General features: G+C 45.7%; 3 protein-coding genes and 1 pseudogene across 14 annotated transcripts in view; 1 reads left to right on the forward strand and 3 right to left on the reverse strand.

Annotated features, from left to right (window-relative positions):
- TFAP2E (transcription factor AP-2 epsilon) overlaps positions 1 to 3,034 on the reverse strand; it is a 15,922-nt gene extending 12,888 nt beyond the window's left edge. Inside the window, exons 1-3 of the mRNA XM_070781977.1 lie at positions 2,837 to 3,034; positions 2,316 to 2,750; positions 1,707 to 1,758 (exon numbers count right to left, since the gene is read on the reverse strand). Coding sequence (XP_070638078.1) covers positions 1,707 to 1,758; positions 2,316 to 2,750; positions 2,837 to 3,034 — 685 coding nt within the window. The remainder of the gene's footprint in view (positions 1 to 1,706; positions 1,759 to 2,315; positions 2,751 to 2,836) is intronic.
- A 7,144-nt stretch (positions 3,035 to 10,178) lies between these two features.
- On the reverse strand, positions 10,179 to 18,986 carry NCDN (neurochondrin). Of its 7 annotated transcripts, none has more exons than XM_019957866.2 (8): positions 18,873 to 18,976; positions 18,548 to 18,615; positions 17,545 to 17,685; positions 15,477 to 16,445; positions 14,196 to 14,437; positions 13,428 to 13,652; positions 12,907 to 13,049; positions 10,179 to 11,697 (listed from the first exon to the last, which is right to left on the reverse strand). In XM_019957866.2, exons 2-8 carry the CDS (start codon positions 18,578 to 18,580, stop codon positions 11,261 to 11,263), a joined length of 2,190 nt encoding a protein of 729 aa, XP_019813425.2. In that variant the 5' UTR covers positions 18,581 to 18,615; positions 18,873 to 18,976; the 3' UTR covers positions 10,179 to 11,260. The 7 variants fall into 7 exon arrangements, with proteins under 7 accessions (XP_019813425.2, XP_070642965.1, XP_019813428.2 ...); XM_070786864.1 differs by having other exon boundaries at positions 17,545 to 17,715; XM_019957869.2 differs by lacking the exon at positions 18,548 to 18,615 and having other exon boundaries at positions 18,873 to 18,986.
- Positions 18,987 to 19,083: 97 nt separating this feature from the next.
- Positions 19,084 to 116,231, forward strand: KIAA0319L (KIAA0319 like). Of its 6 annotated transcripts, none has more exons than XM_019957863.2 (21): positions 19,084 to 19,207; positions 22,183 to 22,349; positions 55,729 to 56,240; positions 75,998 to 76,241; positions 78,726 to 78,827; positions 82,527 to 82,624; positions 85,874 to 85,961; positions 87,611 to 87,703; positions 89,466 to 89,598; positions 92,637 to 92,865; positions 94,558 to 94,681; positions 95,421 to 95,553; positions 97,367 to 97,515; positions 98,583 to 98,734; positions 99,091 to 99,229; positions 100,738 to 100,897; positions 106,140 to 106,282; positions 107,118 to 107,240; positions 107,927 to 108,017; positions 109,083 to 109,174; positions 114,982 to 116,231. In XM_019957863.2, the coding sequence occupies exons 2-21, from the start codon at positions 22,211 to 22,213 to the stop codon at positions 115,167 to 115,169; spliced, it is 3,132 nt and encodes a 1,043-aa protein (XP_019813422.2). In that variant the 5' UTR covers positions 19,084 to 19,207; positions 22,183 to 22,210; the 3' UTR covers positions 115,170 to 116,231. The 6 variants fall into 6 exon arrangements, 4 of the variants coding, with proteins under 4 accessions (XP_019813422.2, XP_019813423.2, XP_070642962.1 ...); XM_019957864.2 differs by lacking the exon at positions 19,084 to 19,207 and adding an exon at positions 19,405 to 19,540; XM_070786861.1 differs by lacking the exons at positions 19,084 to 19,207; positions 107,927 to 108,017 and adding an exon at positions 19,405 to 19,540.
- LOC139182285 (thioredoxin, mitochondrial pseudogene) lies at positions 25,682 to 26,191 on the reverse strand (annotated as a pseudogene).
- Positions 116,232 to 121,896: the final 5,665 nt, after the last annotated feature.

Below are 121,896 nucleotides of genomic sequence, written 5' to 3' on the forward strand. Positions count from 1 at the left end.
GAAGATATAAGAGACATGGGTTTGATCCCCGGTCAGGAAGATCCCCTGGAGAAGGGCACAGAAACCCACTCCAGTTTTCTTGCCTGGAGAATCCCATGGACAGAAGAGCATGGTGGGCTACAGTCCATAGGGTTGTAAAGAGTTGGACACGACTGAATTGATTTAGCACGTGCGCACCTCCCCCAGGGAGTCAGTGAGTCTAGGCCCCCCTAATCCACTGAGTCCGGGCAGGAGTCAGGAACTGGGAACTGAGACCGTGGAGATCATCTCCTGGTGGACGCAGCCCCGCAGCAGGCTCTTGCCACTGGAGACAAGTTCTTCCTTCCGTCGGTTTTGGAAAAATTCACTAAAGCAAGGCATTGGCCGCTAGCAAAGAGCTGGTTCTGACCGCACACCTCTGCTGGGGCTCCAGGCAGCCTCCCCAAACCCCTACCTCTAGGTAACACAGCCCCGGTACCTGGTGCCCCCTTCCCCCAGGTTCTGGGTGGGCTATCCCCTCATCTTTCCCCACACATATTCCAGGTGGTCCAGCTAACTCCCAGCCCCAAGTCTTGGAAATCCAAGTCCTGCCCGGAGCCCTGTCCCTCCCCACCCCACATGCTCTCTGGGAGGGCAGACTGAGCCCAGGCTTGAATTCACTGGTTTGAAAAACAGCTTGTGCCTGTCCTGGGCACTGCGGGCTTGCCTGTGCCCCCATATTCCTCTCTTCACCGCCCCCTCCCCAGATTCAAGGAGCCTGTTGGATGCCTGAGCTTCCTGTCTCTGTCTTTCTCACCTTTCTCTGTCACCGTCAGAACTCACAGGTCCCAAGAGCCAGTGGAGGGCAGATCTCAAACCCCTGGATTTTACTAGAGAGACACAAACACCCCGAAAATAAACAGGGAGCAACTCTCCATCCTTAGAGATCCTCAGTGCCAAAAAACAAGTTCCTGGACACAACAGGGACCCTGACCCCCCAAAGCATGGAAACTACACCAACATGATGGACACACATTATACACTCAACAGCAAGAGACACCAAGAAATACTAGAAAGACACCTAGGAAAGGAATATTTCAGACATGTACAGGATTGCAGACTCACATAGACACCAACACCAGGCCCTGACCCTCCTGCACAGGGCCTGACACAATATTCACAGACCCGCCCCCTCATCCTGAACACTGAAAGAGGCTCCCCAGTGGAGAAAAAATTCCCTAGGGAACCACAAGCCTCCGGAGGCCCTGCTGGGAAGGGAGAGGCAGAAAGAACCTGGCAGGCTAGGAAATGGTAAGGCTCCATAAAGTGGAAATCATTTAACGACATCCATGGGAATAATAGCACCCCTATTACCACCTCTTAGGAAACAGGGAAGTGGTTTAACTTGTTCTGCAAATTAACTCCAGATCTAAGAGAGTGCCCTCCCCCTTGGTAGGGAGAGGCCAGGCCCCTGCACAGGCTTGGCCGCCAGGGTAGCTAAGTGAGCGTGGTCGGGCTCGCAGGGCACCCGGGCTGGTAGGCTCTGGGGCCAATTCACCAACCACCCCAGCTGCCCAGGCTTGCAGCCTCCGCAGCCCCTCTACTGGGCCGAAAAGAGTGACCGGTGGCCACTGAGCTCGGCGATGCACATGAGGGACGCGCCGTAGGGAAGACGTTGGGTCTGTGTGCCAGGGCTTGCACCATCTCGCCCAGTTCTGCCCTGGCAGAGGAACGCCATTCTTCCTTACCTTTCTTGATCACCGACTGGTCCAGGAGGCTCATTCCCGGTTCGTCCATGGCCTGCAAATAGGACAGGGTAGTGGTAAGGGCGGTCGTAGACTATAATCTCTTGTCGCTTCCCAAGCCCCTGCCGTCTGCTCCGCCCAACGCGCACCACCGGTCGCCTGCGGCGGCCTCGGGCGGAACCGGGATTCACCCGCGCGCTCCAGCATTTGCGGCCGAGTTGGAGCCCTGGGAACCTTGCTGTGCAATTCACAGAGGCAATTTTGAACTTCAGGCAATTCCTCCGCTTCTCTTCGCTCCAGGCACAGGCTGCCCCAGTAGACCAGAACTGGCCATATGTAGATGCCCTACATTGCCCAGCGGAGAGGGACAAAGTGGTTCAGCCCCTGTACATTTCCTCGGCGAAGGGTCGCCGCCACCCAGACCCCAGGCTCACGGACTCAGAGCCAGGCCGCCTGAAAGGCCAGGCAGCGTCCAACTCAGGACGTGGGGCGCATCCTCGGCAGGCTGGGAGAAAAGTCGGGCGGGCTCCTGCACTGGCCACTCTTTGCCGCCCGCCAGGTCCTAAGTCACCGCAGCGGATGCTGGCCCATCCCGGACCGTTCGGGCCTCACCTGCAGGTCCTCCAGGCCCGGCGGGGCCGCCAGCCCCTGGAGGCCGAGGGGCGCGTCGGCCAGGCCGTGCGCGCCCTCGGTCAGGCCTTGCAGGAGCCGCGGCACAGCAGCAGCGGCGTAGTCACGGCGCGGGTCGAGGCCCAGGGCGCGGGCGGCGGCGCGGGGCGCGGCCCAGGCGGCCTGCGGAGGCTGCGGCTGCGCCAGGGGTGCCAGGCCGCCGTACGGGTCCCCTGCCAGGTGGGGAAAGGCGGCGGCGGCGTCGGGCGCCTGGCCGTAGGGCAGCGGCGGCTGCGGGTAGGGCGGCGGGAAGTAGGGCGGCTGGAAGTCGGCGGCGGTGGGCGTGTGGCACAGCTGCGGCGCCGGCCCGTAGGCCGCCTGGGGCAGTGACGACAGGCGGGCCCCGCCGGCCGCTGCGCCCAGCCCGTCGGGGCGCTCCTGGGGAAGGAATGGGGCGTGTCAGGCGATCCAGCGGCAACTGAAAGGACCCTCCTCATCTCCCAAGGGGCCGGCTGCCGTCCTGCCCGCTCCCGAGGCCCGAGGTCTATCTCTGAACAACCCGTGGGCGCGGGAACCTTGGGCTGGGGACAGTCCCGTGAGCACGGTTCTCCGCGGGCGCAGTCGCTGTGGCCCCCTCCATCCGAGATTTCGTTGGAGTGGGAGGTTTGGAACGGAAGGTCCAGCACCCAGGCTGCCCGATCCCCGGCCGGGCACGCCCCCATGCCCGAGACTACTCACCATGGCGGAGTAAGTGTGCACCAGCATGGGGCGGGCAGCGCGGGGCGCGAGGCGTGGTGGCGGCGGAGCCCTCGCCCGACGGCGAGCGCTGCGGGAAGAGGTGCGCGGAGCCTGCAGGACCCGCGGGCGGTCACTGTGCGGTGGCGGGGTTCAACCCAGCCCGGAGCCCGACCGGCACCTGGTCCTCAGCAGTGGGTGCCCCCGGGCGGGTCCATGGGGGCGGGATGTGGGTCGGACGGGAGCTGATCGCACTTGGAAAAGTCGGTCAACGGGTGCCCAGCGCCCGCCTTCTTTCTCTGAAGGCAGCTTGCTCCATGCACTCCAGTTATAGTGGCGGGGGCGCGCGGGGCCTCCGGGGGCGCGCATTAAAGAGACATGCTAGGGCCGCTTTCTCCCCGCTCCCCAGTGACTTGCTCAAGAGGAGGCGTGGCTTTGGCGCGACCCCCTGGAGAGGATAGAGTCGTGGTTCCAATCTGCGCTGGTCTGAGCGCCTTCTAGGCTCAAAGCTCCCAGCTACCTTGAAACAGAGGAGAATTCGAGCTTGGGACACAAGGGTCTTGGTTTGCTTTGGCTCTGCCCCATCTTTGCCTTTGGAGCCAAAGCACTACCCTTCCTCGGCCTTAGCTTGCCAGTCTGTAAGATGGGTATCAGTCCTTTCTCTAACCACCTCACCCCATTATGGTTGAGGTGGGCAGTCCTGAAAGTGGAAGAGGTTTGTGAGTTGCAGACTCAAGCCCACTGGCTCCTGTGCAAACATATATCAGCGTATGAGTCTGTGTGTGTGTGTGTGTGTGTGTGAGTTGGGGGCCATCCCAGCCTCTCTGCATGTTTCTGGGAAAAAACCCCTCTGAGGGTGCTTACTTCACTCAGGCTTCCCCCAGCTGATAACTCCCAATACCTAGCCCAGGTCTGAGGAAGCTGGAGACACAAACTGACTGCACAGAGAGTTGCCTGGCACTGGGATTGGGCATGAGTTCAACCTGAGTAGGGTTCAAGGTATTTCTGCAGCCTTGAGGTCCTGGGCTGATTGAGCGTGGGTGGGTCATCTCCAAAGGATGTTGCCCGAAGCTGTAACTGACACCATATGGACCGTGTGCTGTCATTCCATTTACATGCATAACATGCACAGGCTGTGTGTTTGTGTATTACCAGGACAGGCACCGGCTGGCTGTCAAGTGTGTTCCAGTCTCTGCAGTCACTTTTGCTTTACTTCAAATCCCAGTCTTTCCTTCCTGAGGAAGAGGGACAAGAATTAAAGAAAGGGAAATGAGAGGGGGCAGCAAAGGATGAGATGGTTAGATAGCATCACCGACTCCATGAACGTGAGTGTGAGCAAACTCCAGGAGATAACGAAGGGCAGGGAATCTTGGTGTGCTACAGTCCATGGGGTCACAGAGTCAGACGCGACTTAGTGACTGAACAACAAAATGAGAGAAATGGTAAGGGGAATGAGAATTAAGAAAGCAGATGGAATGTTTAAAAAAAAAAAAAAAGTTGGGATCTTCCCTGGCAGTCCAGTGGTTAAGACTTTGTGCTCCCATGGCAGGGGGTGTGGGTTAGATCCCTGGCTGGGGAACTTAAATCCCACATGCCACGTGGCACTGCCAAAAATTAAAAAAAAAAAAAAAAATGGCAAGAAGATACTCCGACCAGGGCAGAGTAGGAATGTTGTTCAGTTGCTAACTCACGTCCGACTCCCCAACCGCATGAACTGCAGCTCACCAGGTTTCCCCATCCTTCACTATCTCCTGGAATTTGCTCACTCATGTCCTTTGTGTGGATGATTCCATCCAACCATCTCATCCTCTGTCACCCACTTCTCCCTCCTGCCCTCAATCTTTCCCAGCATCAGGGTCTTTTTCAATTAGTCGGCTCTTCACATCAGGTGGCCAAAGTATTGGAGCTTCAGCCTCAATCCTTCCAATGAGTATTCAGAGTTGATTTCCTTTAGGATTGGCTGGATCTCCTTGCTGTCCAAGGGACTCTCAAGAGTATTCTCCAGCACCGCTGTTTGAAAGCATCCATCTTCAGTGCTCAGCCTTCTTTATGATCCAACTCTCATATCTGTACATGACTACTGGAAAAACCATAGCTTTGTCTATAACGGACCTTTGTAGGCAAAGTGATGTCTCTGCTTTTTAATATGCTGTCTAGGTTTGAATAGAAATAATCACAACTTATGACATACTGTGTCAGACTGTATGCTAAATACTTGATGAATATTGAGTTATTTAATGCTCACAACAACCCTATGAGATAGAAACCCTTATCACCCCTATTCTCAGGTGAGATAAGTGAGGTACAGAGAAGTGACATGACTTGCCCGAGGTCAAGGAGCTAGCTGAGTGGCAGAGCTGGAGCAGTCTGCCTCTAGCCTCTTTCTGTGTTCAGAATCACTGTTATGTATTGCCTTAGATTCAGGTGCCTAGAATCTAGTCCTGACTCTGATGAACTGTGTGATTCTGAGCAAGCCCCCTTTCCTCTCTGATCTCAGTTTCTGCAACTTCAACAACAACAATATGGGAGGAAAGAGTGGACTAGATGTTTTCTTAGACCCCTTTCTAATGAAGTGGAGGATGAGAAAGTAAAGATTAAAATAGTGAGCTAGATTAGAGGAGAAAGGGAGATAGAGATTGGGAGGTGTGTGGAGGAGACCTGAGGGGTGTTTTGCAAAAGGCACACCTCGGGTGCAGAGCTCAGGTCTGGGTCATCTCAGTCTGGGAGGCTTTAGGGGAAGGAGGAGGCTAGAAACAGCCAAAGTTTCATCACTAGGAACTTTCCAGAAGCTGAAACCACCAGCTAAGGTGATAGAGAAAGCAAAATTGGGCAGCAATTTTGCAACCTCGTGCCCAGGGCAGATAAGAAGTCAGGAGTATGTGTGTGTATATCTACATGGATGTGGGGGTCTGTGGGGAGACCCCTCTTCCCCACAGGACACTAGACATCAGGCTCCAGGACAGGTGTACGTGTGACAGCACGTGCATGCAGGTCGGTGGATGCCTTTGGGAAACGTCCAGGACCAGTGAGACTTATGATGCCTGTGCCAGCTCTGGGCATCTCCTGCTCTCCCCAGTAGGCTTAGGAAGGCCAGAATGACCAGAAAAGCTGCCTGCCCAGTGCCTTTCCTCACCCTACTTCCTTGCAGTTTAAGACAACTCCTTCCTGCTTATTTCTCCTCTTTCCTGACCCTTTCTCAATCTTCTCTTCTATCTCCCCTCTTTTCAACCACACCCTAAGGTCACTTATTCATCCTGAGTTGTAGCTTCTACCTTTTCTTCCTAGCTACACTCTTCACTAGTGAGTTCATCCCCTTTCAATACTTTAATGACTCCCTGCCCATCGTTATCTACCAACCTTGTTATCTCCAGTCTCTATCTCTCACTAGAAATCCAGACCCACAGGGGCCATTGCCTACTGGCTATTCCCTCCAGACAACTTGTTGCAGCCGAGACCTTCGGAACCCCAAACTGAAGTCAAACATCTCTACCACCACCACCAACTCCAACCTGCTTCTCCTCCCATGTTCTAGAGTTCTGTAAATGGTACCGCCATTCTTCAAATTAAAAAGAGCCATCCCAGGCTCTGTCCTTTGCCTCACCTCCATAAGCTACTAGAGTCGGTAGCCTTTCCCTTCTCCAGGGGATTTTCCCAACCCAGGGATCAAATCCAGGTCTCCCGCATTGCAGGTGGATTCTTTACCAGCTGAGCCACAAGGGAAGCCCCTAATCCTCATAGAGGATCATCATTTCTAATTCTTAAACATCTCTCTTCATCCTCTGTCAGCATCTTAAGCTGCCATACTCTTCCTTTTAGACAAGTTGTTCTCAAAGTGTGGTCTCTGACCCAGCATCACCTACAACTTCTGGAACTTGTTAAAAGTGTCAGTTCTTAGACCCCACCCAGACCTACTGAATTAGGAACTCTGGGCAAGGGGCCCAGCCATAAGCCTGTGAGGTGACTCAGCAGTACAATAAAGCCTGGGAACCACTGCCTGGACCATTGCAACAACCCCCTACCTCAAACTGGTCTCCTGTCTTCTTTCATTTCTCTTCTTCAACAAAAGTGACTGGACCATGTTACTTCCTGGCTGAAAACTCTCCTGGGGCTCCTCATGGCCCATCTTCAGGGAACAAAAAAATTGAAACACCGTAATTGGCATTTTAGGCTCTTTGCAGCTGCAACTAATTTTCCTTTCCTGCCTCATGAACCAGTTTACAAGAAGAAAGTTGAAACAGAAAATATGTCTAGTCTAGCGCTGGGTTTGGTACACAGCAGGTGGTGAGTAAAGGCTTATTAAATAAATGATGAATGAATGAATGGGTGAGTTTATGAATTCCTCAGCCTATTCCTAAGCTCCTTTAGGAAGATTTCTAAATGAATATGTCTTCCCAGGTGGCTCAGTGGTACAGAATCCTCCTGTCAATGCAGGACACACAAGAGACACGGGTTCGATCCCTGGGTCTGGAAGATCCCCTGGAGTAGGAAGTGGCGACACACTCAGTATTCTTACGTGGAAAATTCCATGGACCGAGGAGCCTGGCGGGCTGTAGTCTGTGGGGTCACAAAAGAGTCAGATACGACTGAGCATGCACACATGTGAACATGACTCTGGGTTACTAGACATAGAGCCCAGGTAAAGTGTGGACAAGTCACATTATGATCAGTGAGTGATTTTGCTTATGGCTTCTGAGGAGAGGGATGTTCTTCATGGTTTGCTCTTTGGAGGATCCTCAAAATTTCCTGGTTGCAGACTCTATTCCCTTTCTTGTCCAGGACCTCCTCACTTTCTGAGGCATGGAGGTGGGCATTGCCAGTTGCCCACTCTCTGCAACACATGCACACATATGGGGGCCTGGAATGTGCACAGGGTCCATATACAGACACTCCTGGACACACAGGGCACACAACATGCACAGAGACACTTATGAGAAACACATACACGTGGGGACACAGGACATATATTTACACGTAGGTATGCATGTTCAAATAGCCCTATTGCTCTTCTCCCAGGCTCAAATCTTTCCCTCTCTTTTCAAAAAGTGAGTTTGCAGTAGGAGTTTATGTTAAGAAAGGACTCAGGCCTGCCTCCTTTATTGTTAACACAGCCACCCTCCTGCCTGCCTTTGACAGCTTTCTGCTCTTGGCCTGGTGGCATGCAGGGTAGGGGAAATCAGGCACAAGGAGATACTCAGGCTCCACCTGGTGGTCAGATCTCACAACTGCAGCTCACGTGCCCCCTTCTCCTTTGGTGCTGAATTACCAGGAGCAAACTTGGTGTTACTTGGCAGCCTAGCCCTCCTCGCGTTCCAGAGTCAAGAACTCTCCGACCAACCCTCACCCAAGTACAGACTCCAGTCTGCCTTGCATTTTGAGGATTTCTGCAGTGTTTGTCTTCTCCACCAGATGAGGGAGAGTATTTTGAGAGCAGGGACCAGGGGCAGTTGTCCTTGGCTTTGGGGCGCCCTTCCCTTCTCTTTTCACCTCCCCAGATGATCTCAGTCACTTCCATCACTTTAAGGACTGCTGATCCCGACAACTCCTGAATCTGTCACTTGCCCAGGCCTCTCGCCAAGCTCCAGACTGCAGAGAGACAATTCCCCCTGGATATCAGCAGTGCAAATTCACCATTTACCAAGACGAGCTTACATTTTGCACAAACCTGTTTTTCTCCCCATGACAGTGAATGGCCCCGTTAGTCACTCATTGGCCCAGAACAGGAACCTGGGAGTCATCCTTTCTCTTCATCCCTCTTCACTTCCAGTTAATCACCAAGCCAACTAATTAACGCCGACCACCCTTACTTTCTCCACCCTCATGGCCACTGGCTTAATTCAGACTTACTAACTCCTCTCCAAGTTCTTTGCCTCAGTCGTCCCTCTTGCCGCCAAAGTCATCTTTCTACAACGCAAACAGAGTCACACTCAATCTGCTAAAAAATCTAAAGCCTCAGCATGATTCCCATCTAAGCTCCTAGACATGGCACATCAGAATTTGTAAGACCTGGCCCTTGCCCATGGGTCCAACCTCATCTTCCACCACTCTGCACCTCACACTCCCCTACTTGCAGTTCCCAAGTTCCTGTTCTTCTGTTTGTGCATCTGGCAAGCTCCTTCTCGCCTCAGGTCTCACCACAGATAGCTCCTCTGAATTTTCCTGGAGTGATTCAGCCAGGCTGAGGGGATCTCATATTCCAGCCACGCTATACAGACCCCCTCATAGAAGCAACTGCCTAAGTCTTTAGGAGTTGCCCTTTGCCTTCTCTGTTTCCCCTCTAGACTTTAAGCTGCTTGGCGGACAGGGTCTGACTTCATACTTTTCAGGGACTTCAGGGACTCCATGCCAAGGACACAACTTTGAGTACATCCAATAGATAAATCAATTTTGCTATCTATGCATAGCCAACCACAGGTAGGTACTTAGAAAATGCTCAACGAATGCTTGTAGGCTTGAGGGCCTAGGGGGAGAAGGGTCTGTAGAGTGTGGACCTGGGACTGGTCTGGCTCCAGCCTTACAGCTTTGGTTCAGGCCTGGGGAGGCAGTGGGTGCTCCAGTCCAGGCCCCAGTGACGCTCTCAGATATTTCCCCTTCTCACTTGGCATACAACAGAAATGAACAGCTGGCTGCCTGAAAGTCACATTTGGCCTGCAGATGTTTTGTTGGGGTAGTGATGATTTAATTAAAATATCAACATTCAAAATCAGATTTCACATTAAAAACAGATTTTTGACTTCTCTTTAAACACTGGAGGAGGTGACAGCTAACTTGGCAGCAACCTGCTGGCCTGGAGGGGCAGCACTTCATTTGGACAAAAGAGCACAAGTTTCCCCTCGCCCATCCAGGCCTCACCACATCAACATGAGTTTGCCACCTGCTCTGCCATTGAAGGGTGCGGGCTGAGAAGTTGGATGGCCTGGATGGAGCCTTGGCTCTGGGACTTACAGGCTGCAACACTTTGAGCAAATCTCCTGGCACCTCAGTTTCTTCAGAATCGGGATGACATTTGCTTCATTGGATTCTTGGGGGGACTGAATGAGAGGGCACTTGTGAACTGTGATTAGCAGGGCATGTGTGTTGTGAGCTGCTGGGGCCCGGAGGGAAGAAGGTGCAGGACAGACCACACAGGAGCTGTTTTGTCACCAATGAACATTTATTGAGTGTCCACATTGCACAGCTTTGAACTTGGTGATCACAGAACGCACTGGGGGAGGGAAGAGGGAAGCAAGGGGTCAGGTTGGGGGGTCCCCTGGGTTTGTAAGAAAGGTAGTCCCTGCTGGAGCCGCCAGTCGCGTCTCTCGGCAGAGAGCAATCATCAGCGGGGGTGGGAGTGGAAGCCAGGCACCACGATGGCGATGGGGTGCAGTCACTAGGGGAACATGCGGATTCTGGGAAAGCATCCTTCCGGCTCCTGGCTCCAGCCAGGCCAGATGGCACCAAGGGGACAGGGATCAGGTGCTCGGGAGTCCAAGCAGGGATAAGGACAGGCAAAATAAATAACTCCCCAGCCCCCACTGTCACTCTGCTGCAACACGACACAAAAGCTTAGAGACCAGGGCTCAAGGGCTCCTGGGTCCCCTCAAGGAAGCTCACATGGAAGGAGGTTTCCTGACCCCCCCACCAGGCCTGTCTGCCCCAGGTTCCCCCGGAAGGTTGGGGCAGTTCAGACCCTGGATCACTGAAGCTGACAGGAAGAACTGCAATGTCAACGGCCTGAGCCTGCTCTCTGCCCAAGGGGGCCAAGGGCAAGAACCAAATGGCCAATTTAAAGGACGTGGACCTGGGAGGCCAGAGGGGCACCATGGTCTTGGGGAGCCCACGCCCTGGCCGGCAGGGCGCATGGGCCGAGGCAGCCGGCTCCTGCCAGCCCTGTCCCATTTGGGGGCCTCTCTCCTACGAGGGAGCGAGACATTCCGCCAAAATGACACCTAGTGCCCACCCTCTCTTGGGGCTGCTCCCACCTCCCCCAACCTGGCGGGGACAGCCACGCTGATTTCCAAGTCAATCCCTGGCCCAGAGTGGGCCCAGGGGGCGTGACGCAGTTCCTTACACTTGAAGAGTGGGCGCCATGCCCTCACCCCTCAGAAAAGCCAGAAAGCTGGGGTGTTTGGGGGGGAAGTTTGGGGAGGGGGGTCTAACTGGGGGGCTTCAGGGGAGATGCCTCCTCCCTCCTCCCTCGCTGCCCACCCCCAGGTCTGTCCCCAGTGGATGCCCCCTCAGGGCTCGGCCAGGCACTGCTCCAGGGCGGCCATGCGGTAGTGGCTGGCAGTCTCCTCCCCGGCCTGCAGCCTCATGGCCTCCCGGCACAGCCGGTTGGCCCTTGCCAGCTCAACCAGGACGCCCTGATAGGCAGCCACCATCTCAGGCTTGACAGAGTTGGGGCTGACGCTGCCCAGCAGCTGCAGCAGCTCCTGGGGCCAGCGGGAGCGCAGGGCGGCAGGGGCCAGCCAGGGAAGCAGGGGCACGCAGCCCGTGAAGGCCTGCATGCCCAGGAACCAGAGCTCCTGCAGATCCGCCCAGACGCCCTCGTAGTCGGGGGACAGGGCCAGCACTGCCTGCTCTGAGCCGGGCGTGGCCCGGGCCACGTGGGATTGCGACAGGAAGAGGATGGCAGCTGCGAAGAAACCTCGGGATGCGGGCGTCCCCTGCAGAGCTGGAAGGCAAGCAGGGAGAGGGGCATGAACCAGAGGGGCTGGCGGCCTCACCGGATCCCCCCTGCCCTTCCCCCCGTCCTGGTGGGACCTCAGGTAATTCACTTTCTGGGTCTGGTTTCTTCCCACGAGTAAAATGGGGCCAGTGGTGCTAATCTTAGAACTCTTGTCATGAGAATGAAATGTAATAATCTTGGCACTCTACCTCGTGGTCGGACCCTGCTACAGTCTGAGTGGTGATGGGAGCTTCTGCTGGGCCCAGCCCTTCAGCAATGAGGGGGGTGTGGCAATTTGGTTCTTAGGCCAGAAGAAGGTGCCAGAGGGGACCATGGGCTTGGCTCACTGGCCTGCAGGGCTACTATGCCCCTTGCACTGCAGACGCTCTCCCGAGGCTGTCGGGCTAACCAGCACTGGGGGCTCTACTCAGGGGCTGTGGAGACGCAGCCTGGATCTGAGGGAGCTCAGGGCGAGAGGGTCAGGTAGGGTGGGGTGGGGCTCCTGATCCACTGGGACATGCCCCTCTTCCAGCTGCCAGGCACCCTACTGGGATCCCCCTGCACAGGGAACAGAGGCTGCTGAGGATACGGGCTCATTACACTCTGTTCCCAGGCATCTGTGCAGCTCCTCCAACCTGACAGATGGGGTACAGGGAACAGGCGGGGACACAGGGACCCAAGCAGACACCCACGGCCAAAGTGGGAGACACAGAGGGCTGGTAGGGGGCTGGAGCGGATGCCCCCCCAACCTGCACACAGCCAGAGTGAGGCGCGGGCGGGGAGGGAGGGACGTGCTGAAAGAGCACTGAAGCCTGTCATGAGGGAGGTGAAGCGCTGAGCAGAGAAAAACCTCAATGGAGAGAAGTCGTGTTTCTGACTCAGGGCCTGGGTGGGGGCGGCTCCACCTTGAAAACACAGAATTCAGATTCCTCGGGCTGCTGGGGGTTCCAGGTGCTTATGCCTGTGCCTGAGAGCTGGCCTGTACTTACACCCACCAGGCCTTGCCTTCAAAGTCTATAGAAGGAAGAAGATGTTATTATCATGCGGGGAAGAAGGGTGGGGCGGGGCGGGGGATGGAGGTGCACTTCAGACATTGATTGGAAAATTCTGTAAAACCATTTTCAGAAAAATGATGACTTGTGCCCAGAACACAGCCTGGTCTTCTGCGTCCACCCAGGCATTCCATCTGTTCGGACTGGGTCCCCAGGGGCTTACCTGGAGAGGTGCTCAGGAGCCGGGCCATGAGGAGGCCCAGGGTAGCCACGTTGGCAGCCAGAAGCAGCCTCCCCTGCTGCTGAACCAGTGAAGGCAGCGACGCCATCAGGGTGTTCATCAGAGAAGTGAAGCAGGCATCCCGCCTGGGGAGAAAGGGAGCAAAGACGGGAGGCAGGGGATGAGTGGACCCAGACCAAGCCCTGGGGCAACCTGGGCTCCCAGTTTCACCAGGCCAGGGTTTGGCAAGGAATTAGGCAGCATGGTGAACAGTTAACTGTGGGCCCCCTTCTGCAGCATCTGGGGAGCACAGACTGGGTTATGGCCGGAGCAGGTAGACATACACGCCCAGGGGGAGTTCCACACATGCCAGATCCCAGTGCGGGGTGGCTCTCTCTATTCCAAGGCCCTTTGGTTCTAACGTTAACAGGAACCCATGGGCCCAGGGAAGCAGAGGAAGAGACCAAGACTGCAGCAAGTCTGAGCAGGGTCCCTGCTTCCTCCAACCTCCTCCCCAGCCTCACTTGATCAGCCCTGGTGCAGTGACCACGAGGTTGAGGAAAATGTGACAGCAGGTCTGCAGGCCGATCTCCACGCTGTCAGGCAGCACTGAGGTGTCGTGGCCGGGGGAGGTGAGTTCCCACTGTTGCAGGAAGTACTTGCACAGAAGGGAGGGGGCCCCCTCCTTGATCAGGATCTCCCGGGGCCCATCCTCGACGGTCAGGTGGCACCAGCCGGGCAAGAGGAGCCTGGGGGGACAGAAATGTGAGGGGTGAGATGAAGGCACCAGGATTCCCTTCGGGGGGGGGCACCCCATCAAAGAGGAACAGAAGTCGGGGAGAAGGAGAACATGTCCTTGTAGGCACTGTAGAAAGAACACAGACTTCGGAGTATAGGCCTGGGCTCAAACCTGGGCTGTGAGTGTGGGCACGTGACCTTAACCTCTAGGAGTCTGCTTCCTCACCCTGAAGACGTGGATGAGACTCCTGTCCTGGGGTGCTGGGAGGACCAAGTTTTGGTAAAGGGTGAAATAAAATGCCTGGCAGGCAGCGGATGCTTAATAAGCTGGAGTTCTCTCTCTACAGAACAATCTGGGCTTGGCAAGTGAGACTTAGGAAGCCCAGGTGTTCTGTGGGAACAATCCCCCTCTACTCCCCCAAAAAGAAAGAATACCAAACCCATGCCCCAGTCAGGAAGCCCAGCACACCCGAGTTTGGGGAGAGAGGAGGTGTCCCTGTCACAACCCTTCCTTTAGAACATTCTGGCTCAACAGACCGTAAGCACAAACTCACCGGAGCGCGTCCCCGGGCCAGGTGGGCCCAGGGGTGGTAGGGGAGATGGCCAGGGTGGCCACCTGCTGGGAAAGGTCGTTGGCTTCCTCGGCCTCCTCGTAGAGGGTCTTGGCATAGCGGACAAGGAAGGGCAGCAGCTGGCAGACCTCCTTGCGCAGGGACGAGGTCTCCTCGGCCAGCCAGGCACCCAGGATCCGCACGGAGGCAAACACAAAGGGCTCCTTCTGCTTCTCTGGCCCTACCTGTTACCAGAGGAGCCCTGAGATGGAGCAGAACCAGAGACCCTCCCCTGCCCGGCCAGCACGCTGGCCGGCCTGGAATAACACAACTAGGAAATTCTGGCCTGCAAGCTCTGCAAAGGCCAGCCCTTCGGGCCCAGAACCCAGCACATGGCTGGGACACGCTCACTCAACAGGGGCCTGGCGCAGAGCAGGCCCTCCGCGCAGGCCTGCTGAGCCAACTGGACTCCAGAGGACACGGCCCTGCACTCGCTGGCACTCAACCTCTAAAGCACCTCAAGGCGAGGACACCCACAGGTCCACGGCTAAACACTCCCTCTTGGTCAACACCCAGCTCTGACCAGGGGTGATCGCACATACCTCGTGGAGGTGGGAGGTATGGGGGGGGAGGCCAGGCCCTGGCTACTGAGGAAACATCCCTACTGGTGGCAGTGGTGCGAGTGGTGGGAGAGAAGCCCCGCTTTGGGCTAAGTCAGAAAGAATGAGACCATGAGAGAGCTTGGTGTGGTAGGTGGGAGGTCAGGGGCTGAGTTCAGTGGCTGGAACAGGCTACTAGAAACCAGAGTTCTGAGTGAAGCCCCATGGGACAGGAGAGCTGGACTCTCGGACAGGAGCGGGGAGGGGTGTTGGGGGAGGTGATCAAATGGGAGTTGGGCAGGGAGGTCAGGAACCGGCAGCCTGGCTCCTGTTTGTATGTGTACGTGTGTAAGACAACGCTGCAGCCTGAGCAGGACAGGCTGCTTCACTAGAGTGTGTGTGGATCGGGGGGAGGGTTGTGAGTGGGAGGCTTCTGTGTTGTGTGTGCGTGTGTGTACTGTGATGTGAGTGCACATATGGTGTGTGGTGTGGTGCTTGTGTGGAGGCTCAGGGAGGGAAGGAGGGAGGAGGGAGAGGGAGGCTCGCCACACACTACTCCCTGGAGTGCTGCAGGATCAGCCGTACACCCAGGGCCGAGGTTTCACTTCGCTCTCTCCCTTGCTCTGGCTCCCCGCTGCACAAGCCCCTCTCCCCCTTCATGCCCCCCCCCCGCCCCCGCCCTCACCTGCTGCAGGTAGTGGATGACAGCCCCGATGGCCTCCTTCATGATGCTCACAAGCTGCACCTTCTGAGGCTCCTTAAGCAGCGACTGCTCACAGCGGGTGCATTCCTGGATGCCCAGCTCCATGAGGGCGTAGCAGGCGGTCACCACATCCTCTTTCACCTCTGTGCCCGTCTCTTCCAGTGCCAGCCGCACCTCCACGCATGCCAGGTTCACCAGCAGGGCCAGGAACTTGCTCCCGGAGTTGCCCGCTGGGATCCAGTCGGAGCCGCAGGCGTGTGCCAGGCGGGCGGCCAGCTTCAGTGCAGGGTTGCGCTGCCAGGAGCTCAGCTTGCTGCCCAGGATGCGTGCCAGCCCAGCCTGCAGATCCCGGAGGCACTCAGAGGGCACGGTTGTTGGGGGCAGAAAGAGGGGCAGCAGCTGGCAGAGCTCAAACTTGCTGGCATCCTCGGCTTTCTGGAAATCTTCGCTGAGGCCCCGCAGAACAGCCAGCAGGTCGGGCTCCGCCTCCTTCCAGCACTGTGTCTCAGCAGCAGCCAGCAGCCCCACCAGGAGTGCCAGGGCCTGGTCAAAGCCGTAGCCGTGCCCTAGGTACGCCTGACACAGGGCAGACACGGTGCCTCCAGCAATGAGGTGTCGGGGCCCACGGGGGGTGCCTGCCACGGCTGTCAGGCACTGGTAGGTGTCATCGACCATGGAACGGCGGGCAGCATCGTCAGGGTCCCCCCGGGCTGTGAGGAAGGTGCTAAGGATGGGGATCTTGTTCAGGACCTGGGGATGGGCGGCTAGTTCAGGGTCACTGCAGAAGCAGGCCAGCAGGGCCACGCCCAGGGCCCGGAGAACGTGGTCGGGGCAGCCATCCGGCGCCTCCTTGGTGGTCAGGAGTCGATTGGGGAAGGTGAAACCGACGGCATCAAAGATCCGCCGCCGAGTTTTGGCATCGATGTCACCTGCTTTGACTGCCTTGGTCACCTGAGGGAAGTATGTGTGATCAGCAGGATGGAAGGAAGGGCTGGCAAAGACTCTGCCCTGCACTCTGGGGGTGGACCATCAGCAGGACTAGGTTATGTAACAGGACTCACTCTGGGGTCAGGAAGCCTCCCAGAGATCACCTTATCCAGCTCCTTGCTTCTCCCCTGAGGCAGACAAGTGTGGCCTCTGGGATCCCTCCTCTAGGAACCCTGCAGAAGGAAGGTCCAGTCCTCCTCAACTGTTCTTCCTGTCATGTCGTGACCCCGTTAGCTGGAAAGTTCTTGATGTCTGAGCTAGAGGCCCAACATCTGAGTTGCAAGAGGTTGGAACTCAAGTGTTTAAAATTCTCCAAGGACTTGGGGTCCCTCTCTAATCACTCCCTCGAGAAGTGTCTCATCCATTCCCGCCACCTTCTCAGAGGAAATGGCTCCTGTGTCTCGCCGCTCTGCCTGTCAAAACATTTCCCCTTACATTTCACCTAAACACCTCCTCTGCTGCAGTGTGAGCCCTTGACTCCGGAGCCGTCTCCCTGTTGCCATGGCAAACAAGCAGGCTGTACTCCCTCCTCCCTTCACCCCCCCACACACCAGCCCCCCCTTCCCAGCACTGCAGCTCCTGTTCTGCTGTCCCCAGCCTGGGTTCTTCCAATAGGGCTGAGCCCCAAACCAGCTCCTTCATCCTCAACCTACATACCCATTCTGGCCATCCCCAGGGACCCTTTCCCAGTCACTTTCAGTCCTGCGACTCTCCACCTCCAGAACATGCATCCCCAGCCATCAAGTATTCTGCACTAGTTACTACCTGCTGCTATTACCCTATGAGTCAGCTCCCATATGCTCTGGGACGCCCCAAAGAGCAGACCCAGGCAGCCTCCTCCAAGGCTTCTAAGAGCCACAAGCTTTATTCACCCTGATTTCCCCCTTTGCTCCCATATGCAGCGGGAGCAAAAATGAGTCCACAGGTAGGTGCCTTGGACCTTCTTTGGTGCCTCCAGGTTTACCAGCGGCACCTATATATCCCTGGGGACTTGCTGACCCCATTCCTAGAGGGCCCAACCACCCAGCCCTTCCCACCTCCCAGCTGTCAGTCAGTTCCTTACTAGCAGCAGGGCTGCAAACTGCTCGCTGTCATTCTTGGCCTCACGGAGGGCTCCCAGGTAGCGCTCCAGGGTGGGGTTTCGGCTTTCTGCCTGGTTCAGAGCTGGCTCGCAATCCGAGGCCATGATGCCCGCCTTGCCCAACTGTGAACACAAGAGGGACTGAGCATCCCTCTGCAGAGGAGGGGTGGGGGTGGGAGTGGAGGAGGGAGGGAGGGATTAGCACAGAGGGAGGAGGATCAGGAGGGATGGACTCCTCAGGACTGACCTCCCGTGGGGGAGCCCCTTTAAGGGGCTGGACCCTCAAGTCCTTAGGGATGAGGAAGGGACCCTGGTCCAAGGTCACCTCCAGAAAGTGGGAGAGAAGGACCACGCATCCTGCTGCTCAGTTGGACAGCTCTCCTCAACAGTCTCCTGGGGGCGGGAAAGGGCTGGCCCCACTGCTCCGCTGCCCCTGGCACCAAAGGCCAGGTTTTGCTTCCCTCCACCAGGCGTACAAGGAGTGGTGAGGACGGACAGGGAGGAATGGAAACGTACATGGTGAAGTTCGATTATCCGGACTCAGGCTGACATGAGGGAAAAGGGCATGCTAGGTTTCCTTTCCCCTCCCTTCTTTAGAAGACACAGGACACAAGCTTCAGTAGAAGTGAGGGCGCAGGGCGCTGACCCAGGGAAGGCTCAGAGGCCCCTCTGGGGACGCCACCCCTACAGCCAGGGCTCTCAGTCGCCCCCGCAGGCTCTGTGCCTCCTCTCTTTTCCCTCCCTCGGGCAGAAGCTGCAGCAGCAGCAGCAGCAGCAGCAGCAGCAGCAGAATTAACCCCTTGCGCTCCCTCTCCTCACCCTCCCCATCCGGCTACCAGCTTGTGGATGCCTGCAGGGGCTGGAGAAGCAAGAAGGGGTCCCGGGTAGCTCCCAGGACAACGGATAATCCAAAAGCCGGATAATCGAAGCGGGGCCGCTGAGATGGGGAGATGAGAAGGGGAGGAGGGTTTCTGGCGGTCACCACCTGTCCCGCCGCAGCCAGGTCACAACACGACATTGATGAAGTCACGACAGGGCGGCGATGAGATCACACTTCACGATGGCGCGGTGATGTCACGGAGAGATCACGGCAATACCACGACATGGGACAGCCCCCAAAGATGACAGGGCAAATTTTTTTTTAAAAAAAGATATAGCTATATGTTGAGAAGGGCTGTGACAAAATGGAGTCTCGACAGGGCACGGTGATGTCGCGATAGGGTCCCCGGGGTGTGTCGGCATCGATCCGCGCCGGCTCGGAGCGGCCCCGGCTGGGATGGAGGGGAGGGCCTGAAGGGGGCTGAGCTCACCAGGCTGCGGCCCCGAGCGGCGAAGTCTTCTCCGAGCGCGATGCTCCGGGAGCCTGGGGCCGCTGCTCACGCCGCGTAGCCCACTCCAGGCTCCGGGCTGCTGCAGCTCCACCCCCACCCCCGCAGCGCTCTCGACCAATCCGCGGCGGCCTCACTCCAGGCTCCAGCCAATGGCACGGCTGGGCGCTAAGCCGTAGGGGGTGCTGCCGCTGCCGCCATCTTGCTTGTGGGTATTGCCCGAGTCTGCGGCCTGGGGCTCGCGCAGGGCGGGCGAAGGTGCAGACCGCTTCTGGAGAGCGGGAGGCGACAGCCTGGGGACCCAGGTTCCTTCGCTCGTGCGTAGTTCTGCCCTCCAGCACTGCCCCTCCTCCCACGCGGGCTCGCGGCTAGAATTGAGCTTCCGGGGGGGCCAGGAGGGCTTGTTTAGCATGGAGAGTGTGTTTCCGGGTTGAGACCGGCAGGTGGGAGGGGGCGGCGTTTCCGGCCGTCGTCGCGGTCCAGGGCAGCTGAGGCGAGAGCGAGCTGTCCGAGTGGGGAGCCCGCATTCGCTTCTTCCTTTTCCTCCTCCTCCGGGTGAGGGGAGCGGAGGTTGGGGCCTCGACCCCATGGACCGGGAGGAGGCGGAGGCCGCCGAGAGCCGGGGCCCCGCTGTGTGGCCCTGAGCCCCGGTAGGTGGCCGGGGGCGGCTGGCTGCCGGGCCGAGGACCACGAGCCCATGGGAGGGGCGAGCGGGACGGGCTATTTCTGGGGGTGCGCTGGCCGGGTGTTGGGACCCGGAGGTGGCGCTCCTGGCCCGGCTAGGTCAGCCAGCTGCTTCTGGCTTTGCAGGTGCCGAGCTGGAGTCCCAGGCTGAGCCCATTTTTGGGGGGGCCCGAGCCTGGTCCTGCTGTTCCCTCCATCCCCTGACAGACAGACACAGCGACCGGCCCCGAGACGCTGCTGGTCTCCTTCCTTCCTCGCCCCTAGTTACTGTCTCTTGTGTGTGTTCTCCCCACCAAGACAGCACGTTGATGCTGAATAGCGGGGGCGGGGCTGAGCACTACTTGCACCTTACGTTGCGAAACCTGCCTTATTCAGGACACTGATAATTATGCCCCCCAGAGGGGTCCTGTAGTGGTTGCAGTGAGCACAAAGCTGAAATGAAGGAAGTCGAGAGAAAAGACCGCGGGCGAGATTCCAGGAAAGCTTTGCTTCCGTTCACCTCACAGTGCTTGTGCCCAATTGACGACAGATGCAGTTAGTGAAGAGTATTAACTGACTCTCCTTGTGCTTTCTGGTCTGATTAACAGACTGGAAGCTAGGGAACGAGTTGGAAGGACGACCTCCCAGAACAATCTGTTCATTTTTCCAGCTATTTGGGAAACAATGTCTGCAAATATAAGCAAAGCTATTCATGGCAGTCTGTTCTGTAACTTTCCCAAATATCCGAGACTTTTTTTTTTAAGAGCTTTATTCTTGATTACTCATACTAGCTGAATAGGCTGTTTCAGACGTGCTCTGTCGTTGTTCAAACATCTTATCGCTGGGTACATAAATGGAGTTCCACGTATGTAGCTGACAGACTGAACTATGATACATCCCCCATCAACCTGAAGTATTAAGTAAACATTACCCCCTGCTCTGTCTGAACAGCTGCTGCAACAGAGAGTGCTTTTATTTCGGGTGTACTTGTAACGCCCTAAATGCCAGAACTCTTGCTTGCTTTTCTAGATTTTCATTTGTCAAGTATTGTGGGGGTGTGTGTTCTCTCCCTGGGCTGTTTCCCTTTGATTCTGTGACAAGCCATTTAGATCTTGGTGTTGTGTTGTTGTTCCTGCCTCTGGTCAGCAGGCTTTGACTGGACCCTAGCAGAGATTTGTGCCCTTAAGCAATTGTAGGTTTCAGAGGGAAGACTGATTGGGAGTTCACAAGAAAATAACCGCCTCTGTCTCCTGCACGGTTTGTGAGACCTTGCCCTTCTAATCAGCTTGCCAATCCGGTGGTGTTTATTACTCCCATTTTCAAAGCCTATTCATTTCTTTTATGCTTCTATCGCCCATCTGCCACGCTATTGATGACAGGTGTTGAGTCACCTTGAATTTAAAATCCTTTTGTGGTAGGCAGTAATGTGTTGGGTAAGATTGATACACACGCACTCACATGCACATTCACTCTTTCTGTCTTGGGAGGCTAAGTTGCTGGATATACTTTCTAACTTAGGCTCCACTTCATAATCCCTTGAGCATGTGTCTGGCCTGCACACCTTTCTGTCCCCTGCTCCCTAACATACAATGACAACCACTAGAAATAGGAATGGATGGAAGTGAATGAGAAAGAGGAAGACCTTCAGATGCTTAAGGCTCAGTGAAAACTTTTTCTTGGGTGGGCTGTACCTTAGTTTTGCAGTTCTGTGTGTGTGTTTGTTTCCTGATATTGATATACAACCCAGACAGTGCTGGGCTAGGGTTGGGGGTTGTCAGTCTGTGCCATTTTCTAGATGTGGATGACAGGTGCATATTTAGTACAGAAGATTTTTGAATTGCTTCTTCAGAACTCAGTCAACCCAGCATTAGCTGCCAACATTTATATAATAATTTATACAATATAGGGAAGTTGTGTAAGAAGAAACTGATGGAAAGTCATTTTTTTTCTTCTAAAAGGGACCTGTCATTCAACCCATAGATTCTGGATGCCTAGTACAAAATAGGGGTTGTGTAAATACTTGTTGAGTGGATATATGAATATAAGTCAGGAATTGCTAATGATTCTAAGGATCCTGGAGGTGACATCAAAGTATAAACTGGATAGATTTTAAAGATAAGAGTGGTGGGGACAATAGCAAACTGGAGAATGCATGCCCTACCTAATGACAATCATATTAAAGCTTTCTAAAAACATAGCTAGAAAAACCTTCAGATCAGTTTACCTGTGGTGCTCCGAACTCTTCTTTTCATAGATAAAAAAAACAGTATTTGGATAAAGTCACAGAGCTGTTAGCAGAGCTAGAACTGAAACTCAGATCTTTTTTTTCAATTGGGTGCACTTTCCACTCTTCCACATAGATGATTAACTGTTAGATTAGAAAATAATGGAATATAAAGTGTTTCAGCTTTACAGTGGATTCATTTCGTATCCCTTGCTATGTTTTTATCCTGATAATTATAGGCTATGTCAAAGCTCAGGTTTGAGATTTATAGACAGGTATGAACAGTGAAAGACAAACTTGAAATTTCTCTTCTCCCTGATCTGTCACACTGTCTAGCACTCTGCATTTCGAGGAATCAATTATTAATTACTTGGCATATAATTTCTTCTTTTTCTGTCTTTCTAGTGGACTGGTTCTGCCTGTCTGGAAGGCCATGGAGAAGCTGGGAATCAAGCCAAGCCGTGCTTCTTGGCTTTTATCAAGATTTTGTTGGCAGACGTCTGTGAAGCAGTTGAAAAGCTTGTACCTGTTTTATTTTTGCTTCTGCTTCAGTGCTCTGTGGTTGTCAACAGGTACCATTTTCTTTAATATTTAAGATTTTTAAAAAGGGTATTTTGTGTGGGTCTGTCAGTTCATTTTAAAGACTAGTAAGAGCCAGAAGAGGTAATTGATAGAAATGGTCACCCTTTTGGTGAACACTTGGTTTGTTGTGTTTATTTGTTTGTCTGTTTTGTTTTAGACCAAAATTTAAATTGGGTTCTTTCTCTTTTTTCCATTTTTTGAAAAAAAAATTTTTTTTGGCTTGCTGCCACATGGCATTCGGGATTCTTCGTCCCCCACCAGGGATGGGACCTGTGCCACCTGCAGTGGAAGTGCAGTCTTAACCGCTGGGCCAGGGAAGCCCCTGGGCTCCTTCTCAGAAAAGAGAACTGGCATGATCATTTTGAGATTTCATGAAGATGTAATGAACAGATAAAGGTTTCAAAGTTAGACCTGGGTCCAAAAGCTGGATGTTTCTTTCCACTTAATAACTACAAAACCTTGAGCAAGTTACCTGTTGTCCGTAAGGAAGAATAAGACCTACCTCACAACTTGATTTAAAAGATAAAGTAATTAAAGCGTGTAGTACAGTGCTATGAACATAAGTGATACTTTGCTTTCTTTCCTTTCCTGACGGAATCTACCCTGTATACTTTAGAAGGAGAATGTACCTTTTTCCATAGAAAGGGTTTATACTGATAGATTTTTAAAGTATGGTTTCCTTCTAGAGATTATTTCACCAGTCTTTTACCTCTTGCCAGGATAAAATGCCAAAAAGGCTAAATTTCAAAAAGTAGCCCTTTTGTTTCTGTCTTTTTTCCTTTGGTTCTTTGTTGATATTGTTCCTTTTAGAGTATGGAAGTGAGAATGACTTCTGCGTATGCTGCTGTTCTGGGCAATGACCGAAAGACTTCTGTTATAGAAACCACTGTCTGGTTCTATAATCAGTCTTTTGATCCTATAATTACCAAGATTACTATTGCTTTCCAAAAGGAGTTGGTGGCCATGATCTTGAGAATCAAATAATTACTGTATTTAGCAATTTCAGTGACATCAACTTTGGGGTTTTTGTTGTCTTGCAGTGATGGTTGATGATTGCATAATTATAGCAGTGGAAATTGCATTTGACAGAAAGCTGACCTAAATACTTTTTACCCAGATGATGCTTTGCTGGGACAGCTAGCTATTTCAGGTCAACATTTTATGTAAGATTATTCGAATTAAATAAGTACCTGATTTAGCATCATCAGAGTAGGAAAATCACATTTTTTGAAGTGAACCTACTGCATACCAGACCCCAGGTTATAGACACTATGTATTTAATTTAATCTTTATGATAACCCTAAAACAGATTTCTTTTTGTAATTAGGAAATTGAGGCCCAGGGAAGCAAAATGACTTGACCAAGGTCACACAGCAAGAGCACAGCAGAGCCAGGAATCTAAATGCAGGTTTTTCCACTCTAGAGCTTATGCTCTTTTTCTTCTACTTTGCTGCCTTCCAACCACAGGTGATCTTTTAGAGGACCAAAGCCAGCTTTTTTTGCCCTGAACCAGAATGAACAGCTTGTTATTTGAGGGATTCTGATTATAGGGGAGGAAGAAGCTTTTCTGAGTGTTTTTTGTATTTTCCAAGCTAGTTAGTTAAACAGAGTGCTGTGGGTTCATTGGGCTAGTCTTTCGTATCCCTGGTGAGCCTGGTGCTTAAAAACAACACCCTAAGGAACACATTGAGTATAAAGGTAAAGAGGTACTTGGTAGGAGTGGCTCTGATGGGAATTAGATTGTACCAGTTCCATTTTAGAAAAGTTTGGAGCTTTTACCATGAAAGAACCAAGATCCATGTGTGTTCAAACTGAACGAACATGCAGGCAATACATGACAGTCAGATTTGTTGTGTGTTTTAATTTATCAGAGCTCTTCTAGATCAATTTTTTAAAAAGCACAATGTCCTAATAGCAAAAGTGAATAATAGACATAAACAGAGTATCATAAATAAGAAATTAAAATGATTTATCACATTAAAAAATGTTCATTCTCATTACTGACCAAAGAGCTGCGAAGTAAAATGAGAAATCCTTTTTAACCTATCATGTTGATGAAGATCAAAGTAGAAATATCTAGTGCTGCCAAGGGGTGATGTGGTTGCTCTCCTGTTGTGCTGGAGAGTTTGAATAGAGACCTTTTTGGCATAAATCAGGATCCTAAAAAAGTTCATGTTCTTTGACTTAGTAATTCCCCTTTTAGGAATTTACCTCAAGGACATATTTAAATGGTTGTGAATGAGAGCATTCATCCACACTCATTTATTCTGTGTTGGAAAACATTACTGCTACCTGCCCCACAATGGGAGTATGGTGAAATTATGGCCTGTCCACATGGTGAAATAATTATCTGACTTAAAAATCCACATTTTAAAAGAACGAGTACATGGAAAATGCTCCTGATGTTAAGCATGAAAAAACATGATACACAATTGTATAATCATGTTCAAAATTGGTGTCAGTTTTGTGAAAAAAAAGATATTTTTGTATAACAGAAAGTCTGAAGTGAGATATATATATATATATTTGAGTAGTGGAATTATTATCTCTCTCTTTTTTTTTTTCAGTGTAAACCCTAGCTTTATTGGTCCAATTTTTCACAGTGAAGCCTCAAAGAACCAAAGGGCCAGCTAATGGTGAGGGAGAGTAGTGTCCTGAGCCTTGCAGAGTCAAGGGTTTGCAGGATACCCTCAGCCCAACACATGTTCGCTGCCCTGGCACCTGGGAGAAAAGAGGGATGTGGCTCTCTGCAGGAGAGGTGGGGGTGTGGATACAGGGTCATGTAGTACAAGGCCCAGGGTCTGTTCTCCACAGTGGGCGATAGAAGGATCACATAAAGTTCTTTATTACAGACCTATGAAAAATGAGAGAATTATATATTTTATTTTCACTTGTTTGGGTTTCTTTTTCCTTCTTTGTCTTTTCACAAAACAGCAGCAGGAAAGGAAAATGCAGGAGGCAAATGAGCCAGACACCAGTGTTCAGATCAGAAGGGAACAGGGAGACAGGACTAAACCGTTATTGCAGGCTGGCCCCAGGGCTCTGTCCCAGCATCCTTAGCGCAGGGCCAAAAGCCCTGGAGGGAGCAGACAGAGGTGGGGTTAGGAGGCAGGGGGGAGACGACTCTTTCAGCTGGGCAGCAGCCCTGTCCCTCAGGTGGCCACCCTGGCCTCCTTGTTTGGAGGCTTAGTCTCCAAAGCTTGGGGCTGGACAGAGGGAGGAGGTGGGAAGGGCCAGCAAAGAAAGGCTGTGAGTTTTATCAGGGTTCCCCTGGGACCATGGGGCCCAGGTGGGCAGGGGCAGTCAGGATGCTTCCTGCTTGTCAGCCGGTCAGCTTCTTCAGGAAGGTCTCCAGCTCGTCCTCATCATTTGATGTCCACGAACTTGTCCACCACATCCCCGTTCTTCCTGGCCAGCACAGTGGGCACGGTGTCAGCCCACCGTGTTAGCCTACCCTACAGTGAGGTCTGTGTGGTCATCAGTATCCACCTAGGCCATCACCTCCTTCCCCTGCTGCTTGGTCACCATTTTCTCTAATCTTGGCCCCCGGATCTTGCAGGGACCACAACACGGTGCATGGAAATCCACAACCACTGGTGTCTCCGTGTTGACAACTTGGTCTTGAAAGTCAGGTTCATCCTGGATGTTAGAGTTTGTACAGACACTGGTGGTGTCTATCGACCAGGAGTAGCCGGGTGTTACTGTCAGGTTACTAGGACTGTACTTTTGGGGTCTACAGTGCCCTGGAGGCGAGGGCTGCCCACCCACCCTCAGTGGGCTTCCCGGAGATGACAGAGGTCAGGAACCTCCATAGGAGAAGCTGCTGAGCCATCTCCTTGCAGCGAGAGTGAAGGGATGCACAGCATAGCCCTCCCCACTGGTTATTACTCTTTATATTGATTCTTTTCTGTGTTTTCCAGGGTACATGTTAACTCTTTTTATAAGGCGGGGGTAGACCCTATTTGAAAAAGCAACAATAAAACAATAGGAGCAAAGTCCTGTTGTTGGTAGCCTGAATCAGTATTTATCTGCTTATGAATTTGTTTGGTTTTTACTTGATAAAATACATGCCTGATGGTTTGTTGTTGTCTTTAGTTCATGGATTATAGAAATTATTCTTGAAAAACTAACCAAAAGAAAGCAGCTCTGCAGTTACTCATCCCTGTTCCTGTTTATCACTTAGCAGTTTTTCGTCTCTGGGAGAACCCCAGGTGTACATTGACTTATGTATAATGGGCTACTTTTTTGTTTCATTTTTGGGTTCAGTGCCAGAACCCACTGCTAGGAAGCAGTGATAACACTTCGATAAAAGATGCTCTGTGTTTTCCTCATGAGCCATTGAATCACTATTTTTATAATGTTATTGTTAAATGGCTTAAAATAGCATTTTGGACGAGGGGATTATCAATATCTGGAGACAAATGTGAAGTGACCCCAAGAATTTGGAAAGTCCTGCGATCGGTTGTCAGCTTCTTGAGAGCTGAGATTTTGCCTTTATTGCTTATGTCAACTATTCCTAGCAAGTACCAAGGGCTTGGCATATAGTAGATGCACCATAAAAATATTTGTTGACTGAATAATAAATTAGCAATAAGGGAATTGTCCCTTGAAAATTAAACATTAAAATCATTAAACATTAAAATCAAAGTCTATCATTGGAGAGTGAAAGTTTAGAATGAACACAATCAGAGCAGAGATATGGGAAGACATTTTAAGGAGACGTAATGCCTTTGAGAACAGCATGATCTGATTAAGATATTGATAAATAGTGTGAGTGAGTGATAGTTGCTTAGTTGTGTCTGACTCTTTGCAACGCCATGGACTATAACCTGCCAGGCTCTTTTGTGTGGAATTGTCCAAGCAAGAACACTGGAGTTGGTTGCCATTTCCTTCTCCAGGGGATCTTTCCCACACAGGGATCGAACATGGGTCTCCTGCATTGCAGGCAGAGTCTTTACCATCTGAGTCACCATTCTTTACCATCTGAGCTAAGCCTACTATTAAGAGACATTTCTAAATATAAAGACAGGTCAACTTAAAAAGTATCAGCAGATGCATACTTGACTTTATCTTATAATCTATAGGCAATACATTAGAGTTTGTAATGAATCCATACACCTTTTCCAAAGGAATACCTGAGACAGAAGTAGTGGTACAGTTATAAATGACAGTCATCAATCAGATGAAATAATTTAACTGAAGCTTATCTCTCTCAAAGAGATGGGAACTGGCCAAGTGGTCAGAATAGAAATACAATGTGCTTTTAACTTTGTGTGAAAAATAATGTTCAGTTTCATGTTGCTGTTTTTGCCAAATAAATCTTCTACTTCACATTACTGCCCAAATGCTTTATTAAAACTCTGCTTCTGGCCTTTGTTTTGGAATCTGTTACTTTTGTTGCCACCTCCTGATTGCTGTCCTCTGAAGCTTCTATTTTCCCCTTGTCCCCTGACACCTCGGTTGCCCTCGAGATGTTCCCTGAAGCCTCTGTTGCCTTCTCATTGTCCTTGGAAGTTGCAGTATCCTTCCCTTGGTGCTTCTAGCTCTGGTTGCTCCGTGGCCACCGGAAACGGCCAGTGTCATGAGTCTTGCCACTCTTCTGTACTTCTGTTACTGGTGCAGTAGGCATATCAAAGCAAACACCCTGCTTTCCTTTGAGAAGGACCATTCCCTTCACTTTGAAATCAGTATCCTCACCCAGTTGCTCTTTAAGTTCTTTCCAAGCATACCTAATGTTTGGCATTTCAATTCACAAACATGTTAACCTTTTAACATATATAATAACAATTCAAAAATATGTTAACATTTAAAGGGCCAGAACCAGCCTTGGAAAGCTAAACCAAGACGAGTCATTGAGGCTAATGTACACCTGAAGCTAACAATTGGCTGTGAAAATGTTTACTATGGTTCCCTTGCTTCTGGGAAATAGACTACAGAGTTAGTAAGTATTTAGAGTACAGAGAAAAAAGATTCAATTCAGAACCAGTTTTTTAGAACTTACTAGGATTATGGTCCTGGATGAAGCACGAGGTTAATAAAGATGAGTATGATGTGGTTCTTGCCCTGGAAGAACTCCTCATTTAACGAGGGAGATAGATGTGTAAATACTATGATGTGGTGAGTGAAAAGATGGAGGGGTGCAGTGCCCAGAGTTCTGCTGCAACCAGAGACGCGTTCAGCTTAGAGAAGAATGGGGAGGACTAAAGCATTCTCTCCAGGGAAGCTGATGCCTGACAGAATGCTGAAGGTTGAATTTGAAGGCGATTCCCAGGCAATGGGATTGAAAGAGCAAAAGCACAAAATTATGAAACAGCTTGGTAAATAAAGGAAACTCTCTATGCAGATTAGTGCTGCTGAAATAAAAAGAGCAAAGCTGGAATGGTGACTTCTGAAGAGGTAGATGGTGGCCAGGTAATGAAGGATCTTATATACCATAGAAAGCAGCTTTGATTTTAATTGTTTAAGGCAGGTGGTCTACAAATTTTCCTGATTATGCACTCATATCCATAAAAAAGTTGAGGATGTGCTCCAATTTTTGTTTATACATTATAAACAAGCACCATTGTGCTAAAGTCTTATGTTTATAAGAGATTCCAAAAGCAAAACCTTAATAAGATCAACTAAAAACAAGTATTAATAGCTTTAATATTTTCTTTTCATAACTCCATAATTTGTCTTGTGTACCTCTGGTAAGCAAAAACCCTACTTTGGAGAACATTGCCTTAGAAAATTGGGAGCTATTAAAACTTTGAGCAGAAGAGTGATACTGGTACATTCCTGGAACATTTTTGCTAAAATATAGAAAATGGTAATGGTGCGGATGGGAGAAAGATGGCAAGGGGAGGGAGATGAGGGCCAGAGGTAAGGATATCTGTTAGGAAGCTAATAAAATAGTCCAGGAGAAAACTGTCTGTCTTCAAGGAACCTCTCTCTCACTGAAAAGAGCAGTTTTACTCAATATAAATCAGTAGATACTGGGCTAAATAGGTAAAATTTAGGAGTTCTGTAATGAGAGATTAGAGGTATTTTTTAACTGAGGTATAATACCATTATTTAATTACAGAACATTTTATCTCCTAAAAGAAGCCTCATACCTGTTAGCAGTCATTCCCTGTTTCTCCCTTCCTTAGCTTCTGGAAGCCACTAATCTACGTTCTGACTCTAGGAGTTTGCCTTTTCTGGACATTTAATATAATTGGATTCATACAGTAAGTGGCCTTTTATGTCTAGCTTCTTTCACTTAGGGCCATGTTTTCAAGATTCATGTTGTAACATGTTTCGGTACCACTTTCCTTTTCATGGCTGAATAATATTTCAGGTATAGATTTTGTTTTATATAGTAGAGTTGCTGAATCATATGGTAACTGTTTAACTTTTTTTGTTTACTACGGCAGCTGCATCGTTTTACATTTCCACCAGCAGCGTATGAGGGTTCCAGAACGTTCCTCCATGTCCTCACCAACACTTGTTATTCTCTGTTTTTTTGTTTGTCGTAGGGGAGGTTGTAGAAGGTGAGAAAAATCAGGGGAGGCTTTGTGAAGGAAATGGAACTTGGCTTGGGCCTAATACGTATCCGGTTTGCCAACAGACAGACCGACGCAGTAGCAAACAAGGGCTAGTCAAACAACCAGATGGGTGCAGATCATTTATTTGTTTTATTTTTTTATGACTGCTTATTCATTTCACAAATATTTATTGAGCCAAGCATTGTTCTTTGTGAGGGATCTCTGGCCGGGTTCCTGGCTTCGTCTTTCCCAGCCAGGGAAGCTTTCTGAGCAAGCACACCACATTTATTGTCTCTGTTTTCCCGCCTCTGTCCTCTTCTGAACCAGTGAGGTCTGGCTTCTGCCTAAAGCCTGGCCTTTACCGAGCTAACCATGGCCTAGTCCCTAGTTTGACACCGTTACTTTTTACTCAACGCCCCTGCTGCGTTTGGCACCTTTGGCTGCTTTCTGGATGCCCTCTCCTCAGTTGCCTTTAGTTACAACCATGCTTTTCTTTGTTCTCCTTTCAGCTGATGGATCACACTTTCTAATTATTCTTCCCTCAGTCTCTTCTCAGCTTGTCCCTTAAATGTTTTGCTCTTCAGAGTTCTGTTTCTACTCTTTCTTGTGTGCCCACCCTGGACAATCTCATTTTTTCCCTTAGTTGTAACCTGTATGCTCACTGCTCCCAAATCTATATGTGTTCATTCCCTTCTCTGCTGGATCGCAGACCATGTAGCCACCTGTACGTCACATATCTCCAACTTAATGTATCAAGACTGAACTCATCATCTTTTACCCCACTTCCTCCTTTATTCCCTGTAGCAGTACAAAGACCGTGTATGCCATGAGGCTCCTCTGTCTGAGATTTTCCTGGCAAGAATGCTGGAGTTGATTGCCATTTCCTCCTCCAGGGTATCTTCCCCACCCAGGGATCAAATCCATGTCTCTTGCATCTCCTGCCTTGCAGGTGGATTCTTTACCACTGAGCCACCAGGGAAGCCCCCAGTGCAAAGACCATCTCAACTCATTCTCTGAGGTATATAAGTCCCTGAGTCATTCTATACTCCCTTTTCTCCTCCACTTTCAACTCGCTATTTGCAGAGTGCCATCTCATGTTTCCACATAGAGTGCTCTATTTCTCTGCCTGTGCCGTTACCATTCTGCCCGATGTGTTCTGATTCAGGTAAACATAAACTCCTCTCTGGTGCTTTCCCTGAAGCCTCTGATTTGAACTTTTTCTTTAATCTTCTCATATTATCTATACATTGCTTTGTTATTATGCCATATTGCACTGTGTGGTTTTAGGCTTTGAGAGGAGAGGTTCAGTGTAGGTCTTGCCCTTGAATGTGGTTCTTACTCCTAAAGGCCTTTCTAGTGCCTGCTGATATGTGTTGTTAGTGTGATTTCTTCACTTTGGCAGAGCTGGAGTTCTAGAATGCTTCTTATTCCTACCCTAACACTGCTTGACTTCTAGTGTTTCTATTTCCTTCTCATCGCTGTAGCATTTAGTATATCCAAACCTTTGTGAGCCTTTATGTCCCAGCCCTCAGCCTTTTGGGATTTCCCTGTTTTCACAGCTCCTTGTCCAGTGTCCCGCCACTCAGGTTCTAGCCACACTCAGAGCTTTGCCACTTGGCCTTGATGTTACTCTGTACTGTTTGGGTCCCAGGTTTCTGTGCTGTGGATGAGAAACTGTTCCTTAAAAGAGAACTGGGCAACTTTGGGGCTCACTTCAAGTTTCCCTTCTCCCAGGGATTGTAACCTTACACTCTTATCTCCTGATGGAAAGCAGTTGTCTTAAGTATTCTGTCCAGTTTTATAGTTATTTGTATAGATGATGAGTCTTGTACCAGCATACTCCGTCATAGCTGGGAGCGAAAGTCTACTATACTTACTTATGTGTCTACTTCATGAAGTTGTCTTACTTATAATTACTTACTTGACATATAGCATGTAGTGAGTGAGTGAGTGAAGTCACTCAGTCGTGTCCGACTCTTTGCGACCCCATAGACTATAGCCTACCAGGCTCCTCCGTCCATGGGATTTTCCAGGCAAGAGTACTGGAGTGGGTTGCCATTTCCTTCTCCAATAGCATGTAGTAGGTAGCAATAAAGGTTTGTTGGGTTAACCTAAAGATAATGTTTGAGATAGGACCACTTTGGAATATATACGTTAAGGAGAATCAATCTTTCCTATGCTGTTTTTTCAGTCTTGGTCCATTAAGTGGACACTTCACTTCCCAGGAAGATTATTTTTGTTCTTTTTCCCCCAACCCCTTCTGATTCTCTCCAGGAATGGAAAAGTGATTTTTCTGATTAGTGATACTGGAAAAGAATTCTGTGGTAGGGAATGGCTAATCTTGAGAATTTCCATGTGTTCTCTCCCTGCCATGCTCTAACTGGTGTGCCCATGGCAGGGCAGCCTATGTTTGTCCAGTTGATAAGTTTTAATTCAGTATAGGAAATTATTAGGAAATGCATTTGTGATTGTACATCTAAGCTATGTTTTCCAAGCACCTTATCCCTTATAAAGATATTTTGGTCTCCATGTACCTCTAACTGCCATGTTTTATTTTTTCAATTAGTCCTAAACTCTGGGTGGGAGAGATTAATTCTGACCCTCACCCCCACAGAGGCTGCGGATGGGACTCGGGCAGCGTCTGGCTTAGCGAGAGGCCTTCCCCCGCCGGCTGGCTGCGTCCCCATTTTGCCCTCATACCTGCTTGCATTTGCCCTTGGCGGACGGAAGGCACCTGAGCTCACTTCCTCCTCTGCCCCCACGTGTTCGTTGCACTGTGCTTTGAGAGCTGTAGCCCCTGGTGTGCCAGGCAGACCAAGTGGTATCTTTTTCCTTTAAGAGAATGATATATTTCTCTTTTTTATATTAGAGAAAAGCATTTTCAGGAAACTTTTTAGGTGGCATTATATCGCTGCTCTTCTTGTATCTACTGGGCACCTAATTTAAGGTGAATGACTAAGGGACTATATACCTCATAGCAGTGAGCCTTCAGCAGCAACTTTTTCCTGCCAAACTGTCCTATATTCTTAACTACATTGCAGTACAGGAAGGTAATAAATTATTAATCCTAAATCTGTCTCCTCAGATTGTGATAATGACTTGAGTACACGACAGCTGGGGGAAGGTAGGGTTTTCTGGCTGTTAACATAAACCATACAAGCTCTTTGATTCTAAAATTCATCTAGCATTGAACAAGGCTGTGGCGTCTTCTTACATCACAATTTAATTGACCTAAGTAAGACCAGTCAGAAATATCTTAAGTTAGCCTCTCTCCCCATGAAATGAAGTAATTGTCTCTTGCTTAAATACTCTCCAGTAAAAGATAATCATCTTTTTTGTCTTTTTACCCTTTTATTTTGTATTGGGGTATAGCCATTTAACAATGCTGTGAGAGTTTCAGGTGAACGAAAGATAATCATCTTAAGTCCTTCTCTCTCACTGGGAAAACTGTAATTCTGGTGGGTTCTATTTGCGTTTTATGCAGACACAAACTTATTTCCTAACTTGTGTGACAAAGAGGGTTAAGAAAGTAGTGTAATTATGCAGTAAATCCAATTCAATTTAAAAACTGTTCTAAATTGACTCTCCTAGAAATTCCTCAGGGAGAAAATAGTAAAATAGTGGAGGAATTTATAAAAACAGGATAACAAATACAGGACCAAAATATGGTCTTTTGGCTTATTTTGGAGGTTGTATTAAAGTCCTACTAATTGGAACAGCTTGCAATTCAAGGCATTGTGTGGAATGAGCAGAAATGTGATCAAGACTGTGTGTGTGGTTACTCTTTGCACATCTATGCTTCGGTGAGTAGTGTTAACTAAAAAAGATGCACAGTTTGAGAGTTGTGAATTGTTTTATTTGGGGCAAAATGAAGACTGCAGCCTGGGAGGAAGCACCTCAGATAGGTCTGAGAGATTGCTCCAAAGAGGCATTGAGGGGAGAATCAATAATATATAAGATTTTGGTGAAGTGGGAGTTCAATGCAATCATGCACTTAATTTACAAAAGGTTTTCTGCTGCTCAGGAGGAGCTTATGTCACCATGAAGGGTGCTTTTCTAGATATGAAGAGATGGAAGGATTGGGATCATAAATCAGTTCCGGAAAATATCTAATTATCTAAAGACCTGTTCCACCAGTTTTTCCCTGGAGCAGAGTGCTTCAGTCTCTACCCTGAATTCCTCTCAGGGGTTGCTGAAAGTCAACTGCTACAACAGCAACAGGATTCATTCTCCACAGAGGTAGATGGCACATGCCGCTGTTCAGTCTCTGGCACATGCTCTTGGCAAGTGCCAGTTGTGGTTGACAGTAGTACTGAAGGGTTTGGGTTGAAATGCCCAGCTCTTGGTTTGAGGGCCTACCTTTTGAACTTTCTTTCTGATCCTCCATCCAGGAACTGCCTTGAGAAAAGTCAGCCCATATTGTTAAGATCTTTTAGCCACTTTTGATTCCAGATAGTGCTGGATATGTTTTAGAGAGAAGTTATAAGAATTGGTCTTGACCACCTACCTAGTTCATCAGCTGAGCAAGAAACAGGAGGCAGAGTGGTCAAGACCCTGGAGCATGGACTTGGGAGTCAGACAAGCCTGAATCTGAACCCTGCTTCTATTATATACGGGGTGGTATTACTGAAATTCATCTTTCATCAGGTTCTTCATCTACAAAACAAGAATGACAGTACCTCTGATACGGTTGTTATGAAGATTAACTGAAATGTTTATGCAAAGTGCTTAGCCTTCTCCGAGGTACATAAATAACAATTTAGCAAATGTTAGTCATTATGATATAATGACATAAAAAACCCTGACTAGTTGGATTCTTGTCTCATCCCGAGACGACCCAGTCGGCAGTGGATTTGAGGTCTCTGTTGGCTTCTTAAACCTCTAGTGGGACATCAGTCCCCACATTTTTTGAAGTATGCTGTAGGCAGCTGGCCTTTCTGCATTGTCAGGAAAAGTAGGCCTCCATTCAGGTCTGAGGTTGGTTGAAGCCCATGACAAAGTGAACTCCGTTTGTATTTCCTGTAACATACCCCTGAGGAGCAAGACTGGCTACTTGTTTGGTCCTTCAGTCAGGGATCCTTCTCCTCTGGAAGAGGGCTCTGCTCTGCTGGCCCTCAGCCCTGGTTCACTTCCCCCAACACTGATGATCTGCCCATGTTTGGCAGACTCTTGTCCTAGGCCAGGTTGGTTCTTATAGTCAGGGCAGTGTTTTGCCTGGGGCTACTCCAATAGCATTTTTGGATTTTATGTCAGAAGTAGCTTGCAGAGTTAGTTCCTTCCTTCAAAACGTATTTATTGGGTGCCTGCCATCCTAGACATTAGAAATGCAGTGGTGAGGAAGGCAGACATGGTCTCTACCCTCTTGGAGTTTGCAGCCTAGTGATTCCTTGGCCATTACTAGGGAAAAGAAATTCTCTTCGACAGGGGTGATGTTACTGCTGTCAAGGTTCCCTTCAAAGAGGCAGAGGTCTCCCTAGGGTCTCAAGGTAATTCAATGACAAGAGAGAACCAGTTTTACTTGCAGAATCCTAAGAGACTAGAGAATGTGATGTCTCAGGCTGGTCTTAGTAGAGGAACCTTCTGCTGAGAATTATGTAGGTGAAGCCCCTATCTATTAATACAGTATATCCAGCTTTCCTTTCAACCCAGCCCACTCTCTCCACCATTAATAACCAACATCCCTGAATAAGCAGTGAGGGTAGTTATCTGGAGATTAGGAAAAAGTGTGACAGCTGCAGCCCTTGCTCCAATTTGGAAGTGTATGTGTGTCTTCTGGTGATGTCATGGGTATTAGATATACCCAGCCAGTCAGCTCTTGAAAATCCTTTTTGCATCAGGTCTGTTACTAGGCTATCAGGTGAACAGTCCCTGTGCAAGGGAAGCACCACATTTTATTAATCCTAAACTTGTCTGGTCAGTCACAAAAGAAAACTATAAAATACCCAGGGATGATAAGAAATTATGAATGTCCCTGAATAATGAATTAACAGGCCTTGTTCTAGCAGAAACAGAAGCAGAGAGGAATGCTGGCCAAGGCCTATCCAACTCCACCAGCTGCAGACTCTGCCCCTAAAGATGGATGCCTAATGTGGCTCATCCCATTTCCTATTTTAACACTCTCCTGGCAAATGACAGGAGTTTAGGAATGCTTTCTTTCTTCCAACTGGCTTAACGTTATACTTTGATTCAGATCCAGCAGCAATTTAAAATAAATGCTTATGGATTCTCTCACTTTTAGGTAATAAGGGGAATTACCAGTCCTGGAAGATGAGGAGCTTATACTGATTGGGTTTTACTTCTGTACTCTAATTTCAGATTTAGGCTTAAAACTTTGAAGGAACAGCCATTCTGCCTATAAAGAAAGAACTCTGTTTCTTCTTCTTTTTTTTTTGATACAATTCAGTGCTTATTGTCCTTAACTGAGGGCAACCTGAGTCAGCTGGAAGCTTATGGAAGTTGGCCTGGTAGAATGAGTGAGTGTTAATCAGAATAAATGAAGCAACCTTGTAGAGAGATGCTGAAGAGCCAGGTTCCACTTCAGAAAGTTGCATCCTGCTGGGTCAGTCTGTGGCTTTTGGCCTGAAGCAAAATAGCCCCGTGCTGAAGCACCACCAAGCTGCTCTTCTGGCCGTGCATTCCCCTTCATCAGTCTCTGTAGCTGCTTGGTTTTTGTTTGATTTCTTTAGCTGTTTCTTTTTTTATTATAAAAGTCATGCATGCTTAATGTAGAAAGTTTAGGAAATTATTATTCCAGATAGAAATAACTACTACCTGTGAACCCCATCGTGAACCTCCAGATGTAGTATCAGGGATACCGCAGAGGAAGTTCTGTCTGTGAGGGCCTTGTTTGCCCTGCCCAGTCCCCACTTACTGGAGGCCCCCGTGGCCCCAGCCACCTCTGGACCTGACGGAGGGAGATTTTCTGCCCTTGTGGAGGCCCCGCCCCAGCCTGACAGAAGCTTCCGGCTCTTCCTTTCCTCCTTGGTTTTCAGAATTGCTCTTAGCTGTGCTCTCCAGAGTATGCTCATAAGCTGCACCCTGACGTTTCTCATGATGCACTTTTCAGATAATGGGGTGAGTTTTCATATTACCTCTTCTGTGAAAGGTTAAAGGGAGGGCTTGATCTCTTAAGTGCAGGTAGGTAGATCTAGAGCAGGCAGATTTGCCCAGGATAGTCATGGCAGAAGGAAAAGTTTTCTGGCCTTTTCATGGAGAGTTTCGCTGACAAGCATACCCTCCTTTCCTTCCCCAAGCTGTTTGATTGAGCTGTTTCGCCCCCACTCTTTCATATTTCATGTGGGGGTTGCTGCCTTGGCAGCATGGCTGCCTCTGTCATTAGGGAGGAAGAGGTAGAAGGGTGAAGGCCCTCCACAAACAGTGTGTTTTCAAGGGTTTTCTGTGTGTCTGTGGGAAGTGTGTGTATGTGAGAGAGAGAGCAAGAGGCCAAGGGGCATTTGGATATCTTTATTGCCTGCCTAGAATTAGTGTCACTTTGAAGCCACAGAGAAATATTGCCATTTTACAGATGAGCATAAGGAAAGGCTATTTCTCTGTGGCTAGGTAGAGTCTGTACTAGATACTTGGGTAGGGAGGAATGTTGACCATTTTGCCCAAATTTTTATTTCTCTCTGTTGAATGTGAGAATTACAATCAACTTGAAAATGGAAGTATAGGAGAAAAATACCTACACACACACACACACACACACACACACACACACGTTTTTATATATATGTATTTATGTGTGTATGTATGAAGGTATCATAAAAATGAAGTTATTGAGAGCCACACATCTGCAGTAAATAAAAACTAAACAATACCAAACAATATCTGAATGTCAGTACTACATAATGTTACTGACTAACTAGATTACACTGTTCTAATATACTTTTCTAATATTTGTGATGTTTGGTGCTTTATGTATACTGTTATACGCTTACTGCATTTTTAATACTTCTCTGCTGCTGCTGCTGCTAAGTCGCTTCAGTTGTGTCTGACTCTGTGTGACCTCATAGACTGCCTTCTACCAGGCTCTTCTGTCCCTGGGATTCTCCAGGCAAGAACACTGAAGTGGGTTGCCATTTCCTTCTCCAATGCATGAAAGTGAAAAGTGAAAGTGAAGTCGCTCAGTCGCGTCTGACTCTTAGCGACCTCATGAACTGCAGCCTACCAGGCTCTTCCATCCATGGGATTTTCCAGGCAAGAGTACTGGAGTGGGGTGCCATTGCCTTCTCCGAATACTTCTCTAGGATGCTTAATTCAAATAATTAATGATCATTAATATCTAGATGGTAAGTATATACTATAGATACATATAATTCATGTCAACAAGCACTGTCCCTGGCTAAATAAAACCCACTTGCCTGCCATTGGAGTGTTCACACTATGGAGGCGAAGATAGATGTAGAGACATAAAAAAGCATGGTAAATTCCAGGCTGTGTTGTGGGAGCACAATGAGTGGCGCAGGGAAGAGCTGAACCCTGCTCTATAGCGGGCTGGTGAGAGAAGTGATACTCTAACCCCTTTTAACTTCTCTCAGATTCATTTGACGTGGCTTTTCCCCTACAGAGCTCCTTCACTTCTCTGTTGCAGAGGGAAAGGTAAAGGGAAGAATATGTACAGCTCTGTAAAGTCTAGAGAAGAAGAGCCCTAGGAAGATTATTTTTATTTCTGTACAGATACAGATAAGCTTTGGTTTAATTTAAATAAACTGGCTCTTAAAAATTCTAAGAATACTAACTACTCATACAGTTTTGCTTTCATTTACACACCGATGAGAAAGCATCTGTAGCTTTGCATTTTATTTGCTATAAGCAAAAAGTGGTTTGAGATATTTAAGAATCTGAAACTTGGTAGTATTGAGTCCTCGCATGTCCCAGTTCAGCCCACTGCAGTTTTTTTTTTTTTTTTTTAAATGAGACTTACATAATACTCCAAAAGGAGAGATTTTTTTAATAGATAAATTGACATGAAATTTTCCTCTATTGGCCATATCTGCTGAAGTAACACTACATGGTTTACTATATTATTTTCTTATTTCTTCTCACGCTTACTGCTGTTTTATTTAATTTACATATCTCTGCTGCAGCCCTCTAAATGACCTTCTCTTTAGAAACAACAAAACCAGCCAGCAAAAAAAGAGAAAAAGGGGAAAAAAAAGCAAAGCAAAGCAAAAAAAAAAAAATCCCAAACCCACCAAAACCAAAAAAAACCTTCCCCTGAAACAAAACAGTGCTCTGATTCAAGGTTCATTGTGTGGGTTTCCAAAGAAGGTTGGTATGATTGTGAATGCAAATAATTTATCAGCCCTGCAGTCAGAGACAGCAATCGGCTGCAGGTTCTTAACGATAACATTTACAAGTGGGCTGTATAGAGAATTGCTTGATTCTTGGCATCATATCCTGCAGCTTTTCTCTTTGGGAAAAAAAGTCTTTCTTCTTAAGACCACTTTTATTCACAGGCCGAAGTTGTCTATTATCATTTGATACCTGTGCTTTTTGAATATGAAGACAGTGTTACACAGAGAGATGTGGGCTCCTTCCCGCTGTGGCTTGGAGGCGTGTTCTCCTTGCTGACAGCGTTCTCCAGAGTCTTTTAGTCATAAGGAAGGTGGTGGGAGAAAAAGCAAAGCAGGAGATTCTGAGTGTGTGATACGCAGCAGTGTAACCCCCAGTCACAGTTTCTCTTAAATACATGGTTTAATCATTTGCCTTCAATCTGCCTTTAAATATTATAAAGCTCCTGATGACTGGCTCTTTTCTAAGCAGGTGACTTTATGGTAGGAGAGCTATTTTCAGCTATACCAGCATTTTGATTCTTACTCTCACTTATGACTTGGTTGTGAAAATGGCTTTCAACTAAATCTTAACAGATACATCTTTTGAAACTTTATAGCAACCTGTCCAATTAATGCAAACTTTTGATTTATTAATAAGTATCAGATAGAAACTAAAAGTGATAGAATTGTGGTGGACTGGTTTCCATTCATCTAGGTGACCAGAACTTCTTTTCATCATTACTCAGGTGAAGGGAAATTGAATGGCTCTAAATGTCATCGGTGATGGATGACTATTTGCCTAGTTGAACTGGGAAGCTATTCTCCACTGATGCTTTGTTCTGAAAGTTCCATGGTGAAAGCCTGTCTTGCCTTTGAGTGAAGTGGAGTGGTCTGAAATAGATAACTCAGGCAACTGGAAATCGGTTGGTCCTTTCATGAGGAAAGATTGCTTTGTGATTTGAAAAGATTTTTCAGTTCGGTGTTAGGCAGGAAAGGCTGTATCCTAGCTGGTTATGTTAGATTCCATTATCTCTTTTTTAATCCATTTGGCTTTGCTTTAGTTTCTCATTTTGCACGTCTCTCGTCATACCTGCCATTCAGTGCTCTCCCCAATTTAATTCAAAAAGCTCTTTCTCATTTCTTAGTGAACTGAGAACTTTGGTTTTCTCTCCTATCCCTCCCTTCTTTTAGCTAAGGAAATGAAATAACATTAAGAGTCTGACTAAAACTTAAGTAATTCCATATTAGAACTGACATCTTTTGACAGATATTGTTAGTTAAGAAAATAACATAATTTTAAAAGTTTACCCAATTTTTAAATACATTTAAAGATTTTTGAATGCCTACTATATGCCAAGCATTTTGCTCTGTCAACAAATACAGAAAACACGCTACAAATACAGAGAATGTTCTGCAAGAGAATACGCTGGTCATAGCAAACAGCCTCTTACAACAACACAAGAGATGACTGTACACCTAGACATCACCAGATGGTCAATACTGAAATCAGATTGTATTCTTTGTAGCCAAAGATAGAGAGGCTCTATACAGTCAGCAGAACAAGACCAGGAGCTGACTGTGGCTCAGATCATGAACTCCTTACTGCAAAATTCAGACTTAAATTGAAGAATATTGGGAAAACCACTAGGCCATTCAGGTATGATCTAAATTAAATCCCTTACAATTATACAGTGGAAGTGACAAATAGATTCAAGGGATTAGATCTGATAGAATGCCTGAAGAACTGTGGACAGAGGTTCGTAACGTACAGGAGGTGGTGATCAAAACCGTCCCCAAGAAAAAGAAATGCAAAAAGGCAAATGGTTGTCTGAGTAGGCCTTAAAAATAGCTCAGAAAAAAGAGAAGTTAAAGGAGAAAAGGAAAGATATATGCATCTGAATGCAGAGTTCCAGAGAATAGCAAGGAGAGAGAAGAAAGCCTTTTTAAGTGAACAATACAAAGAAATGTAGGAAAACAATAGAATGGGAAAGGCTAGAGATCTCTTCAGGAAAATTAGAGATACAAAGGGAACATTTTATGCAAAGATGGGTACAATAAAGGACAGAAACGGTATGGACCTAACAGAAGCAGAAGATATTAAGAAGAGGCGGTAAGAATACACAGAAGAACTATACAAAAAAGATATTGATGACCCAGATAACCATGATGGTGTGATCACTCACCTAGAGCCAGGCATCATGGAGTATGAAGTCAAATGGGCCTCAGGAAGCATCACGAACAAGCTAGTGGAGGTGATGGAATTCCAGCTGAGCTGTTTCAAATCCTAAAAGATGCCGTTAAAGTTCTGCACTCAACATGCCAGCAAATTTGAAAAACTCAGCAGTGATCACAGGACTGGAAAGGTCAGTTTTCATTGCAATCCCAAAGAAAGGCAATGCTAAATAAAGAATGCTCAAACTACCGCACAATTGCACTCATCTCACACGCTAGTAAAGTAGTGCTCAAAATCCTTCAAGCTAGGCTTCAACAGTATGTGAACAGAGAGCTTCCAGATGTACAAGCTGGATTTAGAAAAGGCGGAATAACCAGAGATCAAAATGCCAACATCCTTTGGATCATAGATAAAGCTAGAGAATTACAGAGGAACATCTATTTCTGCTTCATTGATTACAATAAAGCCTTTGACTGTGGATCACAACACACTGTGGAAAATTCTTCAAGAGATGGGAATTACCAGACCACCTTACCGGCCTCCTGAGAAACCTGTATGCAGGTCAAGAAGCAACAATTAGAACTGGACATGGAGCAAGAGCTTGGTTCAAAATTGGGAAAGGAGTACATGTATTGTCACCCTGCTTGTTTAACTTAAATGCAGGGTACGTCATGTGAAATGCCGGACTGGATGAAGCACAAGCTGGAATCAAGATTGCAGGAGGAATATCAATAACTTCAGATATGCAGATGACATCACCCTTATGGCAGAAAGCGAAGAGGAATTAAAGAATCTCTTTATGAAGGTGAAAAATGAGAGCGAAAAAGCTGGCTTAAGAAACTAAGATCATGGCATTCAGTCCCATCACTTCATGGCAAATAGATGGGGAAACAATGGAAACAGTGACAGACTTTATTTTCCTGGGCCCCAAAATCACTGGGGACAGTGACTGCAGCCATGAAATTAAAAGACGCTTGTTCCTTGGAAGAAAAGCTATGACAAACCTAGACAGCATATTAAAAAGCAGACATTATTTGCCTCCAAAGGTCCATATAGTCAAAGCTATGGTTTTTCCAGTAGTCATGTACAGTGTGAGAGCTGGACAATAAAAAAGGCTGAGTGCCAAAGAATTGATGCCTTTGAACTGTGGTTCTGGGGAAGTCTCTTGAGAGTCCCTTGGACTGCAAGGAGATCATACCAGTCAATCCTAAAGGAAATCAGCCCTGAATGTTCATTGGAAGGACTGATGCTGAAGCTGAAACTTCGATACTTTGGCCACCTGATGGGAAGAGCCAGCTCATTGGACAAGACCGTGATGCTAGAAAAGATTGAGGGCAGGAGGAGAAGGGGACGACAGAGGATGAGATGGTGGGATGGCATCATTGACTCAATGGACATCAGTTAGAGTGGACTCCAGGAAGTGGTGAAGGATAGGGGAACCTGGTGTGCTGCTGTCCATGGGATCGCAGAGTCAGACATGACTGAGAGACTGGATAAGAAATACAGAGGTAAAGGTGAAAATCCTAGCTCTTCAAGACGGCAGAATGTTGAGGCGGACAAACGAATATGATCCAGTGAGAGAAATGCAATGGTAGTATGTAGGCTATGCAGAAGACAGAAATCTTCGGTGAAGATTTCTAGGAAGATTTTCTGGAAGAACTGGTGCCTGAGATGAAATGAAGTGTAATAACAAAAAAAGTAATGGCAACTGATCATTACTGAGCTTTAATTACATGCCAGGCATTGAGTTAAGTATTTTACATAGCTTATCTGCTTTTATATCTATTATAGCCATGTTAGCATTTTTGTTTTTTACACATGAAACCAAGAAACTTGACCCAAGTTGACACAGCTAGTAAGTTGACTGGTTTGGTATTAAAACTCAAGCAGTCTTATTTCAGAGACCAAAACCTTAAGAAGAATTGTGGGGTAGGGGTAAGACTATGGATTAGATGGTACAAGGGTATTGATCTTGATATGGGATTTTCTTCTGGTTATAGATTTTTTAACATAATTTTCTGAGGTTTCTGTGTGAACATCCAGCCTCACCTTGGAGACTGGATGTATTTTATTAAGCCAAGATTAAATGAGGGAGATTTTCATAATTCCTTTAGCCTGTAAAGTACAATAATAGGTGGGTTAAAAGAACATCTTTCCTCTCTTTTGCCTGTAAATTTTCCCTCTTCTAAGGAGATGTTATGGTACTGTTTTTCTCCTTAGCAGTTTGCCACAATCTGGTACCTTTGAGGCTTCTTTGTTGACAACCTTATAAAAGAGAATTTACTCTTCTAAGTATTCTTAACTAGAGAAGTGCTGAAAGGCTCGGGTTTTGTGATTGAGTCCTTGGAAGCTTGTTTTTCCTTCTAGCAGACTGTCTAGAGTTAATGTGAACAGTGGCTGAAAGGTAACTGGTGGGCAGCTAACTCCAAGGAGAGTTTGTTTTTGATTAGAATGGTCTTTGGGAAAAATGGAAACGTTCCAGTTAAGGGAAAGGAGTCAGAATATAGACACAAAGCCTATTGATTCTTCTTTAGCAGTAGTTTAGTTCCAGCAAATCACCTAAACCATGACATTTAACAAACTGTGCTCTTAACAAAGCTAGGCACACAGCAAAGGCAATGAATAGTAATTATTTTTCTTTTCTAAGGACTGCTTTGTGAAGCTACTGCTACCTTTCAATCTAACTTGTATGAATTGGAAAAAAGTATTGGCCCTTTTGAAAAGGAAGAGAGAGGGCAATGGTTATTACCCTGGCTTTTTCACAATACCTGATTGCGCCCTTCAAAGGATTCAGTTACCTCCTCTGCCGTGCTTTCTGAATAAGTTAACCCCCTGCAGGAGAGAGCTGGTGTGGAGAGTGACACGGAACCGTTTTTGTGTTTGTTTATTAGTGGGTGTGCAGGTGACAGGCATGCTGACAGTCAAAAGGAAAGTGGGGGCTGCCCCCTGAGGTGGTTTGTTTTGAACAGTTCCTGTGAGTTGTTTTGGGGATTGATAATATGCCTGCTTGTCTCATTTTCACATGGCAGCCATATTGGCTGAGACCTGCTGCTTCTGAGAGAATATGTACTTCTGGTGATAGCTTCAGGAGGACAGATGGTGTGAAGCCATAGCTCAGTCACTGCCTGAAGCCCAGATTGAAAGCTTTTACCTTGCTTCTTGGTAATAGTTCATTGTAGGTATAGTTACAAAAGGAAAGCATTGCATGGATTCTTGACCATATTATAAAATTGTGCGATTTCAAGAAAAGAATTTTAGTTTCAATGAATGTTAAAAGTAAGTGCAAATTTTATCTATAAAATATGCTAATTATGTATAGTTTTCCACAGAAACTTGATTCCCCCTTAATTCCCCCCCACCCCTTAATTCCATCTCTTTGCAACCCCGTGGACGACTATACAGTCCATGGAATTCTCCAGGCTAGAGTACTGGAGTGGATAGTCTTTCCCTTCTCCAGAGGATCTTCCCAACCCAGGAATCAAACCCACATCTCTCGCATTGCAGGCGAATTCTTTACCAGCTGAGCCACAAAGGTAGCCCCCTTAGTTCCCAGGAGAATTTATCAGCTGCTCTTTTTTTTTTTCCTCAAATAAAACCAGTGGGGCATTCTCTTGACTCCCATTCCTACCATCTCAGCCCTTCCATTGGGATACTATTTAGTGAATTTGGTTAAAGTATGAACTTCCAAATGACCTTAACAGTATGGTTCCTAAGATGTCAGTGTTCTGTCTCTACTTCCCTTTTTGGTTGCCAGCCAGCAGTTTCCATGTTAGCTGGAGAAGTCAAGCCCGTTACCTGAGACTTAAGAATGCCAGAGGCAACAACACTGTCTCTAAATATTTCCAGAGTTGTTCACAGCTTTCTAAAAGTATTTGATGAATTTCCTTCTGGCAATAATTCTTATATTCTGTAGACTTTTCTACTCTGCTGGCTTGGAGTTATGAAACCTGGTCTAGATTTTCTGCCAGATTGATTAGAATTCTGTCTTTTGAGAGGTGGTAATGTTAAGTAAGCATTGTTAGTTCCAGAGCTGCCTCTTTTGGGGACCCTCCGGGTAATTCTGCAGTCTCTACTTTGTCATAACCTTAGAAAGAATAAAGTCATGGCTCTGTTTTCACCTTGGGTAGGCTTTCTATGTACTCCTACCAACAGTGAGTTCTAGACTTTCCCAAAGGGTTTTCAGTCTAAGGTTCTACCAACTGTAAGCCCCTTTCTGTGAGGATTTAATATTACTTTTGTTTAGGCCCTGGGAGCAGAGCCAGGCTATGGCGGCGTGGGCAGGAGAGGAACTGATCTAAATTTGGAGTTTATTTTCATCTTACCTTTTATCCAAGTTACTTCTAGAATCCAATATTGACGCTACCAATGCTTTCCCGCTTCCTCCCCTGATGAATCCTTTATCTCAAGAGTAACAATGAAAATTAAATCTCGGAGAGGTTAAGTTACTTTTCAGAGGTTAATGAAAATTAATAAATGATGAATCTAGAGCTGAAACTAGAACCCTTGCCTTTTAACCGTGTAAGATGATTAACCATCTTTTAACCATCTAAGAGGAAGAATTATGATCCACTGAATGAGTGGAAAAGAATTATTCTCCATCCTTCATGTTTGTTACTGAGCCCATAATAGAGCAAGGTTGAATAACATTTAATAAAAAAAAAAAAAGACCCTCAAATTCCCACTAAATGAACATATGAACTAACAGATCAGAGTACCTCCTCTTCTTTCTGGGAGCTATTGGGATTAATTGTTTGAGCAACACTGCAGCCAGCTCACTTCCCTCAGACCTCACCTCTTGGCAGTTCCTCTTGGTCACCATTGAAGATGTAAGTGCTTCTGACCATCTGGTCCCTCCCAGGTTCTATTCCTTTGAGCTAATACAGGGGATCAGTTTGTCAGGTAAGACTCACAAGAATCAGAGACCTTACCCATTACCAAGTTTCAGTAATACTTTTAAGAGTACAGAAATCAAGGGGTGTAAATGAAGTAGGGAGAGTCTGGAACATCCTCTATGAACCTGTACCAGGTTGCTCATCCCTCATTGGACATGTCCTCTCCAGCCCAGGATAGTGGATGAGATCTCTAACTGAGGCTTCCAGTCACCTCACAAAGCAGGGGGAGTGTTTGGATTATGAAACATTTCACTTTTATACTACCAGATAGCGTTATATAGCTTCTGTGACATTCTTTGGGAAGCCATGGAAGCAAAAGAAGGCCTTTGTAGGACAAACCAGTTTTGTATCCCCCTTACCCCCTGCTTTTATCTCCTCCTCTTTTAAGATCTCAATTTAACCAGAGCTATGAGTGACAACCAGGGAATTAGAATTTTTGCGGCCTTCTCTTCGACCTTGTAACCTCCATAAATCCTCTTGACCATGTCCCTGCAGTCTCAATGCGTTTCTGTCTCCCCCCTTCCATTGGTAAGACGCCCTCTGTTACTCGCCTCCAGGCTTGCACTATTGTGTCCTAAGGACGGATAGGCAGCCGTCCTGTCAGCATCATCAGTTTCTTATCGTATTTTTCCATCTTCTTTTTTTCTCACTATTAAGTGCCTTAACTATTATGATTTGTGTGAATCTGACTTGACATTCCCACATAAATTCATGCTTTTCAACTCACTGGTGCTTAACCACCCCTCCCTTCCTAACTTTTTAACTGTGACAAGAAACCACTGAGTTACCAAACCCTCTCTATACTCTAGCTTGTTAGTCAGGGCATCAGATAGAGAGCATGTTCTGAGATCTGGCTTTCTCTTGGAGAAATACATATTTCTCCCTCTACCCTGCAGGCAGTGGTTGCTTATTCTCCCATATCCCATGTACCTCGGAGTTTGGAGGTGGAGCTGACTCCTCACTGTCACTTCTTGAACATTACTCCTCCACTTTGGTGTAAAAGCTTCTTCTCTTTGAGATTTATAACACTTCTTACCCCGAATCATTACTCATCTGAACCACCTGTCATTCACCCTCTTTCATTTACTGTGGCATATGGGCCTCATCTCTTTTCAGAGTCTTGCCATTGGCCTGGATGTATTCAGTATGACCCTCTTAGTACCTGACTACCTGGTTTCTTAACCGGGCCACTTGACAGTTCATTTGTTTGTTCATTATTTCAGTATTTCCTTCATGCATACATGCATTTGTTCATGCATTCATTCAAAAAGGGTTTTTTGATCACCTGTTGTTGTTGCTGTTCAGTTGCTGAGTTGTGTCCAACTCTTTGCGACCCCATGGACTGCACTGCGCCAGGCTTCGCTGTCCTTCACCATCTCCCAGAGCTTGCTCAAACTCATGTCCATTGAGTTGGTGATGCCTTCCAACCATCTTGTCCTCTCTGGTTCCCTTCTCCTCCTGCCCTCAATCTTTCCTAGCTTCATGGTCTTTTCCATTGAGTGGGCTCTTTGCATCAGGTGGCCAAAGTATTGCAGCTTCTTTCAGCTTCAGCATCAGTCCATCCAGTGAATATTCAGGGTTGATTTCCTTTAGGATTGACTGGTTTGATCTCCTTGCAGTCCAAGGAAGTCTTAAGAGTCTTCTCCAACACCACAGTTTGAAAGCATCAGTTCTTTGGCACTCAGCCTTTTTTATTGTCCAGCTCTCACATCTGTACAAGACTACTGGAAAAACCATAGCTTTGACTATATGGACCTTTGGAGGCAAAGTAATGTCTGCTTTTTAATATGCTATCTAGGGTTGTCATCGGAGAAGGTGATGGAACCCCACTCCAGTACTCTTGCCTGGAAAATCCCATGGACGGAGGAGGCTGGTAGGCTGCAGTCCATGGGGTTGCGAAGAGTCGGACATGACTGAGCGCCTTCACTTTCACTTTTCACTTTCATGCATTGGAGAAGGAAATGGCAACCCACTCCAGTGTTCTTGCCTGGAGAATCCCAGGGACGGGGGAGACTGGTGGGCTGCCATCTATGGGATCATGCAGTCGGATACGACTGAAGCAACTTAGCAGCAGCAGCAAAGTTGTCATAGCTTTTCTTCAAGAAACAAGCGTCTTTTAATTTCATGGCTGCAGTCACTGTCCCCAGTGATTTTGGAGCCCAGCAACATAAAATCTTTCACTGTTTCCATTGTTTCCCCATCTGTATGCCATAAAATGATGAGACCAGATGCCATGATCTTAGTTTTTTGAATGCTGAGCTTTAAGCCAGCTTTTTCACTCTTTCACCTTCATCAAGAGGCTCTTTAATTCCTCTTTGCTTTCTGCCATAAGGGTGATGTCGTCTGCGTATCTGAGGTTATTGCTGTTTCTCCCGGCAATCTTAATTCTAGTTTGTGATTCATCCAGCCCAGCATTTTGCATGATGTACTCTGCTTGTAAGTTAAATAAACAGGGTGACAATATACAGCCTTGAAACACTCCTTTCCCAATTTGGACCCAGTCTGTTGTTCCATGTCTGGTTCTAACTGTTGCTTCCTGACCTGCATACAGGTTTCTCAGGAGGCAGGTAAGGTGGTCTGGTATTCCCATCTCTTTAAGAATTTTTCACAGTTTTTCCACCTACAAAGTAATTTTCTGAGTCCTATGCTAGAATTGGAGATACAGTGGTGGCGGGTGGAGTGGTGGTGGGAAGAAGCCAGACATGGTCCTCTTATTCTGGAGCTTACAGAGAAGTTGTGGGGGAAAGACATTGAACAGATGAAGATACAAATACATATAACTTTATAAGTTTTATAATTGCTTTGAGGCAAAGAGGCTACGGGGTCCAAAGGATGTACTAGAGAGACTTGTCTTGCGTGGGCGTGTCTCTGAGGAAATGATGGTTGAACTGCGTCCTCATATGAGGAGTTAACTGGTTAAAGAAAGGAGGCAAGAAAAGTCTGAAGAGAGGTGGCAGCATGTACAAAGCCACGTTAGGAGAGGGAGTGTGGTCCATTTGAGGAGTGGATGAAGGCTGGTTGTGGAACATGATGAAGGAGAGGGAGAGCATGATGCAAGGTGGGCTAAAAGGTAGGCAGGGTTCAGATCATATGAGATCTTTTTAGGTTATGTTAAGGATTTTGGTTCATTCAGAGGGAGTGCAGCCATTGAAAATTTTATTTACGATTTTTAAATTTTATTTTTCAAAATATAATACATATACATTGCATAAATTCTAAAGGTATATAACCATATTTAGTGAACAAACAAGTTTCTCAGGTACCTAATTTCCCCTCCTAAAAGCCACCATGCCAGTTTCTTGAATATTCTTCCAAAAATAGTCTATGCATATATATGTGTGTATATATATATATACACAATATAGACTTTTTTTCCCCCCCACACACAGATTGTGGCATACTATACACACTGCTCTACACCTTTCTTTCTCTACATAATGTTTTAATGTTTCCTGGATATCATTTCATATTATGACTATAGAGAGTGGCCTTTTCCCAGCAACTGCATAAATCTTCCTCAGTTTACTTAACCAGTTCTCTGTTGAGGGATGTGTAAGTTATTTCCAGTGTTTTTCATTCCAGACATCATACAGTGACTATTTTGATATCATATCACATATTTGATAATATTTCTGATCAGTAAGCTCTAAAGTTAGCTACCTTTATTCTGTAAAAACTGCCTTTCTTTCCTTCATAGCACTTATATTAGTTTGCCGTTCTGCATTTTTTATTATGTCTATTTAATCACTGTCTCCCCCATCTAAATTATAAGCTCCATCAAAGAAATGCCTAGCATGAAATGGATGCTCAATAATATTTGTTGAGGACTTCCCTCGTGGTCCAGTGGTTAAGACTCTGAGCTTCCACCACAGTGGGTGTGGGTTCAATCCCTAGTCAGGGAACTAAGATCCCGTATGCTGTGCAATGTGGCAAAAGAAAAAAAAAAAAAAAAAAAACTAAACTAAAAAAACAGATTGTTGAAGAGATGAAGGAATAAGGAGGTAAGGATAATAGCTAGATGGGAAGTAAGTGTGCTTTTTTAGTTAAACCTTTTATACCAGACAGAAATAATTTGTATCTCTCTAAAAATCAGAGTCATTTGAAATTTATCGGTCTCCTATTAGTTAACATCCAGATTTAGGCTCTACTCAGTAATAAATTGGAGAAGGAAATAGCATCCCACTCCAGTACTCTTGCCTGGAGAATCCCATGGATGGAGGAGCCTGGTGGGCTATAATAGTCCACGGGTTCGCAAAGAGTCGGACACGACTGAGCAACTTCACTTTTACTTCACTTTTAGTAATAAATAGTACTTCAAAAAAAGTGTATTCTCATACACCTGGGGTTGGCAAACTTTCTTAAAGGGCCAAATAGTAAATACTTTAGGCTTTACTAATATTGAGATAACTCTGTTGCAGCTGCTTAACTCGGCCATTAGAACAAAAGCAGCCATAGATAATACATAAATAAATGAGTGTGAGTGACTATGTTCCAGTGAAGGTTTATTTACAATAATAGGCAGCAGCTAGAGTTGGCCCTTGGACCATAGTTGGCGCCACTCGTTTAATGAATCAGTAATGATAACCCTTCTTTCATTCCTGATGTTGTCAATTTGTGACTTCTCTTTTTTTTTTTTCTGTCATCAGTCACACTAGAGCTTTACCAGTTTTATTGTCCTTTCAGACAACTAGATTTGTGTTTCATTGATTTATATCTATTTTTTTTGTTTGTTTTCTGTTTCATTGGTTACTCTTTATCTTTTTCTTTCTCTGCTTATTTTGGATATAATTTACTCTTTTTTTTTTTTCTTCTGTCTTTTATGATGAAAGCATAAGATCATTATTTTTCTCCCTGTTAAAGTTTGGCCTTTACTTTTCCAGATCTTTTTGAATGCATTTATCTACAAACAAAAAAGCTTCATTCTGAAGAATATAAGACCATAACATATAAGTTTTCTGCAACTTGCTATTTTAACTTAACGAGGTATCATGGGGATATTTCTTCAGCTACATATGGAACTCGACCTAATTCTTTTCACTTGCTGTTTAGTATTCTGCAGTAACTATTTCTATATTGATAGATGTTTAGGTTCTTCAAATATTTCACCAGTACAAACTACACTGAAATACAAGTGGGAAATTCTCCAGGATAGAAGTACACAGAATATTTTTGTTAAATGTATAATTTATTGAATGTCTTCTCTTAATGCTCAGAAGGAATAAACGACTTCCATGTGATTTACCACATTAACTACATTTCATGACTCTTTCTTTGTTATAAATATTCTTATGTTGTTTAAGGGCTGAACTTTGGGGGAAACGTCTTTCCACATTAATTTTGTTTCTCTGGGATTGTTTCTCTGATGTCCAATAAGAATTGAGCTCATCCTATGGCATTTTCCACAGTCATTACATCAATAAGGTTTATTTTCACTGTGAGTCTTCTGATGTCCAGCAAAGGTTGTATATCTGAAAGATTTTCCACATTTACTACAGTGATGGGGTTTCTCTCTTTTATGCATTCTTTGATGATTAATAAGAGTTGAGTTCTTCATAAAGACTTTTCCACATTGATTATACCAGTATGGTTTCTCTTCAGTATGGATTTTCTTATGTTCCAATACAGTTAAGTTATCCCTGAAAACTTTACCACCTTCATTACATATAAAAGGTCTTTCTCCACAGTGTATTCTGTCATGATGCTCAGTCCTTCTGAGCATAGACTTTCTCACAGTCTACATTAGTAAGGGTTTATGACTGGTCTGAATTCTCTGATGACTTAAAAGAATAGAGTTCTTTCTGAAGCTTTTCCACATTCATTGCGTTTATAGGGTTTCTCTCTATAATGAATTCCCTAATGATTAATAATGTTGAGTACATCTTTAAGAATTTCCCACATTTAGTACATCTATAAGGTTGTTTTCTTATGTGAATTTTATGATGATTAAAAGAAATGAACTGCTCATAATGTCTATCACACATTCTTTATGTTTATGAGATTTTTCTGTCAGTATAATATCTCTGGTGTTTAATAAAGGAGAATTTATATTTGAAGACTTTCCTACATTAATAGTACTCTTTCTCTGTGGAACTTCTGTGCTTCTACTTCAAACCTATATCGATTGTGACGCTTTTGTTTGCCCTTTCAGAGTGGACCCTTCAGAAGTATTTATTTTGCTTTAGGTCTGACATCTTTGTGTCAAACCAGTATTCTTGTACTGCACAGGGACCTGGTGGAGCTTCTCATACTTCCATCCAGGGCTTTACCCCTAGCTCCAGTTGGGCTATTAATTTTGACTTGAAACAGAGAAGCCCCATAACAACAGATTCTTGTAGTTTTCCAGCATCATATATCCCTGTCCATGTTCATCGAATAGCATCTGGGTATCTTCATTCAATCTAAGTAAAGGCCACAACCACATCTCCAAATGTCAGTGGCCCCTGGATCTAGGCCCTTGTTGGTCTTGGAGCCATCTGGCTTCTGAAGCACTCTTCCAAGCAAGGGGAGAAAGTTGTGCTTAGGCTAATAGTTCTGGAGGTTAGAAGTCCTAAATCAAGGTGTTGGCTGGGTTGGTTCCTTCTGAATCTTTGGGTAGAATCCTCCTTTAACTCCTCCTAGCTTTTGGTGGTCACTATCAGTCCTTGACTTGTCTTGGCATGCAGCTATATCATTTCAGTCTCTGCTTCTATCATCACAATGCATTCTCCATATGTGTCTTTCTAGATCATTGATTTTAGACTTTCCTTCTTTTCTAAAATAAGCATGTAAAGCTATAAATGTCCCTCTAAACATTGCTTTAACTGTATCCCACACATTTTAGTATGTTGTGTTTTCAGTTTCATTCAGTTCAAAATGCTTTCTAAACTTCCATGGTTTCAACCTACACTTGGTATAAATTAGTATTACACCAAGGGGAACCACTATCCAGATGTCTGGAGCTCTTTCTCCGTGTAGCTTCTTCTTTCTGGTAGTTTCTAGCTACCACAGTCACCTTGAACTCTTGTTTCCTCAACTGAGCAAGACCACCGTGCTCTGCTTAGGTTCTCCCCTGTCTCACAGTCAGCCGCGTGCCTGGTCTGTAAACAGAAAGCCAAAGTGACCATAGGGCTCACCCTTGTTTATCTCCTTTCTCTCTGGGGTCACAGTCCCGGACCACATTGTTGTTTAGTGCCCAAAACCAATTGTTTTATGTATATTTTTTTGTCTAGTTTTCTAGTTTCTCAACAATGGGAAAGCAAATTCAATGGCAGTTTCTCCTTCAAGGACAGAAGTGGAGGTCACGGTATGTTAAAAAAAATACTGGCTTATAGAAAAGCGCAAGTTATGTTCATTTTTGTGGATCTTTTCACTGTATTAAATAAGAGAGACTTTTTGTGAGAGGAATGATGGAAAGTTGATCTAAAAGTAACTGACAGTAGTTGTTGATGTAACAATTTACTGATTTCAATAAACTGTGCACTCAGCTGATACTGAGTCATACCATTGGTTATTGTGTGAGAAGGTGGATGAAGAAATGAGGGGCGTTTCTATAGCTCTTGGTAGCTTCATTTTTAAAATAGTTTCTATTTATTCATCTTTTCTTCAGGAAGTTCTATTTTTTCTGGCCTCTAAGTTGCTTTGTCTGATGTTAGGTTGGTGCCTGTGTTTTTTTTTTTTTTTAAAGCACCGTGGTAGATTGGCTTCCATAGTGATTGACTCCATAATCTAATCTACAGCCTTCCTGTTTTTCTCTTGTCTTTCAGTTGACTAGTATCCACATTTAGTAAGTGTTTCCTTTCGCTTTGGTGGATTATCCAGTTGTTGCTTTAGCCTGTCATAGCCCTTTTTCAGTTATGTGTGCCTGCAGACATGACTGTATATCGCTTCAGTGGTTTGATTCTACTACACATTTTCTATATGTAGTTCTACATTTTATGTTATAACCCCAGCCTGGGACTAGGGTGAAGAAAGAGGTACCTAGGGTATGAAATTTAAGGAGACACTCGGTCTCAAGGTGGGATAAGCCAACCCTGCACTTACATGACGGAGAAGGCAATGGCACCCCACTCCAGTACTCTTGCCTGGAAAATCCCATGAACGGAGGAGCCTGGTAGGCTGCAGTCCATGGGGTCGCTAAGAGTCGGGCATGACTCAGCGACTTCACTTTCACTTTTCACTTTCATGCATTGGAGAAGGAAATGGCAGCCCACTCCAGTGTTCTTGCCTGGAGAATCCCAGGGACAGAGGAGCCTAGTGGGCTGCTGTCTATGGGGTTGCACAGAGTCGGACACGACTGAAGTGACTTAGCAGCAGTAGCAGCAGCAGCAGCACTTACATGACTCTTAAGACTAAGCACTTCCTTAACACTTGTGCCCAAGGCATCTCCCTTGCCTCACCTGGTTCTGGCCCTGTATAATCCTGACTTCTTAGAGGTGGCTCAGGTGGTAAAGAACCTGCCTTTACCAGATTTGAGTACTGCAGGAGTACTCGAGGAGTACTCCAGTACAGGAGACCGAGGTTCGATCCCTGTGTTGGGAAGTCCCCTGGAGAAGTGCACGGCTACCCACTCTAGTATTCTTGCCTGGAAAATTCCATGGACAAAGAAGCTTGGTGGGCTATAGTCGATGGGATTGCAAAGAGTTGAACACGACTGAGTGACTAACACACACATTACCCTGACCATAGTTGGTTATAGACACCTATATAAGACCTTAAAATGAACTCTGTGTAAAAACTTTAATTTAGAACATGCTTTAACTTTATCTAAGAAAACAGAAATGAGGTAATATTTCAGGAAAACTGGTACCATGCCTGAAAAAATTCAGTGGCTCAAAAGTTTATCCATTAGCAACATTAGCCAGAATTTTGGACCATGTTATCTAGGTTAACCATAGTAGGTCACTGTAGTACTTTTATTCCTTTATTTCTTATTACGACATAGCTTCTCATTAGGAAGTTCATCTAGCAGAATAAAATTTTTGGTAAACTTTACTACTGCTCTGATTAATGCTGTGAGGTGCAAAGCCACCTGACTGTGACCACCTGCTGATTAGAAAACAGATGAACCTGCAGCCTGCAAGAGGTCAAGAGGACGCAGTCTGTGTTGCTGCCAGTTCAGTGGAGGCAGAGTACTCCATCTTCTTCCACTTCCTTCTCTTCTGGACCCATAATCTTCATACTGTCCCAGAGAAAGGCCTTGGGGGTGAGTGGGACCCTGCCCCGTCCTTCAGCACACTGTCACCAGAAGAGCTCTGTTGTTTTTTTGTCTCATGAACTGGAGTTCTGTGTAAAAGGTCTACATGCAAGGACTTACTGAGGAGGGGAGCCAGCGGTGAGCGTGGAGCAGTACTTCTACCAGCGAAAATATCCTGAGCCAAAAAACCTTTCTCTTTTGTGTCTTCTTTTCCACTTACCAGACAGCTTTCCCACCCTCTTAAAAACCAGTCTTCAAAATAGCCTCCAGTGTTGGTATTCAGGACTCTTTACAGAGCTGGAGTCTCTGTTTTTATTTCATTTTAAAATGTTTCCATTTTTGTTTTTAGATGCCAAGGAGAGCAGGTGCCAGCGGGTAAAGACACAGTTTGGTGTTGGCCTGAGATCCAGGGGAGAAAATCACCTCCGGCTTCTAGAAGGAACCCCCTCTCTCCAGTCGTGCTGGGCTGCCTGCTGCCAGGACTCTGCCTGTCATGCCTTTTGGTGGTTAGAGGGGATGTGCCTCCAGGCAGACTGCAGCAGGCCCCAGAGCTGCCAGGCTTTTAGGACAGACTCTTCCAGCTCAATGCTGGTGTTTTTCAAAAAATTCCAAATTGAAGATGATTTGGACTTTCTGCCTGAAGATGATGTACCACATATTTTGGGGTTAGATTGGAGCAGGGCATCTTGGAGGAGGGAGAGCCCACCCCAAACTCCACTCAGACCCACTTTATCGAGTGACCAGTGGAGCTTAATCAGGAAGCTTCGGAAGAGAGAGAATCCCAGTGAAGAAGTAGCTACAGTGACACAGCCTTCTAAAACGAATGAACTAGGTGATCTAAACAGCACTGGCTCTGCAGAGGTAAGCATATCATGAATAAGGAGTGACTAGAGAACTAGTTTAATCTGCTTTTGCATTTGGCACACATGAGCTTTGAAGCTGTGCTTGTGGGCAGCGCTCATAGGCTGAGGAGTGTATGTACACAGCTGCTTAGTGTCATCTTAGTAGGGGCTGCTCACATGTTCAAGGGTAATTTGGTCTTAGAGATGTGCACTCCATGCAGGTCTGACCATTGTTTTGGTTAAAGCAGAAAGCTGCTCATTATCTTGTCTAAGCTGGTTCTTGGCTACAGGTAAGTGCGTTTGTGTGGGTGTTAGTCTCCACTAGAGATTCTGCAGTGTTTTCTGCCAGATTGCAAAACACTTGATTGATGCAGTTGCAGTCAAGTTCTCCTCCTCCTCCCCCATCTCCTGCTGGTAAACACTTTCCTTATGAGGTAGTTTCTGTTCCATTCTAAAGTAACCAACCCGGTGCTGCATAAGACCTGGACCTGCTGGTCTGGGGAGCCGGATGTGGCTATTAGCCAAGAGGCTTCGGGTGAGTTCTTACCAAGCTTTGTATGCCAAGGGAGATACTACCAGTAGAGTTTATTCTGTTTATTATGTTTCTTCATTGTTGGTCTTCCTGGGCAAATGATTAAGAGGAATGACTCAGCCTGTGCTCATTCTCCCTCAGTTGCTGTGACTTATTTTTGTCTATGTTTTGTCCTGGTTGTCTCTATCAAGTTAAAGCCAGAGTGGGGAGGCTACTACATGCCAGACACTGTGTGTGCTAATCATTGTGTTATGTCATTTTGTTTAATTTTCATAGCAATATTTCCAAGTATGTGTTATTAACCCCGTTTTCCTAGTGAGGAAACTGAGGTCCAAATACGTTAAACAATTTGATCATGCAGCTAATGAATAGCAGGGCCTTTCAGTGCGGTTTTAGAGCCTACAGTATTAGGTTCAATTTGCTCATAAACATTTATGGACTTTTATTATCATTGTCAGGCTTCCCTCATAGCTCAGGTGGTAAAGAATTTGCCTGCAATGCAGGAGACCCCGGTTCGATTCCTGGGTCTGGAAGATCTGCTGGAGAAGGGATAGGCTACCCACTCCAGTATTCTTGGGCTTCTCAGGTGGTTCAGCTGGTAAAGAATCTGCCTGCAATGAGGGAGACCTGGGTTTGATCCCTGATTTGGGAAGATCCCCTGGAGAAGGGAAAGGCTACCTACTCCAGTATTCTGGCCTGGAGAATGCCACAGACTGTATAGTCCATGGTATCACAGAGAGTCAGACACGACTGAGCGACTTTAACTTATTATCAATGTCAGGTATTTTCCTAAGCACTAGAGGTAAACAAGACATGATCTGTGCTCTCAGGAGTTTATAGTCGAGTGGAAACTCAGGCATGAAGATGGTGTTTACAATAGTGTATAATTTTTTTTTTTTTTAAAGAACCAACTTTTAAAATTTTATTAAAAAAATTTTTTTTTTGACTGTGCTGGGTCTTCATTGCTGTGCGTGGACTTTTTCTAGCTGCAGTGAGTAGGGGCTACTCTGTTTTTGTGGTGTGCAGGCTTCTCATTGCAATGGCTTCTCTTGTTGCAGAAGCGTGGGTTCTAGGGCATGTTGGCTCAGTAGCTGTGGCCCACAGGCCTCGTTGCCCTGCGGCAGGTGGGATTGTCCCAGACCAGGGATCAAACCTGTGTCCCTGGCATTGGCGGTGGATTCCTAACCACTGGACCACTCGGGAAGTCCCCCAGTAGTGTATAATTATTACATAGTAGATTTATGTATTGAGTTGACCAAAAAGTTTGTTTGGGTTTTTCTATAACATCTTATGGAAAAACCTGAATGAACTTTTGGCTAACCCAATACTACACAATAGGAACACAAAAGAAGAAGTGATCCTCTTGAGCAGGCAAGTGATGTGTATGTGCAGGGAAGAGTTTACAGAGATGTTTAACTTATTTCTTAATGTATGTGTGGAATTACATCTGGGGTTTAAAGGTAAAAAAAAAAAATTCTGGAGAGAGGTCCAGTGTGTGCAGAGGTTTAGTCAGCACATACTTACTGCACATTTACTGTCTGTAAGGTGGTGTACTAAAAGCAAGGCAGTGCAAATATTATATCAAATAAGATCCTGATTTCTGCCCTAATAGAGCTTATACTCTGGCAAGGAAAATAGGCATGACATTTATGATCATTAAATACTTAAAACCTCAATGTACATTGTAAGAAGATAAGTAGAGGACTATAAGAACATCTAACAGGGACCTAATTAAGATTAAGGGCTAAAGTTAGGCCACCCTAAGTAAGGTAAGTTGAAGCTGAGATTGAAGTAGAAGTAGGAGTTAGGGGAAAAAAAAAACAGGAAGAGTAATTCAGGCAGAAAGAATAGCAATTTCAAAGTGTGTTAGATGCCTCAGAACATGGCAAGATCAAAAAGTTGAGAGAGACTGGTCTTGTTTGGCAAACAGAACAAGAGGCCTTTAGAGAAAGAAGAGGCTTCAGAGGTGTTCAGAGCCTTGTTGTTGTTCAGTTGCTAAGTCATGGCCGGCTCTTGCGACCCCATGGACTACAGCACACCAGGCTTCCCTGTCCTGGACTGTCTCCCAGAGTTTGCTCAAATTCACGTCCGTTGAGTCAGTGATGCCATCCAACCATCTCATCCTCTGCTGCCCCTTCTGCCTTCAGTCTTACCGAGCACCAAAGCTTTTTCAATGAGTTGGCTCTTCGCATCAGGTAGTCTAAGTATTGGAGCTTCACAATCAGTCCTTCCAATGAATATTCAGGGTTGATTTCTTTTAGGATTGACTGGTTTGATCTCCTTGCTGTCCAAGAGACTCTCAAAAGTCTTCTCTACCACCACAATTCAGAAGCATCAGTTCTTTGGTGCTCAGCCTTCTTTATGGTCCAGCTCTCACATCTGTACATGACTACTGTGAAAACCTTAGCTTTGACTGTATGAAACTTTGTTGGCAAAGCGATGTCTCTGCTTTTTAATATGCTGTCTAGGTTTGTCATAGCTTCCCTTCCAAGGAATAAACGTCTTTCAATTTCATGGCTGCAGTCATTGTCAGCAGTGATTTTTGGAGCCCAGGAAAATAAAGTGAAAGTGAAAGTTGCTCATTTGTGTCTGACTCTTTGTGACCCCGTGAACTATACAGTCCATGGACTTCTCTGGGCCAGAATAGTGGAGTGGGTAGCCTTTCCCTTCTCCAGAGGATCTTCCCAACCCAGAGATCGAACCCAGTTGGTTCATTCTTTACCAACTGAACCACAAGGGAAGCAAGAAAATAAAATCTGTCACTGTTTCCACTTTTCCCCTTCTTTTTGACATGAAGTGATGGGACTGGATGCCATGATCTGAGTTTTTTGAATGTTGAGTTTTAAGCCAGCTTTTTCACTCTCCTCTTTCACCCTCATCAAGAGGCTCTTTAGTTCTTCTTCACTTCCTGCCATTAACATAGCATCATCTGGGTATCTGAGGTTGTTGGTATTTCTCCCAGCAGTCTTGATTCTAGCTTGTGATTTAGCCCAGCATTTCGCTTGATGTACTCTGCATATAAGTTAAATAAGCAGAGTGACAATATACAGCCTGACGTGTTCCTTTACCAGTTTTGTACCAGTCCTTTGTTCTATGGCCAGTTCTAACAGTTGCTTCTTGACCCGCATACTCATTTTTCAGGAGACAGGTAAGGTGGTCTGGTATTCCCATCTCTTGAAGAATTTTCCACAGTTTGTTGTGATCCACACAGTCAAAGTCTTTAGCGTAGTCAGTGAAGCAGAAGTGATGTTTTCCTAGAATTTCCTTGCTTTCTCTATGATCCAGTGAAGGCTGGCAATTTGAACTCTGGTTCCTCTGCCCTTTCTAAATCCAGTTTGTACAGCTGGAAGTTCTCGGTTCACATACTGCTGAAGTCTCACTTGAAGGATTTTGAGCATAACCTTACTAGCATGTGAAATGAACGCAGTTGTATGGTACTTTGATCATTCTTTGGCATTGCCCTTCTTTGGGATTGGAAGAGCCAGCCTTCAGGCCTTCTTAAAATATTAGTCTTTATCTTAACAGGGATGGAAATGGTCAGATATGTTACTGTGTGATGAATAGAATGGAGAAGTGCAAGAAGGTCCATGGAGCAGTCAAGAAGGAGGATCTTTGGGCAAGGGAACCATTGTCCTAAAGGAAGTTGAAGATATAGGAAAGAGGACAAAGACAATTCTCCCTCAGGGCTGAGGATCTCAAACTTCAACAGAATCACTTGGAGGCCTTGTTGAAAACATTGCTGGGTCCTAGCTCCAAAGCTTCTGATTCACTTTGTTTAAAGTGGGGCCTGAGAATTTGCATTTTTACAGCTTCCCTGGTGGCTCAGATAGTAAAGAATCTGCCTGCAATATGGGAGACCTTGGTTCAATCCCTAGTTTGGGAAGATCCCTGGAGGAGGGCATGGCAACCCACTCCAGTATTCTTGCCTGGAGAGTCCCCATGGACAGAGGAGTCTGGGGGACTACAGTCCATGGGGTCGCAAAGAGTCGGACACCACTGAGTGACAAAGCACAAGTTCCTCCTGTGCCAATGCTACTAGGCTGGGAACCACACTTTGAGAACCACTGCCTGTAGGGCTTCCCAGGTGGTGCCAGTGGTAAAGAACCCACCTGCCAGTGCAGGAGATCTAAGAGACATGGGTTCCATCCCTGGGTCAGGAAGATCCCCTGGAGGAGGGCATGGCAACCCATTCCAGTATTCTTGCCTGGAGAATCTCATGAACAGAGGAGCCTGGTGGGCTGCAGTCCAAGGGGTCACAAAGAGTTGGACACGACTGAAGCGACTGAGCACAGCACAGCCTCATAGGGCAGGGGGGTTAGAATACAGAGCACAGAATGCTAGATAAGTCTTAAGCAGGCGGAGAGACATCTCCTTCATTGTGATAGGAAGGAAGGAATGAGTGGATATAGATATGACTAAGGTGGACTGTTGGTTCAAGAGAAGGAAATTGTGGTAGTTCTGATCTCATTCTTGTTTTTTCCTGAAGTGGAATAAATCGTTTATTGAAAGGAGAAGCAGAGGTAAGTGGAGTGGGGATGGGGGGATAGTAGGCAGGAGAATGAGAGATCTGGAGAGAGTGGTAAAGGTCTGAAACAACCATTGATCGGGATAGGAGATGGTAAACAAGGTAAGGAAATAGAAAGATGGCTGGGTAGCCTTGAAGATGGAGAACGTGCATTTACAATTATAGTTGTATGATTCTCCTCAGGACCTCTCAGCAACCCTGTCAAAGAAAGGTTGATGGTTTGATTCATCCAAGATTAGAACTTGACCAATTTGTATGGAAGGAAATTGAGGCATGGAAATGGAGGTCGTTGTCAAGAGAGTGGATAGAAGAGAGATAGAAGAAGAAAGGAAGAGAGGCAGAGTTGAGAGGGGTTGACAGAGATTCAGTACAGGAGTCCGGCATTCAGAGATTTTGGTGATGGGAAACAGATATGGGGGACAAGTACATGTGCTGGAAGGACAGGAGGTAGTCCTGAGAATGGGGGTATTTGAATTTCAGATTTCAGAGGTGTAGAAGTTACGGTGATTACAAGGTCTAGGGTGAAGCTATGGAAAAGAGTTGTTGGGATAGAGCAGAGAAGAAATTTATTGGTGATAAGGAGCTCAAAGAACATGTTGAATGAATTATCCATGTAGACCTTGAGACCTTTAGTAAGGATGGTGACGAGGATGATAACAGCAGCAGTTAATGTTTACCGAGTACTTCCTGTGTGTCAGGTACTATTCTGAGCCTTTTACACGAATAAACCATTTTATCTATACAACCTATCCTATGACTTCCTGTTACTGTTTTTTATTTTATAAATGAGGAGACTCGGGAGCAGAAAGGTTAAGGAGCATGGCCCAGGCAGCATGGCTGCTGTATGGTAGCGCCGAAACCTGAGCACGGGCGTCCCATTCTCTCCAGGGTAGTCCTTGCACTCTTGCTCTGAGGCAGGACTTGCAGTGAAGAGAAATTCCAAGAGCCGGATGTCAAAGCCGTCAGTAAGGTAGGAGTAATGAGTAAGTTGAGAGATGACAGCTATGATGAGAGTTGAAGTATAGTGCAGCAAGATAGCAGAGGAGAAGAGGCTTTTACAGAGAAGATGAAAGAGTAATAATTTGCAAAAGGTGTTGAGAAGGGGAGCAAATAAAATCGCATCTCACTTTTAATCTTGAAGTATGGGAGAATAAGTAGCCACTGCATTGCAGAGATACATGGGAAACTGCATCCTTAGAGGCGTGCAGACTTACCCTTAAGAATAGGTCAGAGGGGGCTCCCCTGGGGGTCCAGTGGATAGGAATCTGTCTTGCAATTCAGGGGACACCAGTTCGATCCCTGGTCTGGGAAGATCCCACTTGCTGCGGAGCCTCTAAGCCTGTGTGCCACACTGCTGAGCCAGTGCTCCACAACAAGAGAAACCACTGCAATGAGAAGCCTGTGCCCTGCAAGGAAGAATAACCCCCACTCGCTGCAACTAGAGAAAAACAAAAATATATATTAAAAATAAATATTTTTTTAAAAAGGAGGTTGGGGATCACTTTATGAGCATGCGGCCTCTGCGGTCCTCACACTGAGAAAGGCCTTGTTCTTGATTTAGTGTTCTGCTCTCATTATCTTGAAATTCTTAATTTTTGAACAAGTAAGCCACATTTTCATTTTGTACCAGATCCTGAAAATTTAAATGTAGCGAGAGGTTAGGGAACAAAATATGAAGGTACTGAGTATACTGGTGACTTTCTGATCATGGAATAGAAGTTCCAGACAATTCAGTGGAATTTTTGGAAGAGAAAAAGAGGTTGGTTTTTAAAGGTGAGGAAGTATAGATCGTTGTAGTGGTAACAGTTGTGGTGTGGTTAGTGTTTAACAACTGGGTCTTCCCCTATAAAACAAAGTCAAGTCCTGAGTTGTAGACTTTACTAATTTATGTGGTGTAAATACTACCACCATGACCAGTTTGAAACTACAGCGTGAAGTCACGGAACACAGCACTGGCAGAGAGGAACACAGTCAGCACGCTACAGGATAACTATGATCCATAAAATTAGACAAGCAAAATTAGACCTATGGTAGATTCAGGCCTGACAGTCTACTGGAAGATGGTGAAAGCTCAAACTTAGGCCTTACGGGATTCAGGTATATGGTGGGGGGAGGATCCTGAAGTTGTGTTGGCTGGGAGTTCTTTTTCTTATTGTTCACCAGTCATAGACAGTGGCAATAAACTGCTGCTAGCCACCTGCCAATGCAGGTAGACTTAAGAGATGCAGGTTCAGTCCCTGGGTTGGGAAGATCCCTTGGAGGAGGGCACGGCAACCCACTTCAGTATTCTTGCCTGGAGAATGCCACGGACAGAGGAGCCTGGCGAGCTGTGGTCTATAGGGTGGCAAAGAGTCGGACACAACTGAAGCAACTTAGCATGCATGCAAGCACGGACAGGATCTCAAGCTTTATGGTCTAACATGGAGAGTAGGTGGACCTGGAGGGAAGAATATTGAGCTTGAACTTTGAAACAGTGGAAGTGGGCTTTGTGCAGTGTCACACAGAGACGTTACATAGTTTGGCATTACATGTTGTAAATGGTAAGCTTTGCTAAAAAATGGGGAAAGTGAGGTCTTCAGATCCAGACAAGTGAGGTTTGACCTTACACCATGCTTAGGAGTTTCATTCTCATCCCCAAGGCCATGGATAGCGCTGGTGTAATATTGACTACTGGTGGGGTGGTCCGATCACCTTCTGCATTCAGAATAGTTAACTGCTAGGCCTTTCTTTCAGAAGAGGACTTGGAATTCACACTTCTGTTTAACATACTAGGAAGAGTAAGAGAAATGCATGCACTGCAGATCTTCTAATTAGGGAAGACTGACCAGCAGCATTAGTTTTTAGTTTGTACTGTTTTCACAAGCAAGTCTGCATCCAAAGGAGGAAGAAATTGTATGGTAAATTGCTCTTGTCTTTGCCTGAAATGCGTACAGAATTGCAAAGGCCTGGGGTTGTCAATAGCATTTTTTCATTCTTTTGAAAATATGTATATATTTTATCCAAGAGTAGGTTTTGGAGAAGGCAATGGCACCCCACTCCAGTACTCTTGCCTGGAAAATCCCATGGACGGAGGGGCCTGGTGGGCTGCAGTCCATGGGGTCACTAAGAGTCGGACACGACTGAGTGACTTCACTTTCACTTTTCACTTTCATGCATTGGAGAAGGAAATGGCAACCCACTCCAGTGTTCTTGCCTGGAGAATCCCAGGGACGGGGGAGCCTGATGGGCTGCCGTCTATGGGGTCGCACAGAATCGGACACGACTGAAGCGACTTAGCAGCAGCAGAAGCAGGTATTGTGATCTTTTAGCAGTTCTAGAAGTGCAAAGGAATGCCATGAATTTATTCCCCTTTCTCAGCTTAGAGAAGGAGAAGCTTGTACTGTTGGTTTAAGTACTTTATCCTTTCTATGTCATGAACCTCTGAATTGTTGGTGGGAGGAGCATGAAAGCTTGTTGATTGGGTACAGGAACATTTGCAGTACAAGGAGTTCAGTCATTGGCAATTAATTGCAGCCAATCCTGCTTTCTGAAAGGAGAGTGTTCTCTTTGAGCCCCGCAAATAAAGGCCCAGTTAGGTATCCCCACATGTAAGCTTTGACTTAAGAAGATCTGAGGTGCTCCTTTCTCTACCGGCACCATCTCCCCATTTGTAGTCAATATTACACCTTTTCAACCCCTGCAAGCAAGTGGCTTTCTATAGAACACATGTCTGAGAAGGATAAATGAGCCAAGCCCTTGGACACTTCTCTGCTGTCTTTTATCACCAAGGAAAACTCGTGCTGACTCTACAGAAAGTTGGAACTTACTTCTTACCAGAAGATCGAGGCGTGGGGTGTGAGCAGCAGCAGCGCAGAGAGCCTTGCATAACCAAGGAGAGAAACCCAAGCAGTTTTGTTTCCCCTCATCTGTACTTTTGTTTTGGTTTGTTTTTCTGGGTTTTCCACTTGGTTGCTTTCTCTTAGTTTTTGTTTTTAAATCTTTCCTTTAATCCTTTAGACTTGTGAAATTTTTGCCAAGGGTTCTTTTATTTTTCTGGTTATTATTTCCTGACACATTTATTTGGACTCTCTGAGGACCTAGTTTTCTCCAGTTCCTCATTCTCAGTTATCTGAGCAGCAGACACCAAAATTTTTATTAGCCCCAGGTTCCCTTCCAGCCCTTTGGCCTGGACCAGGGTTGGGGGTTTCTCATATCTTAGTGACCTAGGCCCTTCCCGTGTTGTCTGTGTGTATATGTTCACTAAACACACCCTCAACACCCCCCACCCTCCACCTTTTTAACCTTACCGGAGTGGCTTGTTGCATTGAGAGAAAAACTGGGCAGCCTGTTTCTTTGTTGTGAGTATCCAAGAATCCCTCTTAGGGCCTCCCTGGTGGCTCAGTGGTAAAGAATCTACCTGCCAGTGCAGGAGACATAATTCAATCCCTGGTCCAGGAGGATCCCACATGTTGAGGAGCAGCTAAGCCCACGCACCACAACTGTTGAACCTGTGCTCTAGAGTCCAGGAGCAGCAAGCACTGAGCCCACGTGCTGCAACTGCTGAAGCCTGTGCATCCTGTGCTGCACAACAGGAGCCCCCGTGCGCTGCACCTAGAGAAAAGCTCCCCAGTGACAAAGGCCCCCACGCCAAAGACAGTACATGCAGTTATTTTCTAAAAATCCCCGTTACTGTATTTTCCCTTTCTAAAGGTATTAGTGCCTGAACCATAATACCTTTTCCTTATTCTTTTTTCCACTATAACTGTACCCTGTCTCCTCTAATCTAAGTTCTGGTTCTTTTATCTGATGATCTGTTGGTGTTTTTTTTTAATTGAAGTACGGTTGATTTATTGTGTTAGCTTCAGGTGTACAGCAAAGTGAATTGGTTATGCATATGTATAGATACATACTTTAAAGAATTCTTTTCCATTATAGTTTATTATAAGATACTGAATATAGTTCCCTGTGTTATACAGTGAATCCTTGTTGTCTGTCTCTTTTACACATGGAAGTGTGCTTCTGTTAATCCCGTACTCCTGATTTATCCTCCCCACCCCCTTGCCACTTCCCCTTTGGTAACCATAAATTTGTTTTCTGTGTCTGTGGGTCTGTTTCTGTTTTGTAAATAAGTTCATTTTTATTTTTTTTTTTTGATTCCACATATGAATGATATAATATTTGTTTTTCTGTCTGACTTACTTTACATAGTATCATCTCTAGGTTTCATCCATGTTGCTGCATATGGCATTGTTTCATTCTTTTTTATGGCTGAGTAATATTCCATTGCTTTCCCAGTGGTAAAGAATCCACCTGCCAATGCAGGAGCTGCAGGAGACACATGGGTTCAATCCCTGGGTTGGGAAGATCCCCTGGAGTAGGAAATGGCAACCCACGTCAGTGTTCTTGCCAGGATAATCCCATGGACAGAGGAGCCTGGTGGACGACAGTCTATGGGATCGCAAAGAGTTGGCCATCACTGAGCACACACGTATGCGTGCAATATTCCATTGTGTGCGTGTCTGTGTGTATATATATATTTACACACCACATCTTCATCCATTCATCTATTGCTTCCATGTCTTGGCTGCTGTGAACACTGCTGCCGTGAGCGGTTGGGGTGCATGTATCTTTTCACTTAGCGCTTTTGTCTTTTCTAGATATATGGTGTATATATAGATACATATATTTCTAGATACATGATCCTGGATCATATGGTAACTCTCTTTTTAGTTTTTTTGAGGAATCTGTTTTCCATGGTTGCTGCACCAGTTTACATTCTCACCAACAATGTCGGAAGGCTTCCTTTTCTCCATACCCTCCCAGGATTTATTATTTTAGACTTTTTGATGATGTCTATTTTGATTGTTGTGAAGTGGTACCTTATTGTAGTTTTGATTTGCATTTCTCTAACAACTGACTATGTGGAGCATATTTTCATGTGCCTGTTGGCCATCTGTATCTTTAGAAAAACGTCTATTTAGGTCTTCTGTCCATTTTTTGATTGGGTTGTTTGTTTTTTCGATATTTAGCTATATAAACTGTTCATGTATTTTGGAGATTAATCTCTTGTCAGTGGCTTCATTTGCAAGTATTTTCTCCCATCCTGTGGGTTGTCTTTTCGTTTTGTTTATGGTTTCCTTTGCTGTGCAAAAGCTTTTAAGTTTAATTAGTAGTATTTTTATTACTCTAGGAGGTGGATCCAAAAAGATCTTGCTGCGATTTATGTTAGAGTGTTCTGCCTATGCTTTCCTTTGAGAGTTTCATACTATCTGGTCTTACATGATGTGATATTTAAATGGAATTTTTTATACTTTCTGATATTGCATTATTAGTATAAGGAAGTGCAACAGATTTCTACATATTCTATATATCTTATATCCTGCTACCTTTCTGAATTCATTCATCAGTTCTAACAGTTTTTGTGTGGAGTCTGTATAGTTTTCTCAGTGTATAGAGAGAGTATCATGTACTCTGCATACAGTGATAATTTTACTTCTTCCCTACTAATTTGATACGTTTTCTTTCTTTTTCTTGTCTGATTGCTGTGGCTAGAACTTCCCATACTATTAGAAGTTCTTGTCTTGTTCCATAATTTATTGGAAAGGCTTTCAGCTTTTTACTGTTAAGTATTGGGTTGGCTGTGGGTTTGTCATAAGTGGCTTTTATTATGTTAAGATATATTTTCTTTATATCCACTTTGGTAAGAGTTTCTTTTATCATGAATGGATATTGAATTTTATCAAATGCTTTTTCTGCATCTATTGAGATGATCATGTGGTTTTTGTCTTTGGTTGATGTGATTATCTGCTTTTTACTGTGTGAAATAAATTTGAAAATGTGTTTGTTGACTACTTTGTAAGCTAACTTATGAAGCAAGAAATAAAGAGAGTTTTGTTGTGGCTCCAGTATCAGCCTTTTGCTAATTGGCAGAACTTGAGCCATGGGGAAAACAGTCTCAAAACCAGCCATATCTTAGTTAACACTCCCATCATCCCTCCCCATTTCTCCTTTCATGGATGGTCTTAGTTTCTCAAGGAGATTTTGAGAGATATAACTGTGTAAACTGATTGTTACAAAGATAAACCCTGCCATGTTCTAATCTCAGATTTTGCTGAGAATTGGGTTGGGATGTGTCATTCAGCCCCCCTGGCTTTGCTACTGAGAGATATCTTTCCCCTGGTAGGATTTTTTTTAGGGACAGTGGTAGTTTTTGTTTAAATATAGTTGTGTCTGAACTAAAAATGTGTTGCGGGCTGAATTTTTGTGAATCAGTCTTTAATATTTAGCAGACGTTAGTGTAACATGTGTCTTATGAAGGAGAGCTCCTACCTGGACTGTGGTGACACTACCTGGATAAGTATCAACAGGCCATGTATACCCTGCAGGCTCCTGGTCAAAACAGTTCTGTTTTGCTTATGATGGAGGATATTTTTTGTCATTTTGAATTATGATATTAATCAGTGGGTCTGGCTTGCCCTATGTGTAGAAGGTAGGCCCAGAGTAGAGGTAGGGAAGAAGGAAGAGGGAGAAAGGGGCAGAAATGAAGGGATGGAGAAAAGGAGTATGAATAGAAACCTTCCATCATTCTGAATAAAGCTTCCTTGAAGAAACAGGTGTTGGCATCAGGGGCGTGATTTATGCAGGTGGGTTAGTTTTTATGATTTCTGTTGAGTACCAGAAAAAATTGTCCCAAGGAAATTCTACCCAGGTCTCCCTGACCCTATATCATTCCTAAAAATCTTTTAGTATTACTTCATAGTTTCTGAAGTAAAATAATTTGTTTCATATCTCCTTTTTCTGTTTCTTTAAAAATAAATAATAAGAATGATAATAAACTGCTTCTTTAAAAATAAAAATCTGCCTTTCTTACTTAGAAATATTTCTATGCTTCTAATTCTGGGAATCCATTCTAAAGCAGTAATTCCTAGATAAAGAAAGAGCTTCACACTCAACGGTGAGATAGTATTTATTTAATAAAAAAGTGGAAGCAGTCTAATGAGGGGAACGTGATGTTGTGCATCCAATAGTAATACATTTTTGGCTGGATGCATACATTTTGGTACTGCCTTCTACTTCCACTCCAGCCACACTGAATAGAGTCTTTGGACTTCTGTGGACACCATGCCACCAAAGCGAGCACGACACCGTACTTTTTAAAAACAGATTTATTGTCATATAATTGACACATGAGAAACTGTACATTCTTGTAATGGTTTATTTATTTATTTATTGGCTGTGGTGCACAACTTGTGGGGTCTTAGTTCCCTGATCAGGGATCCCTGACCACTGCCCCTCTGCAGTGGAAGCATGGAGTCCTAACCACTGGACCACCAGGGAATTCCCTAAACTGCATGTTAAAGTGTATAATTTGATTATTTTTAACATATGTATATATCCATAAAATCATCACTACAAAAATGGGTCATGAACATATCTGTTACCCCCAGAGTTTACTCCTTGCTTTCTTTTCCATTTCCTCCCTTATTCCAGGCAACCACTGATCTGCTTTAGGTTATTATAGATTTTCTAGAGTTTTTAAATAGAATCATACATTATATTCTCTTCTTTATTGAGGTATAATTTACAATTTTATTGAGATATAATTTACATACCGTAAAGCTCATTCCTTGGAGAAGGAAATGGCAACCCACTCCAGTGTTCTTGCCTGGAGAATCCCAGGAACAGGAGCATTGTGGGCTGCCGTCTGTGGGGTTGCACAGAGTCGTACACGACTGAAGCGACTTAGTAGCAGCAGCAGCAGCTCGTTCCTTTTAGGTGTACAATTCAGTGATTTTAGTAAATGTAGAGAGTTGTATGGCTTCCTCTGTGGCTAAGTGGTTCAGTAGTAAAGAATCTGCCTGCTAATGCAAGAGACACAGGTTCGATTCCTGGGTTGGAAAGATTGCCTGGAGAAGGAGATGGCAACTCAGTCCAGTATTCTTGTCTGGGAAATCCCACGGACAGAGGAACCTGGAGGCCACAGTCATGAGGTCGCAAAGAGTCGGACGTAACTTAACAACTAAACAAGAACATAGAGTTGTATATCATAACCACAGCCAGTTAACATTCCATAGCCCCCAGAACTTCCTGGTGCTTCTTTGCCCCAGACGAGCCACACTTCCCTTTTGCCATCCCCAAGCCCTCACCCAGCCCCGGCTCTCCACTATTTGTGTAAATCTGCCTTTCCTGGACTTTCCATGTGAACGGGGCCATGCAACGTGCAGTCTTCTGTGTCTCACTGTTTCCCTTGGCGTAGTGTCTCGATGTTCATTCTTGTCGTATGTATCGGTAGTTGGTTTCTTCCTATTACTGTTTAGTGTCCCACTCTATGGACATGTCATACTTTGTTTATCCATTTGTTGATGGACATTTGGGTTTTTCCAGATTTTGGCTATAGATAGAGCTGCTAGGAACATCTGTGTGGTCTTTGTATGAACATACATTTCAATTTTTCTTGGGTAAATACCAGGGAGTGGAATAGCTGGGTCATATCATAGGTTCTGTATTTAATTAAGAAATTACCAAATTATTTCCCAAATAGTTGTACCGTTTTACATTCCCATAGTAATGTATGAAAGTTCTCATTCCTCTGCATTCTCACCATCACTTGGTATGAGTCTTTTTCATTTTAGATATGGTAATAGATACGTAATAGTATCTCATTATGGTTTTGTTTGCATTTCCCTAATTACTAATGGTGTTGAACATCTTTTCATGTTCATCTTTTCTTATTTGCTATCCATATGTTTTTGGTAAAGTGTTCATGTTTTCCCCCATTTAAAAAATTGGATTGTTTTCATAAGTATATGTATATACATAGGTATATATATGTATGTATATGTGTATATATATATGTATATGTATATATATAGGTATATACATATACCTATGTGTGTGTATATATACACACCTATATATTTTGCATATAAGTAATTTATCAGATATGTGTTTTACAAATATTTTCTCAGTCTCTGGCTCGCTTTTCGTTCTGTAAGCAGTGTTTTTAAAAAAATTTTTAAATTGAGGTATCCGTGGACTGAGGAGCCTAGCGATTTTTTCAATGGATCATGCTTTTGATCTTCTATCTAAGAAAGGTTTCTCCTAAGTTTTCTTTCAAAAGTTTTATAGTTTTAGATTTTAAATTTAGGTCTGGAAAAGGATAAGAAATGGTTTTCTTCCCTCCTTTTGATCAGTCTGGCTGGATTTTCTTGAAGACAATCCTTGGTTTCATTTCTTTTTCTCTATTACTTTCTCTTGTCTCTCTTACTGATTTTTGTTCTAATTTTTATTATTTCATTTCATTTTGTTCTAATTTTTTATTATTTCATGGCTGTTTAATTTGGGTTTCATTTGCTCTTTTTTTCTAGTTTTTTAAGGTGTAATCTGAAGTTGTTTATTTGAGACTTGCTTCTTTTTAATATGGGCATTTTCGTGCTATAAGTTTCCATCTAAGTACAGTTTTAGCCACATCCTACAGATTTTGGTATTTGTATTTACAGTTTCATTCAGTTCAGAATACTTTCAATTTTCCATTTTGCTTATTCCTTTGAACGCTGTATAACTTAAATCCTTTTAAATTTATTAAGACTCTGTTTCAATGCTGAGAATACAATCTATCTTGGTAAATGTTCCAAGTGCACTTGAAATGAATATGTATACTGCTGTTATTGTTGGGCAAGTGTTATATAAATGTCAGATCAAATTGGTTAGTGTGGTTCAGATTTCCTGTATCCTTATTTTCTATTAATTTCTATCAATTATTTAGAGAGAGAATGAAATATCACACTCTATTTTGTAGATATATTTGTCTCTCCTAGTGTTAGATTAGCTTCTTGTACTTTGAAGTTCTGTTATAGATAAATAAATGTTTGGGATTATTGTGTCATCTTGATGAACTGACCCCTATCATGGTAACATTTATCCTCTTTATCTCTGTTAGTAGTCTTTCCTCTTTTTTTTTTTGGATAGTTCTTCTGTGTATTCTTGCCACCTCTTCTTAGTATCTTCTGCTTCTGTTCTGTTCTGTGAAGTCGCTCAGTCGTGTCCGACTCTTTGCAACCCCATGGACTGTAGCCTACCAGGCTTCTCCGTCCATGGGATTCTCCAGGCAAGAATACTGGAGTGGGTTACCATTTCCTTCTCCAGGGGATCTTCCCGACTTAGGGATTGAACCCGGGTCTCCCGCATTGGAGGCAGACGCTTTAACCTCTGAGCCACCAGGGAAGCCCCTTTAGGTCCATACCATTTCTGTCCTTTATTGTGCCCATCTTTGCATGAAATGTTCCTTTGGTATCATTAATTTTCTTGAAGAGATCTCTAGTCTTTCCCATTCTGTGGTTTTCCTCTATTTCTTTGCACTGATCTCTGAGGAAGGCTTTCTTATCTCTTCTTGATATTCTTTGGAATTCTGCATTCAAATGGGTATATCTTTCCTTTTCTCCTTTGCCTTTCACTTCTCTTCTATTCACAGCTGTTTGTAAGGCCTCCCCAGACAACCATTTTGCCTTTTTGCATTTCTTTTCTTTGGGGGTGGTCTTGATCCCTGCTTCCTGTACAATGTCACCTCCATCCATAGTTCTTCAGGCACTCTGTGTATCATATCTAATCCTGTGAATCTATTTGTCACTTCCACTGTATAATCGTAAGGGATTTCATTTAGGTCATATCTGAATGGTCTATTGGTTTCCCCTACTTTCTTCAATTTAAGTCTGAATTTGGCAATAAGGAGTTCATGATCTGAGCCACAGTCAGCTCCCGGTCTTGTTTTTGCTGACTGTGTAGAACTTCTCCATCTTTGGGTGCAAAGGATATAATCAGTCTGATTTTGGTGTTGATCATCTGGTGATGTCCATGTGTAGAGTTTTCTCTTGTGTTGTTGGAAGAGGATGTTTGCTATGACCAGTGCGTTCTCTTGGCAAAACTCTCTATTAGCCTTTGCCCTGCTTCATTCTGTATTCCAAGGCCAAATTTGCCTGTTACTCCAGGTATTTCTCGACTTCCTACTTTTGCATTCCAGTTCCCTATAATGAAAAGGACATCTTTTTTGGGTGTTAGTTCTAGAAGGTCTTGTAGGTCTTCATAGAACCGTTCAAATTCAGCTTCTTCAGCATTACTGGTCGGGGCACAGACTTGGATTACTGTGGTGTTGAATGGTTTGCCTTGGAAATGCACGGAGAGCATTCTGTTGTTTTTGAGATTGCATCCAGGTACTGCGTTTTGGACTCTTTTGTTGACTATGATGGCTACTCCATTTCTTCTAAGGAATTCTTGCCTACAATAGTAGATACAGTGATCATCTGAGTAAAATTCACCCATTCCAGTCCATTTGAGTTCACTGATTCCTAAAACGTCAATGTTCACTCTTGACATCTCCTGTTTGACCACTTCCAATTTGCCTTGATTCATGGACCTAATATTCCAGGTTCCTATGCAATATTGCTCTTTACAGCATTGGACCTTGATTCTATCACCAGTCACATCCACAACTGGGTGTTGTTTTTGCTTTGGCTCCATCCCTTCATTCTTCCTGGAGTTATTTCTCCACTGATCTCCAGTAGCATATTGGGCACCTACTTGACCTGGGGAGTTCCTCTTTCATTATCCTATCTTTTTGCCTTTTCATACTGTTCATGGGGTTCTCAAGGCAAGAATACTGAAGTGGTTTGCCATTCCCTTCTCCAGTGGACCACATTCTGTCAGATCTCTCCACCATGACCCGTCCGTCTTGGGTGGCCCTACATGGCATGGCTCATAGTTTCATTGAGTTAGACAGACTGTGGTCCATGTGATCAGATTGGTTAGTTTCCTGTGATTGTGGTTTTCAGTCTGTCTGCCTATTGATGGTCCACTGATGACAGAATGTGGTCCACTGGAGAAGTACAGCACTTTCACAGCATCATCTTTCAGGATTTGAAATAGCTCAACTGGAATTCCATCACCTCCACTAGCTTTGTTCGTAGTGATGCTCTCTAAGGCCCACTTGACTTCACATTCCAGGATGTCTGGCTCTAGGTGAGTGATCACACCATCGTGATTATCTTGGTCATGAAGATCTTTTTTGTACAGCTTTTCTGTGTATTCTTGCCACCTCTTCTTAATATCTTCTGCTTCTGTTAGGTCCATACCATTTCTGTCCTTTATCGAGCCCATCTTTGCATGAAATGTTCCCTTGGTATCTCTAATTTTCTTGAAGACATCTCTAGTCTAACATTTATAGCAGCTTTATTTATAAGAGCTGAGAACTGAAAACAACGTAAATCTCCATCAGTAATGAATGGGTAACAAATTTTGGTATTATCTCTGTAATGGTAGACTCTGTGTGTGTGTGTGTGTGTGTGTGCGCGCGTGTGTGCATGTGCGCGCGTGTGTGCATGTGCACGCGTGCATGTGCTCAGTCGAATCTGACTCTTTGCGACCCTATGGACTGTAGTCTGCCAGGATCCTCCATCCATGACATTTTCCAGGTGAGAATACTGGAATGGTTGCCATTTCCTATTCTAAGGGATCTTCCTGACCTAGGGATTGAACCCTTGTCTCTTGCATCTCCTGCGTTAGCAGGGGAATTCTTTACCACTGTGCCACCTGGGAAGTATGTTACTTGGTAATAAAAAGAGTGAATATAACATGATATGAATCTTAAAAATGTTATGTTGAAGGGAAGCAGCCAGAAACAAAAATAGTTTGTATGTGATTCCTTTTATATGAAATTCCAAAAAAGCCTAAACTAGTTAATGGTGACAGAAACAAATCTGTGGTTGTCCGAGCCTAGAGATGGAGGCAGGACTTCACTGCAAAGGGCATGAACCAGCTTTTTAAAAAAAATTTGATTGACATACAATATTATGTTAGTTTCAGGGAGACCTGGGTTTAATCCCTGGTTTTGGAAGATTCCCTGGAGGAAGGCATGGCAACCCACTCTAGTATTCTTATCTGGAGAATCCCCCTGGACAGAGGAGTCTGGGGGGCTGTGGTCCATGGGGTGGCAGCGACTGAGTGATTAAGCACACCCTCAGTCTCCTATAGTGTGGCCCTTGACTGTCTTTCCAGCTTACCTTCTGTTTCAACACCCTGCCTCTCACTTTGCTTATGACCCTTGTTTCCCAACACTAGCCATGTTAATCTCATTTCTTTTGGCTATTCACATCTCACCCTTCAGCCTCTTGTCTAGTTTACCCTTTGGAACTCATCTCAGGACTCTCTGCCTCCAGAAAGTCTTCATTTATTTATTAAACTATCCTTCTTCACATGCTTCCTCTCCAAGAAAGAGAAGTACTCTAATGGTGATTCTTTGGTTCAGTCATAGCTGTTAAAGGTATAGTGACCATTTTGGCTTGTGTTTCTAGTCCTTTCTCCCCCACTAGATTGTGTACTTGTTGAGCACAGTGATTATATTTTATTTATGTTTTGGATCCACAGGCCTGCTTTATAAATACATGCTTAATATGTATTTGTTGAAAGATTGAATATAAATGTTAAGTGAGAAGGAGATAAAAGTACACATGGAGCGATTATTACTGCTTTGTTTTAAGCAAAACTTTTTGCATAGAGAGAAAAATACTAGGAACATTTATATCAACATTTTTTAATACCGATTTGCGTGGTAAGATTAATTTCTTGAGTATCTTTGGCGGTTTTGAATTTTTCAAAAAATCATTTAACTTGCAGTTATTTCATGAGAGATTATCTTAAAAACTGACTGTATAACTTTTGCCTATTCAAATAAAATTTTGCATTTCTCTAGGTCCACAGCACAGACACAATTTTTAATCCCTTAACCACAGACCTGAGTGTGAAGATTCCTGGTCGGTCAGATGTATCAGTTCAGCGTGAAGCATCAGAGGATCCCGGTGCTACTCCTAGCATTCAGCAAGTAAAAAGCCCTGAGAAAGTCCAGATTGCTCACCCTCTGCCAGTGGCTCCCTCCTACAGTTATGCCACCCCTACCCCCCAGGCCTCTTTCCAGAGCACCTCCACACCACTCCCAGGTGAGCCCTTTGCTTCTCTCCTTGGAGATAGGATGGGGAGACAGAGATTTTGATCAAAGTGTTCCCTTTTAGTGGGAAGAAAGGACAGAGACATGACTTTTATTAATACTGTAGATTAAAGAAATAATCCTATTAGTTAGTATCCCTATAATTATAGTACATGGTCTCACAATTGTTTTTTTCAGTAAGCTCCAACCTATGGGAATTTATGAGGCTCTTTCTAGAGTAGAATTCCACTGCCTAGACTCAGTTAAATAATGATCAGGGAACCAAGCAGTGACCACTGGGAAGAAAGTCGGATCTGTACAACTATTTGCCTTCTGAATGGCAGATCATAGGTCAGAACATTTGTGTCTCTGATTTTGATAGCACCTTTATTTTCTTTTTAAAAGTGCTTATTTAGGCCGTACCACATGGCTTCTGGGATCTTAGTTTCCCGACCAGGGATCATACCTGGGCCTCAGCAGTGAAAGTGCTAAGTCCTAACCAGTGGACTGCCAGAAATTTCTGCATCTTTATTTTTAAAGCAGGTCATAGAAAGGAGATTTATATGGAGCGTTCCTTTAGCGGCAGGTCTGCTTCATAAATTCCATTCCGAGATATTAGGAGGAAATGGTTAATCAAGGAAACTAAGTTGATCTTTATCTCCTGGAAAAGTCAACAGGGTTTAGCAAAGCCAGTGAAAATGAATTTTTGTGCCAGTTTTTAATTTCTTAAGGTTTCCTTTGGTGGTAATATAACATGAAATCTAGGGTTTCGGTCTTGCGGCATTAAAATAATTTTTGTGTTCAGGCAGGATGGTTGTGATTTTTGGTATAATTGTGAAAGATTTGGGCTGTGCTGTATTTTTGTCCATTATACTTTCTCTGAGTATAGTGGTTTTTTCCTTTTCTTTTTTCCTCTTTTGAAAAATTGCTTCAGCAGTTCTTATTCCACATCCTGGGGTGTCTAAATGCTGAAGTTTCCATAATGGATAGTTTCATTTCTCCCTGAGTGCAGTATTTCCAAGCAGACAGATAAATCTCAAATTTCATATTTGTGTAGGAAACCCTTTTCACCTCCCAGTCTTGGAATATGGATGAACCAGCCAATTGTTTGCTTTAAGCTCTCTTAGTTCTTGGGTCTCATCCAAATGAACAATTATTGTTAGAGAAATAAGATTTATATAATCAGTGGTTCTCAAAAGCCTGTAAACGTTTTTGAATGTTCCAACTGTGGAGGAGGGGTGCTACTGACATCGAGTTAGTTGGTAGTGACTAGTAGGTGTACCACTAGGGCTTCCCCTGTGGCTCAGACGGGAAAGCGTCTGCCTACACTGCGGGAGACCCGGGTTCAGTACTACTAAACATCTTACAGGGTGCAGGATACCCCCTCACCTCAGCACACACACAAATAATCGGTCCAAAATGTCATAGTTGAGAAACTTTGACGTGTATGAAATAGCTGGTGAAAGCGAAAGATAGTATCTAATTATTAGCTGATGTGGATGTTCCAAATGCAGAAGTAGTTCAGGAAGTAGATTAGTTTGAACTGAAATGGTCTGAAAAGATTTTTTTGGAGAGAAGACTGGCTTTTAAGCCAGAAACAAAGTACTGTACTTATAATAAGGTAAGACTACACCCCAGTTGAAGAAAATAGTTTTAAGCAAAGTCCCCTAGCATAGACCATGGTTTCCATGGAGCCCAAGAGGGAAAATGAATATAGCTAGAGGCAGAATCAGGGGTGGGAAGGATGAGATGATGTAATCCAGTGATGTTGGATCTCTTATGCCAGGTTAGGAGTTTGGACTGAAGCATGAAGTGTGAGTGGGGGTCTTAAGTAGGAGAGTAAAATGGTGGGTGAGTATTTTAGAAAAATGTTGGCAATAGGTGTTTTAGGAAGACAGAATGGATTAGAATAGGGAGAGCTAGCAGAGGAAAGACTAATTAAGATTCTTGGAATTATCTAAGTCTGTGGTTATATCGGTTGAAATGGAAAGAAAATTAAGGCTGGCCCTGTGGTCAACATTTCTTTGAGGAACTTTATGTATTTTATCAACAGAAAGATGATGAAACAGAGCTAAATTCTATTTATTGAATTCTGTGAAAAGTACTGTATAAGGAGGGCTTAGGGAAAGACTATAGTTAAAATACAGTGGAGAAAAACTCAGAGAGAAAGGAAGAAAGTGGAATAATATGGTATAATAACCAAGAGTTCTTTAAGATGGAGGCAGTCAGCAGTATTAGATGTTACAGAGGTGAAGGTTGAGGGTTGAGAAACAGCTATTAGATTTGCTAAAAGCACTTTGTTGATGACCTCTGAAGATGCTTTTCAGTGAAAAAGTGGGGCAGAGTCACATTTCAAGGGATTAGAGGGTTGATAAAGAAGAAATGAAGACAATAGCTGAAAATTGTTTATGGATGAAATTTGACTACAAAAGAAAGGAGAGAAATAAGATAGTCTGGACCTAATTTCTTATCTCATGTGTATTGACTTCCTTTCCAGTTATAAAGGAACTGGTGGTGTCTGCTGGAAACAGTGTTCAGATTACATTACCTAAGAATGAAGTTCAGTTAAATGCATTTGTTCTTCCAGAACCAGATGCAGGTAAAAATCCACTTAATTTGTTTAGTGTTTTCATTTATAATGATATCTACATACATTTATTTATTCTAAAAGTCCTGTGAGATTAGGATATAGCTTGCACATGTACAAATATTTATATGATATGAGAGGCAGTGTAATGTTTGAAATCATAGGCTTTGATATTAAGGCTGGATTCAAATCATAGCTTAGTTGTTGTTCAGTCTCCAAGTTGCATCTGACTCTCTGTGACCCCATGGACTGCAGCATGCCAGGCCTCCCTGTCCCTCACCATCTCCTGAAGTTTGCCCAAGTCCATGTCCATTGAATCGGTGATGCCATCCAGCCATCTCATCCTCTGTTGTCCTCTTCTGCCTTCAGTCTTTCCTAGCATCAGGTTCTTTCTAAGGAGTCGGCTGTTTGTATCAGGTGGCCTAAGTGTTGAAGCTTCAGCATCAGTCCTTCCAACGAGTATTAAGGGTTGATTTCCTTGATGATTGACTAGTTTGATCTTGCTGTCCAAGGGACTCTCAAGAGTCTTCTCCAGCACCACAGGTCGAAAGCATCAATTCTTCGGCTTTCTGCCTTCTTTATAGTCCATCTCTCAGATCTGTACACGACTACTGGAAAGACCATAGCCCTGACTACACGGACCTTTGTTGGCAGAGTGATGTCTTTGCTTTTTAATACATTAGGTTTGTCATAGCTTTCCTGCCAAGACACAGTCTTCTAATTTCATGGCTGCAGTCACCATTTGCAGTGATTTTAGAGGCCAAGAAGAGAAAATCTGTCACTGCTTCCATGTTTTCACTTTCTATTTGCCATAAAGTGATGGGACAGGATGCCATGATCTTAGTTTTTTAATATTGAGTTCTAAGCTGGCTTTTTCACTCTCCCTTTTCATGCTCATCAAAGGCTCTTTAGTTCCTTTTCACTTTCTGCCTTTAGAGTGGTGTCATCTGCATATCTCAGGTTGTTGGTGTTTCTCCCGGCAATCTTGATTCCAGCTTGTAACTCATCCAGCCTGGCATTTCTCATGATGTGACTTAAATAAACAGGGTGACAATAAACAGCCTTGTCATACTCTTCTCAATTTTGAATCAGTCAGTTGTTCCATGTAAGGTTCTAACTGTTGGTTCTTGACCCGCCTACAGGTTTCTCAGGAGATAGGTAAGATGGTCTGATATTCCCATCTCTTTAAATCATTAGCTGGATAATTTTAAGTCGATTATTTAACTTCTCTAAGTTTCCATTTCTTTCTCAGTAGAATGAAGATAGTAATCCCTACTTCATAAGGTTACTCGAAGGGTAAAATGAAGGGGTATATAAGGTACCTATATACCTTAGTGCCTAGCACATAGTGGATGCTCTTTAAACGTAGATTTTATTATATCCATTTAAAAGAGGAATAAACTGAGACTCAGTTAACCTGTTTATTTTGGCCAAACAACTAGTAAGTAGCAGATACAGAACTTGTAGAGAAGGTATTCAAGACTACTGCTAAGATAGATTTGTCACTTAAAGAAAAAAACCAAGCCCGATGTAATATACAATATTCAGATTTATAAAATATATAAATTAGGGGATTATTAACTTATTATTTAAGAAAACTTTGGTAATGTGAGCATCCTTTCTCCTTTGAAGTATATTTTAGTATACCAAAGTTTGACTTACAAACACACATTGTGTCAAGACTGTCTGTGACATGAAGTGAAGCATTCTTTGATGGAAAATGATTGCATTGGATTTGTGTTACTCTCATAAGGTAGGTCAAGTAGCTAGTTATAAAGCTAGTTAAAAACAGAATGCCATACTCTATTCAGGATGGGTCCTTCCATTTTAGGACCACATTTCTGGTACAGTATCCTTACTTTCAGGGCCTATTTCTGCAAAAAGTACTTTTCCAGAACCTAAATGCCCTCCCTCTCTGTTCTGTATTTCTGCCCTCAAATTGAGTTTTCCTTATCAATTTGTTCTACCTTCCTATAAAGAAACATTTTCCTTTCCTATTCTGGTGACAAGGTGAATGGATTTGGTGGCCTTTGAAGGTGCAAGTGAGGAAAGAGCTGCTTTGAGCTACAGTTGCTTCTGCTCTTTCCTGAAAGATATCCCGGCTCTACTGTATTTTCTTTTCTTACCCCTGTTTGCATATACCCGTATGTGGTTGAGTTAACAGCACCTTGTATATCAGTCTTCCAAAACACATCAGTTCAAAAACAGATTTTTTCAACTCTCCTTTTCCCAGTTTCTTCAACCTTTATCTGGTGATACATGAGATGGCTGGTTTCAAACTTTCAGAGGTTGGGGACAGTGAGGCAGGACCAGCCCTGCCTGTTCTTCATCCCCCTGGTCGTCTTTGGCAACCCTGAAGCACCTCTCAGGATCCTCTGGTTCAGAGGCGTGGGTTGAAAACCATGCCCTAAATCATTAAAACCAGCATTCTGTCCAACAGACCTACACTCCGTTGTTCCTACCCTTGGGCAAATTCCTGTCTGTAAGGCATAATTCATCCCCCTGAGCTTTTCTGTCCTAGGAATATTGTCATATTTTGAAATCTGTGTTGCTAGCCTTAGATATGAGAAAATCGTCAGTTCTTAGTGTGAGTCTGTATTCTGTGTGGAAAAATTTTTCCTAACTACAGTTCAAGAAATGTCATCTCTTAGCACCAGTTCTCCTTCTCCCACTTCTTTCCTGCTCCTCACCTCACCTAACTTTTACATCTACATTTATTAGAGCTGCCTGGGGCTGACAGTTGGCCAAAACAAAGCCAGTATTTTCTGGAGGAAGAAAGAGTAGATGATCTTGTATCTCAGGCTTATAAAGTAAAATCTCATCTTAAGTCTGGAATTAAGTTCTATGTGTTAACTTTAACTTTTGAACTCATGAAATAAGAAAAAGATGACCATTCTCTGTAAGCATTTGAGGCTTTTTCTTTTTCCTTTTATTTTTCCCTTTTGAGTAGTAACTTAAATTAAACCTTCCTACCAAATCTCACCCTTTCCTAGCCATTAAATGCATTTTGTTCCCCAAAATATTTAAGACCACTTTAACTGGGGAGGAATTCCACTTAGATAACAGGATTCTGTGGTCACTCTAGATAGTCATAGTCTAAGCTGCAAATGAGGACCATTTAATGCTTCATTTGATCTTAATTAATTTCAGTGGGGCCTGTTTTAAATGGGCCATCCTCTACTACCTTCTGCAGTGTGTTATTTAGCTCAGCAGGAATGAAGTAGCTCTTCTAACTCACCAGGGTGTGATGACCTCAGTGAGATGAGCATTGTTAGCACTCTGTAAAAAGCTATTTTTGAACCATGTTATTTAGAAGTCATTGCTGTTCTTTGTTGCAAAAGAAGTTTTGCAAGAAAATGGCCTTTGTTCCCAATGAGTTCACCCATAGTGGTTGGTAGGGCATGTATTTTAATTGGATGCCACACCATGAGTGACTTGGTATTTTAGGGGAGGATTGGTCCAAAGCAGGGTGGGTATGGGGCAGGAATGAGCTTGGCTGGGGGGAGAATGGAAGAAGTCCTAAGTGTAGCCATCAGCAGAACCTACCCTTCCTTTCAGCAGAATGTTTGGTTTCCCTTTGGCTTTAGGGTGAAATCTTGAAAACTAAGATCTTGTCAAGACTAGAAAAGGTTTGTTATTGGCAGGCTGTATGGCTGCCCTCTTTATGTGTAGGTTTGTGTTTTCATGATGTTTGTAACTGCCCTTCTGTAGGAGAAGCCTACACCTATGACTGGCAGTTGATTACTCACCCCAGAGACTATAGTGGAGAGATGGAAGGGGAGCACTCCAAGATCCTGAAGCTGTCTAAGGTGAATTTGCCTCCTCTCGTTTGCAGGGGTGGGCTAGAGGGCTTGACCATTTTCTAAAATGTATAATATAGAACTTTCTGTCCACACTACAGTTAGGAGCAATCTTTTAGAAGTGGATCCTCCAAAAGTCTGGCTGGCTGACATCCAGTATTTGTTAGTGTATGATTCTCAAATTTTCATTTATGGTGAGAATATAAGCATAGTGGTGAGAGCTGAAAATATACACTAAACAGCTTTTAAGGGTAACATAAGGATTTTAGAATTTGGGAGATAAGCTAGGTTATTTGTGGCCGTATGACTGTGTAAATTGGCTCAGTCTTTTTTGGGATTCTGTATAGTTATTAAGAGCCATAAAAATGTTCATATTCTTTGGCCAAGCAATTTCTCCTTCTATCTGTTTGTCTGTCTTTTAAACACTGTTTATTGTATATTAGTTATGTGGCAAGAATTGGGAATTTACTAGTTACTAATGTGAGAGTTGGACTGTGAAGAAAGCTGAGCACCGAAGAATTGATGCTTTTGAACTATGGTGTTGGAGAAGACTCTTGGGAGTCCCTTGGACTGCAAGGAGATCCAGCCAGTCCCTCCTAAAGGAGACCAGTCCTGGGTGTTCATTGGAAGGACTGATGCTGAGGCTGAAACTCCAATACTTTGGCCACCTCCTGTGAAGAGTTGACTCATTGGAAAAGACCCTGATGCTGGGAGGGATTGGGGGCAGGAGGAGAAGGGGACGACAGAGGATGAGATGGCTGGATGGCATCACCGACTCGATGGACGTGAGTCTGAGTGAACTCCAGGAGTTGGTGATGAACAGGGAGGCCTGGTGTGCTGCAGTTCATGGGGTCACAAAGAGTCGGACATGACTGAGCGACTGAACTAAACTGAACTGAATCATAATATTAACATTTATGGAAAATAGAGTCTAGTAGGTGCTATTGACTGAAGCAGGTAAATAGAACAGGGGTACACTGGGTCAGTGTAGGGGGTATTGAAGCCCCAGGGAGTTAGAGTAGATTTCTTAGAAGAGTTGGCCTAGTTGGGTCATGACATGTGACTGGCTTACTGGATAAAGGGTGGAGTGGTAATACTGCAAACAGAGGAAGGAATGTGTCCACTGGGCCAAATGATACAGAGAAATATGGGGAAATGGGAATTATATGTGGTTCATCCTGACTGGACCCCATGGTGTGAGAAAGAGCAGTGGCACAAATGAGTTGGAGAAATGTACGGGCCAGATTGCACAGAGCCTTGTGTGCTAGAAGAAGGACTTTGATTCTTATCCAGAGGGAGCCTCTGAAAGGTTTTAAGCAGGAGAATGACATGTTCAGATTTTCAGTTTAGAGAAATCACCCTGACTACAGATTGGAGGAGAGAAGACTCATACTAGGGACACGGTGAGGAATCTATTGAGACATGTAGGTATGAGATTGATAATAGTTTGAGTGAAAAAAAAAAACAATACAAATAACATAAGCCTTGAAAACCACCCATTGAGTGCTTTCCATGTGCTAGATACAGTGCTAATTGTTTTATGCAATTATTTCATTTAATCTTCCTAACAACCCCAAGACATTAATATCTGTTCTACAAATGACGAAGCTAAAAATTAGAAAAATAAAGTGGCTTGGTCTAAGTGCACAAGGCTATTAAATGGTAGATTTGAACTGGAGTTTTCCATCTCTGAAGCCCATGCTCTTAACAACTATGCTATGATGAATGGTTAAAAACTAAGGTGATGAATAGTGTGAATAGAGAGAAGTGGGTGGATCTGAGAACTATTATGGAGGTCAATCTGGTGATCAGTTAATTGGATGGAGGTGTTGGGGAAGAGAGATCTAGGATAATTTTAGCCTTTTGGCCTAGGAACTGGCTGGATGTTGGTGTATTTGTGACAGTATTCGCTGAAATGAGACGTATAGAAAGAGGAGCAGATTTGGAGGAGATTTGCGGATGATTAATTCATTTTGGGACAGAGTGAGTTTGAGGAACCTGTGAAACATTTGAGTGGAAGTGACCAATAAGTAGCTGAGGGTAAGGGGCTAGAGATCAGGATGCAGGTCTGGGCTACAGAGATAAATTTGTACACCAGCATCAAATAGATGACAACCAAAGCCATGGTAATAGATAAAATCATCCAGAGATTATAGAGAGTGAAGAAGTAAATGGATTGCAACTGGGGTCCTGGGGAACACGGTCATTAAAGGTATGGAAGGAAGAGGAAATGGGAGAAGATGAGGAGTAGGCATAGAAGTGAAAGTCGAGGAAGGGGAGCATTATAGGAAGAAGGAGGTGGTCAGAAATGCTACATGCATTTGATTAGCATGTACCCAAAGGAGATAATTCAAAAGAAAAAAATCATTTTACCTGAAAGATGTTCATCACAGCATTAGTTATAATATTTAAATTTGCGAAACAACTCAAATATCCAACAATGTGAAATGCTCATGTGAATTATGGCACACTTATTCACATACTATTCTCAGCCATTAAAATGACTATTAAAGAGACTGTTCTAATGAGAAAAGTGTTCATGCTAAATGAATCAAAGAAAGAACAATAAAAAGTTTGATACATACCCTGATTTTAGCTAGGCCCTGAATACTGCTGAAATAATGAGCTCCTTGAAGGCAGGGACCTTGCCTTATTCATCTCCAAACCCCAAGCCTAGAACAATGACCGTATATAATTGGTTCTCAATAAATGTTTGCTGAACAAATGAACTGTTTGTAGCTCTTTTTTCGTGTGTGTGTGGTAAAAGATTAGAAGGATATAAGAAAAATATGATTAATTGGGATATTAGGACAATGGGATTGTGGGATATTTTGTTGTTGTTGTTATGTTCATACAGTTAGTAGGAATCAGGAGGGGAAAATATTCAGATATTTGAGAGCTATTTGGTATTTTTACAAAATGCTTTTCTTTGCAGAGTTGATTGTTTTAATTTCATAACTGAAGTAGGATGGTTGGGCCCTTAATGTTCTTCTGAAAAGAAAATGGGAGTACAGAGATACTGAAATCCCTTCTGTTGTTCAGAGTCAGCTAGTAATAAGATTCACATTAAAAGCTGTGGGTTTTCAGTTTCTAATTCATTGTTTCATCTCTTTAGCTAGTTTACTTTCTCCATTTTGGAAATGGTGCAAGAACAGGAGTATGCAAGAATCAGCATTGAAAAATTTAGATATACGTGTTATTTTAAATATAATTGCTGCTGTTTGTGGTTTTCTAAAAGATCTTCTCTCACTTCTGCAGCTCACTCCAGGCCTGTATGAATTCAAAGTGATTGTAGATGGTCAGAATGCTCACGGGGAAGGCTACGTGAATGTGACAGTGAAACCAGGTATGTTTCGCAGCCCCAGCCCTGTCTCCATTGCTCCCTCTGCAGGATTCCCAAGGAGATGGAGATTTAACTTTAAGGGTCTTAAATTCTCATTCCTTTTTGGTAATATATTTACGTATTGGGCAATTCCTAGTTCAGTGGAGTAAAAGGTTAGCCTGGCAAAGTGTATGTAGTTTGATTCTAATTGGCATACCTGGCTGGGCAGGGAAAAGTTGGTCACATGGCCCACAGTGTTGTGTGGCCTATCTGCTTGAGAATTACTTCTCCAAGTGGGTCATGCTGAGAGAGGACCATGTGTTGTAATTAAGAGACATAGGAAAGGCAGGAGCCTGGGAGAAGCATGCATAAAGTGGCAGGCTCTGTCTGATCTCTTTCCAGAAATGTGGGCCTTTGCACACAGAATTCCTCATTTAAACCCTGCTCTTGCCGGGAAGGTCCCATGGATGGAGGAGCCTGGTAGGCTGCAGTCCACGGGATCCCTAGGAGTCAGACACGACTGAGCGACTTCACTTTCACTTTTCACTTTCATGCATTGGAGAAGGAAATGGCAACCCACTCCAGTGTACTTGCCTGGAGAATCCCAGGGACGGGAGAACTGGGTGGGCTGCCGTCTATGGGGTCGCCCAGAGTCGGACGCGACTGAAGCGACTTAGCAGCAGCAGCAGCAGTCCTTTTTTATCTTGGAAGCCAAATCTCATCATTCTTTTCAAGTGATCCACTAGAGCTTCTCTTGTGGCTCAGCTGGTAAAGAATCCACCTGCAACGAGGGAGACCTGGGTTCGATCCCTGCGTTGGGAAGATCCCCTGGAGAAGGGAAAGGCTACCCACTCCAGTATCCTGGACTAGAAAATTCCACAGACTGTATAGTCCATGGGGTTGCAAAGAGTCGGACACGACTGAGTGACTTTCACTTTCATTGGTAGATTACAGTGCATTATCAAGGTATCTTGTTTTGCATTTTCAGAAAAATTTGAGGATAGTTGGAAAGTGACACATACATTGGCACAAATTCTTAATACTGTTTTCTATCTTTGTTGGTAAAGGTTTTCTTTTCCTTCCTTGAACTTTGTAGCCAAAGTAATCCCTTCACCTTCTTAAAAATGTGTTAAGCATAAAGACCGTTTGATGATTTCTCAAAGAGGAGGCTGCTGAGTTTGTAGCTCACATTCATGAGAGTGGACCAAAGTGTTTTGTTACCTTCCCAGCACTCAGGCCTAATAATCTCACACACAATCAGCTCAGGGATGGTGGAGAAATCACTCATTATTTTTTTCACACAGTCTGTGCCAAGAGATAGTTTGCTTGCCAAGTCCTTTATTGCACAAAGCTTGTTTGTTGTCCACCTCTGTTCAGCTTGCCTGAAAGCAGTCAGTTGCTGCTATGATACTTATACTAGATAGCGCGTGAGCGTTGAAAGTATGCACGGGGCATGGCCTTAGCCATCGTCAGGTTTCCAAGAGGTTTTAACGGTCCCGGGTGTCTTAGGTTAGAACATCAGCCTGATCTTGTGACTTTCCCGTTTGGCGATGCTCAGCTATCCAGTTATGTAATGGAGACTGACATATACTGTACTCAGACATGACTCGCTTCTCCTCTGATGTAATTTATGAAGCCCTTCTTCCAGTTTCTTGTGGGTCATGTTTTTGCAGAGCCCCGTAAGAATCGGCCTCCTGTTGCCATTGTGTCACCACAGTACCAGGAGATCTCTCTGCCGACCACTTCTACAGTCATTGACGGCAGCCGTGAGTACATGTCTCAGCATGATGTTTTAGAAGAGCATTCGCTATGTACGCTAGTAAAAGACTTGCAGCCAGCTGTGTCTGAATACTGTTTAGACCAGTCCTCTTGGCCATGCTAGGGAAGACCAACTACCTGAAGCAATCTATTAGGAAGTAAAAACTAGACAGGCCCTTTTTAAAATCCCCATGTGGCCCGACTACAGTTATAGTTCTTCTCTGAGATGGTAAGAAAGTAGTGTTACTCATGCACTTAGCGTTATATTAATTGAAGCTTGCTGATTTTCAAATTTGCTTGCCTGGAGTTGCCATTCTTAGTTATGAAAACAAAGCTCCTTCCTATCTGTCATGGCAAGATAAGTACCTGAGAGTCTTGACAAAGAGCTCTCACTTAGCCATCACTGCCTAACAAGATCCTTGTCGGCCTTCTCCTGGAGGGACTCAGACTGTTCCCCCCAGCTCTGCCTGGCTCATTCTTAACATTTTACCCTTCAGAGTAGTGTCACCCGATGGGTGACATGAGAGGATTTCTGGGTCTTGGCTGTGTGTGTGCACAAGAGGTTCAGGTCCATCATCTCGCCCGTGTTCGCCTGGCCTCTTTTGAGACCCTTCAAGGCCCAGTTACCCTGACTGTCTTGGCACCACCAGTGGTCTCTGGTGGAGGCAGTCCCTGCTTAGCAGGAGTCTCTAGCAAGGTTAAACATTTCATGTAGATAATTCTGGCAAGCAGAGGAGGATGGAAGAGTAGCAGGCCAAGAGGAAGAGACAGAACAGAATGAAACACTTGTGTGAGTGGTAGAAAGAGTTCACGTAGTACCATTTATTTTATATTTTTGAATAGGTCAAAGTTAAATAATATGTAAAGGTATACAGTGAAAAGAATCATTATCATCCCTGTCTCCCAACTGTCCAGTTTTCCTTCAGACAACCAATGGTATTATTTTATGCATCTTTCCAGAGATATTTTATGTGTTTATAAGAAAATATACAGTCTGTGACCACACATTACACACACAGTTATGTACAATGCTTGTTTCTATATGTTGGAGAATTTTTCTGAATTAATACATGCGATACTTCTTCATTCTTTTTTTCTTTTAATGTTTACATAGCCTTCCATTATATGAATGTATAATTTCATTGTATAAATATATACTTGTTTTCAGTCAATCTCTATTGATGACCATTTAAATTATTTTTGATTTGCTTTTAAAATAATATTACCATGAATAATAAGCATGATAGTTAACACAAATATTAAATGTTCTACAGATATATAACATAAGTGCAGGATTAAGTTCCTCTAAGAGGTATTGCAGGGACAAAGATAAATTTTCCCAAATTGCTGTTTATAGAGGTTTCAATTTATGCTTCCACCATAACGTTATGAGGGGTCCTCTTCCCCCACACCTTTATCCATATAATCTGTTAGGAAATTTTGGTGTTTACCAATTAGCTAGGTTAAAAAGTGCTGTGCTAAGTGTAAATTTCCTTTTATTTTAAGTAGGTTGAGTATCACTTTTGATTTTACTTTTTTATACAGTAGCATTTTAACCAGAGGTTGCCTATGTTGGAGTCGTTGGAAAACTACACAGTGGAATATTCATAGAGAGGCAGAATGACCCAATAATCCTGGGAAAGAAACACTCTGGAGAGATAGTCTGTAGTGTCATCAAGTTTTCCTAGTAATTGCCCTGGTTTGTGTAAGCTGGATAAGTGCTGAGACCCAGTGCTCTCATGTTGTAACTGATATTTCTTTATGACCAAGAAAGCACTGATGATGATAAAATCGTCCAGTACCACTGGGAAGAACTTAAGGGACCTCTGAGAGAAAAGAAGATTTCTGAAGATACTGCCATATTAAAATTAAGTAAGCTCGTTCCTGGGAACTACACTTTCAGGTAAATTTGGATCCTTCAGGCTTACCATAGGCCATTTTTCCCCCCCTTGTGAGTTTTACATTATTAAAAGAGTAACTCTGACAGATATCAAAATTCCCTGTAGAGTTGATTGATAATATATATAGTCTTTGGTTCCATTGGTTCTTTAAGCCATGTGGTAATTGTGGTCAAAACAGTGATAACTTTTTAGGGCAAAGGTCCTTGCATAATAGATCAGGATCCACACAGCTAATCCTTCTCAGAGTCATACTTGGCATATATCCAAACCTTTTTATGGAATTTCTGTCAAAAACTAGAAGGGTCTATCTTCCTTTGCCTTTTCTCAGGAAAATTCTGTAAGGAATCTACTGTCATCTCTTCCCTTTGGGAAATGCTTCCTCAGCTTCTGATATCTCAAAATCCTTACTTTTGACTAATTATTTATTTGAATATAATTTGTAGGATCTTTCTCTATTGGAGACTTTACAGAGAATATGATTCAAAGTCAGTTCTTTTGGGAAGTAGCACTGACATACTAGATTGTGATTAGTGAGTCTGAGGCTGATTCTAGAGTAATCTTCCTTGTATCTGCATTATTCCTTGTATTCTGCAAAGCACTTGTACTTGAGTGTCACACAAATACCATATGTACACTATACTGTCCTTATTGTACAGCTGAGAAAAATGAGGCTAACTACTAACTTTTCTGAGGTCACACAGCTAGAGCTAAATGCAGATTTTCTAACCCCCAAGGTCAGGGCTCATTCTCCTCTGCTCCTTGACTTGACCTATTTATGTTTTGTCTCTGCTTCCTTGAATGCTCTTCTCAGTCTTTCAGGGTTCTGCCTCTCTTTAAGGACCTCCTCCGTTTTCAGCGAGGCTCTTGGAGATTGCTTCAGAGAGGAGCAGTCTCTTTATTCCCCGTTACACTCAGTGTCTTGGTGTGGTGCTTGCCGTGGTGCAGCAGCTTGTTCACAGGTGTCTGTCATTCCCGCTGGACCTGACATTAGTCACATTTGAGACACTACCAGAGATGCAGCAAGGAATGTCCTAGCACAGCACCTGCCATATAAATAAACAAACAGGTCTGACTTAACAACACTCTCACTGACTCCAGACTTCAAGTGAATGAAGGGTAGCTGCCATTACAACAAGATAGGAGCCTTCTCATTGGCTTAAAATGGAAATATGAGTTGGTTTTTGCCTTGAATTTCTAATATAGGAACTTTAATATTTATGGAATTTAGCCTGGGCTATGTGATCCTTTTTGAAATAGTAACAAAAATAGCTACTGCTTCTTGAACATTTACTGTGTCTTTAGTACTGTTTGGAGCTCTTTGCACGCAGTAGCTCATTTAATCCTTGTAACTGATATTGTAATTATTCTTATTTTACAGATTAGGAAATACAGTCACAAAGAGGTTAAGTAACTTGCCCAAGGTCACATAGGCTGCGGACTCAAGTCTGAGCTTTTAACACAGTGTTAAAACACTGTGTGTTTAACACTGTTAACCTAGAGCATTTCAGGGGAATGGGTGCAATTCTGTTTTTCCAAGCCTCAGTCCATAAAATGATGGGATTGGGTTTGACTAGCATTAAGGTCCAATTTGTTTGATTCCACTTACCTTTTCTTGTCCCCTGCTTTTACGTGGAGGTGGCTTCTTTCCCCAGCCCTGTGGTCAGCTGCTGTTTGATTCCAGGATTTTTACACACAAGCCAGGGACTGTCTAAGGTGAAAGTCAGAGTAATGGGCATTTGCCATTTTGCATCTGTCTATAACTTGCTTTTGTTCTGGAAGAGAAGACAAATAAGATATGTTTAAAAAAATAAACAACTGAAAACAGGGAAACTGGAAAAAGAGGACAAGTTATGTGGATTTTTCTTTTGCGGGTATTTGCTGATTTGCGTGTGATGTTTTTGTGTTCTTTTTCTCAAGGCTGTAATATCAGAAGTCCCCTTAAGACCATAGGTAAAAAGTGAGATTGTGGGATTAAAAACCCACAGATGTCTGGCTCTTTCTGTGGCTGGTGGTGAGATTTAAACAAACGACATGTCTTTTATATGCTTTTCCTCTTTCTGTCAGCAAAATGGAAGGAGCCCAAACCTCCTTGCTTGCTTATGCTCACATTTTGAGGTGGCAAGAGAAGCTTTAGGCTGTTCAGCTGGAAGGCATCATTTAGGTAAAAGCCTGCTCTTATAAATGAACATTTTTTTTTTCTCTTGCAAATTCTCTTTCACACTGGCACAAACTGTGGGACTGTTGCGTAGGAGATTCATTTCCATCTCAGGCTCCTGTCTTACTGGAGCCAGCCTTCCCGGTCCATCCTAGAGGCTGTCTGCCCAGGAAGTCCATTCTCGCGCTGTGTACACAGCCAAAACAGGATGATGGGAGGAGAGCCTGCTGTAGTCAGAGCTTGCTTTATTTAGTGTAGCATCTTTGAACCTCAAAGGGATAGGGGCTGGAAATTACTGCTTCTTAAGACTTGGTCTGGGCTTTGGAGTCAGAGCACTGGGCTTGTACCTTGACTCACTATTTAGCTCTGGGCAGGTTTCTTAACCTCTTAAAGACTTGTATAATTGTGAAATTGATGATACCTCTTTCTGTATGGTTGTTGGGAGGGCCAGATCAGACAATGCTCGTAAAGGTCCCAGCCACAGATACATGTAGGCAGCAGAGTGAAACAGTGTAGAGATATATTGTCTAGATTTAGATCCTGACTCCACTACTGTCAAGCTTTCAAGCTTGGGCAAGCTTCACCTCTTTCTGCCTTGGTCTCCTCATGTGTATAGGGGTGAAATAAGGACAGTACTTTATAGAGCTGTTGTGAGGATTAAGTGAGATACAAAGTGCTTAGAACAGTGCCTGCCACACAATAAGCCCTCAGTCAGTGTCAGCTTCTAGCGTTATCCTAACTCTCCAAAAAGAGTGGGTTAGAATTGACTGCCACCTGGTAACCCTGCCACATTGCTGGTTTTTAGCCCTGAGTTCTAGTTCTTCTGTGTTTATTCCTCTCTCTTTAAGCCCATCCCCGACGGTACTTCTCTCTCTGTCCTGACAGCTTGACTGTAGTAGACTCTGATGGAGCTACCAACTCTACCACTGCACGCCTGACTGTGAACAAGGCTGTGGACTACCCCCCTGTGGCCAATGCAGGCCCCAACCAAGTGATCACTCTACCCCAGAACTCCATCACCCTCTTCGGGAACCAGAGCACTGATGATCATGGCATCACCAGCTATGAGTGGTCGCTCAGCCCAAACAGCAAGGGGAAGGTGATGGAGATGCAGGTAGGAAGGAAGAGCACCTGTCTTTTCTTGCCCAGGGAAATTAGAGCTGCTGGACTGGGTCACCCATCCAAGGCTTATTTTTCTCCATCTTAATAACGAAAGTCAGATTAGTACATAGAACATTGATTTTTTTTTTTTTTTTCTTTAAAAAAGGTTACAGGGCCTTCAGTTAACCCATTAGCAAAAACTTTTATCTTAAATATTTAGTATTAGAGGAAAAGACTGATAGCTTTTCTTGGATAATTTCAGGGAGTCAGATTCTTTAAAAACTGCAAGGGTACAAAACTTCTTTTTTTTTTAATCAAATTTTTTTTGGCATATAGTTGCTTAACAATGTTGGGTTAGTTTCTGCTGAAGAGTGCACATCTTTAAAGTGAAAGCGAAAGTAAAAGTCACTCAGTCGTGTCCAACTCTTTGCGACCCCATGGACTATATACAGTCTACAGAATTCTCCAGGCCAGAATGCTGGAGTGGTTAGCCTTCCCCTTCTCCAGGGGATCTTCCCAACCCAGGGATCGAACCCAGGTTTGTGTGCAGGTCACACTGCACGCCTGCAGTGTGGGAGACCTGGGTTCGATCTCTGGATTGCTAAGTTCCCCTGGAGGAGGGCATGGCAACCCACTCCAATATTCTTGCTTGGACAGTTCCCATGGATAGAGGAGCCTGGTGGCCTACAGCCCGTGGGGTCGCAAAGACACGACTGAGCGACTAAGCACGGCACAGCACATCTTAGTGAGCTCTATTAAAAACTGGAGTAGATTGCCAGACTGGATGGTGAGCATCTTCTCTCTGAACATATTGAAGAAGAGACTAGGTCAGTCAACAGGCAGGTAACTAAGTGAAGAAAAGTGGGTGGGGCTGTGGCACACTGGACAGCATGAGCCCCAACTGAAGGGCTCAGCAGCCCCTCAAGTTCGACTGGTTGCTGCCACTTTGGAGTATGGTCCCAGTGTTGTCAGATCCTCCAGCTTTTCAAGAGAAGACAAGTCTAGACTTTTATAAGAAATTTTCCAACTTTTAAGACCCAAAGACCAAATAAAATGCTTGCAAGCTGGATTCAGCCCAGAGGCTGCTAGGTTTCGCCTACTGTTTTAGAAGTTCCTGCGTTGGCAGTTGGCTCTAACTTATCTGTAATATCCCTTCTGACACTCGGGAGTCTTATGTTTTCGTATTTGAGGCATGAGTTAAAGCTCACATTTCATCCGGCTTTAGTTTAAGTATTATATGAGGTTTCTCTGCTGTCACAGAATCTGTTCAGACCTATAAGGGGACAGCACAGCATTACAACAGAGTTGTTGCTGCCATGTTTTATTGATGCAGCTTTGTTAAGCATCACACTTTGTTAGAACATTGTTTTTTAAATTGTGTTGTTTTGTTATATGTTCATGGTCTTCTTTTTGGCTTGAGTCATAGAAATGGATCTTGGTTATCTCTGCACATTTTCCTGTACTCCCTTCCCTCGTGAGCACTCTAACTTTATTTGAAACTGTTGCTGTGTCAGAGGTTTATTCCCTTGAAGGGTCAAGCCTTTTAAACAAGATGTTCCATAGTGTCTGGTTGAGTATTCACTAATTGGGAGGTGGTGGCCCAGTACCAACCTAGGTTTAAAACTGGGTAGATGATGTAGACCAGAGAAGGACTTACTGTATGATATGATTTTGAGAGTCCACTTCTCTGTATGTGTTCATTCAGGGGGTTAGAACACCGACCCTGCAGCTCTCCGCCATGCAAGAAGGAGACTATACTTACCAACTCACAGTGACTGATACAGTAGGGCAGCAGGCCACCGCTCAAGTGACTGTTATTGTGCAGCCTGGTAAGTCTGACCTTGCGGCAGGCTCTTCTGTTGGCTGGTCCTTTGACCCTTGGGTGAGAAGAGGGCTTGGGTTCTGAGCTGTATGAGGGTACAAATGGGAGTTATCAATCTACCACCCCCCTGGCAACTTCAACTGTCCGTTCCCCTGGTGCCTCCTTCAGAGGTACAGAGACAGAGCATTTCACAGCCTCATTTGTGCCCTTGATCTTGGCTGGTTACTGTGCCTTCAGTGGGAGTTAGCAGATGGTGTCTGTCATCCCAAATTCTACCATATCCTTTTTTTTTTTCCTTTGACCCACCTTGCAATTTGGAGGATCTCAGTTCCTCGACCAGGGATTGAACCCAGGCCACAGCAGTGAAATCCTAACAGACCTAGACCACTGGGGAACTCCTCCTACCGTGTCCTTTAAGGGCTAGCTTAAAGCCCCCTTCCTCAAGAAAGCCCTGCCTTATCCCTCAGGCCCTTTCATTTCAACTCCTGTAGCCTTATACTTCAAATTTAGCATGACCCTGTAACTTCATTATGTTCTGCCATGTTCTTTCAGAGTTGTTTTATACGTTTTGGTCTTACATTCTTCATCGTGACCTCCCTGACCATACCCTTACCTCCCACAGTATCTGAAAGTTCTGTGGGTGGAGAGGCAGAGGCCTTGAGGCTTCCAGAACATATGTCCCAGTTGGTTCCTCTGTTCTCCCAGCTGGACTGCCTGCTTTTGACCTCCAAGTCTCTGTCTTCTAGAAAACAACAAGCCTCCACAGGCAGATGCAGGCCCAGATAAAGAGCTGACTCTTCCCGTGGATAGCACAACCCTGGATGGCAGCAAAAGCTCTGATGACCAGAAAATTATCTCTTATCTTTGGGAAAAAACACAGTGAGTACTAACACGAAACCCTTGTGTTGGCAAAGGCACCAGGCCTTTGAAGAGCTCGGTTTTACTTGCCTTTAGGAGTTTACTTTCTTATTAGCTTATCCAAGGGGGATTACTGAGAAAGAAATGTTTGCAGTCCCAAACTTCAACTCTAAGAAAATGATATAATTTTTATAAGAAAGAAAGAGAACGCTTACCATCAACTGTCCCCAGGTAGTACTTTGTGGTTCTGGTGCTTTTACAGGTACAATCCGTCTGCTGAAATGCATAGTTTAATTACACTTGAGAGGCAGGATGGAAGGGGTAATGGAGCAGAAAAGTACCGTTGCTCAAAATTAACAGGGGAAGGCTGGCAGGGGGGATAGGGCAGAGCAGCTATTAAGGAGAATTGAAAATTCATCTATAAAATGAAAGCATTAGTCTGTTATTGTTTCCTTGAAGACACCGGTTACCACTTAAGTTAGCCAGAGGCCAAAAGCAGTAACTAAAATACTACTAATTAAATTGGAATTTCCTAATCAAACCATTCCTGGTTCTCAGTTTCTTTCATTTCCTTTAAGTCATAATAAATGGAACTCAGATTATATGCAGGATCCCACAGGAAGCAAAATAATTCCAAGAAAGAGTTAAAAGCATTCTCAGTTTCCAAAGATAGCAGCCAAAGGAGAGACTGGGTTTTTTGGTTTTGGTTTTGACTGGGATGTTAGAGATGGGTGGGTAAGGCCTGTAATTTGACTTGCAAAGCACTTGACTTATGATTGGTGAGTTGGAGTCTAGAAATTATTTTGCTTAGCTTTTGTTGTCTAGAAATTATTTTGCTTAGCTTTTGTTGTCTAGAAATTATTTTGCTTAGCTTTTATTTCTTTCTTTTAGAGAACCTAATTTTCCTCAACCTAGCATGTTTTAATTATAACTGTCTGTTGAAGACACAGCAGATAAACCATTTATTTGAGTTTTATTGGTGTTCACAGCAGAAGTAATGCTTAGCATGTCTTCTTGGAGGAGAATCTGTTTTAAGAGGGGCGGCTGGAGTCAGGGTTATACATTTAAAACAAGAGCAAAACCCTGAGAGAGTGCGGATTTCTCTGGCTGTCCCTCGGTGGTAAGGAACGCTCTAAGGCGTTTTGGCCCTTGAACAGAAGGGCTGTCTGCCGTGTGTAGTGTTGTGTCTGTTTGTTGGTGCAGAGCTCACTCCCCTGCTGCAGGCTCCTTGTGAGGCCACCGGGGACAAGGAAGATACGGTTGTTCTGGGTCCTCTGTGGCCCCTGTCTAGGAGCGGGAGGGAGTTTTGCTTATGCAGCTGCTGTGCTAAGAAGAGGATGGTTTTTCCCTGAGTGCTGTCTGCAGCCTTGGCCTGTTTCCTCTCCCTGACTTTTCAGCAGGAGGGAATTTGGCATGTGATTAAGAAATGCATTTTGCTTCTTTGCTGGCAAGAGCTGAACAAACTACTGGGCCAGAAATGCTTTTCAGAAACATGACTCTTAAATCATTCTTTTGATCAGAGACCTGCTCAGAGCACTTTCTTCCTTTTGCAAACTGGAGCAGCACAAAGTTTGGATGTTCTCGAAGCTCTCATAAAGGATAAGGCTAAATGTGTCTGAAAGCAGGTGAATGGAATTTTCTGATCAGCAGGTAGCTTGTATTTTTGGGGCCAGATGACACTCTGTCCAAATGGAATATTTTTAAACATGCCCTCTTGAGGTGAAGGAAACAGTAGTTCATGTCTTAGCTGAGGCAGTAATTCTCTGCTCCTGCTGAGTCGGGGACAGGAGAAGTAGACAGGTGCAACTCCTCCCTCTGGTTTCTCTTTGTCTAGGGGACCTGACGGGGTACAGCTCGAGAATGCTAACAGCAGTGTCGCCACTGTGACCGGGCTGCAAGTGGGAACCTACGTGTTCACCCTGACCGTCAAAGATGAGAGGAACCTGCAAAGCCAGAGCTCTGTGAATGTCATTGTCAAAGAAGGTATATCTTGCCGCCTTGGGTTGGTACAGCTGCCTCTGGGTCAGATAAGTAAAGAATCCATCATCTCTTGTTTGTTTGAAGAATTGATTAGAGACAGAGGGTAGAGAAGAAAGTTAGGGGTAAGGGCAGCTGTTATTTGCTTTTCTAAAACAGTCTTTGATTGGGTGGCTTTTAAGGTAAATTTTAGCTCCTTGTTTTCCCTCCCTCCCTTCTTCCCTCCTCAGTTGAATAGGAAGAGAATTAAGGTTTTTTCCCTTTGCATTTTTATTTTCTCTCTGCTGCTATGTCCCTGGGTCTCTGTAACTCTCCTGCTAGCTACAGTGACACCTGCTGTCCAACCTTAGAATGACCGTCCTGTGCTATTGCTTCCTGTGCTCCTCCTAGGAGCCTGCACTCTGAGGCCAGCTTAACAGGAGTGGCTCAGCCTTGCTCTGGTTTGCAGGCATGGTGATCAGTGATGGTCTTGGGAGAGGCCTGTAAGCTGATAGTAGGAAAAACTACCAGGGGTGCAGATGGCCCCCCAGTGCAGTCCTCTGAGCTCAGTGAATAGGGAGCACACTCTGGTAAACAAAGCTGCAGGTAGGGCCCCGGGTGAGGAAAGTGTCTCTCTCCTTTTCCTCTATTAAAGTGCTAAGGAAGGAGTCAAAAAAAGATGTTCAGAGAATAACATTTTAAGCTGCATTTTGAAGATAATATGTAGTATCAGCTGATGAAACCTGAACTTCAGGGCTTTAACCACTTTAGGCCTTTGTTTCCAATCACCTTATGTCACCAGAGCAGAGAAATGGATCCCTTCCAGGGGGGCTGCTGTGAGGATTTAGGAAGAAACTGCACTTGTGCCCTCTGCTGTGCAGTCGGGGAACATTTCTCTGGGCGGGACTGGAGCCACAGCCCCTGAGGCACTGGTGGTGGTAACTCTACACTGTTAATTGCTGGCGTGGATAAGCACTTGAAACAGTTCTTCAGTTAGGATGTTTTTGGTGTTTAATTTCCTCACAAGCACCATGAAGAAGCATTTCTTTTTTTTCTGAATCATACATTTTTTTCAATGGTTTCTCTTTGTTTAGAAATGAACAAAGCACCTGTAGCCAAGATAGCTGGGAATGTGGTAATTACCTTGCCCACGGACACAGCAGAGCTGGACGGCTCCAAGTCCTCAGATGACAAGGGAATAGTCAGCTACCTCTGGACTCGAGATGAGGGGAGCCCAGCCGCAGGGGTAAGTGTGCCAGGAGGTGGAGAGCTACACAGGTCGGTCAGGTGGTGAGATGGGGAGAGGAGGCTGAGTCAAGCACTCCAGGACCTGTTTTAACCAAGTGGTCTCTTGTGTCAAACCTGAATTGTTCTGAAATCCAGGAAGATTAAATGGCTTGCCTAGGGTCACCCCTCAAGCTTGTGTGGAAGAGAACATGATTCTGTTCTCTGATCCTCATCACTGTGGGTTGTGATGCCATCACAGAGCAGGAACTCAAAGCCATCTGCCCAGAGGGGGTTTAGCTATGACAGAGGCAGCTAACTCCCGTGAAAGGAGTGTGGCTTTGCTCTGCAACATTGCCGTGTCGTTCCACCCCACAGGAGGTGTTAAATCGCTCTGATCACCACCCTGTCCTCTTTCTCTCCAACCTGGTCGAGGGAACCTACACGTTTCACCTGAAGGTGACTGACGCGAAGGGTGAGAGTGATGTAGACCGGACCACGGTGGAGGTGAAACCTGGTGAGTTCATTTAGTGAGGAGCCAGAGTGGAATTGCTGGATCAGCCCAGCAGCGCCTGGGTCCTGAGACCCTTCCCCCAGCATGGACAGAGCCAGATGGCATATCCAGCTTTAAACAATCTAGAATCCCCAAGCTAAGAACTCTGTAGAGACTCTCTGTTCCAGCAAGACCTCTCCTACGCACACAGAAATATGGACCTCCCCCTACTTAACTCAGATGGAGAAACAGAAACTCAGAGAGGGCAGGGCTTGCTCAGCTTCACACAGCCGTTGTGTCAGAGCCAGGCCTTTGGGCCCCTGTGCCAGCACTTTCTCCTCTATGTGTGACTGATGACAGAGGGCTCAGGGTGCTTTGGGAATCTGAGCACAGGAATAACTTGAGTCATGATGTCTCATCAGCACCCAGCTGCAGAAAACAATTTATTTTTGTAAGTTGAGCCTCAGGCTTTATCTGACAACCCCCAGGGAAGGTAAAGTAACTGGTGTCCTTTACATTTTTCAGATTTGCAGAAATAAAATTTCTTTCTTAAATAGAACCATGTTTTTGTTTTGTTTCAAGGCTAATTTGGTATTAGGGAGGAAATGAGTACAGGGTGGGATAGAGTGTTATAAATTCCTGAGCATCTGATGAGAAGGTATAAACTTTCAACCTACTCTTTATTAGGATTAAGGCCAAGCTTATGTACAGATGTCTTAGAAGGGAAGGGATCTTGGCAGGTCTTCAGTCCTTGCCCTGCCTCTCTGAAGGACAACAGCCAGGACACTGTGAAGTCTCCTCTGTGTTTAAAATCACATCACAGATAGTCTCTAATTATGTCAGTGATACATCAGGACAGACACATGGTGCATCAAGTATGTGAAGAAGGTATTCTGAATAGTCACTTTGAACTTCCACATATAGAACAGTCTTTAGGACATAATCAAAAGTAAGACATAATGGTCTTACAGTTCTAGAGTTGTGAAAACATTGTCCGGCTGTGATGTTGTTTTAAGGAAATCCTTGTTTCTTGGCTGCCTGGATTTCCTTTGTGTTTATGGTTTTCAAACCTGTAGGGCAGGTGCATTCCCATTGGTAAGATTGTTGGCATGGAAAATTTCCCTCCCATTGTTGCATACAAAGTACAGCAGTCACTGAAAATCAGACTGGATCAGGAGAGATTGCTGGACACCCACCACTTGGTCTGGATAGTTCAGGAAAGCCAGTTGGGCAGAGACTTTTAGAACAAACGTTGAAGTGCTTTTCTTTTCCCCACTTCCTTCACTAAACCCCATTGATTTGCACTGGGCCCCAGCACATGTGTGGTATTTCTCAGGTTAGTGGAGAGACCAGGAATGCTTCAGGACGAAGCAATGGGGAGTTCACCATGGGGCCTTTCCATTTTGAAAGAGGTCACTTGCATTTCTGAATGCTCTCACCACATTCTCTCCTGGGCCAGAGCGCAGGCACAGTGGCTGGTCTGTGTTAACTCTCCTGCTTCTAAAGCCATGACTGATCCACGTGCTTTCCAGATCCCAGGAAAAACAGCCTGGTGGAGCTCATCTTGGATGTCAACGTCAGTCAGCTAACTGAGAGGCTGAAGGGGATGTTCATCCGCCAGATTGGGGTCCTCCTGGGGGTGCTGGACTCCGACATCATTGTGCAAAAGATTCAGCCGTACACGGAGCAGAGGTAGCTGGGCATGAATGGGGGGAGACGAGGAAAGACCAGGGGTCCCTGGGCTTCTTGACTGAGCTGATAAAGTAGCGTGGGTAGATAGAGAAGAGTGGGCCCTCTGACCAGGAACCACTCATGGTGTTCATTTCTTTAACGAAGAAGAAATGTACTCTTTTAGGACAGGTCATGTGCTCTGTGCTAGATACTGCAGCAGATCCCAAGGTCAGAAGACGGCCATGATGTTTGACGACTGTGTTCTAGGAGGGAGATGACCAAGTAAATACGTAACATCAATACGCAGTGGCTTTGACAGAAGGCCAGTTGGAAGCAGATAGGGTAGGGGGTCCCCAGAAGAAGAGAATCAGGCTTTTCTTACCTTAAGCCATTTTTGGCCTAAGCCATTTTGTGATCTAAACCTGGCTACAGTGCTTGCCCTTGAGGTCTCACTAATTAATGATCTTAAGGGAAGAAAGAATGCAGGAACGGGGAGTTCCCTGGTGGCCTAGTGGTTAGGATTCTAGGCTTTCACTCCCATGGCCCAGGTTCAACCCCTGGTTGGGGAACTGAGATCCCACAAGTCCTGCAGTGTGACCAAAGCAAAAAAAGAATTTAGGACCCAGTGATTCTTCTCAGGTAAGAGAAGTAACAATACCAAAAATAATAAATCAGTTGTAAAGACTCCCAGTTCTGTTCCAGTGGTAAAGATAGCCTGAAACCCTCATCCACCAGATCAACTGGAACCTGAGAAAAGATATTGACCTTTTCTGAGCCTCATAATTTCAGTCAGCCAAAGCTTGGACTCTGTTGACCTATGTCCCAATTCTGTGCTGAATTCTCTGCTCAAGCCCCTTCATGAATGTGTATGCCCCCTTAGCGTAAAACTTCCCCAGTTTTGCCATCTAGGGAGACACTGCTTTGGGAAAGATCCCCAGTGTTCTCCTCACTTGCCACAAGTGATAGATTCTCCTTCTTCTCACCTTTGGCTTGGTTGTGTCTTTTGGCTCAATACCACCTAGAGGAGAACCCAGTTTTGGGGTAACGCTATCATGGAGGCACAGGCAAGGGGGTGATTATTTTTTCAGGAGAATTAGGATTGAGGTAGTTCAAAGATTTTCCAGAAGTAAAACTGACACTGATCAAGCATAGAAGGACAAGGAGGAAATTCAGCACAGGGGAACAGCATGAACAATATTCCCGTGATGTTAACGTAGAGTTTGCTCTGGAAGAAGCCCATGGGTTCAGAACACTTACCCGGCCCTAGGATATGGTGGACGGTAGGCTGGCTCTGTAGACTCAGGACAGTCATAAGCAGGCCAGGCAGGGCAGTTTGAATAGTTTGGGTGGGAGGACTCAGAAGTTAGTTTTGTATGTGAAGTTTTTGTTTATTTTTGAAACAAGGATATTAGTTCTTTTTTTTTTTTTTTTAAGGGAGGTTGGTAGTGTGGAGGCTAAAACTAAAATAGGAAGAGACCAAAGGCTTGTAGACAAATCAGGAAGCTTTTGGATTAGTCTAGGAAAAGGGTGCTAACACCGAATGAGGTAGTAGTTGTGGAAATGGCAGAAGATATGAGGAAATTAAAAGAATGTCATAGTAAATCAATAGGACTTGGTGACCCTTTTGGAATGAAACTGAGTGAACTGTCAAATATGAGAATTTTCGTTTGTGTGCCTGGATAGATGGTGGGCGCTGAGATTAGGGATACAGAGGGAACCAGTTTCAAAGAAAAGATAATGAGTTCAGTTTTGACCGTTGAATTTGGGGTGTCTTGGGCTTCCCTGGTAGCTCAGATGGTAAAGAATCTTGCCTGCAATGCAGGAGACCTGGGTTCAATCCCTGGGTTGGGAAGATCCCCTGGAGAAGGGAATGGTTACCCACTCTAGTACTCTTGCTTGGGAAATCCCATGGACAGAGGAGCCTGGTGGGCTACAGTCCATGGCATTGCAAAGAGTTGGACATGATTGAGTGACTAAAAGCACTTCACGTGGCTTACATAGGGAGATGCTTCATCAGGTAGTAGAACGCATAGGTTGGAACCTGAGGTGGAAGGAAAGGCCAAAGATCAGGAGTCACTGTACAGGCGGCGTTAAAGCCATAATTGATGAGTCACACTGGGAGAGTGTCAAGAGGGTTGAGGACAGAGCTCTGGAGAACATCAGTATTCAAGAGGAAGGCAAAGAAAGAAGGGCCAGCAAAGGAAACTAAGAAACAGCAGCCAGAGAAGTGGGAGGAGAGCCAGATGGAAGCCGCCTGCTGGGAGTTAAGAGATGGGCTGGCAGTGAGGGGGTGGGCTGCCAAGGGATTCAGGTGCTTACAGGGACAGGTGTGGCAAGCACGCAAAACAGGCTTCTGAGTTTGTGATTAGTGGCTCATCAGAACTCTAGTGAGATCATTTCACTTAGATGCTGGGAGCAAAGCTTTTCATGGTTTGAGAATACAGAGATGGTATAATGCCTCTTTGAAAAGGCTGGTGTTGAAAACAATATGGGAAACAAGCTCAAAAGAACACCTTTTAAAGATAGGAAATACCTGAACATTTTTATAGACCGAGGGAAAGACGTAGAAGAGAAGTAGATGGTGGAGATTGGGGCAGTGGTTAGAAACAGAGGTAGTTCTGGGGGACTGGCTGTGGACAGAGCAGGAGCACCACTTCCTCTGGAGATGGGAGGAGAGGAGGGAAGATGTGCTCTTTCAGGTGAATTTAGAAGCAGAGAAGGACAGCATTTGAAAGGGTGAGTACAAACACCCAGTTTCTCTAGTACCAACATCCCGTTTCTCTGAAGCTGGAGGTAAGGCCGTCTGCTTCGAGGAGGTAAGCGTGAGCTGGACAGTCTGAGGAAAGTGGTGAAGGTTGAGAACACCCACTCCAGGAAAGGATGTTGAGACCCCAATGCTGGCTTTGAGCAGTATTGGGGTCTCACCCAAGGTTAGACAGGAAGTGAGAGTGGCGATTCCAGCTGCACAGTAGTAACACTAAGAGCTTTTATGAACATACCATTACCCAAGCCTCACCCCCACAGATGATGGTTCAGTTGGTCTGGAGTAAGGTCTGGGCACCTAAATTTTAAAAAAACCCCAGATGAATCTAATACGCAGTCAGGGTTCACTGGATTGGAGACAGCATGATGATGAGGACTTTATTTTTAAGCTCTGCTTAGCACCTGGGAATAGGAATAGGAAGTTGGCTGCTGGGATCAATCAAGCTGGTGGGAATTGGCTGGGACACAGCAGTGGCGAGGCTGCAGTGAGAGTGCGGGTGAGAGCGTTGTGGAAGGGGTTGCTTGCAGACTTGTGTCACTGAATCTGAGGCACAAGGAAGAGAGAAGCATCTGGGTTTCTGGTTTGGCCTTGATGGGCTTTGCTGAGGAATTCAGGAGGAGGATATGATTGGAAGGAGAGAGTGTTATTACGACGGGAAAGAGCATGGGCCTCTCACCAGGCAGCCTGGCCTCTGTCAGTGGCAGCTTTGTGACAGTGGGCAGGTGACTGTATCTCTCCAAACTCATCCTTCACCTGTAAAAATTCTAGCAGCCATTTTGAAGGCTTGGTGAAGATTACATAAGATAATGTGTGTGTAGTCCCTAATACATAATGAGTTAATTAATGATTATTATCAGTCTGTTTTGAACCATGTTGGGTTTGAGATGTCTGTGGTAGATCTGGTGTAGATACTCTAGCAAGCATTTGTAGGTATAGATTTGGTCACTCGAGGGACATGGGGAGAGGAGATAAAGCTTTGAGGGTTATTTGTATATAGACAAAAATGGAAACTATAAGTGTGAATTATTAGGTAACTAGGAGAAAATATGAGAAATGACCACATCTTTTTTAGATTAATTTTTATTGGGGTATAGTTCCTGTACAGCGTTGTGTTAGTCTCCGCTGTGCAGCCAAGTGAATCAATTATACACAAACCTATATCCGCTCTTTTTTTTTTAATGAATTCATTTTTAATTTGAGGATAATTGTTTTACAATATTGTGTTGGTTTTTGCCATACATCAACGTGAATCAGCCGTAGGCATACAGATGCCCTTCCCTCTTGCGCCTCCCTCCCACCTCCCACCTCATCCCACCCCTCTAGGCAGTCACAGTCCACTCTTTTTTAGATTTCCTTCCTGTTTAGGTCACCAGAGAGCATTGAGTGGAGTTCCCTTGCTATACAGTAGGTTCTCGTTAGTTATCTGTTTTACATGCAGTACGAGAAATGACCACAAATCTTATGGAAAAGATTTGTTTCTTGATTCTGGAGTTTATAATACCCCATTTTTAGCCTTACTACACAGTGAACTTTTAAAAGTCTTTTAGGAAAGGACTTCCCAAACTTTCATGTCAGTCCACACATAGAAGATGATACTGTTTCTATGATACTTTGAGATACACACACAGTTGGGATAAACAGACAGTTATACTAAATGAAGCTGGTCCAGGCCCTCTGGGATACCTGGGTCCCACCCAGCCCCTGTGTGCAGTGGGAATCCTTACTGGGGGCGCACCTATGAACCCAGTGGTTGGGAGAGTTCAGTTATGAGACTAACATGGAATCACAAAGCAGGCTGCCAAAAATGGAGGCCAAGGCCTAGTGAACAGATTCCATGCCACCCAGAAGTGAGCTCAAACATTTTCTGCCTTGGACAGAAGTTGACAGGCAGAAAGTAAACAGATCTGGACAGAGAATAACATAATCTTGTACCAGCCACACCATTGTGCCAGCCTTTTCTTGTTGCTGCCACGGTAGTTATCATTTTGGCCATGTTTTGGCCTGCGGACGATGCTCTGATGCCGTGCAGCAGTTTACATTTTAGAAAACACTGTGCTTTGTCTTATAGATGATATAGGCACAAACCCAACATCACTATGCTCTTAGCTGTTAAAAGGCTGACAGCAGAATGTACCCAAAACTAAATCCCTGTGTTTCTGACCTCTGGTTACCTTTTGGAATAGGTCTTGTTAATTAGGGCAGCTTAGGGCTTTTCTAAAAGCCTAGGCTTTGGAGTCAGGCATATCAGGGTTGGGATCTGGCTCTGCCATAATTAACTGTGTGACCTTGGGCAAGCTACTTAACCCCTCTGAGCCCCAGTGTTGTCCTCTGTAACATGGAGATGGTGCTGGGCAGCCCCTCTCTCACTGACTTGCTGTGGGAGAATGTGTGTAGTACTTCGCACAGTGTCTGGCACATACAGAAGGTACTTAGCAAATGGTAGCTACTGCTATCCATTTGACAGCTTCAGCTCATTCATACTGTTGCATGTCTCCGCAGCACCAAGATGGTATTTTTTGTTCAGAATGAGCCTCCTCACCAGATCTTCAAAGGCCATGAGGTGGCAGCAATGCTCAAGAGTGAGCTGCAGAAGCAGAAGGCAGACTTTCTGATATTCAGAGCCCTGGAGATCAGTACTGTCAGTGAGTAATTGTGGGGAGTTGGGAATGAGAGCCTGCCCAGTGCCCACAGCTCGCCTGTCATCCCTGCTGTGCTTGGGCTACATTTCTGGTTCTCTGGAAATAAGGAAATAATCGCTTTCTTCCACTACCATTATCATGGAAGAGTCCCAACTCATTGCAGAGCTTCTTCACCTGGGGTCCCTGGGCCCCTGAGACAGTGTTCAGAGGAGCTGTGAGTTCAAATGGGAAAAAAAATTTAATTACATCTTTGTTTTCATGAGCCTCTGACTGAAATTTACTCTTTTCCTCATTTACAAAGTACTGTAGTATTAGCAGAACATGTGACTTCAAGGCAATAGAAATTCAAATAGTTTTGTATCATACCAGTTGATGAAAAAACATTTTTATTCATCATTACTTCAAAATTATCACTGTTATAATCTTATGACTTAATATTTTAATAAAGACATATATTGTTATCTTCAAAGTTTTGTATTCTTAAATGCTTCAGAAACATGTTTAGTATAATTGCCTTCCTCTATAATACTATGTCTTTTATCTTGGCAATTAAGTTATTCTGAGAAGAAGGTCTGTGGGACATGAAAGATTAAGAACTGCTGATATGGAAAACAGCAAGTGAAAACAGTCTGGAGCCTTGCTGACTGCTCCAGTTGTATCCAGCCATGATGGTGATAAGGGCGTGGTGCCAGCTGTAAAGGCTTTTGGGGGCAGGTCTCAAGGACACGTCACCATAGACGTGGGTCTGGGGGTCCCATCCCGTCTTCATGGGCCCCGGAAGGTGGTCCTTCTCTGGCTCTGACTCCTGTAGACCTGCTCCCTCTCCTCCTACTTGCAGCGTGCCAGTTGAACTGCTCTGACCATGGCCACTGTGATTCATTCACCAAACGCTGTGTCTGTGACCCTTTTTGGATGGAGAATTTCATCAAGGTGCAGCTGAGGGATGGAGACAGCAACTGTGGTGAGTTTCCTGCTTTGACTGTGCCAGCTGGTTTGGCGTTGACTGTGGCTCTGAGTTGAGTGGGTGGGTGTTGGTGTTTCCAAGGCAGATGAGCAAGCGAGGAGAAGAACTTTGTGTATTTGATGTTTGCCGAGGACTTAATGCTTCCTTCCTCCGCACTTGCTCAAGGTTAGAGGAAAGCTCTGAGGCAGTGTTTGTGGTTTTCTCTTGTTGTTTGTTGGCCACGCCTCGGGGCTTGTTGGATCTTTGTTTCTTAGTTCCCTGACCAGGGACTGAACCCAGGCCCCAGCAGTGAAAGCGGCAAGTCCTAACCGCCAGGGAGCTCCCCTGACGCAGCTGTTTAAAACGAAACAAGCGTAAATGAGACCGGCCACAAAATGCAGATGAATCAGACCCGCTGTGCGGCCTCTTGTCCTTTCAGAGTGCCTGTGTGCTTCGCCCCAGGAAAGCCCGTAGATTTCCATTCCCCTCTTTTCCTCTTTTGAAGCTCATTACAGCCTGCCCCGCTGCTGCAGGGTCTCAGAGCCAAGCTCAGACTTCAGCTGCTTTTATCTCTAAGGTCTCATCTTCCCTGGGGAGCCCTGGGTCCGTTTTGTCCAGGGAGTGTTTCCTGCCCCCGCTGGGCAGCGCAGCCCTCCGTTCAGCCTCTCTCTCCAGCGCCCTTACTACTGTGTTTTTCTTGGCAGAGTGGAGCGTGTTATATGTTATCATTGCTTCCTTTCTCATTGTTGTTGCCTTGGGGATCCTGTCCTGGACTGTAATCTGTTGTTGTAAGAGGTAAGATGCACTTGCCCTGTAAATTTGTTCAGCCTTCTAATTACGTATTTGTTCATTAGAGAGGTATCTGGCACCGTCTACGTGGGGGCCCTGAGTCCTGGGATTTTTCTCTTACCATTACCATTACATGGCCCACCCACAGCATGCCCCAAAAAGGTGGTCTTACCGTCTGACGCTCCTGAGGGAGGGAGTGGCTGTCACTGCAGTGATTTGCAACCTGGAAAACATGGCTGTGGCTGAGTGGGCATGGGGAGGGCCTGGGGCATAGGCCTGGCTTACATCTGCCTCTAGGGTGTGTGAGCTTTTGTACTCCACACCTCAGCCTCACCACTGTTGCCGTGGAATCTTAATTTGTCTGCCTCCCCTTCGATTTGAGATTCATGTGCGTGCATGTTTTCTTGTAATTATAGACTTAGGTTAGCCGTGATTAAGTCTTTCAGGTTTTTTTCATCTAGTCTTCCTATCTCGTCTTAAAATATTTGAGAGAAATATTTATTGTGTTTCTCATTTTTAGTAATAGGTATCACTTCTGTGTTTACTGTGTGCCAAGTATCATGATGACATTTTATAGGTAATATCTTTTTTAATAGGCATAAGAGCATTTTCTCAGGAAACTGATGTCATCCATCTAAGGATACAGTTAGTAAGTTGCAGAGCTGAAATGCAAGCTGCGACATAACCTCACAATAAAACTTAGCAAATTAAAAGAATTTTAGAAAATTCCCACCAGTCCAGGACAACCACCATTAACAACATTGCTAGTTTAAGCTTTCCTCCACCTTCCACCCTTCAGGGATAGGTGTTTCATTTTATTTACATTTTTAATCAATCTGTCCAAGATAACAATGTTTCCTTTACCCTTTCCCAAGTTGGTGAGGAATATTTGAATAACAAATCACAGTTGCTGCCTTTCCCAGCTGAGAAGTAAGGAGAAGCAGCTCTTCCCTTAAGCAGCATCCCGGGATCCGGGCTCCACGTGCAGAGTCTGGCTGTCACCTGTGGGTGGTGACCTGAGCCTCACACAGACCCTCTTTCCTGAGCAGAGACAGGGATTGTGTTTTTCAGGCAAAAAGGAAAACCGAAGAGGAAAAGCAAGTACAAGATCCTGGATGCCACGGATCAGGAAAGCCTAGAACTGAAGCCAACGTCCCGAGCAGGTATGTTGGGAACTGGGTGCTGGGGCCACCCCGTAGTAGATGAAGAGCCGCCACCATCACTCTTCCCTCCCAGGTGTGCTGCCAACAGCTCTTTGTGCTGGGAAAGCATCTTGTCCCCTCCCTGATGAGGACCAGGGGCTGCTTTGCCCTGTGGGGGCAGAACCTGCCTGTTGGACAAGTTCGGGCTCCAGGGCTCACTTCTCAGCTACCCTTTCCCTGTGCTGAGGGGGCTCAGCCTCTTGCTGTCCTTTGCCTGCTCATTCCCCTTAGGGTTGCTGCCTGGAGTTCAGCTTTTCAAACTGCCCCTGAGGTTGAGCTCAAGGACCTTGGTCTCTTTTTCCTGCTCAGTCTGTCCTTTCTGAGCAGACAGGGTGAGGCTGTGAAGAGGTCAAAGCCAGTGTCCGCCTGCTGGCTCTCTGCTCCAGCCAGCCTTCCCCTCCTGTCTTCTCCTCTCCCGTGTTTGTCAGGTAGATCTGCAGGCTCCGTGACTATCTCAGAGGCCATGGAGGGCTGCTCCCCTGCCGGCTCCAGGTGCGCTGGGCTCATCTGTCAGAGAATTTCCAGCTGCACAAGCACGGAGACAGCGTTTGGTGATGGGGTTAGGAGGCCCGGGGCAGGTGCAGGGCCCTCCTTCCTGTCTGAGCTCGGTCACTGGGGAGGTTCCCTTTTACCATGGAGGCCCCAGGATAGGCCTTGTCCCCTTATGGGAGCTGGACTCTGTGTAGAGCTGTTCCCAAACACTCTGAACGTAGACCTGATTGTTTTTGCAACATGTTTGTTTAACATCTCTCATACTTAAAGCTTGGTATTAGAAAGGCTGTCAGGGGACTGTGTAGCGTTCTCCGACGCAGGCTCTGCCCTCGGAATCTCAGTGTAGTGAGGGAGGAGAGACATGAGATGAAAATAAAGGCTCGTAGGCAGTCCGGGCTGTCGGCACCCAGGCAGCTCGGTTCGGGAGCACGGTGGGGCAGTGTCCAGAGATGGGGGCTGGCGAACCACAGAAGTACCGCCAGAGCGTCCCAGAGATCCTGAGGATGATGGCCAGAGGGGAAAAGGTTGCACAGCACCCTCGCCGAGGTCGCCAAGGCCGTGTCTGCTGCTGTGGCGAGGTCTCTACCCCGTGAGGTCCTCTGGGGACTTGTGGTCTGTTGGATAGTGGCCTTGGTGCGCCTGCGTCAGTGTGCTCTTCTGAGATCCTCCTCCTTGCTGATGTCTCTCTTTTCTAAACCAAATTCGTTGGTTCGTGTTTCTGTCCAGAAAGTACTTTCTCATCCAACCCTTAACCTGCCAGTTAAAAGTCACGCTCTTCCTTCTCCCGCGTGTTTGTTTTGGCATTTCTCTCACTGTATTATATCAGTTATCTTATTGTTTGTCCCTTTACTAGTCCATAATACGCTTGAAGAAGGTAGGGACTGTATGTTATTCATCTGTGCGTATGGATTAATACCACTGTGTACCAGGCCTAAGCCAGACGCTGGTTATATTATGGTGAACTCAATAGATGATGCTTTTGTGTAGCTTATATCACGCAGGCATTGAACAAACAAGTTCACAAATATACAGATGTGATAGTGGAAGGTATTTATAAAGAATAACATTAAAGTTGAGACCTCAGTGTCAACGAGAAGGAGAGTGGGGCTCATAGAGGCTCTGAGAAATAGGGTTGCAGGCCAAGCTGGTTGATTGAAGGCCCAGCTGCCAGAGGGAGCAGGGGGCATTTGCGGAAGATACGGTGAGTGTGGGGTGAGTGGCACAGGGCTGGACAGGTAAGCAGGGACGCTGCTGTGGGCTCCTTCTAGGAGCAGTCGGGAGAGTTACGAAGGTGTGAATGGCGCAGTTAGATTTATCTACGTTATAAAAAGACAACTGGCTGCCATGTGAAGGAATTGGAGAGGAAACTGGATAGAACACCCTCATGGTGGAAAGATTATGAGACAGAGAGCAAAGGCCAGATACACTTAAGGGGAAGACTTGCTGAGGTTCATGATATGTTTTCAGAGGGGTGTGAGAGAAAAGGAGACACAAAGGATGGTCCCCAAGCATCTTCTTTGAGCATCTGTGAACGAGAAAGACTGGAGAAGAAATGCAGGGGAAGGTTGTTTGGTTTAGAACAGTTGTGAATGGGGTTGAGAAAATGAGGCCAGAAGATGGGTGGGGATGAGTTTATGGGAATTTTTGAATGTCAGCTTAAGGATTGAGGCATTTTTTCTGGTGGTGACGAAAGTGCTGGCTTAGGAAAATTAGTTTTGTGCCATGTCATTCACTGAGGAGATTGTAGGTGGGAGCCAGCAAGGAGGTTTCTGTGAGGAGGGGATGGTGATGCTTGAACAGCATGGTGTCAGTGTCCCGGAGGGACAGGAAAGGGCCAGGCCGACTGCCAACCCGAGAGACAGACTTGATAGCACTGAGGCCAGAATTAGGACACTCGGTGCAGTTTCAGTAAGAGAAGAGGGAGATGGAGTGCAGCAGCACAGGACTGGGTAGGAATCTGCTATATACTGGAGACGGCCGGCACCGCTAGGGAGGGCCACATCCCTCAGTGGGGAGAGGGGTGAGGGTCCATAGAAGAGCACCAGGCGAGGAGCTGAGGAGAAGGAGAGGCGTCCCCAGAGAGCAGTCAGGAGCCGTGGGGAGAGGGATGAGGGTCCATAGGAAAGCGCCAGGCTGAGGAGCTGAGGAGGAGGAGGAGCGTCGTCCCCAGAGAGCCATCAGGAGCCGTGAGGAGAGGGGTGAGGGTCCATAGGAAAGCGCCAGGCTGAGGAGCTGAGGAGGAGGAGGAGCGGCGTCCCCAGAGCGCGGTCAGATGAGAATTGGCGACGGTGATGGCAGTGACAGTGCTGGAGAGGTTTCTGGGCACCTGAAGAGCTGGAGTAGATGGCGAGCGGACAGATGGCTGAAGTGAAAGCCCAGTCTGTTTAGGAAGTAGGTAGGTGGTGAGGAAACGGAGGCCCTGAAGAGTTAAAAGTCCTTCCAGAAGCTGGGTAAAAATGAGCGGAGATTCAGGACTGTGTGGATGGGTTTTGGGAGCAGGTTTGCGGGCAGAGATGCAGAAGATGGAGGGGAGGTTTCTGAGGGGGACGGCGGGCATAGAGGACTTGAGATCCCTCTCCTAAGCAGGATGGGAGGACAGCTGGGAGGAAGAGGCAGTTTGGAAAGGCAGACTTGCGGGGAGAGGTGGGGGGACGCAGGTGGCCAGCCGCTCCCGGGTAACCCGGAGGCAAGGACAGACGAGGGTCGCAGGCCCTTCTCCCGGGGGCGGTGTCTAGCCGGGGAGGTGAGAGGCCCTTGGGTCTGGTGGATCCGACCAGGCCAGCAGGCCGGCTCTTGATCTGGGCTCTGCGGCTGGGGAGTGGTTGCAGGCCAGAACAGAGCCGCCAGTGGGATGCGGAGAGTGGCTTCAGGACCTAAAGGGGTGCGGTCTGGAATGGAAGTTGAGGTTGAGGAAGAGTCAGTCTGTGGAGCCTGACGTGTGTGGAAGTGAGCTGAAGTGGACACCGTGCCGGGGGCGCGGTGAGGCCGGAGGAGGAGTGATGGGACGGGAGGGGCCCCCGCCTGTGCCTGGGGCCCGGGCTCGGAGCCCAGCCGTGGGGCGTGCTTTGCAGTCAGCACCTGTGGGGTGGGGTGTGATTTGGTTTTGTTCTCCTGTTGAGTCTTTTCACAACTTTCTATTGCTTTTGGTCAAACCGTATAAAATTACCGATAATTTCACTTTTGACCTAGAAGACAGCAGTTTCCGGTGATTCAGTCTGATGTGTACAGAAAATGTGTTTCTTAAGTGAATGTGCCCGTGTGATCAGCCCCCCAGGAGCCCCAGCCCCCTGTGTGCTTCTCTGCGGCCCCTGCCCCCGCAGTTGGCGTCTGGTCGATGCTTCTCTGCAGCCCCTGCCCCCGCAGTTGATTGGCGTCTGGGAGTAGCTGATATGAACAGTCTTAGTTGCACCTCCTTTCACTCAGCGTTGCGTTTAGGACACTCACGCGTGTCCTTAGGCAGAGCCACAGCGTGCTCATTCCCATTGCTGTATAATTCCCTTTGTAGGAACACATTTGTCAGGCATGCTGTTGGGCACTTTGGCTGCCCTGGGGGCTGCTGCTGTAAACCTTCTGGTCTGTGTCCTTTGGTGGACAGATGTATGGATTTCTGCAGGTGTAGACCTAGGAATGGAATTGCTGAGTCAGAGATGGGAGTGGTCAGCGCCTGTTGATAGTAGCAGTGTCTTCACTAGTATTGCTTAGTGGATGAATTCCACTCAGTTCCCCAAGCAGAGCAGAGCTCACTGGTCGTGAGAGGCCCCGCGGTGAGTGCTGTGTACTGCGGAGCCAGAAACCCATCTCCACCTCAGGCTCCTGTCCTCCATACCTATGGCCCAGAAGGGCTTTGAGGAAGAAGAGAAGCTTCGAGTGCTTGGGTGCTGGGGGCAGAAAGCCCCCAAAGAGATACTTCATCTATAGGGCAAAGCAGAAGTTGTGAGACCCTTCACCCTCCCTGGTCTTGGTTCTTAGGTCAGCACTGTCCCCACCACACTGGAAAAGCCTGCAAAGCTGCATTGTTCTCCGACCCTGCTTCTCTGCCGTCCTGAGAGTCAGTGGAAGGTGTGACTGTCTGCAGTCATGTGTCAGAACTGTGCCCTGAGGTGGACAAGCTGCGTAAGCTTGCCTGCGCCCCAGAGCACACTGCACAGGCAGATGGCACACGGGCAGGATCTGCTTGAGGTTCCTGAGTGCCGGGCGTGGTCAGAGTCTCGAGGCCCTCATCATCCACAGCCTTACGGCCCGTCTGGCCAGGAATGGGCAGAGTGGCTGACGGTTGTCTCAGGAGCCTCTCTCAGTGTTTACTGGGGGTGGGACCGGGGGAGGGAGCGTGGTTGCTGGGGAGTGAGGGTTCAAACATGGCTCACCTGACTGGTCACCTTTTTAAGAAAGGAGGTAGGTTAGGTCCTGGGGGTGGACTGTGCCAGGCCCAGAGCACTGCCAAGCTGCATTCTCGATGCTGGCCACTCGTACTCCTAGTTCTGCCATCTCAGCCCGCATTTGCTTGGAGTGGTATTTGCACCAGCCAGAGGGCACCCGTCTTGCTGCTGGGTGGGGGTCCGCCCTGAAGTTATTACCCGACCTCGTGGTATGGTCTGGCCTCTGCAGCCTTAAGGACGAGTAGAGAACGTAACTGCAGTGACTTATAGAAGCTCAGGCATCTTTTCTGACCTCAGGTGTTTCTTACGGGTCCTTATTTGTGTGCTCTGACCAACTGATGCCTTGGGATAGTCCCTCCTCCAGTCCCTGCTTGGAGAGGCCTCTCCAAGCCACACGCCTGCTCTCCCACCGCTTGTTGCCACTCAGCGAAGCCAGAGTAAACGTCTGCGCAGAGCACGGTGGTGTCCTCAGCGCCAGCAGCTCTGCAGGTGCTGTCCATCCACGCTGAGCCAGGGTCCGCGAAGAAGCTCAGTCTCTAGAGTATCAGTGCCTGTTCCTTGTTTGCCTGCCTCCCACAGAACTCTGCCCTGTGCGTGAAGGGACATGATGAAACACCCCACATTTAGGAGAGAGAAAAGAGCATGTCATTGGGTGGACTAACCGAAGCTAATAGATGCTGGAGGCAGAGAATCTGCAGTGGACGCCGATCTGTGGGTCTGCAGAGTACTCCCTGAGGCTTCCCTGCTCTGTCTAGCCAGGCCTGGGAGGACTCGGGTAGCCTCCTGCCCACAGGAGAGGACTGTGACCGTCCCTGTCGCTCTGCTTCTCTTCGGGCTGGGATGGGGGGTGCAGGGTGCAGCTCCCGGCTCCTGACGCCCATATCCTTGACTCCCTCGCAGGCGTCAAACAGAAAGGCCCAGCGCTGAGCAGCAGCCTGATGCACTCGGAGTCCGAGCTGGACAGTGACGATGCCATCTTCACGTGGCCAGACCGAGAGAAGGGCAAGCTCCTGCACGGTCAGAACGGCTCTGTGCCCAACGGGCAGACCCCACTGAAGGTCCGGAGCCCCCGCGAGGAGATCTTGTAGCCGCCTGGTCTGTTTCCTCAGGGTGGGGATTGGCAGTGCCAGGGTCCAGAGCATCGCCAGGCTGCTTCTCCTACCTCCCGCATCGGAGGGCAGCTGTTCTCCCAGCCTCTGCTGGCCACTCCATCCCCAAACCCACAACCAGAGCCGCTGGTACTTGAATCCAGAGACATTCTCCAGGAACCCCTGAATGAAGCTGTGAACGAAGAGGTTTCCTCTTTAAACCCATCTGGTAGGTCCCTCAAAATGTCCTCACCTCAGGGCCTCCTTTTTTTTGCACCCCTCTCCTGTTCCAAGGGTGGACACCGCCAGCTCCTGGCTTCCTCTCCAGCTCCTTGTTGGCAGGACTGCTGCCGCCGGGGCACCTGCACAGCGAGGCCTGACTGCGTCCCCCACCCCGGGAACAAAAACAAGCACCGCCAGCTCCTGGCCGCAGAAGCCTGCCTGTGGGCATGTTCCTTGTTCTCTGCTTTGGGGTGGAGCGTGCCCTCTCTCTCGGCCCAGAGGACGTGGCGCCCCTCCTCACCCCCGACGGTGAGCTGGTAGTGCAGAAACAGTCTGCCGAGTAGGGGAGGGCTGGCTGCTTCCGGAAAGGAGAGGGGCCCAGGCTGCCACCCTCCTTCCTCCTGGCCACCCTGGCTGCTTCCTCCGTGCTCCCTGTGCCGAGGAGACAGCCACAGACAGACTGGACTGTGCGGTCTGAGAGCGCACGTGTGTGGCTGCCCCAGCACGGCCTCCTCCGTGCCTGTCTGTCCGAGTGTCTTCTCTCTGTCCCTGCATGTGTGGGGGTGTGTATGTGTTAAGAGTGCGTGTGCATCAGCACCTCCTAGGGCTCTTGGCTACTCACAAGGCAACCTTGACCTGGAAAGACTTTGAGCTTGGTGGAACAGACTCTGAATCCCTCTGGCCCTGTTCCTCAGCCGTGAGGAACCGGTCCCTCCGCTGTGACGTCTGGGTATTGAGGAATGGGAGCTTTGGGGACATGGCTTTTTAAAAGGAAACTTCTGGTTTATACTACTGCCCTACCGTCTGTCGTGAGATGATTAAACCTGCTGTTCAGTTGCGTGCCTGCCTGCTGGGTGTGCCGCTCTGTGCTCGGGGCCGGCCCGCACTCGGGGCCCAGCCCTGTGCGTCCCTGTGACGCCCCCGCCGGGCCAGTCAGGGCGTGGCATCTGCACGTGGCCGGCAGTGCCAGGCTTCTCCCTCAGTGGCGGCCTGGCCCCTGCGGGCCAGCTGCTCCTTTTGTCTTTCAGGACGGGAGTCGTCTGTTGTTTCTTCAGCCTTTTGTGAACACGGGATTGATACGTACACGCACACAACCCCCACGCGCTCCTGCCCCTGTCTCCACTCCGTGGACCAGCTGGGGACACACAGGGTCCCAACACCCAGGTGGGCCTTCAGGGGCCCTGGTCTTCCGCTTGGATTTCCGAAGTAGTAGGGCTTGGCCCCAGCCCCCAGGACAGTGCCGAGCTGGAGGGACTGCTTGGTGAGCTCGGCAGGTGGACGGAGGCTGCTGTCCAGTCTCGGACTCCAGGAAAGGGAGGAGAGAGAAGGACCAGGGAACTCTTTATCTCCCCAAGGCTCTGTGCACAGGTGAGGGTATTGGTGACCCCTGCTGAGGATACTGATTCTGTTTCTACAGAAGCAGAAACGAGGCATCTGAGAAGTAACTCAGCCCACACACTGTCCGTGAATGAATTGGAGCTGAAGCCCAGCGGAGGCTGTGCTTGGTCTAGAGCAGAATCACCCTTACAACACGGGCGGCTGGGCCCCACCACCGCATTTCTGACTGAGTGGGATTGAGGGGAAACGAGAATCTACCTTTCTAATGTGATCCCAGAGTGCTCCACTGCTCGTCTGGGGACCACACTTTGAGAACCACTGGTCTAGAATCTCACACTCTGGCGGGAAGAGGGGGCGGCAGCTGACCCGTCTTGAGCTAGGGTGAAGGAAGCCCGGAGGAGTGGGTGCTTGAATCTGCGGGGGGCGCTGGGGCTGGGATGTGCAGAGCCGACTACAGGAGCCGCTGGTGGGCAGGCGGTCAGGACTTGCTGAGGATGTTGTATTAAAAGAGCTTTGAGGGATTCACCAAAGAGCTACAGGACTTGAAAACTTACTGGCTTTTTCTGGTTTTCTTTGGGCCTCCTTGCTACATCTTATTTATTTCACCCATGGCTCATTGAAGGATATATTTTTATCTCTGTTTCAGAGATGAGTATAACAATTTATCATTCCCTACTCCTACCAAAAAAGGGAACAAAACTCAGAAACCCGTGCTGCTTCCCTGGCTTGGGGTCTTGCATTGAGAAGATTGCCATGCCCCTGTTCTTGCCTGACTCAAGAAAGAGGCAGAAATCCTCGGGCTGGCTTAGGGAGAGCGAGGCTACTTCCACCTAACCTGTCACCCCAAAGAAACCCTTCTGAAATAACTGAATTTCAGGAGCCTGGTAGCCCCTGCCTTGACCAAACTAAAGACTCCTCCACCCTCAAAGACCTTCATCTTACATTTTCTATTTAGAATGGCCAGAAGGGAGGCCAGCAGAGGGCATCCTCGCGTTTCTCAAAGCCTGCAGGTGCTGTGTGTGGAGAGAATCCTTAGTCACTAGGAAGCGACACTCAGGAAAACCCTGCCGGGCTGGAAGGCTGTGGCGCTGGCCGGCCTTCTATGGGAGGAAAGTGGGGAGACTCCGGTTCTTCCAGCTTCCCTTCAGCCCATCTGCTCAGTGAAAGGAGCCAGAACAGGTGGTCACACACACCAAGAGTTGCTCTCTGAAGACAGATAGGTCTGGAAAGAAGTTGTATGCCATCAAGAGCCATGAGTCCTTGGGAAGGAGGGTTTGGGGAGCCTGGCTCAGGCCCGTGACTCCTCGGTGGAATTTGTGTTGCGGTTCAAGGGTCCCTGTTTAGCCTCTGGTCAAACCCATGCCACCACTGTAACCGCTTTCACCTACGTTCAGCCCCCAGTCTGTGGTTGGTGCTGATGGTGGCTACTTAATACCCAGTATCTCAGTACCAGAGCTGGGGCTGTCCACGCTCAGGCCTCCCACAAAGGCCCAGATGGGGTGTGAGCCTCTGTGTCCAAGTGCTGCCAAACAGGTAAAGCCCCACCCCCCTCCATCCTGGGGAGCTCTCTGAGTTGTCAGGTTTGACACTGGAGGTTAATTGATCAGGCCTTTTTGGTCACAAGGAAGAAAACTAAAGTTACCTTTCCTGGGGAGGCCAGCCTTCTATCCATTTGTCAGCACAGATACGAAACTCTGGCTGGCAAGTTACGGCTGTGCCCTAGTCTAACCTTCCAAGCTACACTCTAGGTCCCCCTCACCCCACACGTCTAACAGTCGCATTCCTGTGTATCGACACGCGTGGTTCTCACTGGCTCTGCACATTAGAATAACCTGGGCAACTTCTCAAACACACCGATGCCTAGAACCCACACCTCACAAGCTTCTGTGATTTGATTGGTCTTTTATTAATTCCTCAGATAATTTGTGCATCCATACCATACCCTTGACAAGGGGGCAAACAGCCCTTAGCAGCGCAGCTCTAAAAGCTTTGCAGACCAGTTGGATTTGGTGACAAGGAAAATACCCAGACACCCAGTTCCTCTTCATCACCTCAGGGAGAAGCCCTTGCAGTGGCGTGTGGCAGAGGTCAGCAGTTTCCCAAACCAGAGTCCGTTTCTGTGGCACAAAGCTCACTACGCCTCCAGCCTTCTGCACAACGTGGGCAGAAGAGAGGTTCCGTCTTCCACCCTGACCTGTTAGAAACTTCTTTGTGACCCTCACTCCCTCCACCTACCGGCCGGACGCAGGAGCCCTCGGGGGACTCTGCAGCCATGTAGAGACATCCAAGGTGGAGGCAGCCGCTTCCTGAACCATTGTCTAGCAGATAGCTGCTCTACCAGAGTGGACATTGGGTGGTGTTGAGAGAAATGAACTGTATTGTGCTAGCCAAAGCATTTTTTTTTAAGTGATGGCTGGTGTTAAGATTGTGGGCCTGGGCTCTCCTCTGTGACAGGCCTCCCTGGGCTTGAGTAAGCCCCCAGGGTTGACAAAGGAGCCTCAGCCCGAGGCTCCGCGGCAGCCGTGTGGGCTGCAGGAGGGGCGGCTGGAGAGAGCTAAGGCCCGCCGCGGTCTTGGCCGTACAGTTCCAGGTCACATGCTCTGGGTTTTGTTAGCTTGTTTGCTGAAGAGCAGGCGCTAATACTTCAGGTCCTCCCTTAGGATACGGCAACATGCTTCGGAATCCAGGGTCAGAGGTACGATTTCCTATAGTGTGTAGTCTGGGAATTGAGGGGCATGGAGAGGAATAATCAGTAGCAGTCTGAAACCTAACCTTCTGGATCTGTATGTGGGGGAACTTCCAACTTGACGTTGACAAGAGGTATCTCAGTTGTTACCATATCTTGTAGACCAGAAAATGGAAGAGATTCTCAAACACTTATTTCTGTGATCAAGAAAAGGAAAAGCCAGGACAAATCCAGTGCAAAAAGTATTTAATTCAGACTTTGTGCTGGAAATGACTACAGCATTTTACTATTCGACTGGAAATACGGCCACATGGAGGAAAGTTGTTATCTTTGTAATTTGCAGGTAACCACTCACACCCTGAATCTCTGAAGGAGTCCAATACCTGTAAGAAAAACGTCAACATATACTTGGAATCAGACCTGGGCTCCCAGTTCGAACTGTAGGGCCCAAAACGGGGAATCAAATCATGGGAATACCTGAGTCACATGATTTTCTTGGCATTTATTCGTTGGCTACAGAAATTAAAGCATGAAAGCAGATTAAAGTGCCATCCCATTAGAGCAGTTTAAGCTTTTCCCCAGGCAGTGCCCTCCAGCCTTCAAGTAGGTCCAAGCAGCCTAGCATCTCTCTCCCTCTAAAACCTGGGGTTACATCTGGGCCTACAGGGACCCACGTACCTCTTACACTGCACAGCATTCCTACTCGCTTAGAAGTTCACGAGCTGTGGGGCCGTCTTATGTTTTATAACACTCTTCTCGTGCTGATTCTGTTACACGGAGACAGAACACAAGTCTCCATCACCTGCGCCTCAGGCAGAGAGTCCATGATCTGCACGTGCTCATCAGTGACTAACGCCAATGACGGGCAGCCACGGAGAAATCACACCACCACTCTATCCCTACCGCAGCTCCAAAACCCCAGGCTATGTCTATCAAAAGCAGGAATCACTGTTAAACATGGTTCTCTTTGGAGCTATTAAGTACCGTATTCTTATTTGGAAAGGCAGTGTCCACTTCAGCACTCCAGAAGCACCTGTGCCATCTTACGCACCACACCTCTAGCTCCTAGCACAGTGGCTGGCATGCCCTCGAAAGTGTACCTGTGATGAACAGAGAAATTAGCACAGGCTGACCGAGCCAGGGATGTGGAAGGGGTGGCTTCTCAAAGAAAATGCCAGCTGAAGAGGGGAGGAGGATTTAGTCACTGCTGAGGTGAGCTGGCACTCCAAGGGAATCTGGCCTAGTAAGCTCTCAGTGTTACTTGGGGGAAAAATAAAAATATGGACTTAAAATACTGAACAGTGAATGACATTTAAGATAGGGGTAGGGTGGTAATTGAAAGTAATCTAAGGTCCTTTCATAGAAGGACAGTAAAAATGCCAATTAACTTTAGAGTTTGTCAGCTGTTCATGTTAAAAATACTGAGAAAGCCACTAAGAATTCAGAACTAGAATATGCAACATCTAAACAAGAGGAATGGAGAAGGCAATGGCACCCCACTCCAGTGTTCTTGCCTGGAGAATCCCAGGGACGGTGGAGCCTGGTGGGCTGCCGTCTCTGGGGTCACACAGAGTCGGACACGACTGAAGCGACTTAGCAACAAACAAGAGGAAAGAAAAAAAAAAAGCCACACTTCAGTCAACCAAGCAGAAAGCAAGAATGGAGGCAAGACCGCAGCATTAAAGATCTGATCATTTAATACACAGAAGTCAGACTGGATGTTAAAGGAACCGCCACTACCACCTCCAAACAAAAGCTAACAGATTGGATAAAACTGTGAAACTACATTCACAAAAGACTCCTAAAATACAGCGTGAAAGTCGCTTAAGTCGTTTCCAGCTCTTTGCGACCCCATGGACTATACAGTCCATGGAGTTCTCCAGGCCAGAAGACTGGAGTGGGTAGCCTTTCTCTTCTCTAGGGGATCTTCCCAACCCAGGCATCAAACCCAGGTCTCCCACATTGCAGGTGGATTCACACAAAGATTGAAAATTAATGTCAGCAAAAATAATACCGGGGGCTTTGATTCAAATGAAGACAATGAGGTAAAAACCGTACACATTAGAAAGGAGCATAAATCTGAGGGACCACCACCAAAAACCAAACCAAGAAATCTCCCCAAATCCTGTGAGAACCCCTAGGACACTGAAGGTCATCAGAAACTGTAAAAGGATGTGGGACATCAGTGAGATGTCTACTCTTGGTGAACCCGGGACGCAGCCAAGTCACTGGTGTAAGAGGCACACTGTTGAGTCAGCACAAAAGCTCTGCCAGGGGTAGAGTGGGCTAGGCAGCTGCTCTTGGGATTAAAACTTTTTTCCCTCCAAAGCCCCAGCATTGGGAAATGACAATTAGGAATTGCTGCTTCTTCCCAAGGCTCCGAAAGGAATCTTAAAACAGTTGCTGGTGTAGGGGTTGACAGTGACCGTGAGGTACCCAGAGGCCATTATCTTCCCTTCGAAATTGGAAGGGACAGAATTG

The sequence above is a fragment of the Bos indicus genome, chromosome 3 (genome assembly GCF_029378745.1).
Source record: "Bos indicus isolate NIAB-ARS_2022 breed Sahiwal x Tharparkar chromosome 3, NIAB-ARS_B.indTharparkar_mat_pri_1.0, whole genome shotgun sequence".
Lineage (NCBI taxonomy): Eukaryota > Metazoa > Chordata > Mammalia > Artiodactyla > Bovidae > Bos > Bos indicus.

What these genes read in the sequence shown, in the direction of transcription:
- NCDN (XM_070786864.1), bottom strand. Translation starts at nt 18,580, where the DNA reads ATGTCGTGTTGTGACCTGGCTGCGGCGGGACAG. An exon ending in AGTTTGCAGCCCTGCTGCTA is followed by an intron (nt 16,446 to 17,544) that starts GTAAGGAACTGA and finishes TACTTCCCTCAG; the next exon opens with GTGACCAAGGCAGTCAAAGC. An exon ending in ACTGCACCAGGGCTGATCAA is followed by an intron (nt 13,050 to 13,427) that starts GTGAGGCTGGGG and finishes CTTTCTCCCCAG; the next exon opens with GCGGGATGCCTGCTTCACTT.
- KIAA0319L (XM_019957863.2), top strand. Translation starts at nt 22,211, where the DNA reads ATGGAGAAGCTGGGAATCAAGCCAAGCCGTGCTTCTTGGCTTTTATCA. An exon ending in GACTGTTATTGTGCAGCCTG is followed by an intron (nt 94,682 to 95,420) that starts GTAAGTCTGACC and finishes TCTGTCTTCTAG; the next exon opens with AAAACAACAAGCCTCCACAG. An exon ending in GGATGGAGACAGCAACTGTG is followed by an intron (nt 107,241 to 107,926) that starts GTGAGTTTCCTG and finishes TTTTCTTGGCAG; the next exon opens with AGTGGAGCGTGTTATATGTT.